Consider the following 121,896-nt stretch of genomic DNA (forward strand, 5'->3'; position numbering starts at 1 on the left):
CTAATGCAAGACAATGCTAGACCTCATGTGGCTGGAGTGTGTCAGCAGTTCCTGCAAGAGGAAGGCATTGATGCTATTGACTGGCCCGCCCATTCCCCAGACCTGAATCCAATTGAGCACATCTGGGACATCATGTCTCGCTCCATCCACCAACGCCACGTTGCACCACAGACTGTCCAGGAGTTGGCGGATGCTTTAGTCCAGGTCTGGGAGGAGATCCCTCAGGAGACCATCCGCCACCTCATCAGGAGCATGCCCAGGCTTTGTAGGGAGGTCATACAGGCACGTGGAGGCCACACACACTACTGAGCCTCATTTTGACTTGTTTTAAGGACATTACATCAAAGTTGGATCAGCCTGTAGTGTGGTTTTCCACTTTAATTTTGAGTGTGACTCCAAATCCAGACCTCCATGGGTTGATTAATTGGATTTCCATTGATTATTTTTGTGTGATTTTGTTGTCAGCACATTCAACTATGTAAAGAAAAAAGTATTTAATAAGATTATTTCATTCATTCAGATCTAGGATGTTATTTTAGTGTTCCCTTTATTTTTTTGAGCAGTGTATATGTATATATATAAATAAAGGTTCAATTTTATAATATATAAAAAATTTAACCTTTATTTATTTAGGCAAGTCAGTTCAGAACAAATTCTTATTTAAAATGACGGCCTACACCGGCCAAACCCGGAAGGCGCTGGGCCAATTGTGCGCTGCCCTATGGGACTCCTTATCACAGCCGGTTGTGAGACCGCCTGGATGTGTGAGTCTTTATAAAATAACTGCCTCCATGTTTCTATGGTCAGAGTCTGGCTCCTTTTTGAAACAAGGTGAAAACATGACTCACAATGTAGCAAAATGTTCAGATTTCAAACTAGTAAGTATTTGTTTTGAAAATGCATACTGCCTCCAACTCATTGCATAGTGGTGTGTGACGCGTTGAGGAAGCCTGCCTTCCGTTTCTTTCAGTATAGGCGAATGGGAAGTGAGCTTCAAATACCTATTTTTAATCGTGGCCATCAAAACGTTTTTTTTTAACACGCGATCAGATTTAGAATTGTTGCAGTTGACTTTTGGCTAGTTAATATTCGAGAAATGTACTGGTTAATTACTGGAATAATTCATAGATTTGATTAATTTGGTTATCGTATCCAAATAAATCGAAGAGGGCACCATTTTAAGGGTTGGATATAGAGAGAAACCCTTGAATTAATTGTATCTGTAGTTATTAATGACATAATTCTCTCACATTTTCTCTTTCAATGAATAAGATCATGTCAACATCAGCTTTCACAACCCTGAAACTAACCAGGAATAGATATGAAGTCCACCAATTAGCATCGGATATGGACAGTGCTGGGACAGCATTAATTATTGGTTTGTAAATTAGACCTGCAGTCTTAACATACTCAATAGGCTTGGGTGGTATAACTTTATATACCTTATTCCGGGGTATTTGGAAAAAGCCACAGGTGTTTCAATAATGTCAAAACTATTTATTAGAAGTTTTTTTTTATACATTTGAATATTTGTAGCTGCTTTTTATGTTAATACCTGCAGTCAACTTGTTCCATACTTTAGGAGACAAAGTAGATTCTTCATTTCAACTGTCACATTTTTACATTATGAACTTTACTGTAGTTCCCCCAGAACAGTTGAGTCAGTCACATGATGAATCTTACCGTAGTTCCCCAGAACAGTTGAGCCAGTCGCGTGTTTGTATGTAAATAACACAGCGGGAGCTGTAATTAGTTTGTTAGTTTTCGCTCGTTAGCATTTAGCTAACAGCGTCTATGTGATTTTGCTGTTAGTTTGTGCTAATTTTCTTCAAATTCTGGTAAGAGGCCAAATGGGCTTTTCTTGGGATTTTAGCATGCCGGTAATACTGTAAATCCCGGGATGAGAGAAGGACGGTATGAAGATATGATAATCTGGATACCGCTCAAGCCTAATACTCACTATTTTCCACCACTTTACACACAGCGCCACTTTCAGAGGAAATTAAAAATGCAATAAGTAAATTACTTGTATGTCGGTGTTGCCTGCCCAGTTAGATTCTGTTTGTGTGGGAAAAGGTTTGTTGTCCAAGTCTCTATTGTCAGTAATGCTGAGGCCAGCAGACCGAAGTAGCTCACAGCCGAAGGAGCTAAACCCACTTATTTTTCTCTCAGTCCAGGAAAGTAAAGTCTTACAGCTTTTCCCTGCAGTGAATTCTTCCTCTGATCCCGGCCCGGGATGGATTGTGATCTCAGTCAATTAGTCTTGAATGAGCAACCAGTTCGTTCATTTTTGTTCAAACTGGCGTGGCCACACACCGCAAATAAACTTTATCTACCTGTCTGGTTAACAAGTCCTGTAATTATAGGGATACTCACAGAGGGCGGGGCTGATAAGGCAGGGTGTCACGAAACCACCCCGTTGATTCTGAGAATTCAGCACAGTTATGTCCATTGAGATAAATTTCAGATTTTTTTTTCATAAAGGTATACACAGTATGTTTCTGCTGTACAGAACACGGTTCAACAGTCCCTAGGATGAAATACATAACCTGTAGGTTCTAAACATGCCTTGAGTAAAATACATATACTTCATGTTACAGCAAATGCACATTATACCCCTTTTTGTTTTTTAAGACATTTTAAATATCACAGTATGCTTCCAAGTTATACCAACATATCATCAAATGTATTTATATAGCCCTTCTTACATCAGCTGATATCTCAAAGTGCTGTACAGAAACTCAGCCTAAAACCCCAAACAGCAAGCAATGCAGGTGTAGAAGCACGGTGGCTAGGAAAAACTCCCTAGAAAGGCCAAAACCTAGAGAGGAACCAGGCTATGAGGGGTGGCCAGTCCTCTTCTGGCTGTGTCGGGTGGAGATTATAACAGAACATGGCCAAGATGTTCAAATGTTCATAACTGACCAGCAGGGTCAAATAATAATAATCATAGTAGTTGTCGAGGGTGCAACAAGTCAGCAACTCAAGAGTAAATGTCAGTTGGCTTTTTCATAGCCGATCTTTGAGAGTATCTCTACCGCTCCTGCTGTCTCTAGAGAGTTGAAAACAGCCGGTCTGGGACAGGTAGCACGTCCGGTGAACAGGTCAGGGTTCCATAGCCGCAGGCAGAACAGTTGAAACTGGAGCAGCAGCACGGCCAGGTGGACTGGGGACAGCAAGGAGTCACCATGCCAGTTAGTCCTGAGGCATGGTCCTAGGGCTCAGGTCCTCCGAGAGAGAGAAAGAATTAGAGAGAGCATATTTAAATTCACACAGGACACCGGATAAGACAAGAGAAATACTCCAGATGTGACAGACTGACCCTAGCCCCCCGACACATAAACTACTGCAGCATAAATACTGGAGGCTGAGACAGGAGACACTGTGGCCCCTTCCGATGAAACCCCCGGACAGGGCCAAACAGGCAGGATCTAACCCCACCCACTTTGCCAAAGCACAGCCCCCACACCACTGGAGGGATAACTTCAACCACCAACCAATGTCATGAGTCCTTCAGTTTCATACATTGTTCAGAAACGTGTTTAAATATCACTGCCGCAATTGTTATTTTTCCTTCTTCTTATAAGGATTATCAGAGCCTAACCCCCCCCCTTCTTGGAATCCACATCTATGGTACCCGGAAGTCTAGTTGGTAGTCCTGGGTAACACATTAGGACCGTAAAGATGGCCTGCTGATCTGCAGAAAGTGTCTGTTCTTTGTCTCTCTGACACTCAGTCGTAAACGGGGGAAAGGGAGAGGGGTGTCTTGTAAGCTACACCCCCCCCCCCCCCCTTTCACCTGAGTTGTTGCGTGCCGGCGAGCATTTGTTCCTTTGTCATTCATAGCTTTAGGAAGCGCTGTCAATAACAGAACACTTACTCTGGCCTGGAATGCAGTACATAGGGGGGAAATCTGTTCTCCACTGTTCGTAACTGAGGGGCATTTGTCAACAACAAAATTACATCTTTGCCTGGAGGGTGTGTGACCTCACTCGTGGGCTCTCGTTAGAACATTGGGCAATGATTGGGCTTATAAAAGCATGTTTCACTCCAGCAGCAACGAACAACAAGCTGTTTGACCTGTAGCAGCAGCTCTCACACTGTCTGCCAGAAGTCTCTGTCGTCCTCATCCATAACCCGTGTCTCCTCCGCTGATTACCCAGCATGCCTGTAGCAGCAGCTCTCCTACTGTCTGCCAGAAGTCTCTGTCGTCCTCATCCACAGCCCATGTCTCCTCCGCTGATTACCCAGCATGCCTGTAGCAGCAGCTCTCTCACTGTCTGCCAGAAGTCTCTGTCGTCCTCATCCACAGCCCATGTCTCCTCCGCTGATTACCCAGCATGCCTGTAGCAGCAGCTCTCCTACTGTCTGCCAGAAGTCTCTGTCGTCCTCATCCACAGCCCATGTCTCCTCCGCTGATTACCCAGCATGCCTGTAGCAGCAGCTCTCCTACTGTCTGCCAGAAGTCTCTGTCGTCCTCATCCACAGCCCATGTCTCCTCCGCTGATTACCCAGCATGCCTGTAGCAGCAGCAGCTCTCACGGTCTGCCAGAAGTCTCTGTATCTGTATGCTGTGCTCATGTAATAAATAGCATGCTTAACGAATATACACGTGCGCCAATAAATGATGCTAAATAAACCTATAGATCGATAAGAATGACAGGTCAAATGGATTTACATCAATTCATAGGCTAAAAATACTTATTTCGCAATGTTTTTAATTCTTCTTCTCTCGGACAATTGGCCGATGGCAATTTTTTTATTTATCTGCTTTTTTTTATTGGCCAAACGCCGGCTATTACCAGTTAATGGATCGGCATCCCCTCCCCGAGTCCTAACCTTAACCATCTGTGAGGGAAACGCTAAACTCACTCAAGGTCAGCGTCTAGGGGCACCTACACCGGTAACAACAGATGTGTGTCAGACTAATGTTGTTTATAACAACTAATGTTGTTCCTCTGGTGTGTTTCAGAAGCCAAGTCTCTGTCAGTGAGCGCCAACACCCTGGCAGTGAAGGACGGTGCTCCACGTAGGTCTCTCAACCTGGAGGACTACAAGAAGAGGAGGGGCTTGATCTAAAGAACTACAGGAAGTAGATGAGGGGCTTGATCTAAAGAACTACAGGAAGAAGATGAGGGGCTTGAAACGAATGATCAAATGGCCTAAAACCTCAGTCAGTCAACCTCCTGCATGTTGGTTGGCCATTCGCCCCAGGGCACCTGTGTGTGTGTGTGTGTGTGTGTGTGTGTGTGTGTGTGTGTGTGTGTGTGTGTGTGTGTGTGTGTGTGTGTGTGTGTGTGTGTGTGTGTGTGTGTGTGTGTGTGTGTGTGTGTGTGTGTGAGAGAGAGCTGTGTGTGTTTAAGGGAAGAGAGTGGGTGTGTCTGTGTGTGAGAGAGAGGTGTGTGTGTGTTTAAGGGAAGAGAGTGAGTGTGAGAGAGATGTGACTGTATGCTTGAGTGTGTTTGAGAGAGGCTGTCCACCTTAAAACAATAGGAAATATTAATTAAGACAAGACAGATTTTTTTTCTCTCTAAGGTTCTCTCTTAGAAGACAGTTGTCCACCTTTTTTTTTTTCTCTCATTATTATGTGGTAAAAATCGTACTTGGAATTGTGTTATTTTTCTTTTGTAATTTCTAAGTTTTTATAAATAAATCTTAACGTTGGTTCTCCCTCATACGGATCTGAAGTTCACTCTTTTGGTGTCCAGTTCTTTTGCAAGGACATAGTGGTTGTGGATTCTTACCTTGACCAACACTGTCTTGTAAGATATAGAATGACATGATTTGAGGTTATTGGGACTGTCAACATTTTATTAGGGTACAATCTTGATTTTTTTCCCTGTCATAAGACACAGACTGTATTCTCTTCGTACATGATTTAGGTTTTCCCCTGACCTAAGAGTTGAGGGTTTCCCCTGACCTGTCCTCCTCCTCTCAGACAGCAGGGCTGGCTCGTTATCTGCCTGGCTACTGGACAGCACTTTGTAAAGTCTACAAAAAAAATAAATTTGATTTAAAAATGAATTTACATGGATCACAGAGAATTGTTTATTTTCTTTTTAATATCTTTATTTTTTTTGGTACCCTTATCTCTCTTTTCCAGAGCAGATTCTAAGTGTTATCGATTGTGTCCTTAGTCAGTTCCTGTATTGATGTGGCATGCCATGTAAATAATACCAATTTGCAGTGCGGCAGAATAAAGAGGCACTGTTTCGTAACATCTGTGTTCTCTTTGTGTTTTGTATTTCTCTCCCCATTACCAGTGGTTGAGATACCTTTTGTGTGTTGGAACTATCCACATGAGTGATTCTTTTATTTTTTTTTTTGTTATTTTTTTTTTTGGTGGTCTTTTAAAATTTTTTTTTAACAATATCTCTCATTATTCACAAAACGTTCTGTCAAGTTTAGTTTTATTTATTTTGTGCATGTTGTAGGGTCTCCCAAATTACTGCAGTCAAGCCATCCACGCTTCAGTCCCCTCCTGAATTTGGGTGCACGAATACACAACACCTTACAATATCACATGTTTTCTGGAAACTAAAACAAAGGTACTCATGCATGGATAGGGACATCACTAGTTACCACAGTCACAAAGTCATAAACCCTGCCTATTTATACAATTTATCTTTTTTTTTTTTTTTAAACACACTGCTAATCTTAAATTAAGACCAAAAAACGTTTTATTTTTTATTTTCCTATATTTTTACGATATAGCCATTTTGACTTTGTGGCTGTGCTATCTAATGGAAAGCCACAGATGGAGAAAGTGGCTACAAATAATTTCAAGAAAACAGTTTGAAGCACAGTCTTTCACAATGTAACATATTGCACACCAAGGAAGAAATCTTTTTTTTTCATTTAACACATTTCTTTGAAATCACGGGTAGAGTGAGGTTCCAGTAGCTTTACGAGGGGGGCTGTTTTAAAAAAATATATATTTAACTAGGTAAGTCAGTTAAGAACAAATTCTTATTTACAATGACGGCCTACCCCAGCCAAACCCGGACAACGCTGGGCCAATTGTGCACCACCCTATGGGACTCCCAACCACGGCCCGGATGTGATAGCCAGGATTCGAACCAGGGACTGTAGTGATGCCTCTTGCACTGAGATGGGGAGCCCTATTTGTTTAGCAAATCTTAAATTGTGAAAGGAAGATGTGTTAACAGTCATGACAGACGATTGTTTTTATTAAAGGGGCAGTGAAGTCAAATTAGATTTTTATATATATATATACTTCCACACAATTGAAAGTTTGAAATGACACAAAATTGTGAAAATTATGATAATTACATTTACATTTGAGTCATTTAGCAGACGCTCTTATCCAGAGCGACTTACAGTAGTGATTGCATACATTTCATTTAATTACATGCATTTTTTTAATTATATTTAAAAAATATATATATATTATTGTGTAACAAATGTTTTGAAGAAAAAAAAATCTGGAATTTCAGTTGGGATGTAGTTTTTACCCACCGCGATCACACAGCGATCTGATTGTAACTGACCAATGATCGTTCAATTTCTACTTGAATAATATCATCCTAAACTGCTGCTGGCCCCACCCAGTCATATTGACGTTTCATTTCTCATTGTTGGCAGCGTTCACTGCAGAGTTAGGCTACCAAAGACTAAAACATTTCTGGAGTTACTTCCTACTTTAAAGCAATGTTCAGTAGTTGGCTGCAAGGCAGCAAATGTTTCTTTTGAACTGTCTTCCATCGGAACAATCACTTCATTTCATTAGGCTTCGATTTTTTTATATATAATCCAGTGCCATATAAATTCAGAACCTTTGCATAGGCTACACAGTACACTTTGCATCAGACTGCATGGCAAATCAGGCTGAGGTCTTGTGTATGGTCAATGTAGGTCCGTGTACGTTTCGTTATTTTGATTTCCGAGTCAAAATGGAGAGATCGTTTTTTAATTTGAAAAACGAATATTGGAAATCAACTTCTCATTTATCATGTCAAAATTGGACATGGAATAACAGAAAACAAATAATAAAATGGGTTGACAAAATGTGGAAAAAGTCAAGAGTTGTGAATACTTTCTGAAGGCACTGTATGTATCTAACTCCTAGTAGTAAAAGTCGATATGTATCTTAATACAAAAGTGTAGTAGACTTTCAGTAGAGGTAGTATCACGACTCCCATCTAGTGGCTTAAAAAGGATACAACACGGATATTCTGTACATACACTACAATTCAGCCATATTTGAGACCCAGGATTAGTGCCATGCTTTTTAAAAATATTTTTTGGGGCACTTTGCTTTTACCTGTATTTCCAGCATGATGTTTGCTGCAGGTAGAACATTGTTGGAAATGTTATTTAATTGACACAAGCTGTCTTCAATCAATCAGTGTTTTGGTGGGGATCGCCTAAACCAGGGGAGGTGTAGCTCTGCAAATCTCAATCACACATTGCATATTATTTAGCAGCGAATACTATTTGTAGATCAGTGATTCTACACCTCACTTTGTTCAATCCGATCCTCTCCAAAAGACTCAGAATTTGTATGTAAAAATGGGTCAATTGCGGGCAGTTAAAAGGGAGGGTCAATGAAACCAACCATGTAACTGCCACAGTAAATGAAACACTTCAGTAAATGATGGATACAATGTAGGTGTGGTTTTTGAGTTAATTAAACAATTAACATCCCATCATATTTATGGTCATGCAGTGGTGATTTTAGCATGTAAATCTTGGTGGGGCAAAAAAATATATACATTGTGGGATTCATACCAGCAAAGCCACTACACATCACAACACAACACTAAACAATACATTAATTGCACTATAACAGTGACAAAGGCTGCCCACAAACTGTTAAGCCTACATAAAATCTGTGCCAACAGCAGTCCCAACACCTTACCACTACGACACCTGGCTATCAGCAGAGCCTTGTCTGGCAGAGAAACAGTTAGTTCAGCTTCATTTACTGCCTTTTGAAAAACATAGCTGATATGGCTGACTTGCTTAAAACAAATGTGGTTTCTACTGACAATTGAGATGTACAAACTATGGCAGAAGGGGACAACAAGCGGATAAGAGGCAATCCGTCATTTCCATTTAGACATTAATGAGCGAGTTAGGACGTCCGTGGCCAATATAACTATTTGTTCAGCACTTTTGAAATGTACAGCGACAGAATTCAGAACATGAGCCGATCTTTCAGTGTTCTCCCTGTACACAAAGTCAGAACCGTAGGATAAACAAAGGGGGCATATAAGCAGACAATGAAAGCTCTTATAATATTCAATTATTACATTTCTCTAAAACAGGCTATAGGCTACATGTGCACCACCAAGTCAGAACAGTAGGTGAAATTAGGAAGGGAAACGGTACCAAATGATTAGGGTGAGGCACATGGACCACGAACAGCTTACTACACAACATACACTTAGTATTACTTTCTTAGCTACAGTATACATATCTCCCTGGCATATTACATCATTTATGCAGCAGCAGACAATACATTTTTGGACTCACCTTGTGGTGCTGTACTCAGTTGAACATGGAAGGTGGTGCGGCGGTCCTTTGTGGCGCAAATTTTGGCATCAAACGTTGTCATCAAAGTCTGGTATTCTCTGGATTTATGGTGCTTTCAAGACAACTGGGAACTCAGGTCGAATCATGATGACATCAGTGATCTTCCGGTCGTAGCTCTAGAAAGAGGACCGAGTTCCGGATTTACAATTCCGAGTTGGATGAAAGTTCAACTTTTATTTTCCCAGTCGTAGCTCGTTTTTCCCCCGAGTTCCCAGTTGTCTTGAACTCGCTAAAGTCAGAACAGTTGTTTTGAGCACGGCACAAATCATGCTTCATTGATAACATTGCCAATGTTGAATGTTTATCATTTTAAACTTGTTAAAGAGACCCATAATCTTAGATTTGGGACCACACACCCACTCCACTGAATAGCAGGCTAATGATAATGAAGTTAGCCACTGATTCTAAACAACTCATTGTTGAATTTGCGATTTCCAACTTGTGTTAAGGTTTATGTCCAACGGCCGATGAGCACCGATACGTTTTATCTATAATTTCTCTTCATTTATTTCTCTTCATATGACAAGGATTATTTTCCAGTAGATTGTCGACTTGATCAGTCCAATCAAAGCTACTGTAGATATAACGTGATTTGACGTCATTTTATTTGTGGCCAATGACTTTGAGCATTCTTGGATGGGTACTTCTAATGTAACTCTATGGCAGCACCCAAGGGGCTTGAATTTTCTAGCTCTACCCTTTGTCCCCGTGAGTGACAGAACACTGAGCCAATCACGGAGCAACGTTTGCCCCTCCACCACAGAAAGCACTGAGCTAAACACCTACATTATGGAGCTGCTTTACTCAAGAACACACAAAAAGAGACCATGTTTATATGTGGCTTAATTAACTCAATGATATATATTTATTTTTACATTGTTTGCAAACTGATATGTGACACGTATTAATGCCAAGATAACATGCAAAACAGGCAAGCCCCCCCAAACAAACAAAAAAAATATATATATATTTCTTTTTTGCAAAAAAAATTGGGCTCTAAGAGCCCCACCTGCCCTGTAGCCACTTGTTCTTCTCCTATTGAAATAACTAGCTTGCCAGCTTCTTAACCCTGTTGCCCAAAACCAACGTTATAAGCAGACAGCTAGCTTCATTTGGCTATTATGGTTTGACCGGACCTGGTTATGTGTTGTGAAGGTAGCTACATTAGTGGAATTTGCCTGTCGTCTTCAAAATAAAAGTCCCCTATTCGAAAGTGATACAGAAGGTTACAATTGGTGGAATTATGCCATATTTAGACTAGATAATGTTAAACGAGGTTAGAGTGTTGTGAATGTGGAGCAATGAAATGGGGTATCATTCTACTCGGTAACACCCACAGAACACAACTGGTGAAGAGTTTAATAATTATTAGCATCATAGTTATTAGCGTCATAGTTATTAGCGTTAGCGTCATAGTCATTAGCGTCATAGTTATTAGCGTCATAGTTATTAGCATCATAGTTATTAGCGTCATAGCCCTTATTTACAAGCATTTCGCTACACCCTCATTATGTGTTTGTGACCAATAAAATTTGATTTAATTATTGTGGGACTTTTGACTGTGGGAAATCACCTCCTCCAGTCAGCCTATTGTACGTATTCACATTGCACTGTACAGCTTTACCTGTCACGACTTCCGCCGAAGTCGGAACCCTCTTCTTGTTCGGGCTGCGTTCGGCGGTCGACGTCACCGGTCTTCTAGCCATTGCCGATCTACCTTGCATTTTCCATTTGTTTTGTCTTGTCTTCCTACAAACCTGGTTTCAATTCCATCATTACATGTTGTGTATTTAACCCTCTGTCCCCCCCCCATGTCCTTGTCCGGAATTGTTTATTTGTAGTGCTTGTGCACGTTATGTAACGGGGTTTGTTTACCCATTCATTTATTGTTCTGTTAACAGTGGTTTTTATTTATTAAACTGCGCCGTTGTAAATCGGTTTTTGCTCTCCTGCGCCTGACTTCTCTGCCGCCAGTACGCACCTCCTACATTACCTAAGGATTTGGGATCAATGAAATGTGCTATCAGTCTACTCCAGGGGTCTCCAACCCTGTTCCTGGAGAGATACCCTCCTGTAGGTTTTTGCTCCAACCCCAGTTGTAACTAACCTGGTTCAGCTTATCAATCAGCTAATTATTAGAATCAGGTGAACTAGATTAGGGTTGGACTGAAAACCTACAGGACCGTAGCTCTCCAGGAAACGGGTTGGAGAGCCCTGGTCTACTCAGTACCAGGGGCGAAAATCTGATATCAACTTTGGAGGGGACAATTACATGAAATCTTCTCAAGAGCAATTCCTGAGGGGGACACCAAAAGTAGTGCTGTAACACATAGCCTACATTGTAATATGGTAAATGTATATTGAGGAACCAAAGAAATAAGGTGTTTGCCGTACTCCTAACTACCGGTACCCAAAACTACACAACTAATCACAACAGCAATACCATTGCCTTTAACAAATCTTAGTTCAGTCACCAGTTTAAGTCTAGAGTGGGGGTATCCATGGCATTTTCCAATTATGTTCCTATTTTACAAGTCAAAAAAATTGAGAACCTTTCATAATGTTGCCAAACAAAGGCTCAACAAACTTACCTGAGACTCCCTGTCTCTGCCAGTCTGTCCCTGCATATCTGTCCCCAACTCTGCTGTCTGTGTGCCATCTGTTGCCTGCTCTGCCTAATGACATCATTGTGAAACATTTCCATTAGAATTTCATTTCTTTCTTATGAACATTTTATCAACTAGTCTTTGAGATATTAGGCTACTAGGGTTCTTACTATGCGTTTAGGTGTATTGAAAAATACTCTGATGTCCGTCTTTTATTTTTCTGCCATTTTTCTACCTGGCTGGCTGGCTGGCTGGCTGGCTACACACACACACAGTGTGTAGGTTATTTACAGTAGGAGATGGGCTTCTATCATCTTCTATCATTCTATTTGGGCTTCGATCTAAAAGGTAGCTAGCAAATGTGAAATGGATTAAAATGACAAGAGTTGACAGCTGTATGAGTTCACCATTTACACAACATATGCTGCAACCTTTTGTAATTTTAATAGTTTGTTTCATATTGGCTGGCTTCCAACAATAGCTGAATTTGCAAAGCTAGCGAGCACCAATTCCGTTTCAGTGGTGTTGGCTATAATCTTTGCTACCCGGGTTAAATAAAGGTGAAATAAAATAAATAAATAAAAGTTCCCTTGCGACCATTTAGCTTTTGCAACGAGACCATTAAATATATTTAAGACAATGGTAGAAGAGAGTGTAGTTCTGTTCAGTTTGGACTTCAGTTTATCGCTAACCTTATCACAGGGACTTTGAAGCACTAACTTACATCATCTGCATGCTGATCTTGGAATAATTTGACGATAGCAAAGATTCCATCTTTGACGACGCCACATAAATGGAATAGGTACTAGCTAGCTTAATAGTTAATATTTGCGCGCTAGCTCTGCATATTCAGCTAGTGTGTGTGCGCGATCGACTGGATTAACCTTACGTCAGTTACGTTCATTGAGTGCCTTTCAGACAGTAGACACGACCCCTCTGTTACCTTGCCAACTAAGGAACTGGCAGTGGATCAAACCATTGTGAGGCAAAGGGTGGGGGGGGTCGCAATCTTTTGAAACTTAAAAACGCGCTATTAAGTGTCTATAATCAGCACAATTGCTTTCATTGCGTATTATTAATATTATTTAAATTACATAGTTATGTTTCAGTGATATATTGGGGGGCACAAATCATATTTTTCCCAGGATGGGGGGGTCGTGTCCCCCCCGTCCCCCCTGGGATTTCCGCCCCTGCTCAGTACACAAGTGCTTTTTTTCCCAACGTCCTCCTCAGAGTTATCAGGCTCCAAAACATCCAAGTTGTATTGTTTTTCCTCTGGAATAGTGTTCAATACACATAGCAGGTTGACAGGTACAATAAATGTGGCTCAATTCACATTTTTTTTATTTTATTTTTATTTCACCTTTATTTAACCAGGTAGGCCAGTTGAGAACAAGTTCTCATTTACAACTGCGACCTGGCCAAGATAAAGCAAAGCAGGGCGACACAAACAACAACACAGAGTTACACATGGAATAAACAAACGTACAGTCAATAACACAATAGAAAAAGTCTATATACAGTGTGTGCAAATGGCGTAAGGAGGTAAGGCAATAAATAGGCCATAGTAGCGAAGTAATTACAATTTAGCAAATTAACATTGGAGTGATAGATGTGCAGATGATGATGTGCAAGTAGAAATACTGGTGTGCAAAAGAGAGAAAAAAATTAATTAAAACAATATGGGGATGAGGTAGATAGATTGGATGGGCTATTTACAGATGGGCTGTGCTCAGCTGCAGCGATCTGTAAGCTGCTCAGATAGCTGATGCTTAAAGTTAGTGTGGGAGATAAGCAGCTGTGCTGAAGTAGAAAAAACATAAATACATTGGCTATAGGAAGAGAAGACGACACTTGGTTCCAAATAAGGCAACAGGCTACTGTGGGTTGAATAGTGGCCAGACAATTAGACTTGAGTTATGTAGAAAAGGCCATAAATACATTTAGGATGGTCAGACAGAGGGGCACAGAGGAAAGGATGGCAGCAAAATGACCAAACATGAGCATGCAGTGCATGCATTATTTTTGTGCCACATAAGGGGGTTTCAGCCACCATTATGATACAGTCAGAAGCAGATATAGGCGTTATCCTCAAATATGGGCGTTATTCATCGGGTTGAAAGATAATGGTGGCAGAAGACCTAAGACAAATGACTTCATTTACATAAGGGATGTGCCTATGCAATGTATGGATATAAAGGCAGAGCCGGGGCTTCGGAAAGGCAGTTGTTCCGCGGACCGGCTCGGCTTTATTACTCTGTATTAAAGTCTATATTGAATTTACAAGTTCTTGTAAGAGTGTTATATTTTTAAGACGATTTTCCACGACATTAGTGAGGGAGATATAAGTCTCCAACTTCAGCGATTTTTTTTGCAATTCGTTCCAGTCATTGGCAGCAGAGAACTGAAAGGAAAGACGGTGGTTTCAGAGTCCCGCAATAAGCTAATACTTACATGGATTCCTAAATCATTGCTAAGAATGATGAAAATTACTACAGATTCTACTGGTCATTGTTTTCAGGCAGGTTACATTGGTGCTAGCTAGGTAACATTACCAAGCTAAAGTTAGCTAGCTATCCCAGAAGTTGCTAATAACATCTGTATTTTGATCCGGCTCGTTTGATTCTAATCTAATTTCAAATGCTCACACAGACGTTTTCCCATTTGGTGGAAGAAATATTGCCTTATTACCAACACAGTATAGTACAGCTTGATCGGAATGGTGGTGATTGGCTTGCACGTGCAAATTCTATAATATAATTGTGTTATTTGACGTGTCAAATTAAAAGCTTATTTGACGTGTATTTTTTTTTTGACAATCAAAGACCCAAACGGCGTTCCATAGATACGCGTGTGAACAATAGGTACAACTAAGGCGTTGCCAGAATGCCACATGCATCCATTTTATATCAGTACGTTTGTAATAGCCTAAACATTACGAAACTTCTATTTGATTAAATAAGCCTCACGCAATTAGACACTCTCACATAGACCTCCATACAGAAAAAAGGGTTTATCTCAAACGGGATTTGATTTTTAGTATCAAATCAAATCAAATTGTATTAGTCACATGCGCCGAATACAACAGGTGTAGACCTTACAGTGAAATGATTACTTACGAGCCCCTAAACAACAATGCAGTTTAAAAAAAAATACAGATAAGAATAAGAGATTAAAGTAACAAGTACCAAGATCACACAGTCTTCTGGAACAGCTGGTACTCTCATGCATGTTTCAGTGTTATTTGCCTCGAAGCGAGCATAGAAGTAGTTTAGCTCATCTGGTAGGTTTGTGTCACTGGGCAGCTCTCGGCTGTGCTTCCTTTTGTAGTCTGTATTGGTTTGCAATACCTGCCACATCCGATGAGCGTCAGAGCCGGTGTAGTATGAATTTGCCTGTTTTGATGGTTCGTCGGAGGGCATAGCGGGTTAGAGTCCCACTCCTTGAAAGTGGCAGCTCTAGCCATTAGCTCAGTGTGGATGCTGCCTGTAATCCATGGCTTCTGGTTCGGGTATGTACGTACAGTCACTGTGGGGACGACGTCATCAATGCACTTATTGATGAAGCCAATGACTGATGTGGAGTACTCCTCAATGCCATCGGAGGAATCCCCGGAACATATTCCAGTCTGTGCTAGCAAAACAGTCCTGTAGCTTAGCATCTGCTTCCTCTGACCACTATTTTATTGCTCTAGTCACTGGTGCTTCCTGCTTTAATTTTTGCTTGTAAGCCGGAATCAGGAGCAGAGAATTATGGTCAGATTTTCCAAATGGAGGGCGAGGGAGAGCTTTGTTTGCGTCTCTGTGTGTGGAGTATAGGTGGTCCAGAGTTCTTTTTCCTCTGGTTGCACATTTAACATGCTGATAGAAATTTGGTAAGACTGATTTAATTTTCCCTGCATTAAAGTCCCTGGCTACTAGGAGCGCCGCCTCTGAAGTTTCCCTGCTTATGGCGGAATACAGCTCATTCAATGCTGTCTTAGTGCCAGCCTCTGACTGTGGTGGTATGTAAACAGCTACAAAGAATACAGATGAAAACTCTCTCGGTAGGTAGTGTGGTCTACAGTTATCATGAGATACTCTACCTCAGGCGAGCAATAGCTCGAGACTTCTTTGTACATCATGCACCAGCTGTTGTTTACAAAAATACATAGACCGCCGCCCCTTGTCTTACCAGACGCCGCTGTTCTATCCTGCCGGTACAGCGTTTAACCAGCCAGCTGTATGTTGATGTTGTCGTCGTTCAGCCACGACTCCGTGAAGCATAAGATGTTACAGTTTTTAATGTCCCGTTGGTAGTTGAATCTTCCCAATAACTCGTCCATTTTATTGTCCAAAGATTGCATGTTTGCGAGCAGAATTGAGGGTTTGAAGTGGGGGTTTATTCGATCGTCTGCGAATTCTCAGAAGGCACGCCGACCTTCGCGCCCTCTTTCTCTGCCTCCTCTTCACGCAGATCATGGGATCGGGGCCTGTTCCCAAGGAAGCAGTGTATCCTTCGCGTCGAGCTCGTCGGAGTCGTGAAAGGAAAAATAGGATCCTGCTAGTCCGTGGTGAGTAATCACAGTCCTGATGTCTAGAAGTTATTTTCGGTCACAAGAGACGGTAGCGGCAACATTATGTACAAAATAAGTAGCAAAATAAGTTACAAACAACGCAAATAAACAATTTAAAAAAACACATTGGAGGCATGTAAAACGTCTGCTATCCTGTCCAGCGCCATCTTACAATTATTAGATGAGGGATTTGGACTACTGATATTGAAATAAAAATGAATATGACACATTTTTCAAATTAATATTAAGGAAATCGTAATAATCAAAGCCCAATGCAATATTTATTTAACTAGGCAAGTCAGTTAAGAACTATTTCTTATTTACAATGACGTCCTACCTCGGCCAAACTCGTACAACGCTGGGCCAGTTGTGCACCACCCTACGGGACTCCCAATCACGACCGGATGTGATACAGCCTGGATTTGAACCAAGGACTGTAGTGAAGATGCAGTGCCTTATACCACTGCACCACTCAGGAGCCCTAATATCACAGTGGTCAACAATTTCTCTCCTGAAATGTGTTCAAAACCAATTATTTGTTATAACTAAACCAAGATAGACAATGGCCTGTCGTTTCCAATGGGAGCAAATCAATCCTAGTGGGCAGACCCAAGTACGAGTTATCGAGATCCTATTGGTGCGTTCTATCATTATTTGCATATTTCAGTTAGGGAACGCCAACACTGAAGTGCCATTGCACTCCATCTAAACAACAAACACATTTTAAACTTTGGAAAATGGTCAAGTCTACAAATTTAGCCCCTCTCTGTTCGTAACATATTCTAGTTTTGGGAACACAAAACAGTATTGAGATCAAATGTTTCATGATGAGAATATTTGTAGAATGTCTGCCAAATTGCATCACATTCAATATCCCCCCCTCCACTTGGATTCCTCTCATCACCTTGGTGTTGAGTGGAAATGCCAACCGGATACTTCAGATTTATACATTCGGTGAAACATCTGGTTTTACTGTTGTATCTGTGTTAAAATTCTTGACAGCTGGGTTGTATTTTAATCAGGCATCAAGATAGGCGTTCTGTTTTTTGGGGGGGGTCCTTGCGGTAGTTCCTGGTCCACGTATGAGACAGATCCAAACGCAAATATTTAGCTAACAAAGATTTACCAGATAATGTGTAAATGTGACACTATAGTCTATCTGTTGATGATTCATCCCGGTCTATAAATTGTCTGGGATATTTTTAGTTTTGGACGTCGTCATACGGTAAGTCGACTAGCTAGTTAGCGCTAATGGATGCTAGTATGTTCATATAGTTTAGTTGTCGAAACCTGTGTAATCCACCCCTGATTTATGCTGAAAGTTGATATCTCAGTATGTTGTTAAACCTACCTACACAGACCATTTATACTATTTTGAGGGTTAACTTGAGGGTTGAGGGTTAACCCGGATTTCTAGCTAGCCTTGAAAGATGTTAGCCATAACGTCAACAATCTTGCTATCTGTTGGACGGTAGAAACTGTCATCATAACATTTTGCATTATCTTTTGGCTTTAGGAGAATGTCTTTTGACATGAGATTTTGTCACAAAAGCCATTTTATTGTTATTTAATTTCTGAATCTGACAAACTGATTTAATTTGTGTTTCTAGGATGCAGAATGTCTTGGTTGGCCGACCTGGCAGGGAAAGCTGAAGACTTCCTGAATAAAGTGGATGCAGGAGCTGCCAGCCTGACCAAACCCCAAGGCCGCACCTCCTCCTTCTCCTCAGCCTACGATGCTCCTGACTCCACCGAAACCTCTCAGTACAGTAGCACCGGCTACAGCACCAACACATCAGAGACACAGCAACACCCCTATGGGAACTCCACCTCCCACAATGCACCAGGATCTGGTTTCATTACTGCAGCTGCTGGCAACATCAAAAAATCCAAAGGATCCTTGTTGACTAGCTCAACCATAGTCTCCACTACCAGCACCCTTCCCCTGGGGTCTTCCAGCACTGCCTCCTCCTCCAGCTCCATCAAACCCTCCTCCAGCTTTGTGAGGCCCAGTAAGAAGAGTCAGAGTGAGCAAGATGTGGATGATGACCTGTTGTTTGACTTCCTTAACAGCTCAGACCCTCCGGCGGCCAGTGAGAGGAGGGAGGTCAGACCAAGAGAACCTCTCAGAGTGTCTCCTGAAGGATCAGGCTCCCCACAGCCAGCACCTCCTGCCTTGGCTGCTGCCCCCCTCATGGTCCCTTCAGCCCCCTCCACGCCCCCCTCCCTACGGGGCATGTCTCGTACCTCTAGCTACAGCTCTCTATCCACCAGTACTCACAGTGCCAAAACAGGGGGTTCAGAGGACGGCTCTGCCAAAGAAAGTCAAGGTACTGACACTTAAACTGGTAATGTTAATGTCAAGGCACATACGTGCTTTGACATTGGTCCCGTGTGGCTCAGTTGGTAGAGCATGGTGTTTGCAACGCCAGGGTTGTGGGTTCGATTCCCACGGGGGACCAGTACGAAGAAAAAATGTATGAAATGTATGCATTCACTACTGTAAGTCGCTCTGGATAAGAGTGTCTGCTAAGTGACTAAAATGTAAAATGTACGTGTATGCCTTTTTTTGTTCTTTTATCTCAATGTTTGGTCGACATCATACAAGTTGATGAAATAATCGACACAGTGTTCTAGTTACAATTGCTAATTTAAGTCAGCTCAACGTTCCCTCCTTTATATGTATTCTCTCTTTCTCTTTTTTTCCCCAGACACACCTGATGGTTCTGACTCTGGGTTGGCTGTTCCCCAGTCTATCACCTACCTATCAGAGTCTCCGGCCACATACGAGGCCCCTCCCCCAGCCCTGGCCCCGCCCCCTATAGAGGAACAGCAGAGTCAGATGATGTCCAGTCTGCGTTTGGAGAACCAGCTACTGAGGTCAGAGGTCACCTCCCTCAACCAGGAACTGGCATCCATCATCCAGAGAGCCAAAGACACTCAGGAGGGTGAGAGAGCTGAGAGAGAGAAGACTGAGGAAGAAGACTCATGTCCGGTCCCAAATCTGTTTATGCTGTCTTGCCAACTCCTATGGTCGTTGTCATGCCGATGGATGTTGTCTTGCCAACACAGCACTGACAGATCTGGGACCAGGTTAGGCTCATGTATGTGTAGCAGACACCTAAATAATGTGGTTTGGTTATGTCTGTCGTGGGTGTAACTATGGTCATAATCTCTTTCCTACAGAATTGAACCAGGCACGGTTACGCACAGAGAAGTGGAATTCGGACCAGTCTCGCACAGACCGCACGGTCAGGGAGCTGCGGTCGCAGGTTGATGACCTCACGGAGGCCCTCGGTGCTAAGGACGGGCAGTTGGCTGTGCTGAAGGTCAGGCTAGATGAGGCAGATCAGTTACTGAAGTCACGGAGCTCTGCCCTGGAGGAGGCACAGACTGAGAGGTCCCGGTATGTTTACAATCTTTGTAGAAGTACTAAATCTGTCTGCTTCATTCATTATTAGTAAAAGACAACCACATTTGTCAGAAGGTATGTTTAATTAAACAAATCTTTGTGAATGAATAGATCCAGTCAATGAGGCTGTCCTACTGCTTCAACGTTTACATATTAGTAAAAAAAAATATATATTTTTAAAAGGTCTAAGAATAATCAACATGCAACAGTGCTTACATGGGTAAAAATGGTGTTGGCTCCGGAGGCTGTGTGTGAGGTGCTCTCTGAATAGCTAGTCTATGTGTAACGGAGGTAAGAACGGGCCGTAAGCTCACTCCACAGCTAGCTTGAAAGGTCGCTATTGAATCGGATCCTTTTTCTGTAGGACAACTGGTTGGTACGTTGTCAAGGAGGCCGGTCACGTGTCTTTATGATCAGAGGACCACTGGTCCGAGCCCAGTAACTAAGGGAACCGGGACAGTGCAGGAAGCGAAGCTGTTAGCATCACACTGAAGTTGGTTTTGTATAGCACTAGGGAGACAACAACTAACTTTGTACCCCCATCATGTCCAGGATCCTCCAGGACCACACAGAAGGAAGCAGTATGCAGTCCCAGGCCATGACGACCATGCAGGAGAGACTGAGGGAGGCAGACATGGCTCTACGCAGGGAACAGGACGGCTATAGACAGATGCAGGTAGATATATACACACACACACACACACACACACACACACACACACACACACACACACACACACACACACACAGTCCCAACTCTCAAGTACACATTGATATTTGTTTAAAACATTTTTAAAATCTTTCATCTGTCAAATACAAATGAAGGATGTCATGTGTAACTAGTGGAAACGGGGCACGTTCTTCATGTACAGTGCATTCAGAAAGTATAGATCCCTTGACTTTTTCCACATTTTGTTACGTTACAGCCTTATTCCTAATCAATCTACACACACTACCCCATAATATCACATTTACATAAGCATTCAGACCCTTTACTCTGTACTTTGAAGAAGCACCTTTGGCAGAGATTATAGCCTCAAGTCTTCTTGGGTATGATGCTATTTACCCGGGGTGGCAGGTAGCCTAGTGGTTAGAGCGTTGGACCAGTAACCGAAAGGTTGCTAGATTGAATCCCTGAGCTGACCAGATAAAAATCTGTCGTTCTGCCCTGAATAAGGCAGTTTAACCCACTGTTCCCCGGTAGGCCGTCATTGTAAATAAGAATTTGTTCTTAACTGACTTACCTAGTTAATTAAAGGTTAACTAAATAAAAATACAGGCTTGGCACACCAGTATTTGGGGAGTTTCTCCCATTCTTCTCTGCAGATTCTCTCAAGCTCTGTCAGGTTTGATGGGGAGCGTTGCTGCACAGCTATTTCAGGTCTCTCCAGAGATGTTTGATTGGGTTCAGGTCCGGTCTCTGGCTGGGCCACTCTAGGACATTCAGAGACTTGTCCTGAAGTCTTGGCTGTGTGCTTAGGGTCGTTGTCCTGTTGGAAGGTGAACCTTCGCCCCAGTCTGAGTGCTCTGGAGCAGGTTTTCTTCAACAATCTCTCTGTACGTTGCACTGTTCATCTTTCCCTCGATCCTGACTAGTCTCCCAGTCCCTGCCGCTGAAAAACATCCCCGCAGCATGATGATCTCACCACCATGCTTCACTGTCAGGGCTTCAGGGTGGTGCCAGGCTTCCTCCAGACGTGACGCTTGGCATTCAGGCCAAAGAGTTCAATCTTGGTTTCATCAGAACAGAGAATCTTGTTTCTCATGGTCAGAGTCCTTTAGGTGCCTTTTGGCAAACTCCAAGCGTGCCGTCATGTGCCTTTTACTGAGGAGTGGCTTCCGTCTGGCCACTACCATGAAGGCCTGATTTAGTGGAGTGCTGCAGAGATGGTTGTCCTTCTGGATTGTTCTCCCATCTGGAGCTCTGGCAGTGACCATTGGGTTCTTGGTGGCCTCCCTGACTAAGGTCCTTCTCCCCCGATTGCTCAGTTTGGCCGGGCGGCCAACTCTAGGAAGTCTTGGTGGTTCCAAACTTCTTCCATTTAAGAATGATGGCGGCTACTGTGTTCTTGGGGACCTTCAATACTGCAGAAATGTTTTGGTACCCTTCCCCAGATCTGTATCTCGACACAATCCCTTTTTTCTCCCCAGTTTTGCAGTATCCAATTGGTAGTTACAGTCTTGTCTCATCGCTGCAACTCCCGTACGGACTCGGGAGAGGCGAAGGTCACCTGGTGACTGTGTCAGCGTACATTGCGCCCGGCCTACCACAGGAGTCGCTAGAGTGCGATGTGACAAGGACATCCCTGCCGGCCAAACCCTCCCCTAAGCAGGACGCCGCTGGGCCAGTTGTGTGCTGCCCCATGGGTCTCCCGGCTGCGACAGAGCCTAGACTCTAACCAGGATCTCTAATGGAACAGCTGGCAACTGCGATGCAGTGCTTTAGATCACAGGGGCACTCGGGAGGCCCTGCCTCGACACAATCCTGTCTCGGTGTTCTATGGGCAATTCCTTCGACCTAATGACTTGGTTTTTGCTCTGACATGCACTGCCAACTGTGGGATCTTATATAGGCAGGTGTGTGCCTTTCCAAATCATGTCCAATCAAGTCGTAGAAACATCTTAAGGATGATCAATGGAAACAGGATGCACCTGAGCGCAATTTCGAGTTTCATAGCAAAGTGTCTGAATACTTATGTAAATAATGTATTTCTGTTTTTTTTTATTTGGAATAAATATGCAAATAAAAAAATGTGGTACTGTGTGTAGATTTGATTTTGTTTTATTTAATACATTTTAGAATAAGGCTGAAATGTAACAAAGTGTAAAAAGTCAAGGGGTCTGAATACTTTCCGAAGGGTCCTGGTCTGTAAGTCAATCATAGACTAGAACATGTCGTCTCCTTGGTTTCCACAGAGTGAGTTTGCGGTGCGGCTATCCAAGATGGAGGCTGAGAGGCAGACGCTAGCGGAGGCTGTGACTGGCGCAGAGAGACGGGCATCGGAGGATAAGCACCGGGTCGAGGACCTCCAACAGCAGATGAGGAGTGCCCGGAACGCAGCCGAGACTGCCAAGCAGGAGTTACAGGACTATAAACACAAAGCCTCCCGCATACTACAGGTAAGAGATAGAGATTGACTCTTTTTTTAAATCCGTCACATATGGGAGATTTAGGACACAACTCACTATTTCCTTTCTAATGCTTTTGTTTTGTTGTACCACCCGTGTGTGTGTGTGTCCTCTCCAGTCCAAAGAGAAGCTGATCAGCAGCCTGAAGGAGGGGTCAGGCTTGGATGGTCTGGAAGGAGGAGGAACCGGTGCTTTGGAGCTGGAGGAGCTTAGACATGAGAAGGAGCTCCAGAGAGATGAGATTCAGAAACTACAGGGACAGATGCAGACGCTCCGAGCTGAGATACAGGTGAGAAGGGACTGGAGATGGTTTCAATGATATATCCCTCTCTCGGCCAACACCCCCCCCCCCCCCCCCCCCTTAGCACACATACAAAGCAACTTACAGTACAGTGTAAGTGCATACAATTCTTTAGTATGTTGTGATTCCTGCAGTATCCCTGCGGGAATTGAACTCCTCACCTTCCCATTGCTAGCACCAACTGAGCCACACAGGACATGCTTACTTCAAGACAACCTTGGTGGCTGGATGACCTGGCTGTAAGAGTGAGATGTTGTGACCTTTTTTCTCCCAGGACTTGGAGGTAGCGGCCCTGACTGAGGCAGAGACGTGGAGAGAGCAGCAGCTGGAGATCCAGGAGCAACAGACCCGACAGACCAGAGCCAAGCAGGAAGTGGAGGCCGAGGTGGAGCGCTACAAACAGGTAGCGGAATACATCTTATTATACCACGGCGTTGTTGAATACTCCTTTCTGATTGGCTTGAAGGGCATTCTAGAGCATGCATTATTTCTCTGTAATGTACAGTATAATTCAATGGCTCTGAAGGTCATTCTTGTATGTTTTTTGTTTGAGCTGCTTTTAAAAGCAAAAATATTTTTTTTTAAACATTATTGGCATTGTTGAAAAATCGAATTTCATAATAGCAAGCTAGGACCGACGCTTTGGTTAGCAAAGCTAGGAAGTCTTTTTGTTTTGGCTACCAAGGCAACTACTGTAGCAGTCTAGTAAACTTTCTAGCTTCTTCAGTGGATGTTGAATACATTTCTTGCAGCAAAAATAGCCTTCGTATAAGCGGGAAAATATTGCAACTGCGTGGGAAGTGAGATGGGAGGAATCACTTGTCTTACTAGTGGGTAAGATGGCGGCATTCAGGAGGTTGCCGGTTCCTGCTCAACTTTGATTATAATTTTCTTTATGGTCATTTTTTGCGTTAATTGTTACTTTGTTTGCTCAGAATGTTTCTTGCAATAATTTTCTACGACCAACAAAACACTTCAGCGAACTGTAGAAGATCATAAGCCATTCTAGAATCCTCTCACCCGGGAGAAGTCTTTTATTGTTGATGGTGATCATTTGGGTTTATCACCGACATGTACCCTGCAGACGACCACACCGTGTTTCGCTCCTATCAGGTAAAAACAAGAAGTGGCTCCTGTGGGCACGCAATCAGCACGGATCCCGGTTCTTGTTGCGTCAGGATTTGGCCCCATCCTGCCATCCCGCCTGGTTAATGGTACAGGCTGGTGGTGTAATGGTGCGGGGGAACGGTTTTTCTGGAACACGTTAGTTCCCTAAATATCAATTGAACAATGTTTCCATGCCTCAAAGAATTCAGGCTGTTCTGGAGGCAAAGGGGGTTCCAACCAGGTACTAGATGGGTGTAGCTAATAAACTGTGTGCACATCAGTCACAGGCTTTATTAGGAAATATGTTGAACCCACATTAACAATCTGGACATACCCCAACCAATAAAAATCTGTTCAATGTCAGCAGAACGAACCCTGATGACTCTGCGATGCGTACAAGGCAAGCAGGTACAAGCTCCGCAAAATCCATTAGGGGGACAAACTTCAATTGATGTTCCACTCAGACTCACGTTGCATGTGCCAAGGACTACAGACTACAAAGGCAAATGCAGTTGTGGTGCCCCCCCGAAGCCTCCCTCCCAGACGAGCTTAATCCATTCTATGCTCGCTTCGAGGCAAATAACCTGACAATCCAGGAGGACTCTCGCTGCTCTGGACGACCTGGTGCTATCACTCAGCGCACAATTGGCGGCGTACAATTGGCCCAGCATTGTCCTGCTTAGGGGAGGGTTTGGCTGGCAGGGATGTCCTTGTCCCATCGCGCTCTAGCGACTCCTGTGGCGGGCTGGGCGCATGCACGCTGACACGGTAGCCAGGTGACCGGTGTTTCCTCCGACACATTGGTGTGGCTGGCTTTTGGGTTAAGCGGGCATTATGTCAAGAAGCAGTGCGGCTTGGTTGTGTCATGTTTCGGAGGACGCACGGCTCTCGACCTTCGCCTCTCCCAAGTCCGTACGGGAGTTGCAGCGATGAGACAAGACTGTAACTACCAATTGGATACCGCAAAACTGGGGAGAAAAAAGGGTAAAAGTTTTTTTTTTAAGTTTAAAAAGAATGCTGTTCATTGACTACAGTTCAGCATTCAACACTATTGTTCCATCCAAGCTCGACACCAGCTCAGAGCCCTGGGTCTGGACACCACCCAGTGCAACTGGATTCTGGTCTTACTGACGAGCAGACCACAGGCTGTGCGTTTTGGCAACAACATCTCCTCCACAATGACTCTTAAAACAGGGGCCCCCCAGGGATGTGTCCTCAGTCCTCTGCTGTACTTCCTGTTCACCCACTACTGGGCGGCTTTGCACGACACCTACTCCATCATCTAGTCTCCATGACGACACCACGATTGTAGTCCTGATAACTAACAATGATGAGTCAGCCTTTAGGAAAGACGTCAGTGAACTGGCATTGTGGTGTCATGACAACAACCTCTCTCTCTGAATGTCAGCAAAACAAAGGAGTTGATTGTTGACTTCAGGAAGCAGAGGGGACATGCCCCTGATTCACATCAATGGGACTGCAGTAGAGAGAATCACGATTTTTAAGTTTCTTGGCGTCCACATCACCAAGGACTTGACATGGACCAACAACACCACCACTCTTGTCAAGAGGGCGCAACAGCGTCTCTACTTCCTAAGGCGGCTGAATAAATTCGGCATGCCACCCCCCCCAGATCCTCACCAAATACTACCGCTGCACCGTCGAGTGCGTCCTACCAGTTGCATCACAGCCTGGTAAGGGAATTACTCCATATACAACCGCAAGGCCTTCCAGCGGTTGGTGAAGATGGCTCAGTACATCCCTGGGACCGTGCTCCCACCCATCCAGGACATCTACTCAAAATGGTGTCTGAGGAAGCATCATCAAGGACACCACACACCCCAGCCACGAGCTGTTCTCTCCCTAACCGTCGGGCAGACAGTATCGAAGCACGAGGTCTGATACCAACAGATTCAGAGACAGTTTCTATCTACAAGCCATCAGACTGCTGAACACTTGAGCTGGACTGACCATCTGCTCTGATTCTCCACACCTCAGCACTCGCTCACTCACACTCGCACAAAGTATGTGGACACAGCTTTTTCAGCCACACCCGTTGCTGACAGGTGTATAAAATTGAGCACACAGCCCAGCAATCTCCATAGACGAACATTGGCAGTTGAATAGCCACCTTTCCAACAAGTCAGTTTGTCAAATTTCTTCCTTGCTAGTGCTGTCCCGCTCACCTGTAAATGCTGCTATTGTGAAGTGGAAATGTCGAGGAGCAACAATGGCTCAGGCGCAAAGTGGTAGGCCAGACAACCTCACAGAACGGGACCGCCGAGTGCTGTCCTCGGTTACAACACTCACTACCTAGTTCCAGACTGCTTCTGGAAGCAACATCGGCACAAGAACTGTTCATCGGGAGCTTCATGAAATGGGTTTCCATGGCCGAGCAGCCGCACACAAGCCTAAGATCACCATGCACAATGCCAAGCGTCGGCTGGAGTGGTGTAAAGCTCGCCGCTATTGGACTCTGGAGCAGTGGAAACCCGTTTTCTGGAGTGATGAATCACGCTTCAACATCTGGCAGTTCGACTGACGAATCTGGGTTTGGCGGATGCCAGGAGAACGCTACCTGCCCGAAATATAGTGCCAACTGTAAAGTTTGGTGGAGGAGGAATAATGGTCTGGGGCTGTTTTTCATGGTTTGGGCTAGACCCCTTTGTTCCACTGAAGGGCAACCTTAACTCTACAGCATACAATGACATTCTAGACGATTCTGTGCTTCCAACTTTATGGCAACAGTTTGGGGAAAGCCCTTTCCCGTTTCAGCATGACAATGCACAAAGCAAGGTCCCATTCAAAAATGGTTTGTCGAGATCGGTGTGGAAGAACTTGACTGGCCTGCACAGAGCCCTGACCTCGACTCCATCGAACACCTTTGGAATCTTTTGAATTGGAACGCCGACTGTGAGCCAGGCCTAAATGCCCAACATCAGTCCCCAATCTCACTAATGCTCTTGTGGCTGAATGGAAGCAAGTCACCTGCAGCAATGTTCCAACATCTCGCCTTTCCATGAAGAGTGGAGGCTGTTATAGGGGGGACCGACTCCATATTAATGCCCATGGTTTTGGAATGAGATGTTCGACGAGCATGTGTTTCACATACGTTTGGCCATGTAGTGTACGTTCATGCTACACACATCACAACTGCTGCTACCAGACTCATATTATACTGCATTTACATTTAAGTCATTTAGCAGACGCTCTTATCCAGAGCGACTTACAAATTGGTGCATTCACCTTATGCTCAGTTTATACACTGCCCTATCCCCCCTTCTCCAATACACGTGTAAATATTATAAATTGTGCCTTCCGTATTATACCGACGCTAAAATGTGTATTATATATTATTTTGTATTGTTCTTTTTTCTTAGTTGTTGCATTGTCGAAGGAACCTGCAAGTAAGCATTTCATTGGACGATATCTACCAAGCATATCCAATGCATCCGACTAATAAAACTTTAAACTTAGGTCCTTTTCATTTAAGGCAACGGGAAAACATTTATGATACGTTTTGCAATGGAAAATGTGTGTTTCTTAAATCGACCACATGTCCAGGTAGTCCCTGCCTGTTCTCTATATCTGGGCTAAGGGGAACTTTTTAAGTGTGTGTGGTGTGTGTGTGTGTGTGTGTGTGTGTGTGATGTAGGAGCTACAGTATGTAGAGGAGGAAAACCATCGTTCCAAGACCACACTGCAGAGTCGCATCAAGGATCGGGAGGATGAGATACAGAAACTCAGAAACCAGGTATATAGACATACCAGTTGAAGTCCGAAGTTTACATACACTTTGGTTGGAGTCATTTAAAAATTCGTTTTTCAACCACTTCACAAATTTCTTGTTAACAAACTATAGCTTTGGCAAGTCGGTTAGGACTTCTACTTTGTGCATGACACAAGTAATTTTTCCAACAATTGTTTACAAGTCCTCAACTGGCAGCTTGATTAAATTGTACCTGTAAAGCACCAGTCTCAACGTCAACAGTGAAGAGGCGACTCCGGGATGCTGGCCTTCTAGGCAGAGTTGCAAAGAAAAAGCCTTATCTCAGACTGGCCAATAAAAACAAAAGATTAAGATGGGCAAAAGAACACAGACACTGGACAGAGGAAGTCTGCCTAGAAGGCCAGCATCCCGGAGTCGCCTCTTTACTGTTGACGTTGAGACTGGTGTTTTAGCCTTAATTTCTCAGAACAAGAATAGACTGACAAGTTTCAGAAGAAATGTATTTGTTTCTGGCTATTTTGAGCCTGTAATCAAACCCACAAATGCTGATGCTCCAGATACTCAACTAGTCTAAAGAAGGCCAGTTTTATTCCTTCTTTAATCAGGACAACAGTTTTCAGCTGTGCTAACATAATTTCAAAAGGCTTTTCTAATGATTAATTAGCCTTTTTAAAATGATAAACTTGGATTAGCTAACCCAATGTGCCATTGGAACACAGGAGTGATGGTCGCTGATAATGGGCCTCTGTACGCCTATGTAGATATTCCATAAAAAATCTGCCGTTTCCAGCTACAATAGTCATTTACAACATTAACAATGTCTACACTGTATTTCTGATCAATTTTATGTTATTTTAATGGACAGAAAATGTGTTTTTCTTTAAAAAAAAGGACATTTCTAAGTGACCCCAAACTTTTTTGAACGGTAGTGTATGTCAATAAAGTTCACATAATAAACATATAAAATGTGACTTTTATTGACGTTCTACTGCATTGTTAGGAGCTAGGAACGTAAGCATTTCACTGCACGTGTTTATAACATCTGCTAAATTGTATGCAACCAATAAACTTATTGGATTTTAGAAGTAGCACAAGTAACGTTACATTTCCCTGTCCCGCCCTCTTCCACCCCCTCCCTCCCTCCTGCCTCCCTAGCTGACCAATAAGGCTCTGAGCAGCAGTAGCCAGGTGGAGCTAGAGAGCAGGTTACACCAGCTGACAGAGACTCTGATTCAGAAACAGACCATGCTGGAGTCCCTGGGAACAGAGAAGAGTTCACTGGTCTTCCAGCTAGAGAGGCTGGAGACTCAGCTGAAGAGCGTTCAGGGAGGAGGGCAGACCGGGGGGCCGGCCATTAACATGAGCAGCATGGAGAGCCCAGGTGAGGCTGGGGCTGTTTTTAAAAAGAAAAATAGCACCCTATATACATTAGTACACTATTTTCGACCAGCTCAGGTGAGACTGATGTCGTGTGGATTGATATGATTAGGTAGCCTGGTTGTCCCAAATATGTTAATAATGTGTAACCAACTCCTTTCGGTATTGGTCTGGGTCCAGGCTAATGGCTAGTTCAGGGTGGGGAATTATTATTTTGGGGGGGAAAAAGCAAACTCCAGGCTACTCTTAAATGTCTAAAACTAGAAATTATGTATGCATGTAGAAATTATAATGGACCTTTTTAAATATATTTTTTTAAATAACTGCCCTTTTGCTGGCCTGCAAATTGTTTTTGACGAACAATTCGGTCTGAAAATGAATCTGTGCTCACGGTGTTACCCTCGAGCCAAAATGTTTGCCAACCCCTGGACTAGTTGGTTAAAGTTAGTACTTTTCTTGATGCTCAGCTAACTTTAATTGATAGATCGTCGAAGTAAATAAATACATTGATTTTGAGATTTGGAAAGCATTTTTTTGGTATTTGATGAACAAGCACTCAGCTCAAGCTCTTTACTTGATTTATTCTTACTCTTTTTTAAATTTGTGTTCAGATGGCCACTCAAATTGTTGGTATATGTAAAGCATTCCCACACTGAGAGCAGAGGTAGGGTCTCTCCTGTGGGAACTCTTGCGCTTACTGAGTGTGAAGGAATGACGGAAACTCTTTCCACTCTGTAGAAGAGAAGGCTATTTCTTCTGTGTGGATCACCTGGTGACTTGTAAGATCACTGGTGTTCTGCAAATGTCTTCCCACGTTCAGTGCAGTGATAAGGACGTTCTCATGTGTGCCGTGCCTCTAAGTTTACACTGCTAGTGAAACTCATCACAGGTCTTTAACCCAGTGTGGATCATCATGTGTTTATCAAGCTTATCTTTTCGACGAAGATGTACCACATTGTTGGCAACAGTGGTGTTTTTCCTCCTGTGTGGATTATCTAGTGCCTACTGAGAGTGTACGATGGAAACTCTCTTTACACACGCTGTACAAGGGAAGGATCTTTCTCCTGTGTGGATCCGCGCTGGTGCTTTATAAGATCCACAAAGTGTGAAAACATATTCCCACATTCAGTGCAGTGGTAGTGCTTTTCTCTTGTGTGACCTGGCTGGTGTGTCTCTTAAGTTTTCTCTGCTGGTGAAGCCCTTCCTGTATCCATCACAAGATGTATGACCTTTTCCCCAGTGTGAGTTATGGGTCTTTTTCAGCAGGTATTTTCTTTGACCGAAAGCTTTTCCACACAGAAATGATTTCTGTTTCCATCTTCCTTTTCGTCTCCTTTTGGGTTTTCTAACCTTGTGTGTTTTGTTCAGATTATTTCCAGGTGTTTTGGTGGGTTGGGAACCTGTTTTGTTCAGAACATTTCCAGGTGTTTTGGTGGGTTGGGAACCTGTTTTGTTCAGAACATTTCCAGGTGTTTTGGTGGGTTGGGAACCTGTTTTGTTCAGAACATTTCCAGGTGTTTTGGTGGGTTGGGAACCTGTTTTGTTCAGAACATTTCCAGGTGTTTTGGTGGGTTGGGAACCTGTTTTCAGATCTGTGCATTTAGGATGTCCTTTATCTGACATCGTGGTGCATTTGTACTTTAGAGACAAACTCGGATCCTTCTCTCTTCTTCAAACTCACTTAACAACAAGACAACAGCCCGTTTCATTTCAATGTTCAGATTCCTGTATAATCCCCCTTTTTGATTCTCAAAGTCTCTACTTAAAAAGTAATCGAGGCATTCAGACGGGTGACTCTTCAAACCCACTTCTGTTGCTTCAGTTTTGATGTGAATATTTGGCTAAGGCCCAGTAGTAATACTTATGTGTTGACAACATGTGACCAGGCTTCTTCACACTCCTGTCTGGAAAAAGCCTGTTTGTTGGTCAGCTGCTGGTTCAAAATCAGGCTCACTTTTCACAAAAACAGGAAGCAGGGAGGAAAAGCTGGTTCTGGTGAACAAATCACAGCTCACCTCACAGCTAGATCCTATATGAAAGCACACAACAAAAGTGTTATTCCATATGGACTAAACATGGCTATGACATTAATACTTCATTTTACAACAGACAACATTTCTCTAGGTTTTTCTACAGAAGCTTTTTAGACATCTGCATAAAATCATAACTGAGAAATGTTTAATCAAAAAAATCTGTAGATTTTAAAAATGTGCAGTGTGTGTGTGTGTGCTCACTACTCAGAATAACAACTTCAATATTAATTTGAGTCTTCACAACGTTTTTCAGAGATTGAACAAACAAGATTACATTAAACATGACAACCAACAGAACTAAACAAAACTGATTCACTTTCAGGTCTCTACTCTCTTACAATGTTTCATTGCCCCTAAAGTTCTTTGTTTTTGTCATTAAGTTAACTGCAGCATAGTGTATCAGAGGCCTTACAGCTACACCCCAAGAGGAAAAATACAACTAATACAACAAGAAAGCAGAATCAAAATGACCAGAGTCCAGTTGTACATCGGAAGACTCAGATTCACAATTTTTTTTAAATGTTTTATATTGACACTTCTCGGGGGAACAGCAAGATTAGGGGCAACAGCAAGATTAGGGGCAACAGCAAGATTAGGGGCAACAGATAGTAAAAAGGAGTCCCATGTTGTATAGAAATCTTCTCCCTTGTTCCTAAATATAGCACTCATTTTCTCCAGTGATGGTAGGACTTTTTAAAGATCTCACAATTCCACAGATTTTATTGTTCGTGGCTGGTCTTTTTATCCAGTTCAAGATAATGTATTTGCAGGCCTCAGAGTCATTTTGTATTTTTTTTTAAAGGAGATTTGAGCAGATTTTGGGGAAGTTGAGATGTTACCAGTAAAAGATGTGAGATTTGTTTTGTTTCACCATAACCTCTTGGATGGCAGGACTGAAAAGGTCTTTATGTTAACTTCACACAGGGACACGACAGAGGAACGCACCGATCCTGTTCAACGACCACGACAGTCCAGGAGTGTATGGCCAGGTACGCAAGGCAGCCAGCACCATCGACCGGTTCAGGTGAGCTATTATACCAGAGGGTTGGCCTTATCAAAACATACTTTTTCTTGTGTTATTTAAAAGGAGCGGTTTTTTAAATTGTATTTTTTTTTTAATTTTTAATGCTTTATTCAGACAGTACAGAAACAGGGGTAGACAGGCCAGATAGGGCAATCAACCACAAGACCTTTAATAAGGCTCTTATGTTAGTTTCAGGAATGTTACCATACAACTATACCTCCAAGTTAAGTTTTGAGGAATTGTTTAGTATTGTTAACTTGTCACACTACATGAGCTGTTTTTTTGTTTGTTAAAGAGCCAGTGGAATTTCGTTCTCATTCTGTATGTTGTGATGCTGTATTCAGATTTTATAGGCACGAATGTTTACCATTCAACCACACCAGTGTCACATTTTATATCTCACCACGTCAATAATCAGGAAAATCTTGTCCTTTCAGCATCCGATTAGGAATCTTCCTGAGACGCTACCCCATGGCTCGGGTTTTTGTAATACTGTATATGGTGAGTGTCTTGTGTATCGCAAACTTTTATCGCAACTACTATAATTACTGTACGTGTAACGCTAACCAAAATATAAGTTAAAATTCTATTTTCCTTTTTTAACTGAATAAAACCAATGAAACCAGTACAGAACTCTTGCTGGTTTTTTAAAGTTGTTTTACACGTTTTTTTTGTTCGAAATAAATGTGTCACAATTATCTTTTAAAGCCCAGTTTGTTTGTTTTTTCAGGCACTACTGCACCTATGGGTCATGATTGTTCTGTTGACCTATTCCCCAGAGATGCATGAGATCCACGACCATCCTGCAGGGAGATAGAACACAAGGCCTGAACAATGTCATGATAGAGCTTTATATATATATGTTGTTGTGATCTAGGGTAAGGTGAAGATGAGTTCTCTTTGCCATCGAAGACTAGCCTGGTGCCAGGTCTGTTTGTGCTGTTCAGACCTGCCTACCATGCACGCAATTTTAGGTCAAAAGTACGCTGGTATGGAAGAGGGGAGAGAAAAAAAAAAATAGGCTTTTAGTTGGCGAATTGTGGCTTTTGACTCAACCGTCTGAAGTTGGAGCTGAGCCAATCAGAGGACATTGGCGAGGAGGAAAAATCTCTCTCTCAGCTACAGCCCGTAACCCTAAAGTCACAGTACTATTTCCCTCTCTCAGGCTGGCTGGCAGCTCTCCGCCACGTCGGTTGATACCACTGATGTGTGAGGAAAAAGGAGAACGAATTGTTTTTGCTTAATTAATACGTTTTCCCAAAATTGTGTGTATAGTCAAGCACATAATCACTATTATTTAGTAGTTAGCTCCTTGGTTAAGGCGTCACTACGACGAAAGTAGTTAGCTACAGCGTTTTATTAAACGAACCGAGAACATTTTCTTGACCGTACATGCTTTTGATCTCCGCAACAGCGCATTGAAGGGGAAATGTGCGCGTCGCTGCGTGGATGGAAAACGGTCATGGCAAGGAGAGCTCTTCCGCCGGTACCGTCCTTCACAGAAAAGTTCTGTTTAGACTTTTTAACGATTTAGTAGGCCAATGTTAATGAATCAGTTTCTTGATTATAGCTAGATGTCAACAGTAGGCTGCTAATGCTGTGGTAAATCAGTTCACCGATGACGACGAGGCATGTTGAATAAATCCTAGTCTAGTCGTCAGGCCTGATGAATTTAACTAGATCAGGGATAGAGATCTGAAACCAGCTCCGATACCAGTTCTGACAGCCCTTGTTGTTTGATATTCCATATAGCCTACAGTAAGCTAGACTAATACATTACATCCAGTAATTGAATTATTCAGAATTCTCCCCAAACAAAATGATGAAGCCAGTTTACATTTTCACTAGACTCTAGTCACATAAAGACATATATTAATTAGAATTACCCCTAAATTGAACCTAGAAAAAAAAAAAGTGAAAATGTCATTGAGACCAGCTCAATTTTATTTAGGATTAAACACAAGACTACATTTGATATAATTTAAGACTAGGTTTCAGGAAATGGCAGTTTTTAATTTAATTGTTTTTTTAAAGAAAATTTGCAAAATGGCATCTGTAGTACCGCGCTGAAGTGATACTTCAAGGTTGGCAGGTCTGTGTTTTGCCAGCTCCGTTCTCCGTTGGCATGACGATGACCATAGGAGTTGGCTAGAAAGCACACCTAGATCTGAGACCAAAGGCTAGTTGGAGTAGGGATGGAGCAAGCTGCTGATTTAAATGATTCAATAAAGCACATAACTAACATGCTATCTACTCTATGGGACACTGACTGACTTAGGATCATTTTTCCCCCTGTTATCCACCTCCTTAAGGGTTGCAAAATTCTTGTAAATTTCCTGGTTTTCCAGACATTCTCTTTGGAGGTTTCCTGGAATCAGGAGAATAACCAAGGAGGGAATGGGGGGGGATCCACTAACTGGAATCCTCCAACTAGGATGTCTGGGAAACCTGGGAATTTGGAGAAAGTTACTAGAATTATGCAACCCTGTCCCCCTCGTCCTACCTAAAGATCCACAGGTCAGTCACAGTAGAATGGGGTTTTATAGCTGTTACACAGTCAGATGCTGGTGGGTGGTGCAGTGATGAGGGCATATTCATTACAGTTATATTCATTTCTCCTTCTCCCTTCTCCTGTAGGATGTTACTCTCCCTATTTTAAATCTGTTAGTTTATTTTCCCCATAGAAACTTATGTTTCCATTCACAGTTTTTATGTGAGTAAAGTCATACCTATAAAAAAAATAAAGATAATTAAAGCTGGGATGGAAACCGAAAAGTTTCGGTACAATTGTAGAAATGCCGACAGATCATTTGTTCGTTCAACATGGTGGGTTCTTTTTGTGTCGGTAAAATATATTACGCGAGAAATGGCAGTGGAAACTTCCTTTTTTTTTATGCTCAGATGTAAACTTGGAGTCACGCAATGATATGGAGTGTGTGTGTGTGTGTGGTCCTTCCACTACGACTGGGGAAACCATGCAGTTTACTAGGCTACAGATGAAATAGGTTATGATGAACTTCACAGGGTGGTTGGAAAAAGTGCACGGTGATCTTGAGGCACTATCGAGGGTGTTATTCTGGTGACATGATGATCGATGCTTGACTGCTGTTTTGACAAACATTTGCATATTTTCTTTTATGCGGATTCTAGAATATTCACATGAAAATCTGTCTCTCCAATTGGATGGAAATTTAGCTACTGAGGATTATTTAAATGTGAAAAGGATTATTTTAATAAACATCAAACCTGAAGATAAAAACACTGTTTTTGTTTCAGCTGTCTGTGGATGCATAAATTATTTGCTTCAGTTAAAACACAACACTGCTTTTCTTAGCAGTGCATAGTTGCCTGACAGGAAATTGCCATGCTGTAGATGAATTATAGCAGATTCCTCCTTGGAAACTATCGTAGGCCTACATACCCTGTTGGAACAACCAGAGGTGAGTCACAGCTAACACTGGCCTGGCCAAAACTGATTATCTACCTGACCCTACATACACTGCATGACCAAAAGTATGTGGACATCTGCTCGTTGAACATCTCATTCCAAAATCATGGATATTAATATGGAGTTGGTCCCCCTTTTGCTGCTATAACAGCCTCCACTATTCGGGGAAGGCTTTCCACTAGATGTTGGAACATTTCTGCAGGGACTTGCTTCCAATTCAGCACAAGCACATTAGTGAGGTCGGGCACTGATGTTGGGAGAATAGGCCTGGCTGGCAGTCGGCGTTCCAATTCATCTCAAAGGTGTTTGATGGGGTTGAGGTCAGGGCTCTGTGCACGCCAGTCAAGTTCTTTCACACCGATTTCGACAAACCATTTCTGTATGGACCTCTCGCTTTGTGCACAAGGGCATTGTCATGCTGAAACAGGAAAGGGCCTTCCCAAAACTGTTGCCACAAAGTTGGAAGCGCAGAATCGTCTAGAATGTCATTGTATGCTGTAGCGTTAAGATTTCCCTTCATTGGAACTAAGGGGCCTAGCCGGAACCATGAAAAACAGCCCCAGACCATTATTCCTCCTTCTCCAAACTTTAGTTTACTCTATGCATCGGGGCAGATGGCATCCGCCAAACCCAGATTTGTCAGTCGGACTGCCAGATGTTGAAGCGTGATTAATCACCCCAGAGAATGTGTTTCCACCACCCAGAGTCCAATGGTGATGAGCTTTACACAACTCCAGCCGACGCTTGGCATTGCGCATGGTGATCTTATGCTAGTGTGAAAGCCATGGAAACCCATTTCATGAAGCTCCCGACGAACAGTTCTTGTGCTGACGTTGCTTCCAGAGGCAGTTTGGAACTCGGTAGTGAGTGTTGCAACCGAGGACAGACGATTTTTACGCGCTTCAGCACTCGGCGGTCCCGTTCTGTTAGCTTGTGTGGCCTACCACTTTGCTGCTGAGCCATTGTTGCTTCTAGACGTTTCCACTTCACAGTAACAGCACTTACAAGACCAGGGCAGCTCTAGCAGAGCAGAAATTTGATGAACTGACTTGTTGGAAAGGTGGCATTATATGACGGTGCCACGTTGAAAGTCGCTGAGCTGTTCAATAAGGCCATTCTACTGCCAATGTTTCTCTATGGAGATTGCATGGCTGTGTGCTTGATTTTATACATCTGTCAGCAACGGGTGTAGCTGAAATAGTTGAATCCACTAATTTGAAGGGGTGTCCATATGCTTTTGTATATATATTGTATAAAATGTTTAGGTGAATAATGAATAATATACAGTTAGCTGGGTTTTCCGTGCATCGGCAAGACAGAACAGCTACTTCCGGTAAGACGAGGGGTTGTGGTCTGTGTCTATTTTTCAGTAACAGCTATATTTTTCGTAGCCATCTATTTACCACCACAAACCAATGCTGGCACTAAGACCACACTCAATGAGCTGTATAAGGCCATAAGCAAACAGGAAAACGCTCATCCAGAGGCAGCACTCCTAGTGGCTGGGGACTTTAATGCAGGAAAAATTAAATACATTTTACTTCATTTCTACCAGCATGTTAAATGTGCAACCAGAGGGGAAAAAAAGAACTCTAGACCACCTTTACTCCACACACACAGATGCGGATGCTAAGCTACAAGAGTGTTTTGCTAGCACAGACTGGAATATGTTCTGGGATTCATCTGATTGAGGAGTACACCACATCAGTCACTGGCTTCATCAATAAGTGCATCGACGACGTCGTTCCCACAGTGACCGTACTACGTACATACCTCAACCAGAAGCCATGGATTGCAGCCAACATCCGCATTGAAAAAGGCTGCCGCTTTCAAGGAGCGAGACACCTAACCCAGATGCTTATAAGAAATCCAGCTACGCCCTCCAATGAACCATCAAACAGGCAAAGCATCAATACAGGACTAAGATTGAATCCTACTACACCGGTTCTGACGCTAGTCAGATGTCCAGGGCTTGGAAACTATTACGGACTACAAAGGGGAGACAAGACGCGAGCATGCCAGTGACACTAGCCTACCAGATGAGCTAAATGACTTCTATGCACGCTTCAAGGCAAGCAACACGGAAGCATGCATCAGAGCACCAGCTGTTCCGGACAACTGTGTGATCACGCTCTCTGTAGCCGATGTGAGGAAGACCTTTAAACAGGTCAACATTCACAAGGCCACAGGGCCAGACGGATTACCAGGACGTGTACTCGGAGCATGCGCTGACCAACTGGCAAGTGTCTTCACTGACATTTTCAACCTGTCCCTGTCTGAGTCTATAATACTAACATGTTTGAAGCAGAGTGTCTGTGCCCAAGAACACCAAGGTAACCTGCCTAAATAACTACCGACCCGTAGCACTTACATATGTAGCCATGGAGTGCTTTGAAAGGCTGGTCATGACTCATAACACCAGTGGAGGCTCCTCAGAGAAGTAAGTGGTGGACCATCCTCCTCAGTGATTTTCATAAAAATAAAAATTGTCAAACATTTAAAAAGTTGTACTTTTTAGATAAAACTATACTAAAAATATTCACGTCACCAAATAATTGATTAAAACACACTTTTTTGCAATAAAGGTCTACAGTAGCCTCAACAGCATTCTGTAGGGTAGCACCATGGTGTAGCCGGAGGACAGCTAGCTTCCATCCTCCTCTGGGTACATTGACTTCAATACAAAACCTAGGAGGCTCATGGTTCTCACCCCCTTCCATAGACTTACACAGTAATTATGACAACTTCCGGAGGACATCCTCCAACCTATCAGAGCTCTTACAGCATGAACTGAAATGTTGTCTACCCAATCAAAGGATCAGAGAATGAATCTAGTACTGAAAGCATAAGCTACAGCTAGCTAGCACTGCAGTGTATAAAATGTGGTGAGAATTTGACTCAAACCGAGAGAAAGACAATAATTGAACAGTTTTGAACAAATTAATTGCTTCCAAAATGGAGGCGAGAGAGATTTTCAGTTTCATTGTAAGCAAATGCAGCTAGCTACGTTTAGCCTATTCAGCATCCCTCTGTTTGCAAGGCACTACAGAGGGTAGTGCGAACGGCCCAGTACATCACTGGGGCCAAGCTTCCTGCCATCCAGGACCTCTATACCAGGCGGTGTCAGAAGAAGGCCCTAAAAATTGTCAAAGACTCCAGCCACCCTAGTCATAGACTGTTCTCTCTGCTACCTCACGGCAAGCGGTACCGGAATGCCATGTCTAGGTCCAAAAGGCTCCTTAACAGCTTCTACCCCCAAGCCATCAGACCGCTGAACAGTTAATCAAACGGCTACCCAGACTATTTGCATTGTCCGCAGTTGCTACTCGCTGTTTATTATCTATACATGGTTTGATTTGATTAGATTTGAACATTGTCATACAAAAAGGTCATATGAACTTGCAAAAAAGGTCATAGGAACTTATTGATAATATGAAATCTACATTATGGAGAAAAGCGCATTGTAATTTCCATGACATCATTTAATAACAGTGTGGAAAGCATTGTGGTCTCGGAAGAGGGTATCGTATCAAATAGGCTGCTGGAAGGCATGAAGCGAGATGGTGGAACTTGGCTGAGTTTGTTCTCGGGCTGCGGTGAAGCGAGACGGTGGAACTTGGCTGAGTTTGTTCTCGGGCTGCGGTGAAGCGAGACGATGGAACTTGGCTGAGCTTATTCTCGGGCTGCGGTGAAGCGAGACGGTGGAACTTGGCTGAGTTTGTTCTCGGGCTGCGGGGAAGCGAGACGGTGGAACTTGGCCGAGTTTGTTCTCGGCTGCGGTGAAGCGAGACGGTGGAACTTGGCTGAGTTTGTTCTCGAGCTGCGGTGAAGCGAGACGATGGAACTTGGCTGAGTTTGTTCTCGGGCTGCGGTGAAGCGAGACGGTGGAACTTGGCTGAGTTTGTTCTCGGGCTGCGGTGAAGCGAGACGGTGGAACTTGGCTGAGTTTGTTCTCGGGCTGCGGTGAAGCGAGACGGTGGAACTTGGCTGAGTTTGTTCTCGGGCTGCGGTGAAGCGAGACGGTGGAACTTGGCTGAGTTTGTTCTCGGGCTGCGGTGAAGCGAGACGGTGGAACTTGGCTGAGTTTGTTCTCGGGCTGCGGTGAAGCGAGACGGTGGAACTTGGCTGAGTTTGTTCTCGGGCTGCGGGGAAGCGAGACGGTGGAACTTGGCTGAGTTTGTTCTCGGGCTGCGGGGAAGCGAGACGGTGGAACTTGGCTGAGTTTGTTCTCGGGCTGCGGTGAAGCGAGACGGTGGATGGTGGTTGGAAGAGCGTTGCGGTAGCTTTTGATGAAGAAGATCAAGACAAAGCAGCTGCTTTATAAGTGGGATGAACTGTTGAGCGCTACATCCCGTGGGGTTTGTGCTGATTGTACGGAGATTGTGACAGCCGGTTAAATGGCGTCCCTTGAGAAGGCAAGAACAAGATATATGTCAGGAGAAATGCAGTACTTTCATAAGGAGACGTATACTTGGAATACGGAGGAGGAATGGAGGGAAAAAGAGAGGCAGAGTAGGTCTGAGAGAGAGGGAGGAAGAGGGTGAGCTTGAGTCGGTTAAAAATTGTGAAAAAAGGGAGATGGTCTGTTAAAGAAGAATGGTCGAAAGTGTAAGCAGAGTGTGCTGAAGACAGGAGGAGAAATGGAAGTGAATGAGGTCAAAGTATCAGAGGTCGTAGGTGTGGTGAAATTCTCAGAGAACGAGGCTGGCACCGAGGGTCAGGTTAAAGATGAGTCTGTGACGTTTTTGGAAAAAGTGGACCCTTGCCTTTTGGCTGATCCATTTGTGGTTTCAGGGAGGGTGAAAACAGAGTTGGGTGCTGTGGAATCGGTGAGGGTAAACAGAAGTGCTCTTGTGATAATTGTTTGTGTGTTTCTGCTGGTCAGAGAGAGAAGGCGCTCCGCTTTAAACGAACAGGGGCAAGAAATGTGAATTGTTTTGCTCTCAAGAAAAGGGCGCCATTGAAAGGATGGATTACTGGGGTAGCAGTAAATGTAAAAGTTGACCAACTGAAGGGGAAGATTCCCGGTGTTTGTGATGCTCGTCGTTTGGTGTGACGCAGACAGGGTGGCGTGACTCAGACCGGGTGGCTTGAGTGGTGAAACAGAAGAGTCATTGTCTGTTCTTTTGAGTTTTGATGTTGAGTCTTTCCCCGACAAAGTGATGTTAGGATATATAGGTTATCCTGTATGAGCTTTTGTGCCAAATACATTACGTTGTTACAGATGTCAAGCTTATGGGCATGTGGCAGCAGTGTGTATGTGGGAGGTTCCTGGGTGTGAGAAGTGTGCAGAAGTGCATGAGACAAAGGAATGTGTAGCATTGGGGAAAGTAGTGGTATGTGTTAATTGTAGGGTTGCCCATGGGGCTGGGGATCAGAAATGTACCATGCGAGAGAGGCAGGTTGAGATTTCTAGGGTTGGAGTAGTGAATAAGTTGTCATATGCTAAGGCAGTGAAGAAAGTAGAGGAAGATGGGTCAGGGGAGAGGGATCCTGAGAGGAGTGGTGTGACTAATAGATCTGTACCAGTACAGAGGGATAAACCAACAAGTGATATATGTTTCAGTAAGATTGGATTTATAGCATTGGTTATCAACTGTACTGCAGAGATGGAACGTAAGTTGCAGAAAATGGAGGTTGTGGTGGCAGATGTATTTGGTGTGGTATTTGGGTGTGTGAGACTTGACATCAGTAGAGTTACAGGTTGTGTTGAGTGGTGATGTCCCATCCTTTCAGGTTGTTGGCTTGAAGTAGGACTAAATATATTTAAATAGTGGAGTAGGGTGGTGTTAGTTAGATGGTATGGTATTTGATTATTTATTTACTTTTCAAGCTAAGTGTAAGGGAGTTGTACTCCAGTCTAGTAGGTGGCGGTGATGCCAACCGCCGTTAAACATCGAAGAAGAACATTGTGGCCTTGAATGCAGCCCAAGTATAATCAAATATTTGTATAACTAAACCAAGATAGACCACATCCTGTCGTTTTCAATAGGAACAAATGAGTCATAGTTTGCAGAACAAGCAAGGAGGTGGGCAAAGCCAAGAACGAGCTAGCGAGATCCTATTTACCTGTTATAGCATATATCTGCATATTTCCGTTAGGGAACGCCTAGTCTGTGAAGTTCACGCTTGCACTCCTAGACAATGCGATTTCAAATTTAAATAAAAAAAACACGTAGTCCACACTGTTCAAAACAGATTCTAGTTTTGACAACAGAAAACTGTATTGAGATTAAATGTTTAATCGATGAGGAAATTAGCAGAATGTCGGCCCCAAAATCCATCTCCTTCCATCTTCTCCCACCGCCTGCCACTGGGCTTCCTACTCACTACCATATTTGGTAATGAGTGAAAACACAAACCGGATGCTTCACATTTATACATCCGGTGAATTATCGGTGTCATTGTTCTATCTTTTATGTTCCTCCAATGTCCCATGATTCCGTGCTGCGTCTGGTCTGTCCACGTCAAGCTCTGTCTGTGACAGCACAGCACCAAGCTGAGATGGCAGACCTAATACGTTGTCTGAACCGGTATATATACATACACGATAAAGACGACTGATATAATAGACCAGATAATCCTCTCGTTTAAAATGTTACGCGGATTATCCATTATCGAGTTTGTTTAGGTTCGTAAATCCACGGGACAAATCTGACTGCAGTGAGTGACACATCCAGCTAGCAAGCCTACGTTAGCATACCAGCTAACTAGCTATCCGGCTAACTACAGTAGCTAGTTTGTCAACCAGTTTCACTCTACCAAATTGACAACTTCACAAAGTTGACAAAAACTAGTTTTAAGAAGTGCAAGAAATCAGGAAGAAAAATAAACGCTTCTATGAGTTTTGACAGAGAGCTGAATTGTATGAAGGTAGGATCGAAGTTGATCGCCACTTTACTAGCTAGTTAGCCTAGCCAGTGTTAGGCCTGTTTGTTATTGTTTAGCTAGCTAGCTAACATTAGTTATTCTCCAAAATGTCATCGTGGCTGGGTGGACTGGGCTCCGGCCTGGGCCAGTCTCTCGGCCAGGTCGGGGGAAGCCTCTCCTCATTCACCGGACAAATATCAACCTTCACCAAAGATATGCTTCTGGAAGGAGTTGAAGAAGTTGGAGGTGAGTAAAAACAGATGGCAGAAGTTTAGCTACAGTAGGTACCTCACAGCCAGCAGGGAACTCAAGTCAACAGGAAAGTAATAGCAATAAGCTATTTAACTGAGCTGTTTCAAGGCTACTAAACAATTGTGAAACGTCTGGGAGAGGAGAGGTTTAAGAACCACTGCGCTACAGGACATGTTGCTTGTTGTTTATTCTATAACCGGACTACAGTAAGCCTGATCAAGATAGCTTTCTATTTGAGCTATGATCAGATTACAAGATTGCAATATGAGCATAACATATCAGATTCAATGTAAACGTTCATGAAGAATAGCATTTGATTTCTAGTGTGTGTGTGTGTGTGTGTGTGTGTGTGTGTGTGTGTGTGTGGTGTGTGTGTGTGTATACACTTCCGTTCAAAAGTTTTAGAACACCTACTTATTCAAGGGTTTTTCTTTATTTTTACTATTTTCTACATTGTAGAATAATAGTTAATAATAGTTAAGGCATCACCACTATGAAATATCACACATGGAATCATGTAGTAACCAAAAAAGTGTTATTTATATATATATATATATATTTGAGATTTTTCAAATAGCCACCCTTTACCTTGATGACAGCTTTGCACACTCTTGGCATTCTCTCAACCAGCTTCATCTGGAATGCTTTTCCAACAGTCTTGAAGGAGTTCCACATATGCTGAGCACTTGTTGGCTGCTTTTCCTTCACTCTGCAGTCCAACTCATCCCAAACCATCTTATTTGGGTTGAGGTCTGGTGATTGTGGTGGCCAGGTCATCTGATGCAGCACTCCATCACTCTCCTCCTTGGTAAAATAGCCCTTACACAGCCTGGAGGTGTGTTGGGTCATTGTCCTGTTGAAAAACAAATGATAATCCCGCTAAACCCAAGCCAGATGGGATGGCGTATGACTGCAGAATGCTGTGGTAGCCATGCTGGTTAAGTGTGTCTTGAATTCTAAATAAATCACAGACAGTATTACCAGCAAAGCACCCCCACACCATTTTATATTTATTTTATTTAACCTTTATTGAACTAGGCAAGTCAGTTAAGAACGCATTTTTATTTACAGTGATGGCCAAACCATAACAACACTTCCTCCATGCTTTACGGTGGGAAATACACATGCGGAGATCATCCGTTCACCCACAAGGCATCTCACAAAGACACGGCGGTTGGAACCAAAACTCTTACATTTGGACTCTAGACCAAAGGACAAATTTCCACCGGTCTAATGTCCATTGCTTGTGTTTCTTGGCCCAAGCAAGTCTTTTCTTCTTATTGGTGTCCTTTAGTAGTGGTTTCTTTGCAGCAATTCGACCATGAAGGCCTGATTCACACAGTCTCCTCTGAACAGTTGATGTTGAGATGTCTGTTACGTGAACTCTGTGAAGCATTCATTTGGGCTGCAATTTATGAGGCTGGTAACTCTAATGAACTTATCCGCTGCAGCAGAGGTAACTCTGGGTATTCCATTCCTGTGGCCGTCCTCATGAGAGCCAGTTTCATCATAGCGCTTGATGGTTTTTGCAACTGCACTTGAAGAAACTTTCAAAGTTCTTAAAATGTTCTGTATTGACGGACCTTCATGTCTTAAATTAATGATGGACTGTCGTTTCTCTTTGCTTATTTGAGCTGTTCTTGCCAGAATATGGACTTGGTCTTTTACCAAATAGGGGGATATACAGAAGATAGCCCTATCTTGTCACAAAACAACTGATTGGCTCAAATGCATTAAGGCGGAAAGAAATTCCACAAATTCACTTTAAACAAGGCACACCTGTTAATTGAAATGCATTCCAGGTGACTACCTCATGAAGCTTGTTGAGAGAATGCCAAGATTGTGCAAAGCTGTCATCAAGGCAAAGGGTGGCTATTTGAAGAATCTCAAATATAAAATATATTTTGATTTGTTTACACTTTTTTAGTTAGTACATGATTCCATATGTGTTATTTCATAGTTTTTATGTCTTCGCTATTATTCTACAATGTAAAAATAAAGAAAAACCCTTGAATGACTAGGTGTGTCTCTAAGTTTGATTGGTACTGTAAATGTAATTTTTTTTTGTAATACATTTCTGTCTCTATACTTTAGTGTGTGGAGGCTTTCACTAATCCTCTTATTTTGACCAGAAAGACTACTGTTGTCATAAGTAAACAATGTTTGAATGATCGACTTGTGACAGAGAGACGGACAGGAACCACAGAGAACTTTGAACACTACGTTCCAACCGACACATACTGTAACGCAAAGCAAGATTACGCATGACTCATCAGTAACTCGTGGAGGGCTGCTTCAGCTCTGAAATGAACACACAGCCTACAGTACATTTTTTGTTGTTGTATTAAATAAACATATTGCATAACTATTGAGAACAAGGCTAATTGGACTGAAAATATGTTTTTAATTGTAGGATTTAGTTAGAAAATCTATTTTGTTTGTGGGATCATGTAGAGAGTGCTGGTGAAGGTATGCTTGTTTGCCTTTTAGAATGTTGTTTTGTCACGTGAAAGACTTTAAGCAGATCTCTTCATATGTGTCACATGTAGTTGCCAACCCCAGTAGTGCCTCATGGCTGCCGGATATATAAAATACCTCATCACCTTCCAGACAATATCAGATAACCTCGGAATGGCAGTAGCCTATTTTAAAAGCACAGAAATCAATATTCTATCAGGGTTTCCCGCCCGTAACATCATTAAATGTAGATAGTTGCTCAGCGATAAATCCATATTTGGTGAGTAATGAACGTATTTTGACATTTTTATAACGCTTGCAGAGCTGTCTAATGGGAGTTTAATCTCAGTTCAGGACTGTAAGCTTGGTTCAGGACTGTTGCTGCCACTATGGACTGTAAACTAGGTTCAGGACTGTTGTTGCCACTATGGACTGTAATCTAGGTTCAGGACTGTTGCTGCCACTATGGACTGTAATCTAGGTTCAGGACTGTTGCTGCCACTATGGACTGTAATCTAGGTTCAGGACTGTTGCTGCCACTATGGACTGTAATCTAGGTTCAGGACTGTTGCTGCCACTATGGACTGTAAACTAGGTTCAGGACTGTTGCTGCCACTATGGACTGTATGCTAGGTTCAGGACTGTTGCTGCCACTATGGACTGTCAACTAGGTTCAGGACTGTTGTTGCCACTATGGACTGTCAACTAGGTTCAGGACTGTTGTTGCCACTATGGACTGTCAACTAGGTTCAGGACTGTTGTTGCCACTATGGACTGTCAACTAGGTTCAGGACTGTCGCTGCCACTATGGACTGTAAACTAGGTTCAGGACTGTTGCAACAGGATGAGGTTAGGAGTTCTGGCTTGTAAGGCCTGTAGGTAGCCAGGAAGGTTAGGATGTACTTTACATTTTTTATTTTTTTACATTTTAGTCATTTAGCAGACACTCTTATCCAGAGCGACTTACAGTAGTACATTTCATACTTTTTTTTTTCTCCGTACTGGTCCCCCGTCGGAATCGAAACCACAACCCTGGCGTTGCAAACACCATGCTCTACCAACTGAGCCACACGGGACCTGTATTAGGATGAGGTTAGGATTTGTGGCTTGTAAGGCCTGTAGGTAGCCAGGAAGGATGTATTAGGATGGATTCGATTTGTGTAGGTACAATTACCGGCTAACGGCAACCCTGTATTATAGGACAGTAGGTACAATTACCGGCTAACAGCAACCCTGTATATTAGGACAGTAGGTACAATTACCGGCTAACAGCAACCCTGTATTATAGGACAAGACACACCCAGTACAAATGAAGTGTTGAACTAAAACTTGATTGGTTTTAGCAAATGTTATTTTTACATGTGGCACATGGGTATGTGGAGGATGCATGACTGTGATTGGTAGTCCACTTGTTATTACACAGTTTTTCCTACTTTTCTTCCAGATGCTTCCACTGAGCTGCTGGTGTCCAGTTCTAAGCTGGAGCAAGTGGAGGCTGAGGTACGAGGATTCTTACTATAATAGGGGCCCAGTTTCCAAGACACAAAATTTAAATCCTAATCCTGGACTTAAAACCTATTTTAATTAAGATTCTCTATTGAGTTATGTTTTGAAATCCAGGACTAGATTTAATAGTGTCTGTGACAGCATTTCTAAATGTATAGATTTGTAACAGATTCCCTGTGTTTATTGTTCATCGGAGTTTGATAGTTGTTTATGTCCTCCTTCCTGTTTCTCTGTGTTGCAGTATGAGGGTTTTTAAGGGTAAAAAAAATATTTTCTTTTCAAAATATATTTTTTTTGTAATATTTTTTTTTACAACTGCAAACTTCAAAGAATTGGTCTGATGGTAATTTGTGATGTCATCAGCCTCCCCCTCGCTTGGGGAACAAAAGAGGACCCACCCCCCACACTTGTACCATGTTATACCTGGACCACCTATTTATTAATTCATTAAATCAATATTTAAATGCGGTGAAAAGGAGACTGGAGAAGGACTTTAATTATTTTCTTTTCATCTTGTTTCAGTATGAGCGTTTAAAGAGGATCCATGCAGAGCTGGAGGAGAAGCTGGAGGCCTCAGAGATTCAGATTAAACGGCAGTCTGCTGAATACAGGACCCTGATGCAACAGAAAGATGTACGGTCTGATACATAGAACTATATTATACACTCAATGAAACTGAAAATGCCACCATCTTGGAATATGGATAGATAAACTACAGTTTTCTGAGGGAGCATTTCACAGTGTGCTGGTATCTATCTGTCTTTCAGGACATAACTTTTTTTTGTACCTTTAAACCTGCAAGTTACTGGATGTGTCTGCTCTACTTCTAAACTGTGTCGTTATGTCATGTCATGTCACCTGTCCAGGTGGAGATCAGTCACCTGAAAGCCCGTCAGAGTGGACTACAGGAAGAGGTCCAGAAGCTACAACACTCTGCTCAATCAGTTTCCTCCGACCCTGCTGTACTTCCTGTCACCGCCGCCTCCACCACCACCACCGCCGCCCTCAACCATGGTTTCCATGGCAGCGACGAGATGGACTTCGGCGACGTCATTTGGTCCCAGCAGGAGATAAACCGCCTGTCTACGGAGGTGATGAGGCTGGAGGCTGAGGTCTCCCACTGGAGACGAGTGTCTCAGGTAGGTTTCTCTGCAACTTCGTTCGTTACGTCGACTATTAACACATTTGATCTATTACCGTTTACTATAAGGATTCGGAATGTTCATGTTAAATTCCAATAAAAAAATCCTTGGTATGAAATTCAGAGGTTTCTTCTCTAGTAATACATACACGTAAAAATCCACATTTTAAATTGAGGGATGGAATCATATCTTAATTCTGATATTTCAAAAAAAAATTCAGGCATCTGTAGCCCCAGGGGCAGGAAACGGTGACCAGGGAGAGGTCCTGAAGCTTCAGAGGATCATCAAGGTGGGAGTTTGCATGTGCTTTCTCCTTGGGAGTCTAGGCCGGGTTACTGTAAAGCAGGGCTCTCCAAACCTGTTCCTGGAGAGATACCCTCCTGTAGGTTTTAACTCCAAACCTGTTCCTGGAGAGATACCCTCCTGTAGGTTTTAACTCCAACCCTGTTCCTGGAGAGAAACCCTCCTGTAGGTTTTAACTCCAACCCTGTTCCTGGAGAGATACCCTCCTGTAGGTTTTAACTCCAACCCTGTTCCTGGAGAGAAACCCTCCTGTAGGTTTTAACTCCAACCCTGTTCCTGGAGAGAAACCCTCCTGTAGGTTTTAACTCCAACCCTGTTCCTGGAGAGAAACCCTCCTGTAGGTTTTAACTCCAACCCTGTTCCTGGAGAGATACCCTCCTGTAGGTTTTAACTCCAACCCTGTTCCTGGAGAGATACCCTCCTGTAGGTTTGAACTCCAACCCTGTTCCTGGAGAGATACCCTCCTGTAGGTTTGAACTCCAACCCTGTTCCTGGAGAGAAACCCTCCTGTAGGTTTTAACTCCAACCCTGTTCCTGGAGAGATACCCTCCTGTAGGTTTTAACTCCAACCCTGTTCCTGGAGAGATAGCCTCCTGTAGGTTTTAACTCCAACCCTGTTCCTGGAGAGAAACCCTCCTGTAGGTTTTAACTCCAACCCTGTTCCTGGAGCGATACCCTCCTGTAGGTTTGAACTCCAACCCCAGTTGTAACTAACCTGGTTCAGCTTATCAACCAGCTAATTATTAGAATCAGGTGCAGCTAGATTAGGGTTGGAGTTAAAACCTACAGGACTGTAGCTCTCCAGGAACAGGGTTGGAGAGCCTTGCTGTAGACCCCTTTTGCCAACTGTTTATGTAAAAAGGGCTTTATGAATCAAATTAAAATGATTGTTGAAAACCCTGCTTGGACTAAGAGAGACTGACCGTCTATATTTCCTATTTCTGTGGAACATTCTATATGATTCTATTCTACTGGGACAGGAGCTGCGTGAGGAGATGGGTCGTGAGGTAGACGAACACCAGCACGAATTAGCAGCGCTGCAGGACGCTCAGAGACAGAAGATGGCCGACGTCATACGGCGCCACCGGGACGAGCTGGCAGAGTACGAGGAGAGGATAGAGGAGCTGGAGGAACAGAAACAGACTGGAGGTGAGGAGGAACAGGAACAGACTGGGGGGGGGGGAGCTGGAGGAACAGGAACAGACTGGGGGGGGAGCTGGAGGAACAGAAACAGACTGGGGGGGGGGAGCTGGAGGAACAGGAACAGACTGGGGGGGGGGGAGCTGGAGGAACAGGAACAGACTGGGGGGGGAGCTGGAGGAACAGGAACAGACTGGGGGGGGGGGAGCTGGAGGAACAGGAACAGACTGGGGGGGGGAGCTGGAGGAACAGAAACAGACTGGGGGGGGGAGCTGGAGGAACAGGAACAGACTGGGGGGGGGGAGCTGGAGGAACAGAAACAGACTGGGGGGGGGAGCTGGAGGAACAGGAACAGACTGGGGGGGGGAGCTGGAGGAACAGGAACAGACTGGGGGGGGGAGCTGGAGGAACAGGAACAGACTGGGGAGGGGGAGGAACAGAAACAGACTGGGGAGGGGAGCTGGAGGAACAGAAACAGACTGGGGAGCTGGAGGAACAGAAACAGACTGGGGAGCTGGAGGAACAGAAACAGACTGGAGGTGAGGAGGACTTGGAGGAACAGACTAGGAGGGAGGAGGAAGCATGGGCTTTAGCTTACTCTGTGTTTGCATTTCAAAAACATGCAATGTGTATTTCTGTTCATTTAAGGCCCAATGCAGCTGTTTTTATATCAGTATCAAATCATTTCCGTGTAACAATGTAGTATCTTAATGCAGTGGGGAGAGGAAAACTGAAAACTAGTTGTTATTGGCAGAGAGGCTTAGAACTCATTTTTTTCTTATTGGTCTATTAACCAATTGACCGCATGGCAGTGTTGTGTTCAAGACCACCTAAAGTCAGTCCGAGTTAAGACCACAACAATGCGAGTCCGATACTCCACCGTGATTGGAATTTTGTCAGATCGTCACCGTAATAATTGCTCAAAATGTCTGTTATTTTTGTGTTAAAAGATATTCTCCTGTACTTTTTGTATACTTTTTAGCCAGTAGTTTTGAAAGTAGCACATACGAGCCATAAAAAGTTGTCCCCGAAAATTGCGTTCTACGTCACATTTGTCCATATATGTGCACCACTTCGTTTCTCGCTCTCTGCCGTGTGTGCATCTTTCTAGCTGTGACTCAAATGACGAGGGGCTGGTACTCATTGGCTGAATCTTGAATTGCTAGACTGCTGGCCCACATGGGGGGGGGGGTGTGTGTGTAAGTGTAGGGGAAAATGGTGCTGCACAGGTTCCAGAAACGTTGCTTTCAAACTAGGGATTTCGTAGCTAATTGAGGTAAAACAGTAATTCTGCTCATATATTATGCATGTATGAACTACACATTGACACATCCAGCCCAAAGCGGGAGGATTAAAAAATACTTACTAGTCGCCAAAGTGCCGTAGCCAGTGCCGTAGCCAGTGCCGTAGCCAGTGCCGTAGCCAGTGCCGTAGCCAGTGCCAGTGCAGTAGCCAGTATTAATGAATGCAGTTAAAAAATCTTTTAATATTTCAGAAGAACATATGGATTCTTCAGCCGTTCAGAATGGTAAAACAAAATGGACGCTGAGGGCAAATAGTCACTCTACAAACTATCACTAAATAATAGATTAGACAAATACAGTGGGGCAAAAAATTATTTAGTCAGACACCAATTGTGCAAGTTCTCCCACTTAAAAAGATGAGAGGCCTGTAATTTTCATCATAGGTACACGTCAACTATGACAGACAAAATGAGAAAAGAATTCCAGAAAATCACATTGTAGGATTTTTTATTAATTTATTTGCAAATTATGGTGGAAAATAAGTATTTGGTCACCTACAAACAAGCAAGATTTCTGGCTCTCACAGACCTGTAACTTCTTCTTTAAGAGGCTCCTCTGTCTTCCACTCGTTACCTGTATTAATGGCACCTGTTTGAACTTATCAGTATAAAAGACACCTGTCCACAACCTCAAACAGTCACACTCCAAACTCCACTATGGCCAAGACCAAAGAGCTGTCAAAGGACACCAGAAACAAAATTGTAGACCTGCACCAGGCTGGGAAGACTGAATCTGCAATAGGTAAACAGCTTGGTTTGAAGAAATCAACTGTGGGAGCAATTATTAGGAAATGGAAGACATACAAGACCACTGATAATCACCCTCGATCTGGGGCTCCACGCAAGATCTCACCCTGTGGGGGTCAAAATGATCACAAGAACGGTGAGCAAAAATCCCAGAACCACACGGGGGGACCTAGTGAATGACCTGCAGAGAGCTGGGACCAAAGTAACAAAGCCTACCATCAGTAACACACTACGCCGCCAGGGACTCAAATCCTGCAGTGCCAGACGTGTCCCCCTGCTTAAGACAGTACATGTCCAGGCCCGTCTGAAGTTTGCTAGAGAGCATTTGGATGATCCAGAAGAGGATTGGGAGAATGTCATATGGTCAGATGAAACCAAAATAGAACTTTTTGGTAAAAACTCAACTAGTCGTGTTTGGAGGACAAAGAATGCTGAGTTGCATCCAAAGAACACCATACCTACTGTGAAGCATGGGGGTGGAAACATCATGCTTTGGGGCTGTTTTTCTGCAAAGGGACCAGGACGACTGATCCGTGTAAAGGAAAGAATGAATGGGGCCATGTATCGTGAGATTTTGAGTGAAAACCTCCTTCCATCAGCAAGGGCATTGAAGATGAAACGTGGCTGGGTCTTTCAGCATGACAATGATCCCAAACACACCGCCCGGGCAACGAAGGAGTGGCTTCGTAAGAAGCATTTCAAGGTCCTGGAGTGGCCTAGCCAGTCTCCAGATCTCAACCCCATAGAATATCTTTGGAGGGAGTTGAAAGTCTGTGTTGCCCAGCGACAGCCCCAAAACATCACTGCTCTAGAGATCTGCATGGAGGAATGGGCCAAAATACCAGCAACAGTGTGTGAAAACCTTGTGAAGACTTACAGAAAACGTTTGACCTGTGTCATTGCCAATAAAGGGTATATAACAAAGTATTGAGATAAACTTTTGTTATTGACCAAATACTTATTTTCCACCATAATTTGCAAATAAATTCATAAAAAATCCTACAATGTGATTTTCTGGATTTTTTTTCTCATTTTGTCTGTCATAGTTGAAGTGTACCTATGATGAAAATTACAGGCCTCTCTCATCTTTTTAAGTGGGAGAACTTGCACAATTGGTGGCTGACTAAATACTTTTTTGCCCCACTGTAGATATGTTAGAATTCACGGTCTCTCCTTAGCGAGCCAGCTACTCACAAACACTTACATTTTAGTCCTTTAGCAGATGCTCTTATCCAGAGCAGCTTAGTTAGGCCTTTCATCTCCACAAAGTTTGAGGTTACAACAGATGTAAAAGATAGTAATGTTATGAGTAAAGTAGGAAGCCCGGGTTTCAATAGGTGATATGATATACAGTGCATTCGAAAAAGTATTCAGACCCCTTGGCTTTTTCTACATTTTGTTACTTTACAGCCTTATTCTAAAATGGATGAAATTGCTTTGTCCCTCATCAATCTACAAACAATAACCCATAATGACATCACAATAACCCATAATGACATCACAATACCCCATAATGACGTAACAATAACCCACAAGGACAACGCAAAAACTGGATTTTAGACATTTTCACATTTACAGTGGGGGAAAAAAGTATTTGATCCCCTGCTGATTTTGTACGTTTGCCCACTTACAAAGAAATGATCAGTCTATAATTTTAATAGTAGGTTTATTTGAACAGTGAGAGACAGAATAACAACAAAAAAATCCAGAAAAACGCATGTCAAAAATGTTATAAAATGATTTGCATTTTAATGAGGGAAATAAGTATTTGACCCCTCTGCAAAACATGACTTAGTACTTGGTGGCAAAATCCTTGTTGGCAATCAGAGGTCAAACGTTTCTTGTAGTTGGCCACCAGGTTTGCACACATCTCAGGAGGGATTTTGTCCCACTCCTCTTTGCAGATCTTTTCCAAGTCATTAAGGTTTCGAGGCTGACGTTTGGCAACTCGAACTTTCAGCTCCCTCCACAGATTTTCTATGGGATTAAGGTCTGGAGACTGGCTAGGCTACTCCAGGACCTTAATGTGCTTCTTCTTGAGCCACTCCTTTGTTGCCTTGGCCGTGTGTTTTGGGTCATTGTCATGCTGGAATACCCATCCACGACCCATTTTCAATGCCCTGGCTGAGGGAAGGAGGTTCTCACCCAAGATTTGACGGTACATGGCCCCGTCCATTGTCCCTTTTGATGCGGTGAATTTGTCCTGTCCCCTTAGCAGAAAAACACCCCCAAAGCATAATGTTTCCACCTCCATGTTTGACGGTGGGGATGGTGTTCTTGGGGTCAGAGGCAGCATTCCTTCTCCTCCAAACACGGCGAGTTGAGTCGATGTCAAAGAGCTCCATTTTGGTTTCATCTGACCACAACACTTTCACCAGTTGTCCTCTGAATCATTCCGATGTTCATTGGCAGACTTCAGACGGGCCTGAAAATGTATTCTTGAGCAGGGGGACCTTGCGGGCACTGCAGGATTTCAGTCCTTCACGGCGTAGTGTGTTACCAATTGTTTTCTTGGTGACTATGGTCCCAGCTGCCATGAGATCATTGACAAGATCCTCCCGTGTAGTTCTGGGCTGATTCCTCACCGTTCTCATGATCTTTGCAACTCCACGAGGTGAGATCTTGCATGGAGCCCCAGGCCAAGGGAGATTGACAGTTCTTTTGTGTTTCTTCCATTTGCGAATAATCGCACCAAATGTTGTCACCTTCTCACCAAGCTGCTTGGCGATGGTCTTGTAGCCCATTCCAGCCTTGTGTAGGTCTACAATCTTGTCCCTGACATCCTTGGAGAGCTCTTTGGTCTTGGCCATGGTGGAGAGTTTGGAATCTGATTGATTGATTGCTTCTGTGGACAGGTGTCTTTTTTTACAGGTAACAAGCTGCGGTTAGGAGCACTCCCTTTAAGAGTGTGCTCCTAATCTCAGCTCGTTACCTGTATAAAAGACACCTGGGAGCCAGAAATCTTTCTGATTGAGAGGGGGTCAAATACTTATTTCCCTCATTAAAATGCAAATCAATTTATAACATTTTTGACATGCGTTTTTCTGGATATTTTTGTTATTCTGTCTCTCACTGTTCAAATAAACCTACCATTAAAATTATAGACTGATCCTTTCTTTGTCAGTGGGCAAACATACAAAATCAGCAGGGGATCAAATACTTTCCCCCCCCACTGTATATAAAAAAATAAAAAAACGGAAATATCACATTTACATAATTATTCTGACCCTTTACTCAGTACTTTGTTGAAGCACCTTTGGCATCGATTACAGCCTCAAGTCTTCTTGGGTATGACGCTACAAGCTTGGCACACCTGTATTTGGGGAGTTTCTCCCATTCTTCTCTGCAGATCCTCTCAAGCTCTGTCAGGTTGGATGGGGAGCGTCGCTGCACGGCTATTTTCAGGTCTCTCCAGAGACGTTCAATCTGGTTCAAGTCCGGGCTCTGGATGGGCCACTCAAGGACATTCAGAGACTTGTTCCAAAGCCACTCCTGAGTTTTCATGTCTGTATGCTTAGGGTCGTTGTCCTGTTGGAAGGTGAACCTTTACCCCAGTCTGAGGTCCTGAGGGCTCTGGAGCAGGTTTTCTTTAAGGATATCGTTGTACTTTGCTCTGTTAATCTTTCCCTCGATCCTGTCTAGTGTCCCAATCCCTGCCACTGAAAAAAATCCCCACAGCATGATGCTGCCACCATCAGATGTGACGCTTGGGATTCAGGTCAAAGAGTTCCATTTTTGTTTCATCAGGCCAGAGAATCTTGTTTTTCTTTAGGTGCCTTTTGGCAAACTCCAAGCAGGCTCTCATGTGGCTTTTACTGAGAAGTGGCTTCCATCTGGAAACTCTACCATAAAGGCCTGATTGGTGGAGTGCTGCAGAGATGGTTGTCCTTCTGGAAGGTTCTCCCATCTCCACAGAGGAACTCTGGAGCTCTGTTAAGAGTGACCATTGGGTTCTTGGTCACCTCCCTGACCAAGGCCCTTCTCCCCTGATTGCTCAGTTTGGCCGGCGGTCAGCTCTAGGAAGAGTCTTGGTGCTTCCAAACTTCTTTCATTTAAGAATGATGGCGGCTACTGTGTTCTTGGTGGCCTTCTATGCTGCAGAAATGTTTTGGTACCTTTCCCCAGATATGTGCCTTGACACAATCCTGTCTCGGAGCTCTACGGACAATTCCTTTTACAATTAAACCTCATGGCTTGATTTTTGCTCTGACATGTACTGTCAACTGTGGGACCTTATATAGACAGGTGTGTGCCTTTCCAAATCATGTCCAATCAATTACATTTACCACAGGTGGACTCCAATCAAGTTGTTGAAACATCTCAAGGATGATCAATGGAAACAGGATGCACCTGAGCTCAATTTAGAATCTCATAGCAAAGCATCTGAATACTTTTATGTAAATATTTCTAAAAACCTGTTTTTACTTTGTCATTTTGGGGGTATTGTGTGTAGATTAATGAGGTAAAAAAATGTATTTAATTCATTTTAGAATAAGGCTGTAACGTAACAAAATGTGGACAAAGGGAAGTGTCTCAATACTCATTCCGAATGCTCTGTACCTGTGACTGATTTCTCCACCCTGACCTAAGACTCTCATACATTTCCCTTACATGTTACCCTCTGTATCCAAACTCTTCCAGGTACTAGTCCAGCCACAGCCAACGCTCTTCAGGAGTCCTCCATGCTCTCAGACCTCCAGAACACCATCCAGTCCCTACAGGAGGCAGCAGAGGAGCAGGAGGAGCGGCTGAAGGAGGTGACAGCTAATCTGGAGGAGGCAGGGAGGAGACAGGCCACGCTGCAGCAGGAGAAAGAGGAGGCGCAGGCAGAGAACGCTGAGCTGCTGCAGAACTACACTCGGCTGCAGACGTCTGTCACAGAGCTCCAGTCACGTGTCCAGGAGCAGGAGGGGAAAGCCCGGAATAAGGCTCAGCTAGACCAGGAGATACAGGGGCTGAGGAATGCTCTCGCAGGTACAGTCTCAGTATTTATTTTTTAATTTATTTTTTATTTAACATTTATTTTAACAAGTAAGACATATTATGAGACCTAGGTCTCTTTTACAAATGCTCCCTGTATAATACAATATAAATATACACAAAGTATAGTGAGGGTAAACTGAAATTCAAATTTTCCATTCAGGTTACTGACTGATTTGAAATGGAATTGATTCTATTCCTTGAGTGGGTTTTAGTTATTTGTCAAAAGCTCAGGTTAACTCCAACTTTTTTTGGGGTCATCTTTTCAAGGTGCAGAGAAGGAGATCTCTACTCTGAAGAGTCTTCAGGTATCTATCCTGATCACGTAATGTATTTACAATGGTGTTGAAATATGTAGTTTATTCTGTGATCGTCCTGCTTTAATGATTGTGTTGATTGTTTGGAACAGAGTGAAACAAAGATGGAGGTGGAACACGCCGACATTCTAGAACTCAACACTATCATCGGGACGTTGAGGAAGGAGAACGAATTGGTGGAACAAGACAAGGTGGGTGTTTACTCTCAAATGGAAACTTCACTTGGGAAATTACTTTTTTTATACAAGTTAACACAACTTAAAGTTGTATATGAGTTGAGTTCTGTTTGCTAATGGCCATCATTTGTAAAATAATAATTTGTTCTTAACTGACCTAGTTACATAAAGGTTAAATAAATAATGTAATATATAAAAAATGTAAAAAAATGTGTGTGTATATATATATATCAAATTTATTTATAAAGCCCTTCGTACATCAGCTGATATCTCAAAGTGCTGTACAGAAACCCAGCCTAAAACCCCAAACAGCAAGCAATGCAGGTCTAGAAGCACGGTGGCTAGGAAAAACTCCCTAGAAAGGCCAGAACCTAGGAAGAAACCTAGAGAGGAACCAGGCTATGAGGGGTGGCCAGTCCTCTTCTGGCTGTGCCGGGTGGAGATTATAACAGAACATGGCCAAGATGTTCAAATGTTCATAGATGACCAGCAGGGTCAAATAATAATAATCACAGTGGATGTCAAGGGTGCAACAAGTCAGCACCTCAGGAGTAAATGTCAGTTGGCTTTTCATAGCCAACCATTCAGAGTATCTCTACCACCCCTGCTGTCTCTAGAGAGTTGAAAACAGCAGGTCTGGGACAGGTAGCACGTCCGGTGAGCAGGTCAGGGTTCCATAGCCACAGGCAGAACAGTTGAAACTGGAGCAGCAGCACGGCCAGGTGGACTGGGGTCAGCAAGGAGTCATCAGGCCAGGTAGTCCTGAGGCATGGTCCTAGGGCTCAGAGAGAGAGAGAGGTCGAGAGAGAGAGGTCGAGAGAGAGAGGTCGAGAGAGAGAGGTCCTTCACAGTTTTATTTGAGACGACTGTACAACCATCCAGATTAATTGTCAGATTTAACAGAAGATCTCTTTGTTTCTTGGGACCTAGAACAAGAATCTCTGTTTTGTCCGAGTTTAAAAGTAGAACATTTGCATATGTGTATGTATGCATGTATGTTTAACTGTCCCGGCACCTCTGTTAGAAAGTGTAATATAAACTCTGGGGCCAGTTTATTAGGTACACCACCCCGTTCATGAAAATGGTTCATTCCTACTGACAGTGAGTCACATCGCCATGGCTTGCTATATAAAGCAGGCAGACAGGCATCGAGGCATTCAGTTACTGTCTGATTGAACGTTAGAATGGGCAAAACGAGGTATGATCGTCGGTGCCAGTCGTGCTGGTTCCGGTATCTCAGAAACGGCCAGCCTCCTGGGCTTGTCACACACAAGTGTATAGGGGTTTTACCGAGAACGGTGCGACAAACAAAAAAACATCCAGTCAGCGGGAGTCCTGTGGGTGAAAAACAGCTCGTTGACGAGAGAGGTCCAAGGAGAACGGCAAGAATTGTGCAAGTTAACAGGCGGGCCACAAACAGGCAAATTATGACTCAGTTCAACAGCGGCGCGCGGAACGGCATCTCAGAACACACAACTCGTCGATTCTTGTCACGGATGGGCTGTTGCAGCAGACAACCACACCGGGTTCCAGTCCTATCGGCTAAAAACAAGAAGAGGCTCCAGTGGGCACGGGATCACCAACACTGGACAATTGAAGAGTGGAAAAACATATCCTGGTCTGACTAATCCCAGTTCCTGTTACATCATTCTGATGGCGTAGTCAGTTTTTGGCATAAGCAGCATGAGTCCATGGCTCCATCCTGTCTGGTTTCAACGGTACAGGCTGGTGGTGTAATGGTGTGGGGAATGTTTTCCTGGCACATGTTAGGTCCCTTAATACCAATTAAGCATAATTTCCATACCCCGAAGAATTCAGGATGTTCTGGAGGCAAAGGGGGGGGGGGGGGTACAGTACTAGATAATAAACAAGTGTATATGTTCAACTGTACCGACTCCTCTGTTAGGTTTCATATGTAGGTTTAACTGCTCCTCTGTTAGGTTTTGTGTTTGTGTGTGTGTGTGTGTGTGTGTGTGTGTGTGTGTGTGTGTGTGTGTGTGTGTGTGTGTGTGTGTGTGTGTGTGTGTATATATATATATGTGTATTATGTGTGTGTGTGTGTGTGTATATATGTATGTATGTGTGTGTATGTATGTGTATACACTGCTCAAAAAAATAAAGGGAACACTTAAGCAACACAATGTAACTCCAAGTCAATCACACTTCTGTGAAATCAAACTGTCCACTTAGAAAGAAACACTGATTGACAATAAATGTCACATGCTGTTGTGCAAATGGAATAGACAACAGGTGGAAATTATAGGCAATTAGCAAGACACCCCCAATAAAGGAGTGGTTCTGCAGGTGGGGACCACAGACCACTTCTCAGTTCCTATGCTTCCTGGCTGATGTTTTGGTCACTTTTGAATGCTGGCGGTGCTTTCACTCTAGTGGTAGCATGAGACGGAGTCTACAACCCACACAAGTGGCTCAGGTAGTGCAGCTCATCCAGGAGGGCACATCAATGCGAGCTGTGGCAAGAAGGTTTGCTGTGTCTGTCAGCGTAGTGTCCAGAGCATGGAGGCGCTACCAGGAGACAGGCCAGTACATCAGGAGACGTGGAGGAGGCCGTAGGAGGGCAACAACCCAGCAGCAGGACCGCTACCTCCGCCTTTGTGCAAGGAGGAGCAGGAGGAGCACTGCCAGAGCCCTGCAAAATGACCTCCAGCAGGCCACAAATGTGCATGTGTCTGCTCAAACGGTCAGAAACAGACTCCATGAGGGTGGTATGAGGGCCCGACGTCCACAGGTGGGGGTTGTGCTTATAGCCCAACACCGTACAAGACGTTTGGCATTTGCCAGAGAACACCAAGATTGGCATATTCGCCACTGGCGCCCTGTGCTCTTCACAGATGAAAGCAGGTTCACACTGAGCACATGTGACAGACGTGACAGAGTCTGGAGACGCCGTGGAGAGCGTTTTGCTGCCTGCAACATCCTCCAGCATGACCGGTTTGGCGGTGGGTCAGTCATGGTGTGGGGTGGCATTTCTTTGGGGGGCCGCACAGCCCTCCATGTGCTCGCCAGAGGTAGCCTGACTGCCATTAGGTACCGAGATGAGATCCTCAGACCCCTTGTGAGACCATATGCTGGTGCGGTTGGCCCTGGGTTCCTCCTAATGCAAGACAATGCTAGACCTCATGTGGCTGGAGTGTGTCAGCAGTTCCTGCAAGAGGAAGGCATTGATGCTATGGATTGGCCCGCCCGTTCCCCAGACCTGAATCCAATTGAGCACATCTGGGACATCATGTCTCGCTCCATCCACCAACGCCACGTTGCACCACAGACTGTCCAGGAGTTGGCGGATGCTTTAGTCCAGGTCTGGGAGGAGATCCCCCAGGAGACCATCCGCCACCTCATCAGGAGCATGCCCAGGCGTTGTAGGGAGGTCATACAGGCATGTGGAGGCCACACACACTACTGAGCCTCATTTTGACTTGTTTTAAGGACATTACATCAAAGTTGGATCAGCCTGTAGTGTGGTTTTCCACTTTAATTTTGAGTGTGACTCCAAATCCAGACCTCCATGGGTTTATAAATTGGATTTCCATTGATTATTTTTGTGTTTTTGTTGTCAGCACATTCAACTATGTAAAGAAAAAAGTATTTAATAAGATTATTTAATTCATTCAGATCTCGGATGTGTTATTTTAGTGTTCCCTATATTTTTTTGAGCAGTGTATATATATATATATATATATATATATGTGTGTGTGTGTGTGTGTGTGTGTGTGTGTGTGTGTATGTTTAATATGTAGGTTCAACTGCTCCTCTGTTAGGCGGATAATGACCAGTAGGAGACAGATGTACAGAACATACTTCATTCCACACTCGTGACAGACGGACGGACACACACAGTGATAGGAATTGGACTGATGGGTAGTAGTGATAGTGGAAGTGGTTTATGGTTTGACGCACTAGGTCATGTGATTTAAGTGTCTTATTAGAGGTCAAAGGTTATTAGTCACATGCTTGGTAATCAACAGTTGTGGACTAACAGTGAAATGCTTCCTGACGGGACCTTCCCAACAATACAGAGAGAAAGAAAATAGAGAAATAATAGATAAATATCAAATGTAATAATAAATACACAATGAACAATGATTACTAGGCTTTATACACAGGGTACCAGTACTGAGTAATGATAACTAGGCTATATACACAGGGTACCAGTACTGAGTAATGATAACTAGGCTATATACACAGGGTACCAGTACTGAGTAATGATAACTAGGCTTTATACACAGGGTACCTGTACTGAGTAATGATAACTAGGCTTTATACACAGGGTACCAGTACTGAGTAATGATAACTAGGCTATATACACAGGGTACCAGTACTGAGTAATGATAACTAGGCTATATACACAGGGTACCAGTACTGAGTAATGATAACTAGGCTATATACACAGGGTACCAGTACTGAGTAATGATAACTAGCCTTTATACACAGGGTACCAGTACTGAGTAATGATAACTAGGCTATATACACAGGGTACCAGTACTGAGTAATGATAACTAGGCTATATACACAGGGTACCAGTACTGAGTAATGATAACTAGGCTATATACACAGGGTACCAGTACTGAGTAATGATAACTAGGCTTTATACACAGGGTACCAGTACTGAGTAATGATAACTAGGCTTTATACACAGGGTACCAGTACTGAGTAATGATAACTAGGCTATATACACAGGGTACCAGTACTGAGTAATGATAACTAGGCTTTATACACAGGGTACCAGTACTGAGTAATGATAACTAGGCTTTATACACAGGGTACCAGTACTGAGTCAATGAGCAGGAGTACGAGGTAATTGAGGTAGATATGTACATATAACTATGAATAAAGTGTAATAGTGAGTTGCCTCAGAGAGGGTTAGAGTGGGCCCTGAGAAGGGTTTTCTACGTTGGCGTTTGCTGTTCGATGAGAGCTATTTTCAGTTGGATTATTTCATTACTGTTGACATTTTTTTTTTAAATGTTTTTCTTTTTTCCTCCTTAGCGGAATCTACAGGAGAGACTTGCCAGGGCCGAGGAGAGAGTAGAGTCAGACAGCCTTGATGGAGGGGAGTCCTCCCTAGCCGCCACAGAGCAGGTATCAGTGCTGAGGGCAGAGCTAGAGAAGAGGGAGCAGTTTTTGAGAGAGATCCAGGAGGAACGAGATACCCTCCTCAACGAGCTGGAAGAACTGGACAGACAGAACCAGCAGGCTACACAGGTCTGGTTTGAACTTGTACAGACTACACTGGGTTTTTTTGAACAGGGAAATGGTCATTTCATTGTGAATTTAGTTAAAGACAAGGTTACGTGATCAGTTTATGGTTTGTCACTCACATTTGTGTTATGCTATCAAACAAGTCTACAGTCTACAAAGCTTATATTAGTCAGACACACAGCAAAGTAACACTACCTAGACGAGGTTATTGACATGTTTATTGTTTTTTGTGTTGTGTCTCCACGTTACAGCATGTGATCTCAGTGAAGGAGCAGCTCTCTGTTCAGCTAAAGGAATCTGAAGCTGTTGTGGCGAGGCTTCAATCAGAGCTCAGTACCACCACCGACCAGACGGTGGCACTGCAGCAAGAGCTACAGGCCCAGCAAGAGAAACTGAGCCAGAGTGCCTTCACTCTCAACGACCTACACATGGGCAAGCAGCAGCTGGAGGGCACCATTACGGAGCTGAGAGACAAACTTGGACGGGTAACAGAGATGGGCAAGGAGGCACGCAGGGAGACCCAGGAATTCCAAAGAACCATACTGGAGAGGGAAGAGCAGCTGTCTGCTGCCCGGGCAGAGCTGTGTGAGGCTGGGGAGAGAGGGAGAGAATCCGGGGGGTCCAGAGAGGAGCTGGAGGAGCTCAGGAGAGAGCTGGCTGAGATGAGGAGCTCCCAGGAGAAAGTGATGTCAGAAGACTATGAGATGAAGATGGAGAAGCAGAGGCTGAAGACAGAGGCTGAGCAGGCCCAGGGGAGGATAGAGGAGCTGGCCAGGCAGGTCAGGGAGGTCCAGGCCGCTCTCACCAGGACGGTCCTGGAGAAGGACACCCGTATCGAGGCTCTGAAGCTGGAGAAGAGCCAGCTGGAAGGGGAACTGAGCCAGGCAGAGAAGGGACTACAGGAGCAGGTCAGGCAGTACCAGCAAACCATCGAGGAGCTGACCGCTGCCCGCTCCATGGACGCCTCGGCACTGCAGGTCCACTGTTGTTTTAATCAATTTATCTATCTTCATTTCATTTTTGTTTATATATTTTAGATATTTTCAAGGTATTCTCTGATGTTATTGAACAGAGAGAGATGGATGTCAGTGGGCAGGTACAGAGAGAGGTTATGTCAAAGGCCCCTAGTCTGGATTTTAACATATGCAGACATTGTAAGCCAGGGGTGTCAAACTCATTCCATGGAGGGACTAGTGTCTGCAGGTTTTTTGTGTTTCTCCTTTCAATTAGGACCTAGACATCCAGGTGAGGGGAGTTCCTAACTCATTTGTGACCTCATTTCATCAATCAAGTACAAGGGAGGAGCAGAAATCCGCAGACTCTCGGCCATCCGTGGACCCATGTTGTAGACGATGTGTGCCGGAGACTGCTGCATTAGGACACTGTTAGACCAGCCAGGACACTTAATATCTTCATTTATCATTAGGATACTGTTAGACCAGCCAGGACACTTAATATCTTCATTTATCATTAGGACACTGTTAGACCAGCCAGGACACTTAATATCTATGTTTATCATTAGGATACTGTTAGACCAGCCAGGACACTTAATATCTTCATTTATCATTAGGATACTGTTAGACCAGCCAGGACACTTAATATCTTCATTTATCATTAGGACACTGTTAGACCAGCCAGGACACTTAATATCTATGTTTATCATTAGGATACTGTTAGACCAGCCAGGACACTTAATATCTTCATTTACCATTAGGATACTGTTAGACCAGCCAGGACACTTAATATCTTCATTTATCATTAGGACACTGTTAGACCAGCCAGGACACTTAATATCTATGTTTATCATTAGGATACTGTTAGACCAGCCAGGACACTTAATATCTTCATTTACCATTAGGATACTGTTAGACCAGCCAGGACACTTAATATCTTAATTTATCATTAGGATACTGTTAGACCAGCCAGGACACTTAATATCTTTGTTTATCATTAGGATACTGTTAGACCAGCCAGGACACTTAATATCGAATCCCCGAGCTGACAAGGTAAAAATCTGTCGTTCTGCCCCTTGTCAGCTCGGGGATTCGATTCAGCAACCTTTCGGTTACTGTCCCAACGCTCTAACCACTAGGCTACCTGCCGCCCCAAATGTTAAACGAAGATATTTAGTGTCCTGGCTGGTCTAGCAATATCTTAATTTATCATTAGGAAGTTAACCCACTGTTCCCCGGTAGGCCGTCATTGTAAATAAGAATTTGTTCTTAACTGACTTGCGTAGTTAAATAAAAAAATGTTTTAATTAAGAATTTAAAAAATCATTATGATACTGTTAGAGACCAGCCAGGACACTTAATATCTTAATTTATCTGGCTTCATTTCATATTTATCTAGAAAGTTGTTTTATCTTTCTCACTTAATATTTTCATTTAATTTGTTAAGCATTGACTTTGAACCAAATGTTTTGTTTATAGTGCTATATAAATCAAGTTTGATTTGATTACTTGCAGACGGAGCATGAGAGGACCGTGAGGCTGAACCAGGAGAAAGATCTGGAGATCTTCCAGCTCAGAAGAGACGTGGAGCAGATGGCCTCCGACCACAGAGACACCAACGAGATGTTGTCCATCACCGTGGCCGGACAGAAACAGCTGACCGACCTCCTCCAGGTCAGCTGACATACCATAGAGTTAGATAGAGGACTCATCTTTTACGTTATAAACGGGTATATCCACGAGTCCTTTTTATCTAACTCTGTGACAGACCTTTCTGACATTTAAAGGGTCAATCTGCAGTTAAAACAACTACAAAGCGGTCACCCTGTCACCTTTTGGGGTATTAAGGCTAGATATGGCTGCAGAAATGTAATGACTCTCATAATTCATAGACAGAGCTATGGATGCAAGGACTGACTACAAGATCAAAATGGTAAATGGAACCATGTGTTGGAGCTATACAGTGTTTGTTTACAATTACGATGTTTACAAACAATGGAGTGGAACGTTTGTTTTCTGATGGGGACAGTTGAACGAAGCTCATGAGACATTTATAAGTTATATATTTTTTTCTATAATCAATGCCGTTATATATCACAAATTTACAAGTACAAAAATGTATGTAGGAATTGCAGATTGCGCCTTTCATAAAACTGTTATTTTAATTTTTTTTAATTGTAAATGTGAATCTCCAGGAGAAGGACTCCTTCACAGAGAGCCTGAGAGCTAACATGGCCGCCACCCAGAGGGAGCTGGAGGCCGTGGTCCAGGCAGCCACCCAGGAGGCTGAGACCCTGAGAGGAGCTCTGGAGGAGAAGGACAAGCAGCTGGGAGGCATGAAGGAGGACAAGAGCCACCTGAAGGTACGTCTACAATATGTAGGACATGGGTAACGTGCAATGTATCTATTATGCTATTCATTTGGATAGTGACACATGTTGAGTGTGTAATGTACAGTGTCTATTTTGTATACAGCAGTACTGTGTGTCTGTTACTTTTCCCCTCGGGGAAAGTTCATTCTCACCGCTTACCTTTCTCACTGACTCCTCAACCATGACTGAACTACCCGGCCTGCCGTGACTGAACTACCCGGCCTGCCGTGACTGAACTACCCGGCCTGCCGTGACTGAACTACCCGGCCTGCCGTGACTGAACTACCCGGCCTGCCGTGACTGAACTACCCGGCCTGCCGTGACAGTCCATCTAATCATTAGTTATTTGTTTTTGTTTTTATAAATTGCAGTGTTGTTCCCCCCCTGGTTTTAAAGTATTTTGAGATGATAAATGAATGTAAATAAAAGTGTAATAACAGATGATTATCCCATCAGGAGGAGATTGATCGCCTCAGGGACCAGCAGAACAGACCCCAGCACTCCGGCCTGTCCGAGCCACGCACCCTGGACATCATCACAGGTAAATAGAATTGGCTATCTGCTGTTGTTTATAATATTATGTGAGTTCGTCTGTATGTATTGTCATAGCTCCAGACTAACGTTTTCCCTTGGTGGCACCAGCCCATGATTTGGTGTCACCCCAAAAAATAAGTTTTGCAGCCGTCACGTAATAAATACATTTCAAATCAAACTTTATTTGTCACGTGCGCCGAATACAACAGGTGTGGACCTTACAGTGAAATGCTTACTTACAGGCTCTAACCAACAGTGCAAATTTTAAGTAAAAAAATAGGTATTAGGTGAACAATAGATAACTAAAGAAAAACCAGTAAAAAAAACCAGTAAAAAGACAATAAATAATAACAGTAGAGGCTATATACAGTAGAGGCTATATACAGTAGGGGCTATATACAGCAGGGGCTGTGCACAGTAGAGGGGCTGTGCACGGTAGAGGGGCTGTGCACAGTAGAGGGGCTACATACAGACACTGGTTAGTCAGGCTGATTGAGATAGTATGTACATGTAGATATGGTTAAAGTGACTATGCATATATGATGAACAGAGAGTAGCAGTAGCGTAAAAAGAGGGGTTGGCGGGTGGCGGGACACAATGCAGATAGTCCGGGTAGCCAGTGTGTAGAGGCAGCGGTTAGTCAGGCCAATTGAGGTATGTACATGTAGATATGGTTAAAGTGACTATGCATATATGATAAGCAGAGTAGCAGCAGCGTAAAAGAGGTGTTGGGGACACACACTAAGTGTAATTATTGTGATAATTCTATTATATAGTAATAATTATTTGTATTATTATTATTATTATTATTATTATAAATAATTCTCATAATTTCTTCCTAAGTAATTATGAAGTCATTCACAATACTTCATTAAGAAGTGTAATAGACTCGTGAAATTGTATTCAATAAATACGTTGTTCCATCTAACAGTCCAAACAGGAATACGTGATAATAAATATTTTATTATGCATCCTCAATCCACTCATTTGATATGAGTTTTGGGTTGAACATTATGCACATTTTATTATATCTTACTGTCAAAACAGGGCTCCAGAATTAGGTATTTTTTGTTGTTCGATTTTGATTCATTTTCCGTCATCTTTTATGTGCGATGCACAATTTTTTTTATATATAGGCCTAATTCGATTGGTTCTAGCTCACCACCTGAGGAAGTAGAAACTCAAAACACGTAAGCTAGATCGCTAACTTTAAACACAACACCATGTATTAATCTAACAGTAAATGTAAGTCCTAATAAAAACATACGTTGCGATGTGGCCTAGTTCACTCGTGATGGCCGAGGTTGTTACGTATTACAAAGCCATACCAGATTAGACGTCTTGATTTGTAAAATAGTGTGTGCTTTGCGCTCGGTAATGAGCGTTAAGAAATAAACATTACACCTATAGAAAGCGTTGACTGTCCTCTCTTTAATTTGGTCAAATAATTGCTTCCAAAGTAGAAGTCTTCAAGCAATTCTGAGAGGTGTGAGAGAGGCTCACTCATTACAGCAGCCGGTCCCAGCGAAACAGGCACAGCGGTAGGGGCAGACCCTTTTTATTACAGCAATCATGAGGATAATGCCTTTTACTGTTTAACAAATTCATGGTTTTATCCGCCCCAGAAAATAGGAAGTTTTGATTGAGGTGACCAGGTAGAATGTTCAGTGCGAACAATAAAAATGTAACTCGTACAAAGGGTCGCAAAATACTTTAAAAAAAAAAAAAAAAAAGTCGCAGTCTGGAGTCCTGCAAAAAGGAATTGCCTCATTGACGACAGTCACATTCAGATTCAGAAAATGTGAATCACAGAACTGGAGAATGAGATCAGCCAGCTGAAGAGCTCCAGAGACGGGCTGGAGGATGAGGGGCACTCCCTGAAGAGGAGAGTGGAGGAGCAGCGGGGTCACCTCCTCTCCTCCCAGCAGTCTCTCCTGGCGCAGCAGAATGAGTTGGAGCAGGCCCACCAACGCCACGAGCAGAGCAGAGAGAACTACGATAGGCTGATCCACGCCAAGGACGAGGAGATTGGGCGCCTGCAGCAGGAAGTAGATCACCTCGGCCACACCCACTCCTCCCAGGAACAGGAAGGGGTCATCCTCCAACAGGAAGACAAGACCCAGTCGTCACTGAATAACGGAGAGAACGACAACGAGAAACATGACCTGTCAAAGGTGGAGATAAACCGTCTGGTGAAGGTATTTCCTGCATTTTATTATTTAATAATAATCTACAAAATAATCTGACTTCTGTTAAATGACAAAAAAAAAAGAAAAATAAATGTAATCATCCATCTCACTTGACTTGAGCAACAGTGGCCTTGCTAATACATGTAATCTGAACCTGAAGGGCATCAAGGAGAAGGAGACTGAGATCAGCCAGCTGAATGAGAGGAACATGAACCTGACCAGACAGCTGGACCAACTGGTGGTCTCCAGAGAGGAGATTGGGAAACTCTCCCAGATGGTCTTGCAGAAGGTATGTATCTTTAAAAGGACAATATGCAGTTCAAACAACTGTTTTAGTAAAAAGCTGGAGGGATGGGGGCTGGAGAAATGTAACGTCTCTCAAATTCATCGACGGTACTATGGATGCGAAGAATTGACCATCCATGATATCAAATGTATAGTTTAACCATGTTTTGAGGCTATGTAACGTTTTGTCTTATTGAAATATACCATTTATTTCTCTGAAGGACCTGGAGATCCAGGCACTGCATGTTAGAGTCTCCCTTGGGGGAGGAGGCCACAACCAGGACGTGATATTCCTCCAGCAGCAACTGCAGGCTTACGCTGTTGAGAGAGAGCAGGTCACAATCACAATCAGAATAAACTTTATTTGCCAAGTAGACTGCATGTAGACTACAGTTCAAAAGTCTGGGGTCACTTAGAAATGTCCTTGTTTTTAAAAGAAAAGCACTTTTTTATTTTTATTTTTGTCCGTTTTTAAAATAACATCAAATTGATCAGAAATACAGTGTAGACATTGTTGTTGTAAATGACTATTGTAGCTGGAAATGGCAGATTTTTTTTAATGGAATATCTACATTGGCGTACAGAGGCCCATTATCAGCAACCATCACTCCTGTGTTCCAATGGCACGTTGTGTTAGCTAACCCAAGTTTATCATTTTAAAAGGCTAATTGATCATTAGAAAACCCTTTTGCAATTATGTTAGCACAGCTGAAAACTGTTGTCCTGATTAAAGAAGCAATAAAACTGGCCTTTAGACTAGTTGAGTATCTGGAGCATCAGCATTTGTGGGTTTGATTACAGGCTCAAAATAGCCAGAAACAAAGACCTTTCTTCTGAAACTTGTCAGTCTATTCTTGTTCTGAGAAATGAAGGCTATTCCATGCAAGAAATTGCCAAGAAACTGAAGATCTCGTACAATGCTGTGTGCTACTCCCTTCACAGAACAATGCAAACTGTCTCTAACCAGAATAGAAAGAGGAGTGGGAGGCCCCGGTGCACAACTGAGCAAGAGGACAAGTACATTAGTGTCTAGTTTGAGAAACAGACGCCTCACAAGTCCTCAACTGGCAGCTTCATTAAATAGTACCCGCAAACACCAGTCTCAATGTCAACAGCGAAGAGGTGACTCTGGGATGCTGGCCTTCTAGGCAGAGTTCCTCTGTTCAGTGTCTGTGTTCTTTTGCCCATCTTATCTTTTTTTTTTATTGGCCAGTCTGAGATATGGCTTTTTCTTTGCAACTCTGCCTAGAAGGCCAGCATCCCGGGGTTGCCTCTTCACTGTTGACGTTGAGACTGGTGTTTTGCGAGTGTTCTGCATTTACCTAATGACACATTTGCCTTTTAAAATGATTAATCTTGGATTAGCTAACACAACGTGCCACTGGAACAAAGTAGTGATGGCTGCTGATAATGGGCTTCTGTACGCCTATGTAGATATTCCATAAAAAATCTGCCGTTTCCAGCTACAATAGTCATTTACAACATTAACAATGTCTACACTGTATTTCTGATCAATTTCATGTTATTTCAATGGACCAAAAATGTACTTTTCTTTCAAAAACAAGGACATTTCTAAGTGACCCCAAACCTTTGAACGGTAGTGTATATATGTAGATGTAGTCTACATATAGTATATAGTATAGATGTAATAGTCTACATATAGTATATACTATAGATGTAGTCTGTATATAGATGTAGTAGTCTACATGTAGTATATAGTATAGATGTAGTAGTCTACATATAGTATAGATGTAGTAGTCTACATATAGTATAGATGTAGGAGTAGTCTACATGTAGTATATAGTATAGATGTTGGAGTAGTAGTCTGCATGTAGTAGTCTACATGTAGTAGTCTACATGTAGTAGTCTACATGTAGTATATAGTATATATGTAGTAGTAGTCTACATGTAGTATATACTATAGATGTAGTATATAGTATAGATGTAGTAGTCTACATGTAGTATATAGTATAGATGTAGTAGTAGTCTACATGTAGTATATAGTATAGATGTAGTAGTAGTAGTCTACATGTAGTATATAGTATAGATGTAGTAGTCTACATGTAGTATATAGTATAGATGTTGTAGTAGTAGTAGTCTACATGTAGTATATAGTGTAGATATAGTAGTCTACATGTAGTAGTCTACATGTAGTATATAGTATAGATGTAGTGGTCTACATGTGGTATATAGTATAGATGTAGTAGTCTACATGTAGTATATAGTAGTAGTCTACATGTAGTATATAGTAGTAGTCTACATGTAGTATATAGTATTGATGCAGTAGTCTACATGTAGTAGTACAGATGTTGTAAAAACAGAATTTAAACCTTTTTACTTGGTTATTGGTGACTTTGTAAAGTGAATTTGGGTTTCTTAAAGTAAAATGTATTATTAATTTAGGTGCTGGCGGTGCTGAATGAGAAGACGAGGGAGAACAGTCAGCTGAGGTCAGACTACCATCGCATCATGGACATTGTAGCAGGGAAGGAAGCTGTGCTCCTCAAGGTCCAGCAGGAGAACCAGAGGCTGTCCACCATGTCTGACCCCTCAGGCAGCCAGGAGATGTTCAGAGAGACCATCCAGAACCTGTCCCGGATCATCAGGTATAGTTGTGTTGTACATTTGGTACAAAAATACAGTAACTCAGTTGGTAGAACAAGGCGCTTGAAACTCCAGGATAGTGGATTCCATTCCCGGGAATGCGTGCATGACTGCAAGTCCATTTAAATTAAAGTGTTTGCTAAATGATACCGTTTTTGGAGTCCATAAAAAAAAAAGCCGTATCTGAGACTGGCCAATAAGATTAAGATGGGCAAAAGAACACAGACACTGAACAGAGGAACTCTGCCTAGAAGGCCAGCATCTATTTAATGAAGCTGCCAGTTGAGGACTTATGAGGCATCTGCTTCTCAAACCAGACACTCTAATGTTCTTGTCCTCTTGCTCAGTTGTGCACCGGGGCCTCCCACTCCTCTTTCTATTCTGGTTAGAGCCAGTTTGCGTTGTTCTGTGAAGGGAGTAGTACACAGCGTTGTACGAGATCTTCAGTGTCATGGCAATTTCTCGCATGGAATAGCCTTCATTTCTCAGAACAAGAATAGACTGACAAGTTTCAGAAGAAAGGTCTTTGTTTCTGGCCATTTTGAACCTGTAATCAAACTCACAAATGTTGATGCTCCAGATACTCAACTAGTCTAAAGAAGGCCAGTTTTATTCATTCTTTAATCAGTACAACAGTTTTCAGCTGTGCTAACATAATTGCAAAAGGGTTTTATAATGATCAATTAGCCTTTTGATGATTGCTGATAATGGACCTCTGTACGCCTAATGTAGATATTCCATAAAAAATCAGCCGTTTCCAGCTACAATAGTCATTTACAACATTAACAATGTCTACACTGTATTTCTGATCAATTTGATGTTATTTTAAAAATGGACAAAAAAATGTGCTCTTGTTTCAAACACAAGTACATTTCTAAGTGACCCCAAACTTTTGAACTCTAGTGTATGTATGTGTAATATATAGTTGTATTTTCGTGCCATCATGCCCCCTCTAGTGTACTGTGCCCTACTTGGTAATGTTACGTGTCTATGTGCTGTTTAATTCTATTCTCGTGTCCTTGAGTATGCAAATACAATTTCTTTTTCTTCTTCTTATTATTCTTATTATTATTGTTCTTGTTGTTATCAGAGAGAAGGACATTGAGATCGACGCGCTGACACAGAAGTGCCAGACCCTGGTGTCGGTGCTGCAGGCAGGAGACTCTGGAGGCGTCAGCTCCAATCAGTTTGAAGAGCTGCTGCAGGAGAGGGACACACTGAAACAACAGGCAAGATAAAAAAAATATTAGCGTTTTGTCTGTTTTTACGAAACTATGCCTCGTGTCGTAAAACCTTCTCACAGGACATAAAAACATTATTCACATCACAGATGAGGAATCACTGTTTTTAAAGTGCAATAAATGTGTGTCTAATGTATATATTGAAGGTGCCTGATGTAGAGGCTGAGGCTGATGTAGAGGCTGAGGCTGATGTAGAGGCTGAGGCTGATGTAGAGGCTGAGGCTGATGTAGAGGCTGATGTAGAGGCTGAGGCTGATGTAGAGGCTGTGGCCTGGTGTAGCTGTGTCTTTTAATTATTTTTTATTTAACCTTTATTTCACTAGGCAAGTCAGTTAAGAACAAATTCTAATTTACAATGATGGCCAAACCCGGACGACGCTGGGCCAATTGTACACCGCCCTATGGGACTCTAAATCACGGCCGTATGTGATATAGCCCGGATTCAAACCGAGGGACTGTAGTGACGCCTCTTGCACAGAGTGTCTAATGTAGCTGTGTCTAATGTATGTATTGTAATGGTTCAGGTGAAGAAGATGGAGGAGTGGAAGATGCAGGTGATCACCACGGTAAAGAACATGCAGCATGAATCTGCCCAGCTGGTAGAAGAGCTCCACAAGCTACAGGGACAGGTAACCATGATAACATATTAAAATAATGAATCATATGTAATATGTAATGATAATGAGCCTCCCCAGCAGTAATAATGTTAAGATAAAGTACTAACGCGGTTGGCGAAGTCACCCTAAACGGAAACTCCCGCAGATGGCCCAATGTCTCGTCCCCTTCCCAAATTAAAAAGATGGCGAGAACTTGTGAAATCCTGATTTTTATCCAAATAATCATTATTGAAATATTCTGCATACCTGAACAAAGGTCCTCGTTTAGTTGTCTCGTCCCAACGTCTGTTGACAGATGCTGCGATGACAGTTCTGTAATGTGTGTCTGTCCACCTGAGATTATGATAATGATGACTATTATCATCGTGGGGATATTTAGTTTGCGGCTCTTGTGCGTACATTAAAATACCATCAAGCATGCAAAGGACACAACAACAAATACACACAATGGATAGAATAGCCATCACCGTAGACCCTATAGCCATCACCGTAGACCCTATAGCCATCACCGTAGACCCTATAGCCATCACCGTAGACCCTATAGACATCACCGTAGACCCTATAGCCATCACCGTAGACCCTATAGCCATCACCGTAGACCCTATAGCCATCACCGTAGACCCTATAGCCATCACCGTAGACCCTATAGCCATCACCGTAGACCCTATAGCCATCACCGTAGACCCTATAGACCCTATAGCCATCACCGTAGACCCTATAGCCATCACCGTAGACCCTATAGCCATCACCGTAGACCCTATAGCCATCACCGTAGACCCTATAGCCATCACCGTAGACCCTATAGACATCACCGTAGACCCTATAGACCCTATAGACATCACCGTAGACCCTATAGCCATCACCGTAGACCCTATAGACCCTATAGCCATCACCGTAGACCCTATAGACCCTATAGCCATCACCGTAGACCCTATAGACCCTATAGCCATCACCGTAGACCCTATAGACATCACCGTAGACCCTATAGACATCACCGTAGACCCTATAGCCATCACCGTAGACCCTATAGCCATCACCGTAGACCCTATAGACCCTATAGCCATCACCGTAGACCCTATAGCCATCACCGTAGACCCTATAGACCCTATAGCCATCACCGTAGACCCTATAGCCATCACCGTAGACCCTATAGACCCTATAGCCATCACCGTAGACCCTATAGACCCTATAGCCATCACCGTAGACCCTATAGCCATCACCGTAGACCCTATAGACCCTATAGCCATCACCGTAGAACCTATAGACCCTATAGCCATCACCGTAGACCCTATAGCCATCACCGTAGACCCTATAGCCATCACCGTAGACCCTATAGCCATCACCGTAGACCCTATAGCCATCACCGTAGACCCTATAGACCCTATAGACATCACCGTAGACCCTATAGCCATCACCGTAGACCCTATAGACCCTATAGCCATCACCGTAGACCCTATAGCCATCACCGTAGACCCTATAGCCATCACCGTAGACCCTATAGCCATCACCGTAGACCCTATAGCCATCACCGTAGACCATCACCGTAGACCCTATAGCCATCACCGTAGACCCTATAGACCCTATAGACATCACCGTAGACCCTATAGACATCACCGTAGACCCTATAGCCATCACCGTAGACCCTATAGACATCACCGTAGACCCTATAGACCCTATAGACATCACCGTAGACCCTTTAGACATCACCGTAGACCCTATAGACATCACCGTAGACCCTATAGACATCACCGTAGACCCTATAGACATCACCGTAGACCCTATAGACATCACCGTAGACTCTATAGACCCTATAGACATCACCGTAGACCCTATAGCCATCACCGTAGACCCTATAGACCCTATAGACATCACCGTAGACCCTATAGACATCACCATAGACCCTATAGACATCACCGTAGACCCTTTAGACCATATAGACATCACCGTAGACCCTATAGACATCACCGTAGACCCTATAGACATCACCGTAGACCCTATAGACATCACCGTAGACCCTATAGACATCACCGTAGACCCTTTAGACCCTATAGACATCACCGTAGACCCTATAGACATCACCGTAGACCCTGTCGACATCACCGTAGACCCTGTCGACATCACCGTAGACCCTGTCGACATCACCGTAGACCCAATAGCCTTCACCGTAGACCCAATAGCTGTCGCCGTAGACCCTATAGACGTCGCCGTAGACCCTATAGACGTCGCCGTAGACCCTATAGACGTCGCCGCAGACCCTATAGACGTCGCCGCAGACCCTATAGACGTCGCCGCAGACCCTATAGACATCACCGTAGACCCTATAGACATCACCGTACAGACATCACCGTAAACCCTATAGACGTCACCGTAGACCCTATAAACCCTGTCGACATCACCGCAGACCCTGTCGACATCACCGCAGACCCTGTCGACATCACCGCAGACCCTGTCGACATCACCGCAGACCCTGTCGACATCACCGCCAGACCCTATAGACATCACCGTAGACCCTATAGACATCACCGTAGACCCTATAGACATCACCGTAGACATCACCGTAGACCCTATAGACATCACCGTACAGACATCACCGTAGACCATATAGACCCTATAAACACTGTCGACATCGCAGACCCTGTCGACGTCGCCGCAGACCCTGTCGACGTCGCCGCAGGCCCTGTCGACGTCGCCGCAGGCCCTGTAGACGTCACCGCAGACCCTGTAGACGTCACCGCAGACCCTGTAGACGTCACCGCAGACCCTATAGACGTCACCGTAGACCCTATAGACCATATAGACATCACCGTAGACCCTATAGACATCACCGTAGACCCTATAGACATCACCGTAGACCCTATAGACATCACCGTAGACCCTATAGACATCACCGTAGACTCTATTGACCCTATAGACATCACCATAGATCCCATAGATCCTATAGACATCACCATAGATCCTATAGACATCACCATAGATCCTATAGACATCACCATAGATCCCATAGACCCTATAGACATCACCGTAGACCCTATAGACATCACCATAGACCCTATAGACGTCACCGTAGACCCTATAGACATCACCGTAGACTCTATTGACCCTATAGACATCACCATAGATCCCATAGATCCGATAGACATCACCATAGATCCTATAGACATCACCATAGATCCCATAGACCCTATAGACATCACCGTAGACCCTATAGACATCACCATAGACCCTATAGACGTCACCGTAGACCCTATAGACGTCACCGTAGACCCTATAGACATCACCCTAGACCCTATAGACATCACCCTAGACCCTATAGACATCACCGTAGACCCTATAGACATCACCGTAGACCCTATAGACGTCACCGTAGACCCTATAGACCCTATAGACGTCACCGTAGACCCTATAGACCATATAGACATCACCGTAGACCCTATAGACATCACCGTAGACCCTATAGACATCACCCTAGACCCTATAGACATCACCGTAGACCCTATAGACGTCACCGTAGACCCTATAGACCATATAGACATCACCGTAGACCCTATAGACCATATAGACATCACCGTAGACCCTATAGACATCACCGTAGACCCTATAGACATCACCGTAGACTCTATTGACCCTATAGACATCACCATAGATCCCATAGATCCTATAGACATCACCATAGATCCTATAGACATCACCATAGACCCTATAGACATCACCATAGATCCCATAGACCCTATAGACATCACCATAGACCCTATAGACATCACCATAGACACCATATACACTCATCACACAGTCACTGGTCCATCATGATGTAGTCCTATAACCTAACTCATTACGTTAAGACAGCCTGTTCCTCATCAGACACTGGTCCATCACTGACACAGAGACACCTCTTCTTCTCCTCCACCTGAAAGGAAAGTCTTTCAACAACATTATAATTTGTCAGTTTTCTGTTTAGTTTTTTTGAGGGGTCCCAATTGGGGTGTTGGCATCGTAAATCATAATGTTTTATGGGTACATGATCACGATAGGACAAAGGTTGACATCGCCCAACCCTACTGTCAACTACAATGTGACGTGTAGGCCAGCCCACTGAACCTACTAGTGATTGTCACTCAGCAGCCTTATTGTGATGAATAAAGGACTGTTTGGCTCTAATCCTATAGGTGGATGCTGACAACGACTGCACCTCGAATCTCTCGGTGGATTACAGCCGTCTGATCCACAGCTATGAGCAGAAGGAGAGGAAACTAGGCAGTCTCAGTCACGAGCTAGCCCACGTCCAACAGACCATCAGCCAGCTGAGCAGTACTAAAGATGTCCTCCTGGGGAAACTGGACAGTGTGGCGCAGAGTCCCCAAGTCACCACACTGTCTGCTGCTCTGATGTCTACTGCCCAGCCTCCTGCTGCAGTGGAACCTCCCAGACACCAGGTGGCAGCACCTGCAACACCAGGGAACCAGGAAGGACTAAGACAGGAGCTGGAGTCTCTGAGAGCCCTCCTGTCTGAGAGGGAGACTATGATCAGGACCTTGCTGGAGAACAACCACCGCTTGTCTAACTCAGCCCAGGTGTCAGACAGCGAGCAGCGTGGCCAAGCTGAGGAGTCCAGACAGGTCAGAGAGAGACTGGACGCTCTGCAGCGCTCTGTCAGGGAGAAAGACCTGCTCATCAAGACTAAAGGAGATCAACTCACCCAGGTGTGTGTGTGTGTGTGTGTGTGTGTGTGTGTGAGAGAGAGAGAGAGAGAGATATAAGAAAGGCACAGCGTATGCTGTTAAGACATGTAACTTTAAATAAAATCTATATTCAATAGAATCTATATTTAATAAAATCTATATTCAATTGCAACTGAATCAAGTGAGTAATGACCCCTTCATTAGAATGAGTACAACGGTCAATTCAGGTGAATTATAATATAATGAGTGGACTGGCAGCTATTTTGAGTGTCCACATAGGTGCAAAGCAGGAAGTTCTAGCAGCTATTTTGAGTGTCCACATAGGTGCAAAGCAGGAAGTTCTAGCAGCCATTTTGAGTGTCCACATAGGTGCAAAGCAGGAAGTTCTAGCAGCCATTTTGAGTGTCCACATAGGTGCAAAGCAGAAAGTTCTAGCAGCCGTTCAATCTGTGCATTTGTTTATTTCTCCAGGTGAGTGAGAGCCTGAGGAACCGTGAGAGTGACAACGAGGTGTTAAAACAAGCCGTGACCAACCTGAAGGAGCGAGCCCTTATCCTGGAGATGGATACCAGGAAGCTGAAGGTAGGTAGCCCAGTGGCTAAGGAGTTAAAACTTTTAGCCGGAAGGTAGCCAGTTCCAATCCTGGGCTGGATTGATCTGAAATCTGGAGGGCTGCTAAGTTCACATCCTAAAGATGTTGGGTTCTTGAGCAAGGCCCTTAAACCCACAACATGCTCTCCATCCAGCGGCACTGCACTGCAACTGTGAGGGTCAACTGTGAGGGTCAAGTGTGCTGTCTGGAGGGGGTTGAGAGCGGAGCAGAAGACACATTTCCCTTGTTGGCTGAAACCTGGACCATAAAGTTGTGTTCTTTTGAAGGATGAGAACGAGGCTGTGGCCCAGCGGAGCAGGGAGAAGGAGTCAGAGTTCAGAGCCCTGCAGGAGACCAACATGCAGGTGTCCCTCCTCATGAGGGAAAAGGAGTTTGAGAGGAGCGCCATGTCGGAGAAGGCTGCCGCCATGGAGAAGATGCTCAAGGACAGAGAACAGGTTAGGATGTTTGTACTGTACAAAATCACTTAATGTAAACTACTAACTATACATTTGAGAGAATGATCCTTTGGGACTTGAAATGCTATAACTCAAATCCTTTATTGAAACAATAAGACCAGAGGAGGTGTGGTATATGGCCAATATACCACGTCTAAGGGCTGTTCTTAAGCACGACACAACGCGGAGTGCCTGGATACAACCATTAGCCGTGGTATATTGGCCATATATCACTAACCCCCGAGGTGCCCTATTGCTATTATGAACTGGTTACCAACGTAATTAGAGCAGTAAAAATAAATGTTTTGTCATACCCGTGGTATACAGTCTGATATACCACAGCTGTCAGCCATTCAGCATTCAGGGCTCGAACCACCCAGTTTATAATGAGTAATAGATTACAGATCTAGTGAAAGAAAATAAAAATTCAATCGAAGTAAAATAGGCTATAAAATAATTTAAATAAATTGACAAACACTTGGTTAAATCTTTTTACAAACCTATCAATAATGTATTATTTCCTGACCCTGTAAAACAACACATTTCACTGCACCTATCCGGTATATGTGACTATATATGTGTGTGTGACTGTGTGTGTGACTGTGTGTGTGACTGTGTGTGTGACTGTGTGTGTGTGTGTTTTTATAACCTGACCGTTCCATTGCGGTGTCCCATGGCAACAGTCAGAAGAGCGGGAAGCAGGACCAGCTGATTGATTTTTATTGATACGTTTCCCAGGGCAACAGTCAGAAGTCTGGGGAGCTGAACCAGCTGCTGAATGAGCTGAGGTCCATGCAGGAGAAAGCTGTTGCCTTCCAGCAGGAGAGAGACCAGGTCATGCTGGCTCTCAAACAGAAACAGATGGATACCACAGCCGTACAGACAGAGGTAGGATGGATGGATACACACCAGGGTTTCCGTTAGGAAAATGGTGGCCCGTCCAGGGTTTCCGTTAGGAAAATGGTGGCCCGTCCAGGGTTTCCGTTAGGAAAATGGTGGCCGTCCAGGGTTTCCGTTAGGAAAATGGTGGCCGTCCAGGGTTTCCGTTAGGAAAATGGTGGCCCGTCCAGGGTTTCCGTTAGGAAAATGGTGGCCGTCCAGGGTTTCCGTTAGGAAAATGGTGGCCGTCCAGGGTTTCCGTTAGGAAAATGGTGGCCGTCCAGGGTTTCCGTTAGGAAAATGGTGGCCCGTCCAGGGTTTCCGTTAGGAAAATGGTGGCCGTCCAGGGTTTCCGTTAGGAAAATGGTGGCCGTCCAGGGTTTCCGTTAGGAAAATGGTGGCCGTCCAGGGTTTCCGTTAGGAAAATGGTGGCCGTCCAGGGTTTCCGTTAGGAAAATGGTGGCCCGTCCAGGGTTTCCGTTAGGAAAATGGTGGCCCGTCCAGGGTTTCCGTTAGGAAAATGGTGGTTTGATATTTTGGCCATATCGTCCACCCCATCACATACTGCTATTATTTGAAGGACACCTGTTAGGGGGGTTGTTACACATTCATAACCAATACATAACACATTCATAACCAATACGTAACACATTCATAACCAATACCTAACACAGTCATAACCAATACGTAACACATTCATAACCAATACCTAACACAGTCATAACCAATTCGTAACACAGTCATAACCAATACGTAACACAGTCATAACCAATACGTAACACAGTCATAACCAATACGTAACACAGTCATAACCAATACGTAACACAGTCATAACCAATACGTAACACAGTCATAACCAATACGTAACACAGTCATAACCAATACGTAACACAGTCATAACCAATACGTAACACAGTCATAACCAATACGTAACACAGTCATAACCAATACGTAACACAGTCATAACCAATACGTAACACAGTCATAACCAATACGTAACACAGTCATAACAATACGTAACACAGTCATAACCAATACCTAACACGTTCATAACCAATACCTAACACGTTCATAACCAATACGTAGCACGTTCATAACCAATACGTAGCACGTTCATAACCAATACGTAGCACGTTCATAACCAATACCTAACACGTTCATAACCAATACGTAACAAATACGTAACACTTTCATAACCAATACGTATCGGATATATGATACTTTCCTTATCAGATATATTTATGGATAGTATATGGCAATCAAATATTATTTGTAGTGAAATATTCTGCTATTGGTAAATATCAACCCCCCCATGTGACCACTCTCCCTGTCTCTCTCTTTCTCTCTCTCCCCCCCGTCTCTTTCTTCTCTCTCTCCTTATGGCTCTCTCTCTTTTGGTCTGTCTCTCTCCTCTCTCTCTGTCTCTCTCTCCCTGTCTTTCTCGCTCCCTCTCCTCTCTCTCCCTGTCTTTCTCGCTCCGTTTGTCTCCTCTCTCTCTCTCCCTGTCTTTCTCGCTCCGTTTGTCTCCTCTCTCTCTCACTCTTGCCCTGTCTCTCCTCTCTCCCTGTCCGTCTCTCTCTCTCTCAGCTGCAGCATGTGAAGGACAGAGAGCAGCGGTTAAAGTTGGAGCTGGACCGGCTACGTAACCACCTGCTGGAGATAGAGGACTCCTACACACGGGAGGTCCTGGCTGCTGAGGACAGGGAGGCGGAGCTACGCAAGAGAGTCACGCTATTGGACGACAGACTGGCCACTTCCTCCAGTCAGGTGGAGAGCACCAGGTAAACATGTTCAGTAGGCATGAAGATGAAACAGGGAAGTACTATCTGAACATTTTGAAACGTCTTGAAAACATTTTTTGCTACTGTATGTCCTAATGAACAAGACCCTGAAAACAGATGGTCTGTTTATCACTGGTGATGGTTGAGTTACAGACGGATAAATACTTTATCGTCCCGTGTCCACAAACACAGAAATGTACGTCCAATGGAAAGTTTGTGTTCTGCCCTATCCCAACCCCTCTGAAAGAGGTTTGGGTAGCAAAAGGGGAGTAGAAAAACGTGAGTCATCTTCTTTATTTGTCTTGTAGCCACCAGGCGTCTCTCCAGGTGGAGTCTCTCCAGGAGCAGCTGAGTGGAACGGTGAGGCAGAGAGACGAGGCCTTGATCCAGCTCAGAGCAGCACAGGACCAGGTCAACCAGTACGCCGTGTCCCTGTCCAACCTCCAGATGGTGCTAGAGCAGTTCCAGCAAGGCAAGACTACTGGCCCTCCGCTAGTCTGATCCCAGATCAGTTTGTGCTGTGTAGATAGCGTCTATGATCGGTGTAATGCCATGATAAGGACCATTGGAGTTGGCAAGACCACTAACAGGTCTAGGACCAGGCTAGCCTCTCTGCTGTAATGCATGTTGATTATGTTTGGTATCCAGATCTGTTGGTGTTGTATAGCCAACTCTATGGTCTCTGAGGCTGTAGGGAGAATATAGCCTGGTATCCAGCTCTGTTAGTGTTGTATAGCCAACTCTATGGTCACTGAGGCTGTAGTGAGAATATAGCCTGGTATCCAGATCTGTTGGTGTTGTATAGCCAACTCTATGGTCACTGAGGCTGTAGTGAGAATATAGCCTGGTATCCAGATCTGTTAGTGTTGTATAGCCAACTCTATGGTCTCTGAGGCTGTAGTGAGAATATAGCCTAGTGTTGTATAGCCAACTCTATGGTCTCTGAGGCTGTAGGGAGAATATAGCCTGGTATCCAGCTCTGTTAGTGTTGTATAGCCAACTCTATGGTCTCTGAGGCTGTAGTGAGAATATAGCCTGGTATCCAGATCTGTTAGTGTTGTATAGCCAACTCTATGGTCACTGAGGCTGTAGTGAGAATATAGCCTGGTATCCAGATCTGTTAGTGTTGTATAGCCAACTCTATGGTCTCTGAGGCTGTAGTGAGAATATAGCCTAGTGTTGTATAGCCAACTCTATGGTCTCTGAGGCTGTAGTGAGAATATAGCCTGGTATCCAGATCTGTTAGTGTTGTATAGCTAACTCTATGGTCACTGAGGCTGTAGTGAGAATATAGCCTGGTGTCCAGATCTGTTTGTGCTCTATAGCCAACTTGATGCTATCCCACACACAGATCTGGGACCAGTCTAATCTAAAGGCAACATCAACTCCGATAGAGAAAATAGAGCTCTTCTGGTCTTTATAAAGATATGAACCTCTTCTCTCTGTTCTCTTCCCAACAGAAGAGAAAGCGATGTATTCGTCAGAGCTTGATAAATACAAGAGGGAGAAGGACGAGTGGAGGAGAAAAGCACTTAAACTGGAGGACAGAGCCTCAGCACTTCAGGTAGGACACTTCATAACGACTCTCACCAAGTACACATTCACTCCTCAATCATATAGTCCTTATGTTACATTCTGACTTATTGGTCTACTTATCATATCCCTGTCTCGCTCTGTCTCTCTCGCGCTCTGTCTCTCTCGCGCTCTGTCTCTCTCGCGCTCTGTCTCTCTCGCGCTCTGTCTCTCTCGCGCTCTGTCTCTCTCGCGCTCTGTCTCTCTCGCGCTCTGTCTCTCTCGCGCTCTGTCTCTCTCGCGCTCTGTCTCTCTCGCGCTCTGTCTCTCTCGCGCTCTGTCTCTCTCGCGCTCTGTCTCGCTCGCGCTCTGTCTCGCTCGCTCGCGCTCTCTCTCTCGCGCTCTCGCGCTCTCCGCGCTCTCTCTCTCGCGCTCTCTCTCTCTCTCGCGCTCTGTCTCTCTCTCTCGCGCTCTGTCTCTCTCTCTCGCGCTCTGTCTCTCTCTCTCTCGCGCTCTGTCTCTCTCTCTCGCGCTCTGTCTCTCTCTCTCGCGCTCTGTCTCTCTCTCTCGCGCTCTGTCTCTCTCTCTCTCGCGCCTCTGTCTCTCTCTCTCTCGCGCTCTGTCTCTCTCTCTCTCGCGCTCTGTCTCTCTCTCTCGCGCGCTCTGTCTCTCTCTCTCGCGCGCTCTGCTCTCTCTCTCTCGCGCGCTCTGTCTCTCTCGCGCGCGCGCGCTCTGTCTCTCGCTCTGTTACTCTCTCAGATCAACCTAGATGAGGCTAATGCAGCGCTGGACTCAGCCTCCAGACTCACTGACCAGCTGGACCTAAAGGAAGAACAGCTAGAAGAGCTCAAGAAACAAGGTGGGAGAGCAGCCATCTTATGTCAGGCTTTTTATCCAGCATGAAGGAACATGAAGAAGAGAGAGCTTATAATAAAGCCAGGCTGAGTTTGGAGGCCTGTGTAAGAGGTTTTATATAGTGGTCAAGGCTGTGGTTTTGGGCATGGAGGACTCTATAGTATCCCCTTCACTTTCCATTTCATTCTTATCATATAAAATAACATAGTAGAAACAATATTTGCTCTGATTTACAGAGTGTCCTTATTGTCTCCTAACCCAACATGTCTGACCTGATCTGTGTGGATCAAACACCTGTCCTCCTCCTCCTGCTGTAACTAGAGATGTTCTGGATGACATGCGTTCCTGTTCCGTTCCTCTGCTGTCTTCCTGACAGTCTGTACATGTCATACCTGTTGGCATCGTCAAGTTCCTCTTTTGAACACTGGTCTGCTTTTTCCGTTGTCTTCACAGTAGGTTTAGCGAGGCTCTAGATGGAACACTAGTTCCCAGTGTAGTGTTCTACTTCTGACCATGGCCTTATGGGAAATAAAGTGTTCTACTTCTGACCAGGGCCTTATGGGAAATAGTGTTCTACTTCTGACCATGGCCTTATGGGAAATAAAGTGTTCTACTTCTGACCAGGGCCTTATGGGAAATAGTGTTCTACTTCTGACCATGGCCTTATGGGAAATAAAGTGTTCTACTTCTGACCAGGGCCTTATGGGAAATAAAGTGTTCTACTTCTGACCAGGGCCTTATGGGAAATAGTGTTCTACTTCTGACCATGGCCTTATGGGAAATAAAGTGTTCTACTTCTGACCAGGGCCTTATGGGAAATAGTGTTCTACTTCTGACCAGGGCCTTATGGGAAATAAAGTGTTCTACTTCTGACCAGGGCCTTATGGGAAATAAAGTGTTCTACTTCTGACCAGGGCCTTATGGGAAATAAAGTGTTCTACTTCTGACCAGGGCCTTATGGGAAATAAAGTGCACTACTTCTGACCAGTCTAAGTGGAATGCCAGGAAAGTGTGTACCAGGTTCCTCCGTCTAAACTGATGAACCTGGTACACCCTTTCAGCTTCAGACAGGGTCCTCTGGGGTATAGTTTCACCCTTTCAGCTTCAGACAGGGTCCTCTGGGGTATAGTGTCATCCTTTCAGCTTCAGACAGGGTCCTCTGGGGTATAGTTTCACCCTTTCAGCTTCAGACAGGGTCCTCTGGGGTATAGTTTCACCCTTTCAGCTTCAGACAGGGTCCTCTGGGGTATAGTGTCATCCTTTCAGCTTCAGACAGGGTCCTCTGGGGTATAGTTTCACCCTTTCAGCTTCAGACAGCGTCCTCTGGGGTATAGCTTCACCCTTTCAGCTTCAGACGGGGTCCTCTGGGGTATAGTTTTACCCTTTCAGCTTCAGACAGGGTTCTCTGGGGTATAGCTTCACCCTTTCAGCTTCAGACAGGGTTCTCTGGGGTATAGTTTCACCCTTTCAGCTTCAGACAGGGGCATCACAACACATTCTCAGACGAACACACACACTTATATACACACACGAGACACACACACACACACACACATATATGTTTTCATACGCCATAGAAATAGACATTTGTGAGCTGTGAGGGTATCCATTTTATTTAACTAATAAGGCTGTTAAAGGGTGGGGGCCTGGATGCTGTCCTGAGGACCAACATGTCCTGATCTGCCTCCCTGATGACTGAAGCTTTCTTTGGCATAGTTGTCTCTGTTACACAAATATGTCAATGTTTTTGTCCAACAGACAGACTTAACTGTTGAGGTATAGCCACACTAACCGTGCTTCAGACTTCTGAGGAGCTGCAGCGCGTTGAATGTGTGTGTGTGTGTGTGTGTGTGTGTGTGTGTGTGTGTGTGTGTGTGTGTTACAGTTGATGTGAGGCAGGAGATGTTGGAAGAGTCTCAGGACAAGTTAATGAACCTGCTGAATAGCACAGAGGGACAAGTAGACCAGTAAGTTCAGCACTACACTGACTAAATATAATGCATTTAGACACTACACTGACTAAATATAATGCATTTAGACACTACACTGACTAAATATAATGCATTTAGACACTACACTGACTAAATATAATGCATTTAGACACTACACTGACTAAATATAATGCATTTAGACACTACACTGACTAAATATAATGCATTTAGACACTACACTGACTAAATATAATGCATTTAGACACTACACTGACTAAATATAATGCATTTAGACACTACACTGACTAAATATTATGCATTTAGACACTACACTGACTAAATATTATGCATTTAGACACTACACTGACTAAATATTATGCATTTAGACACTACACTGACTAAATATTATGCATTTAGACACTACACTGACTAAATATAATGCATTTAGACACTACACTGACTAAATATAATGCATTTAACAGGTCTGGGGACAATTCAAATGAAAGTCATTCAATTCAGGAAGTGATTTGAATTTCTAATTAAAAGATGGAATAACTTTAAAAAATTGTTTTTCCTTTTTCGGCTTATTGAATTGGAATTTCAGTTTACTTCATGAATTGTCTGACTTCAATTGGAATTGACCCCAACCCTGGTATTTAATCTCATCTTTCATGTAAATTGATCAGAGGTTGTGAATATAACTGCTGAAGTTTACAGTGTTAACAACATCTTAATGTATTTCTTCTCAAACGAGTGTTGAAAATTGCCGTTTGATATCGTCCACCACACAGAGCTATATGTAATAGATTATAGGCCGTGTTAATAGAGCTATATGTAATAGATAGTAGGCCGTGTTAATAGAGCTATATGTAATAGATAGTAGGCCGTGTTAATAGAGCTATATGTAATAGATTGTAGGCCGTGTTAATAGAGCTATATGTAATAGATTGTAGGCCGTGTTAATAGAGCTATATGTAATAGATAGTAGGCCGTGTTATTTTCCCTATCATGCATGTGTAATGACTCTTTGTGGTTCAGAGTATTTTGTCCGCTCAGACGTCCTGTCCAGGGGGTGTACTTGTACATCAAGCTGCCTCACGCTACAGAAACACGAGATAGGCTCCTCCCCTATGTGCTGTTCTGGCTCGGATATGGCTGCTTACTTTTCTTTATATTCTGTCTGCTCAGGGCTCTGATGCGGAACCTGTTCATGGGGTACTTCCACACCCCGAAACCCAAACGCTCCGAGGTGCTGAGGCTCATGGGTAGTGTCCTGGGACTGGACAAGGATGAGGTCAACCAGGTGACTGACAACACCCCTCCTCTTCTTTTCTACCACTTTCTGCTCCTCTTCTCCTTACTTCCTCTTTCTGACCCTCCTCTCCTTATTTCCTTTTTCTGCCCTCCTCTCCTTACTTCCTCTTTCTGGCCCTCCTCTCCTTACTTCCTCTTTCTGGCCCTCCTCTCCTTACTTCCTCTTTCTGGCCCTCCTCTCCTTACTTCCTCTTTCTGGCCCTCCTCTCCTTACTTCCTCTTTCTGGCCCTCCTCTCCTTACTTCCTCTTTCTGGCCCTCCTCTCCTTACTTCCTCTTTCTGGCCCTCCTCTCCTTACTTCCTCTTTCTGGCCCTCCTCTCCTTACTTCCTCTTTCTGGCCCTCCTCTCCTTACTTCCTCTTTCTGGCCCTCCTCTCCTTACTTCCTCTTTCTGGCCCTCCTCTCCTTACTTCCTCTTTCTGGCCCTCCTCTCCTTACTTCCTCTTTCTGGCCCTCCTCTCCTTACTTCCTCTTTCTGGCCCTCCTCTCCTTACTTCCTCTTTCTGCTCCTCTTCTCTTTACTTCCTCTTTCTGGCCCTCCTCTCCTTACTTCCTCTTTCTGACCCTCCTCTCCTTACTTCCTCTTTCTGCCCTTCCTCTCCTTACTTCCTCTTTCTGGCCCTCCTCTCCTTACTTCCTCTTTCTGGCCCTCCTCTCCTTACTTCCTCTTTCTGACCCTCCTCTCCTTACTTCCTCTTTCTGCCCTTCCTCTCCTTACTTCCTCTTTCTGGCCCTCCTCTCCTTACTTCCTCTTTCTGGCCCTCCTCTCCTTACTTCCTCTTTCTGCCCTTCCTCTCCTTACTTCCTTGTTTTTAATCTCTTATCCTTATTTGGGATGCTCTCCTATCCTTCTGTTTGTTCTTTTTTCACTTCAATCAATTGTTTTATTCATCTTGTCTTTTCAAACCTGTATCTGTCTCCCTCTGTGATTTCTGAATATCTCTTGGCTAGAAGGCTGAAAATGTATGGAATGTTTTTACATTTAGACATGTTTGTAATCCCTTTAGTCCAACCACAACTGATCTGGCGTCAGTCTCTAGATAATGACACATTAACATTCTCTGTGGCTTTGAATCCCTAACTTGGTCCTAGATCAGTTTGTGTTGTCTTGCCAACTCTTGGGGTCATTGTCATTTGCTAGTAAATCCCCTGACCATTCTAAAGGCGTCCTCATACATAGGCTGGGTTTGCTCCTAGCTGAACTTGGCTAGGCGAAGTGAGAGTCTCGCATACTCCCTTAAAATACCTTCGCTTGGAAAATAAATGAACTCAATCTGTTAATTAATTTGGAGTTTTTTTTGCCACGGAGGTCTGTTTCCACTGAGAAGCATACATTCCTACCAAGACAGCAGTTGAAAACGCGTGTCTCGTGGACTTCTGTTTGTTTGTTTGCGAGGGTTTTATAATCATTCCAAATACAATGGTATTTTTTAAATTTAAGTTACTTAATTTTATCTTTAGCCTGTGGACCTTTTACTCAGGAACTTGTTGCGTTTACATTATTAGTTAGGTCTATTTGTGATTAGTGTGTGTGACCTCTTAGGTCTATTTGTAATTAGTGTCTGACCTCTTAGGTCTATTTGTGATTAGTGTCTGACCTCTTAGGTCTATTTGTGATTAGTGTCTAATCTCCTAGGAGGCTCTTGGTTCTCACCCCCTTCCATAGACTTACACAGTAATTATGACAACTTCCGGAGGATGTCCTCCAACCTATCAGAGCTCTTGCAGCATGAACTGAAACATTGTCTACCCAATCAAAGGATCAGAGAATTAGTACTGAAATCATAAGCTACAGCTAGCTAGCACTGCAGTGCATAAAATGTGGTGAGTTGTTAACTCAGAGAGAGAGAAAATAGTTGGAACAGTTTTGAACAAATACATTTCTTCCTAAATGAAGAAGCAAAAGAGTGTCCTTTTTTTCTCACTTTCAGTGTCACTTACTGCAAATGCAGCCTAGCTAGTGTAGCCAACTCAAACACCTGCTCAAACAGAGGGATGCTACGTTGGCTAGCTGCACTTGGTTTGACTAATTTATTGCCACCGGGGCCCGCCACTGTAACTGCTTACTGACTGTACACTGTAACGTTACTGCATGATTGTAGCGGGTTTACTAACACGTTAGTTCTATTAGCTATGTTGACTATGATGTTACGTTAGCTAATATGGTGACAACGATGTAGGCTGTGTGTAGCGGTTTGGCTTGGAAAGGTTTTTTTCATCTGGTCACAAACAGCTGATGTGTTGTGCATTGAAGTCCACAAAAGAAGGGAAAAGGTGAAAGGAGGAGAGAGCATAACGTAGATTCCAAAAGGAATACAACGTGGCTGCTATGAAAGTGAACTGTGTTTTACGCGTGATCAGGGGTGTATTCATTCCGCCGATTCTGTTGAAAAATGTTTCTTTAAACAAAGGCAAATGGAACAAAACGGGGATGAACATACCTGAATTTGTCCAATAGAAACTCTTGTTTGTAACTGTTGGACTAATAATTACATCTTAGATCAGCTAGATCTCTATTGATCAGCTAGATCGGTATTGAATGTCACTGTCCATGTGCCACTGTCTGTCGCCTCAAATTTGTCTCGACCTGTGTTTATTTTTACATTTTTTTAATTTAACCTTTATTTAACTAGGCAAGTCAGTTAAGAACAAATGCTTATTTACAATGATGGCCTACCCCGGATGACTCTGGGTAAATTTTGCGCTGCCTTATGGGACTCCCAATCATGGCCGGTTGTCATACAGCCTGTGTGTACCTACATTGTAAACCGTCATTCGTAGTCTAGGTTGTAGCAACCTCATAATGGGTACAGGGAACATTCTAGAATCAGGTAGTGGCCTAAACCTATCGCTGTTACATTGAACTGGTTGAATGGAATATGAATGACAGTCATCCATTATGATGTAATAGAAATAAGGCCGCGCTCAAGAAAAATAAATCGTCCTCCCTCATCTGAAACGGCACTGACCGCCACTGGTCTGAAGGTAGAACTCCTCCTACCCGGCAGGCCCAGAGAGCAAATCAAGTGCACTTATAGGCCTACCACTGGCCAATCAGATAGCTCAGATCACTGTGTCTGCACAGTTTTCTCGAGCCATAGACTATAAAAAGAAGCCTTGAACGCACAGCAAAGTTGATGCTGTGAGATATTTTTTTATTTTTTTTTACTTTTAAAACCACGACTAGAGACTCAATGAATACAGCAAAGAGGTGCTGTTTTTTATGAGTGAGTTCATGTTTAAGTTGTTATTCAACACTGTCAACAACTTTGCTCAGTACTTTTATAAGCCTACTTCCACTCACGCTTCAACCAGCACTGCGGCTACGCTTCAACCAGCACTGCGGCTACGCTTCAACCAGCACTGCGGCTACGCTTCAACCAGCACTGCGGCTACGCTTCAACCAGCACTGCGGCTACGCTTCAACCAGCACTGCGGCTACGCTTCAACCAGCACTGCGGCTACGCCTCAACCAGCACTGCGGCTACGCCTCAACCAGCACTGCGGCTACGCTTCAACCAGCACTGCGGCTACGCTTCAACCAGCACTGCGGCTACGCTTCAACCAGCACTGCGGCTACGCTTCAACCAGCACTGCGGCTACGCTTCAACCAGCACTGCGGCTACGCTTCAACCAGCACTGCGGCTACGCTTCAACCAGCACTGCGGCTACGCTTCAACCAGCACTGCGGCTACGCTTCAACCAGCACTGCGGCTACGCTTCAACCAGCACTGCGGCTACGCTTCAACCAGCACTGCGGCTACGCTTCAACCAGCACTGCGGCTACGCTTCAACCAGCACTGCGGCTACGCTTCAACCAGCACTGCGGCTACGCTTCAACCAGCACTGCGGCTACGCTTCAACCAGCACTGCGGCTACGCCTCAACCAGCACTGCGGCTTCAGTGAATGACTATAGCAATGTGTTCCGATAAGCTTGCGTTGTTATTATTAGCAGCTTGTGTCTATTTTAATATTGAGGAATAAGAGTAACAACATGAATTGGTGCGTGAGGCAGAAATAATGCAGCGTGACTTGAGTTTCACTATCAGCTGGAAGATTGTGTCCCTTTTTCTCAGCGGAGGGAGGGAGAGCGGAGGGACGGGACAGTAAGTCAGGTGAGAGGTAGCCGAAAAAGAAGAGAAAAGAATTGCGCATTTTATGCTCACTCAGCTGTGTCACAAGTAATACTACAAATGATCTATTACCAGTGTGATCATATACCTTTTAAACATATATAAATAATATTATTTTATATATATATATATATATATATATATATAATATATATATATATATATATCCTGTTAGGGCTAGGGGGCAGTATTGACACGGCTGGATAAAAAACGTACCCGATTTAATCTGGTTACTACTCCTGCCCAGTAACTAGAATATGCATATAATTATTGGCTTTGGATAGAAAACACTCCAAAGTTTCTAAAACTGTTTGAATGGTGTCTGTGAGTATAACAGAACTCAAATGGCAGGTCAAAACCTGAGAAGATTCTGTACAGGAAGTACCCTGTCTGACCATTTCTTGAACTTCTTTGCCATCTCTATCAATTACAAAGGATCTCTGCTATAACGTGACACTTTCTACAGCTCACATGGTCTCTCAGAAGGCGGCAAAAAGCTGAATCGTGGCTTTGCAGGCTCTGGCTGAAACAAAGTAGCGCGTTTGGGTAGTGGCTGGTTACAGTACTGTGAGACTCAGGCTCGTGCCCGCGTCGACCGAAAGCTTTCTTTTCCTTTGTCTGTTTACCTAAAAGGAGATTCCCGGTCGGAATATTATCGCTTTTTTACGAGAAAAATGGCATAAAAATGGATTTTAAACAGCGGTTGACATGCTTCGAAGTACGGTAATGGAATATTTAGATTTTTTTGGTCACGAATTGCGCCATGCGCACGACCCTTATTTATCCTTTCGGATAGTGTCTGGAACGCACGAACAAAACGCCGCTATTCGGATATAACGATGGATTATTTGGGACCAAACCAACATTTGTTATTGAAGTAGAAGTCCTGGGAGTGCATTCTGACGAAGACAACAAAGGTAAGAACATTTTTGTTATAGTAAATCTGATTTTGGTGAAGGCTAAACTTGCCGGGTGTCTGTCTAAATAGCTAGCCCGTGATGGCAGGGCTATGTACTTAGAATATTGCAAAATGTGCTTTCACCAAAAAGCTATTTTAAAATCGGACATATCGAGTGCATAGAGGAGTTCTGTATCTATAATTCTTAAAATAATTGTTATGCTTTTTGTGAACGTTTATCGTGAGTAATTTAGTAAATTGTTAGTAAATTCCCCGGAAGTTAGTATGCTAGTTCTGAACGTCACATGCTAATGTAAAAAGCTGTTTTTTGATATAAATATGAACTTGATTGAACAAAACATGCATGTATTGTATAACATAATGTCCTAGGGTTGTCATCTGATGAAGATCATCAAAGGTTAGTGCTGCATTTAGCTGTCTTCTGGGTTTTTGTGACATTATATGCTAGCTTGAAAAATGGGTGTCTGATTATTTCTGGCTGGTTACTCTGCTGACATAATCTAATGTTTTGCTTTCGTTGTAAAGCCTTTTTGAAATCGGACAGTGTGGTTAGATTGAGAGTCTTGTCTTTAAATAGCTGTAAAATAGTCATATGTTTGAGAAATTGAAGTAATAGGATTTTTAAGGTATTTGAAAATCGCGCCACTGGATTACACTGGCTGTTACGTAGGTGGGACGAATTCGTCCCGCCTAGCCCAGAGAGGATATATATACTGCTCAAAAAAATAAAGGGAACACTAAAATAACACATCCTAGATCTGAATGAATGAAATAATCTTATTAAATACTTTTTTCTTTACATAGTTGAATGTGCTGACAACAAAATCACACAAAAATAATCAATGGAAATCCAATTTATCAACCCATGGAGGTCTGGATTTGGAGTCACACTCAAAATTAAAGTGGAAAACCACACTACAGGCTGATCCAACTTTGATGCAATGTCCTTAAAACAAGTCAAAATGAGGCTCAGTAGTGTGTGTGGCCTCCACGTGCCTGTATGACCACCCTACAATGCCTGGGCATGCTCCTGATGAGGTTGCGGATGGTCTCCTGGGGGATCTCCTCCCAGACCTGGACTAAAGCATCCGCCAACTCCTGGACAGTCTGTGGTGCAACGTGGCGTTGGTGGATGGAGTGAGACATGATGTCCCAGATGTGCTCAATTGGATTCAGGTCTGGGGAACGGGCGGGCCAGTCCATAGCATCAATGCCTTCCTCTTGCAGGAACTGCTGACACACTCCAGCCACATGAGGTCTAGCATTGTCTTGCATTAGGAGGAACCCAGGGCCAACCGCACCAGCATATGGTCTCACAAGGGGTCTGAGGATCTCATCTCGGTACCTAATGGCAGTCAGGCTACCTCTGGCGAGCACATGGAGGGCTGTGCGGCCCCCCCAAAGAAATGCCACCCCACACCATGACTGACCCACCGCCAAACCGGTCATGCTGCAGGATGGTGCAGGCAGCAGAACGTTCTCCACGGCGTCTCCAGACTCTGTCACGTCTGTCACGTGCTCAGTGTGAACCTGCTTTCATCTGTGAAGAGCACAGGGCGCCAGTGGCGAATTTGCCAATCTTGGTGTTCTCTGGCAAATGCCAAACGTCTTGTACGGTGTTGGGCTATAAGCACAACCCCCACCTGTGGACGTCGGGCCCTCATACCACCCTCATGGAGTCTGTTTCTGACCGTTTGAGCAGACACATGCACATTTGTGGCCTGCTGGAGGTCATTTTGCAGGGCTCTGGCAGTGCTCCTCCTGCTCCTCCTTGCACAAAGGCAGAGGTAGCGGTCCTGCTGCTGGGTTGTTGCCCTCCTACGGCCTCCTCCACGTCTCCTGATGTACTGGCCTGTCTCCTGGTAGCGCCTCCATGCTCTGGACACTACGCTAACAGACACAGCAAATCTTCTTGCCACAGCTCGCATTGATGTGCCATCCTGGATGAGCTGCACTACCTGAGCCACTTGTGTGGGTTGTAGACTCCGTCTCATGCTACCACTAGAGTGAAAGCACCGCCAGCATTCAAAAGTGACCAAAACATCAGCCAGGAAGCATAGGAACTGAGAAGTGGTCTGTGGTCACCACCTGCAGAACCACTCCTTTATTGGGGGTGTCTTGCTAATTGCCTATAATTTCCACCTGTTGTCTATTCCATTTGCACAACAGCATGTGAAATTTATTGTCAATCAGTGTTGCTTCCTAAGTGGACAGTTTGATTTCACAGAAGTGTGATTGACTTGGAGTTACATTGTGTTGTTTAAGTGTTCCCTTTATTTTTTTTGAGATATATATATATATCCAGGAAATGTAGAAAATGGTATATATATATATTTCCTGGTTTTCTACATTTCCTGGTTCTACATATCTATATAACACAATTTTTCAAAATTTCCTGGTTCTATGTAGTGTTTTGTATGTTTTCCCATTTTATCTCTTTGAGAGTTTGTGTTCCTTTACTAACACCACATTCCCTGTCTACATGTGTTTTTTTGTTCTAGTAGAAATACATCTATAACACGTTCTGTTCTATCCTGTATTTCTATCTGATAGTATGACATCTAGTGGCCCTTCTGGGTACTTTAGATTACCACTGTTGTCTGCTATTACCTCTGGCTCGCTGTGTGGCATTATCTGTCCCACTATTGACTGTGGAGATATGCTCTGATGAAGGTCGACTGATCGAAAGCTCAGCTATATTAAAATACATTTCCATCTGACGAAGTGTGCGGAGACTTTTTTTCTTTTCTTTTTTTTTCGGTTGCTTCTTAAAATATAATTTCTAGATGGTCTGAGAAGAACAACATTGGCAGGGCAATTCAAGTTAAGCCAATATACAGCGATGAATGTATTGGGCCTATAGTTTACTGCACAAACCTCATTGCTACATTACTGTTTTTAATTGGTTAATTTTGCATAGGCATATGTTGTTTTTTATAATCTTGGCTTGCATTTTGACTCAGATGAGGTTGGTGACCACTGCTGTTCAGTATCCCCTACTTATTGTAGTTTCCCCTCAACTTGCTATTGTTTCAGAACAGTGTTCTGGACCAATCAGCGATCACTCAAGGAGTAATGTACTGGGTTGGAACAGTGTTTTGGACCAATCAGCGATCACTCAAGGAGTAATGTACTGGGTTGGAACAGTGTTTTGGACCAATCAGCGATCACTCAAGGAGTAATGTACTGGGTTGGAACAGTGTTTTGGACCAATCACTCAGTCTCACTGATTCAACACCCTTGTCTGTAGGTGTTTTTTTACGTTCCCTTGAGGAAGCATGTGTTTTTCCTGGTTTACACCACTGAGCTTATCGGGACAGAAAACAAGCCCAGATCAGTGACCCCGGTCAGAGTCAAGCCACAGATAGGCTGACCCCCGGCCTGGGCTGAGGTGATTATAACGTGTCCCCTGAGAGCGCAGCACTAACTGATGATGTGAGGGCTGCCAGGGTTTGAATTATAGAAGCTGGGCAATGGGCACCCCCATAGCATATCAGAAGCCCCCCCCCCCCCCAATAACAATTGAAATATCCCCTAGCCTCACAAGTGTCCAAGATATAATTGTCGGGAACCCCCCACCCCTCTCAATACTTAGCAAGAGTCAATATGTAAAACTCTTGAGTGTAACACTTAGTGCTGACTGGCTGTGGACGACTCCAGGGACGTGGCGCTCCGGCTGGACGACTCCAGGGATCTGTGGACGACTCCAGGGATCTGTGGACGACTCCAGGGATCTGTGGACGACTCCAGGGATCTGTGGACGACTCCAGGGATCTGTGGACGACTCCAGGGATCTGTGGACGACTCCAGGGATCTGTGGAGTCGACTCTCTCCCGACTTCTACATCACAAAACTAAAATGAGCTATAATTAGCTACAGCTGCGACGTCGGAATGTGTGCGCAAACTAATGCACTGATTAGCACTGATTAGCACTGCATATGGAGCCGTCTGACAATCACTACTAAATATTCAAGGATAATCAGTAGCCTATGTCAGCTGCCTGGGGGGAAAAAATTTAACGACTCTTATTTATTTTTTTTGGAGTCGACTCCGTCGCTCGGTGGTCGAGGAATCAACTCTTTTGGAGTCGACTCTCCACCGCTATGTAACCTCTAATCCCGGGTGAATCTCTGACCTCTGTCCCTGTAGCTGTTGGAGGAGGAGGGAGGCCATGGTGTCGGCGGCTGGGTGTCCGGCTGGTTGGGAGGCAGAGCTGTACAGAGTGTCCCCAATACACCACAGAGACCTGGAGCAGGACAGGGGGGCTTCAACAACGTGAGTATATGGGCATTATGCACACACACACAGATATGGACACACACACACACACACACACAGATATGGACACACACACACACACAGATATGGACACACACACACACACACACAGATATGGACAGACACACACACACACACACACACACAGATATGGACACACACACACACACACACAGATATGGACACACACACACAGATATGGACACACACACACAGATATGGACACACACACACACACACACAGATATGGCCCCCCACACACACACACACACACACACACACACACACAGATATGGCACACACACACACACACACACACACACACACACACACAGATATGGCACACACACACACACACAGATATGGCCCACACACACACAGATATGGACACACACACACAGATATGGACACACACACACACACAGATATGGACACACACACACACACAGATATGGACACACACACACACACACAGATATAGACACACACACACACACAGATATGGACACACACACACACACACACACACAGATATGGACACACACACACACACAGATATGGACACACACACACACACACACACAGATATGGACACACACACACACACACACACACACACACACAGATATGGACACACACACACACACACACAGATATGGACACACACACACACACACACACACACAGATATGGACACACACACACACACACACACACACACACACACACACACACACACAGATGTGGACACACACACACAGATGTGGACACACACACACACACAGATGTGGACACACACACACACACACACACACACACACACACACAGATAGACACACACACACACACACACACACAAAAACACACACACACACACAGATTTAGACACCACACACACACACACACAAAAACACACACACACACACAGATTTAGACACACACACACACACACACAAAAACACACACACACACACAGATTTAGACACACACGTACCTAAACTAACTTTGGTACCTAGCTTCCCTACTTTGATCTTCTTTTCCTGTTCTCCAGTAGTTCTCTGTTCTTCTTCTCCGGTAGTTCTCTGTTCTTCTTCTCCGGTAGTTCTCTGTTCTTTGTCTCCGGTAGTTCTGTTGTTCTTCTCCGGTAGTTCTGTTGTTCTTCTCCGGTAGTTCTCTGTTCTTCTTCTCCGGTAGTTCTCTGTTCTTCTTCTCCGGTAGTTCTCTGTTGTTCTTCTCCGGTAGTTCTGTTGTTCTTCTCCGGTAGTACTTCTCTGATCTCTTCTGTTCTTCTTTTCCAGTAGTTCTCTGATCTCTTCTGTTCTTTTCCAGTCGTTCTCTGAGATGTTTGTAAAGTTCCTGGAGGTGGAGTCTAGGCCGGCGCTCCCTGCCCCTAGACTTCCTGTCTATGACATCAAACCTCTCAGTGCTCCGCCTCCTGGGAGGACCACCAGCTCAGCCTGGGCTCAACAACCAGAAGGTAATGCTGTCATGGTAATATTGTTCCAGGGTGAGGTAATGCTGTCATGGTAATATTGTTCCAGGGTGAGGTAATGCTGTCATGGTAATATTGTTCCAGGGTGAGGTAATGCTGTCATGGTAATATTGTTCCATGGTGAGGTAATGCTGTCATGGTAATATTGTTCCAGGGTGAAATAATGCTGTCATGGGTATATTGTTCCGGGTGAGGTAATGTTGAAATGGTTATATTGTTTCGGGTGAGGTAATGCTGTCGTAGTTGTATTGTTTCGGGTGAGGTAATGCTGTCGTGGTTATATTGTTCCGGGTGAGGTAATGCTGTCGTGTTAGTATTGCTTCAGGGTGAGGTAATGCTGTCATGGTTATATTGTTCCAGGGTGAAGTAATGATCTTGTGGTTATATTGTTCCAGGGTGAGGTAATGCTGTCGTGGTAGTATTGCTTCAGGGTGAGGTAATGCTGCCGTGGTAGTATTGCTTCAGGGTGAGGTAATGCTGTCGTGGTTATATTGTTCGAGTGAGGTAATGTTGTTCCAGGGTGAGGTAATGCTGTCATGGTAATATTGTTCCAGGGTGAAATAATGCTGTCATGGCTATATTGTTCCAGGGTGAGGTAATGTTGAAATGGTTATATTGTTCCAGGTGAGGTAATGCTGTTGTGGTAGTATTGCTTCAGGGTGAGGTAATGCTGTTGTGGTCGTATTGTTCCAGGGTGAGGTAATGCTGTCGTGGTTATATTGTTCCAGGGTGAGGTAATGCTGTCGTGGTTATATTGTTCCAGGGTGAGGTAATGCTGTCGTGGTTATATTGTTCCAGGGTGAGGTAATGCTGTCGTGGTTATATTGTTCCAGGGTGAGGTAATGCTGTCGTGGTTATATTGCTTCAGGGTGAGGTAATGCTGTCGTGGTAATATTGTTCCAGGGTGAGGCAATGTTGAAATGGTTATATTGTTCCGGGTGAGGTAATGCTGTCGTGGTAGTATTGCTTCAGGGTGAGGTAATGCTGTCGTGGTAGTATTGTTCCAGGGTGAGGTAATGCTGTCGTGGTAATATTGTTCCAGGGTGAGGTAATGCTGTCGTGGTAATATTGTTCCAGGGTGAGGTAATGCTGTCGTGGTTATATTGTTCCAGGGTGAGGTAATGCTGTCGTGGTTATATTGTTCCAGGGTGAGGTAATGCTGTCGTGGTTATATTGTTCCAGGGTGAGGTAATGCTGTCGTGGTTATATTGTTCCAGGGTGAGGTAATGCTGTCGTGGTTATATTGTTCCAGGGTGAGGTAATGCTGTCGTGGTTATATTGCTTCAGGGTGAGGTAATGCTGTCGTGGTAATATTGTTCCAGGGTGAGGCAATGTTGAAATGGTTATATTGTTCCGGGTGAGGTAATGCTGTCGTGGTAGTATTGCTTCAGGGTGAGGTAATGCTGTCGTGGTAGTATTGTTCCAGGGTGAGGTAATGCTGTCGTGGTAATATTGTTCCAGGGTGAGGTAATGCTGTCGTGGTAATATTGTTCCAGGGTGAGGTAATGCTGTCGTGGTAGTATTGTTCCAGGGTGAGGTAATGTTGAAATGGTTATATTGTTCCGGGTGAGGTAATGCTGTTGTGGTAGTATTGCTTCAGGGTGAGGTAATGCTGTCGTGGTAATATTGTTCCAGGGTGAGGTAATGCTGTCGTGGTAGTATTGCTTCAGGGTGAGGTAATGCTGTCGTGGTTGTATTTTTCCAGGGTGAGGTAATGCTGTCGTGGTAATATTGTTCCAGGGTGAGGTAATGCTGTCGTGGTAGTATTGCTTCAGGGTGAGGTAATGCTGTCGTGGTAGTATTGTTCCAGGGTGAGGTAATGCTGTCGTGGTAATATTGTTCCAGGGTGAGGTAATGCTGTCGTGGTAGTATTGTTCCAGGGTGAGGTAATGCTGTCGTGGTAGTATTGCTTCAGGGTGAGGTAATGCTGTCGTGGTAATATTGTTCCAGGGTGAGGTAATGCTGTCGTGGTAGTATTGTTCCAGGGTGAGGTAATGCTGTCATGGTAATATTGTTCCAGGGTGAGGTAATGCTGTCATGGTAATATTGTTCCAGGGTGAGGTAATGCTGTCATGGTAATATTGTTCCATGGTGAGGTAATGCTGTCATGGTAATATTGTTCCAGGGTGAAATAATGCTGTCATGGGTATATTGTTCCGGGTGAGGTAATGTTGAAATGGTTATATTGTTTCGGGTGAGGTAATGCTGTCGTAGTTGTATTGTTTCGGGTGAGGTTATGCTGTCGTGGTTATATTGTTCCGGGTGAGGTAATGCTGTCGTGTTAGTATTGCTTCAGGGTGAGGTAATGCTGTCATGGTTATATTGTTCCAGGGTGAAGTAATGATCTTGTGGTTATATTGTTCCAGGGTGAGGTAATGCTGTCGTGGTAGTATTGCTTCAGGGTGAGGTAATGCTGCCGTGGTAGTATTGCTTCAGGGTGAGGTAATGCTGTCGTGGTTATATTGTTCGAGTGAGGTAATGTTGTTCCAGGGTGAGGTAATGCTGTCATGGTAATATTGTTCCAGGGTGAAATAATGCTGTCATGGCTATATTGTTCCAGGGTGAGGTAATGTTGAAATGGTTATATTGTTCCAGGTGAGGTAATGCTGTTGTGGTAGTATTGCTTCAGGGTGAGGTAATGCTGTTGTGGTCGTATTGTTCCAGGGTGAGGTAATGCTGTCGTGGTTATATTGTTCCAGGGTGAGGTAATGCTGTCGTGGTTATATTGTTCCAGGGTGAGGTAATGCTGTCGTGGTTATATTGTTCCAGGGTGAGGTAATGCTGTCGTGGTTATATTGTTCCAGGGTGAGGTAATGCTGTCGTGGTTATATTGCTTCAGGGTGAGGTAATGCTGTCATGGTAATATTGTTCCAGGGTGAGGCAATGTTGAAATGGTTATATTGTTCCGGGTGAGGTAATGCTGTCGTGGTAGTATTGCTTCAGGGTGAGGTAATGCTGTCGTGGTAGTATTGTTCCAGGGTGAGGTAATGCTGTCGTGGTAATATTGTTCCAGGGTGAGGTAATGCTGTCGTGGTAATATTGTTCCAGGGTGAGGTAATGCTGTCGTGGTTATATTGTTCCAGGGTGAGGTAATGCTGTCGTGGTTATATTGTTCCAGGGTGAGGTAATGCTGTCGTGGTTATATTGTTCCAGGGTGAGGTAATGCTGTCGTGGTTATATTGTTCCAGGGTGAGGTAATGCTGTCGTGGTTATATTGTTCCAGGGTGAGGTAATGCTGTCGTGGTTATATTGCTTCAGGGTGAGGTAATGCTGTCGTGGTAATATTGTTCCAGGGTGAGGCAATGTTGAAATGGTTATATTGTTCCGGGTGAGGTAATGCTGTCGTGGTAGTATTGCTTCAGGGTGAGGTAATGCTGTCGTGGTAGTATTGTTCCAGGGTGAGGTAATGCTGTCGTGGTAATATTGTTCCAGGGTGAGGTAATGCTGTCGTGGTAATATTGTTCCAGGGTGAGGTAATGCTGTCGTGGTAGTATTGTTCCAGGGTGAGGTAATGTTGAAATGGTTATATTGTTCCGGGTGAGGTAATGCTGTTGTGGTAGTATTGCTTCAGGGTGAGGTAATGCTGTCGTGGTAATATTGTTCCAGGGTGAGGTAATGCTGTCGTGGTAGTATTGCTTCAGGGTGAGGTAATGCTGTCGTGGTTGTATTTTTCCAGGGTGAGGTAATGCTGTCGTGGTAATATTGTTCCAGGGTGAGGTAATGCTGTCGTGGTAGTATTGCTTCAGGGTGAGGTAATGCTGTCGTGGTAGTATTGTTCCAGGGTGAGGTAATGCTGTCGTGGTAATATTGTTCCAGGGTGAGGTAATGCTGTCGTGGTAGTATTGTTCCAGGGTGAGGTAATGCTGTCGTGGTAGTATTGCTTCAGGGTGAGGTAATGCTGTCGTGGTAATATTGTTCCAGGGTGAGGTAATGCTGTCGTGGTAGTATTGTTCCAGGGTGAGGTAATGCTGTTGTAGTAGTATTGCTTCAGGGTGAGGTAATGCTGTCGTGGTAATATTGTTCCAGGGTGAGGTAATGCTGTCGTGGTAGTATTGCTTCAGGGTGAGGTAATGCTGTCGTGGTTGTATTTTTCCAGGGTGAGGTAATGCTGTCGTGGTTATATTGATCCAGGGTGAGGTAATGCTGTCGTGGTTATATTGCTTCAGGGTGAGGTAATGCTGCCGTGGTAGTATTGCTTCAGGGTGAGGTAATGCTGTCGTGGTTATATTGTTCCAGGGTGAGGTAATGCTGTCGTGGTAATATTGTTCCAGAGTGAAGTTTAGCGGGCAGTGTAGCAGTGGTTCTGACTAGGGTTGAGACTGAGGGCAGAAGAACCCATGTTGCATGAAATATGAAGAACCTGGCCAGGGTTGAGTGAGAGCATGGAATGATTTTCAGTAGGAGACAGCTAGGCAGCAGTTGCTCCCAGAGGGATCGTTCAGAATATCAACCATACCCGGACCCTTCTACCCAGACTCGTCTGCCCTCAGTCTCACCCCTAGCCAGAACCTCTGTAGAGACTTGTTTGTTTACTTCTTAAGCGTAGGTTCCGGGCCATCTCGCCGCCTCCAGCTTATTCCGACCTCTGATCTCTAACCTCTGTTTCCTCCTCAGGAGGGGCGGCAGCCGGCAGGGGACAGAGAGCAGCCGGGGAGTCCAACCCCTTCCTGGCTCCCCGCTCTGCGGCCGTACCACTGATGCATCATGGGAGTGGTAGTTCCAGTGCGTCAGGAGGACACCACCACCTCCTAATGAAACCCATCTCAGACAACCTGCCTACCTTCACCCCCGTGCCCGTCTCCGCTGAGAGCGGAGGGCAGGTGCTCAAAGACTTACTCAAGCAGTGATTGGAGCCACGGCCTGTCACTCAAAGCTCCTCATCCAATCAGGAGGAGCGTAGACACAGACTGAGATGGAGGAGGACCGTTATTACTGTGTGGCGATTTCTTCCAACAGTCACTCAGTGATGGTTCTACTAACTTCTACACAGGATGATGGTTCTACACAGGATGATGGTTCTACTAACTTCTACACAGGATGATGGTTCTACTAACTTCTACACAGGATGATGGTTCCACACAGGATGATGGTTCCACACAGGATGATGGTTCTACTAACCTCTACACAGGATGAGGGTTCTACACAGGATGATGGTTCCACACAGGATGATGGTTCCACACAGGATGTTGGTTCTACTAACCTCCAAACAGCAGGACATGTCAGGCAGACCCTCTCTGATTTACTGTCAGTTTATCGGGTTGATGTTGTTGATATTTCGTTTTCACTATTAAAGGGGAGCTCTGCGTTGGTACATATGTTTTTGGTTGTTTGAGCTACAGATTGCCCGCTTTAAAGAGACGAGGTAGAATCAGGACTTGCTGTTCAATGCCCGGAGTGTCCCACCCACTCACTCAGTCTTTGTAACCTTTTTCTGCCACTGTATATTGTTACAGACGGAGAGTTTATGCATTGAACCAAGAGGGAAAACTGTGCGTGAATGACTCCTGAGTATAGCTGTGTCATGTGACGTATGTGAGTGAGGGAGAACATCTCTTCTGGTTGGACAATTGGGGATGTAGAAGTTTCGTAATGTTTTGTATTCTTTCATTTTAGCCGTAGGCCTTCAGTATAATCTATCTGATCCGGCAAAATGGCACCCTAATCCCTACGATCCCTACCAGACCCTTAGTCAGATGTAGTACACTGTAGGGAATAGGGTGCTATTTGGACGCATTATATAACACTGCTGTATGTATTAAACATACAATGCTATTATATATATATATATATACACACACACACACACACACACACACACACACACACACACACACACACACAGAATCAGTCAAAAGTTTGGACACCTACTCATTCCAGAGTTTCTTTATTTTTACTATTTTCTAGATTGTAGAGGCAGCAGTTGCTCCAAACTATGAAATAACACACATGGAATCATGTAGTAACCAGAAAAGTGTTAAACAAATCAAAATATATTTTAGGTTCTTCAAAGTAGCCACCGTTTGCCTTGATGACAGCTTTGCACACTCTTGGCTTTCTCTCAACCAGCTTCACCTGGATTGCTTTTCCAACAGTCTTCCCACATATGCTGAGCACTCGTTGGCTGCTTTTCCTTCACTCTGCGGTCCAACTCAAACCCAAAACATCTCAATTGGGTGTGTTGGGCCTGGAGGTGTGTTGGGTCATTGTCCTGTTGAAAAACAAATGATAGTCCCACTAAGCGCAAACCAGATGAGATGGCGTATTGCTGCAGAATGCTGTGGTAGCCATGCTGGTTAAGTGTGCCTTGAATTCTAAATAAATCACTGACAGTGTCACCAGCAAAGCACCCCAACACCATCACACCTCCTCCTCCTCCATGCTTCACGGTGTGAACCACACATGCAGAGATCATCCGTTCACCTACTCTGCATCTCACAAAGACACGGGGGTTGGAACCAAAAATCAAAAATTTGAACTCAGACCAAAGGACAGATTTCTCTAATGTCCATTGCTTGTGTTTCTTGGCCCAAACAAGTCTTCTTATTGGTGTCCTTTAGTAGTGGTTTCTTTGCAACAATTCGACTATGAAGGCCTGATTCACGCAGTCTCCTCTGAACAGTTGTTGAGATGTGTCTGTTACTTGAACTTTGTTGAAGCATTTATTTGGGCTGCAATTTCTGAGGCTGGTAACTAATGAACTTATCCTCTGCAGCAGAGGTAACTCTGGGTCTTCCATTCCTGTGGCGGTCCTCATGAGAGCCAGTTTCATCATAGCACTTGATGGTTTTTGCAGCTGCACTTGAAAAAACTTTCAACGTTCTTGAAATTTTCCGTATTGACGGACCTTCATGTCTTAAAGTAATGATGGACTGTTGTTTCTCTTTGCTTATTTGAGCTGTTCTTGCCATAATATGGACTTGGTATTTTACCAAATAGGGCTATATTCTGTATACCACCCATACCTTGTCACAACACAACTGATTGGCTCAAACACATTAAGAAGGAAAGAAATTCCACAAATTCACTTTTAACAAGTCACACCTGTTAATTGAAATGCATTCCAGGTGACTACCTCATGAAGCTTGTTGAGAGAATGCCAAGAGGTCATCAAGGCAAAGGGTGAATATATTAAAACATTTTGGCTACTACATGATTTAATATTTGTTATTTCATAGTTTTGATGTCTTCACTATTATTCTACAATGTAGAAAATAGTAAAAAATAAAGAAAAACCCTTGAATGAGTAGGTGTGTCCAAACTTTAGACTGGTAGTGTATGTGTAAATGGGTGATATTTTAATAATAATTAAGGCAGTTCTGGAAGTACTGTCCAAAGTGTCTACCAATTTTGCTATTAAGATATAAAGGTATGTATAAATTATTAAATACAAATATATATTTACAAAGTTGTAAAAACAACTGCACATATTAAGCTTTACCTCTCGCCAACTCTACATTTTTCTTGGAAAATGATTTTCACCCATACTTCTGAGATAAAATAGTCAAATAATATTGAAATTATATATCCTCATACTCCCCAAAACATGTTAATGAATTATTAGGAAACCCCTCAGATGGAGAAGTGTTAATGAATTATTCGGGGAAAAACCCTAAAAATGGAAGAACACTCAAAGTCACTAGCTATGTTGGTTGTTTTGATAAAAATAAAGGCATTACTACCCCTCAAAAGAATGTAGGTCTGTCTCCTCCTTTTGAGTTGAAGATATTGGCTGCGTCTCAAATTGCACCCTATTCCCTGTACACATTGCACTACTTTTGACCGGGACCCATGGGGTTCCATGAGGTTCCCATAAGATTCCCATAGGGCCCATAGCGTTCCGGTCAAAAGTAGTGCACGTTATGGGGAATCGGTGCCATTTGAGACGCTGCCTTTTGAGTTTGAGCCAAAAACCACTGATTTGTCAGCCTAATATGTTTCATGATCTCCACAAGCATCTCCAGGTATTTTGAATTTCCACCTTGACCTCCTCAGCAAAGAACAGCTAGCCTCTGTATACGCTGCAACTCAGAACAACTAGCCTCTGGTATACGCTCCAACTCAGAACTACGAGCCTCTGTACTCAGAACAACTAGCCTTTACAGCTGCACCATCGAGAGCATCCTGACGGGTTGCATCACTGCCTGGTATGGCAACTGCTCAGCCTCTGACCGCTGACCGCAAGGCACTGCAGAGGGTAGTGCGTACGGCCCAGTACTTCCCGGGGCCAAGTTTCCTGCCATCCAGGACCTTTATACCAGGCGGTGTCAGAGGAAGGCCCTAAAAAAAATTCTGACTCCAGCTACCCTAGTCATAGACTCTCTCTGCTACTGCACGGCAAGCGTTACCGGAACGCCAAGTCTAGGTCCAAGAGGCTCCTAAATAGCTTCTACTCCCAAGCCATACTGTAAGACTCCTGAACAGCAAATCAAATGGCTACCCAGACTATTTCCCCATAATGACAAAGCAAAAACAGGTTTTTAGAAAATTTTGCAAATGTATTCAATATAAAAATAAAAAAAATATTTACATAATTATTCAGACCCTTTACTTAGTACTTTGTTGAAGCACCTTTTGGCAGAGTTTACAGCCTCGAGTCTTTTTGGAGGCCACTGTGTTCTTGGGGACCTTCAATGCTGCAGACATTTTTTTGTACCCTTCTCCAGATCTGTGCTTTTACACAATCCTGTCTCGGAGCTCTACGGACAATTCCTTCCACCTCATGGCTTGGTTTTTGCTCTGACGTACTGTCAACTGTGGGACCTTATATCGACCGGTGTGTGCCTTTCCAAATCATGTCCAATCAATTGAATTTACCACAGGTGGACTCCAATCAAGTTGTAGAAACATCAAGGATGATCAATGGAAACAGGATGCACCTGAGCTCAATTTCAAATCTCATAGTAAAAGGTCTGAATACTTATGTAAATAAGCTATTTTTTTATTTGTAATTTGCTTTCGCGTTGTCATTACGGGATATTGGATTTTCAATTTTACAATAAGGCTAACGTAACAAAATGTGGAAAAAGGGAAGGGGTCTGAATACTTTACGAATCAAGTGTATATACGCTCCTATGCATATCAGAAAAGTTACCTAACTTATGTTACAAAGTGTCTGAATATTCTACACTTGGTCATATAGGGCTCAGTGGTCTAAGGCACTGCATCTTAGTGCAAGAAGCGACACTACAGTCCCTGGTTCGAATCCAGGCTGAATCACATCCGGACGTGATTGGGAGTCCCATAGGGCTGTGCACAATTGGCCCAGCATCGTCCGGAGGGTAGGCCGTCATTGTAAATAAGAATTTGTTCTTAACTGACTTGCCTAATTAAATAAAGGTTAAAAAAATTAGTCATATTTTTATTTATCTCTGAATGTTCTGCTGTTGGAGGCGTACCAGTTATTTCTAATATTGTTCTGGTGTCGGCGAGTCAACAGGAGGTCGATCATCTTCCATCCAACTGCGATTTAACAGATCACTGCCTTCATAGAACCAGTGTGGATTATGTACATTGTGCTTTAAAAGAGTGGGTTATTACCTAACGATGACGTGGCTCAGTTGGTAGAGCGTGGTGCTTGCAACGCCAAGGATCTTGGGTTTTGATTCCCGCATGGAGCCACCCATACGTAAAATGTATGCACGCATGAATGTAAGTCACTTTGGATAAAAGCACCTGCTAAATGGCATATAATGGCATTATTATCAAATCAAAGTTTATTGGTCTCATACACAGATATCCAGATGTTATCACAGATGTAGCAAAATGCTTGTTTCTAGCTCCCACCGTGTAGTAATACCTCGCAATACAAAAATAACAGTACACATAATCCAGAAAAATACAAAAATAAGCTATATAGGATAAGCCATGACTAGAATAAAGTATATATACACATATAAAGTGGGTGAAACAGTATGTAAACATTAAAGTGATCAGTGTTTAATTTCTATAAACATAAGGCAGCAGTCTCTAAGATGCAGCAGTCTCTAAGATGCAGGGTAGAGTACCCGATGGTAGCCGGCAATGTTCCCTAAAAAAAAAAAAAGGCTGTACCCGCTTTAAGTTGTAACAGTGGAACCCTGAGGCTGTACCCGCTTTAAGATATAACATTGGAACCCTGAGGCTGTACCCGCTTTAAGATATAACAGTGGAACCCTGAGGCTGTACCCGCTTTAAGATATAACATTGGAACCCTGAGGCTGTACCCGCTTTAAGTTATAACAGTGGAACCCTGAGGCTGTACCTGCTTTAAGATATAACAGTGGAACCCTGAGGCTGTACCTGCTTTAAGTTAGTTATAACAGTGGAACCCTGAGGCTGTACCTGCTTTAAGATATAACAGTGGAACACTGAGGCTGTACCTGCTTTAAGATATAACAGTGGAACCCTGAGGCTGTACCTGCTTTAAGTTAGTTATAACAGTGGAACCCTGAGGCTGTACCTGCTTTAAGTTAGTTATAACAGTGGAACCCTGAGGCTGTACCTGCTTTAAGATATAACAGTGGAACCCTGAGGCTGTACCTGCTTTAAGATATAACAGTGGAACCCTGAGGCTGTACCTGCTTTAAGATATAACAGTGGAACCCTGAGGCTGTACCTGCTTTAAGTTAGTTATAACAGTGGAACCCTGAGGCTGTACCTGCTTTAAGTTATAACAGTGGAACCCTGAGGCTGTACCTGCTTTAAGATATAACAGTGGAACCCTGAGGCTGTACCTGCTTTAAGATATAACAGTGGAACCCTGAGGCTGTACCTGCTTTAAGATATAACAGTGGAACCCTGAGGCTGTACCTGCTTTAAGTTAGTTATAACAGTGGAACCCTGAGGCTGTACCTGCTTTAAGATATAACAGTGGAACCCTGAGGCTGTACCTGCTTTAAGATATAACAGTGGAACCCTGAGGCTGTACCTGCTTTAAGATATAACAGTGGAACCCTGAGGCTGTACCTGCTTTAAGATATAACAGTGGAACCCTGAGGCTGTACCTGCTTTAAGTTAGTTATAACAGTGGAACCCTGAGGCTGTACCTGCTTTAAGATATAACAGTGGAACCCTGAGGCTGTACCTGCTTTAAGTTAGTTATAACAGTGGAACCCTGAGGCTGTACCTGCTTTAAGATATAACAGTGGAACCCTGAGGCTGTACCTGCTTTAAGATATAACAGTGGAACCCTGAGGCTGTACCTGCTTTAAGATATAACAGTGGAACCCTGAGGCTGTACCTGCTTTAAGTTAGTTATAACAGTGGAACCCTGAGGCTGTACCTGCTTTAAGATATAACAGTGGAACCCTGAGGCTGTACCTGCTTTAAGATATAACAGTGGAACCCTGAGGCTGTACCTGCTTTAAGATATAACAGTGGAACCCTGAGGCTGTACCTGCTTTAAGTTAGTTATAACAGTGGAACCCTGAGGCTGTACCTGCTTTAAGATATAACAGTGGAACCCTGAGGCTGTACCTGCTTTAAGATATAACAGTGGAACCCTGAGGCTGTACCTGCTTTAAGTTAGTTATAACAGTGGAACCCTGAGGCTGTACCCGCTTTAAGATATAACAGTGGAACCCTGAGGCTGTACCTGCTTTAAGATATAACAGTGGAACCCTGAGGCTGTACCTGCTTTAAGATATAACAGTGGAACCCTGAGGCTGTACCTGCTTTAAGATATAACAGTGGAACCCTGAGGCTGTACCTGCTTTAAGTTAGTTATAACAGTGGAACCCTGAGGCTGTACCTGCTTTAAGATATAACAGTGGAACCCTGAGGCTGTACCTGCTTTAAGATATAACAGTGGAACCCTGAGGCTGTACCTGCTTTAAGATATAACAGTGGAACCCTGAGGCTGTACCTGCTTTAAGTTAGTTATAACAGTGGAACCCTGAGGCTGTACCTGCTTTAAGATATAACAGTGGAACCCTGAGGCTGTACCTGCTTTAAGTTAGTTATAACAGTGGAACCCTGAGGCTGTACCTGCTTTAAGATATAACAGTGGAACACTGAGGCTGTACCTGCTTTAAGATATAACAGTGGAACCCTGAGGCTGTACCTGCTTTAAGTTAGTTATAACAGTGGAACCCTGAGGCTGTACCTGCTTTAAGATATAACAGTGGAACCCTGAGGCTGTACCTGCTTTAAGATATAACAGTGGAACCCTGAGGCTGTACCTGCTTTAAGATATAACAGTGGAACCCTGAGGCTGTACCTGCTTTAAGTTAGTTATAACAGTGGAACCCTGAGGCTGTACCTGCTTTAAGATATAACAGTGGAACCCTGAGGCTGTACCTGCTTTAAGATATAACAGTGGAACCCTGAGGCTGTACCTGCTTTAAGTTAGTTATAACAGTGGAACACTGGAGGCTGTACCCACTTTAAGTTAGGATGCAACCACTCCCCCATTCATGACTAGAAATGAGCTATAGCTGGACCAATAACTAAACTTACTAGCAAAGAATATGAACAAATGAGCACGTGGCTTCATGCAGCTCTCGTTTTGATCTCAAAACAAGCACATCTAATCGCGACCACTCATGCTGTAAACACAGTCCAGTTCAAAGTGAATGGCACAGATCCAGCACTGATTGGTTATGGCGCACCAGTTTGGTAGAGTATGAGTTGTGCCCAGTGGCGATTTTAGCATGTAAATCTTGATTTACATGCAAACAAAAAGAAATTGCCAGCAAAGCCACAACAATAAACAATACATTAATTGCACTATAACGGTGACAAACAGTTCCTACAAACTGTTAGAGGCCTACATAAAACTGTCTCAACACCTTACCACTGCTACACCTGGCCATCACCGGAGCCTTGTCTGGCAGAGAAACAGTTCATTCAGCCTAATTTACTGCCTTTTAAAAGAACATAACAGATATGGCTGACTTGCTTAAATGAACGTGGTTTCTACTGACAATTGAGAATGTACAAACTATAGCATAAGGGGACGATGAGCGGATAACAATGAGGCAATCCGTAATTTCGATGAAGACATTAATGAGCGAGCCAGGACAGACGTAGTCAATATAACTGTTTGTTCAGCACTTTGAAATGTACAGCGACAGAATTCAGAACATGGGGTGTTCTTACGGTTGTCTCATAACCGTAGGATAAACCATAGGATCAATAAAGGGGGCATATAAACAGACAATTAAAGCTCAATATACAATATTACAATATTTCATTATTACATTTTTCTAAAACAGGCTATAGGCTACATGTGCACCACCAAGTCAGAACAGTAGGCAAAATCATGAGGGGAAAATGGACCAAATTATTAGGGTGAGCCACATGGGCTACTAACAGCTTACTACACAACTTACATACATTGTGGGACGCTGCTATAGATCACCAAGTGCTAACAGTCAGTATTAGGATAATGTGTGAAATGCTTGATAATGTATGTGATATCAACAGAGGTATATTTTCTGGGTGATTTTTAAATATTGACTGGCTTTCATCAAGCTGCCCACTCAAGAAAAAGCTTCAAACTGTAACCAGTGACTGCAACCTGGTTCAGGTTATCAGTCAACCTACCAGGGTAGTTACAAACAGCATAGGACTGAAATCATCAGCATGTAATGATCACATGTTTACTAATGCTGCAGAAATATGCTTGAAGGCAGTATCCCGATCCATCGGATGTAGTGACAACAAGATAGTAGCCATATTTAGGAAATACAAAGTTCCAAGGTCATAAGAGGTCATACAAGTAGTTTTGTAGTGATTCCTATGTGGTTGATGTAAATAATATTTGTTGGTCCGTGGTGTGTAATGAGGAGCAAACAGACACTGCACTTGATATATTTATGAAATTACTTATCCCAGTTACTAATTAGCATGCACCTTTGAAGAAAATATCTGTAAAACCTGTTAAATCCCCGTGGATTGATGAGGAATTGAAAAATTGTATGGTTGAGAGGGATGAAGCAAAGGGAATCGCAAATAAATCTGTCTGCACAACCGATTGGCAAACGTACTGCAAACTGAGAAATCATGCGACTAAACTGAATAGAAAGAAGAAGAAACTACACTATGAAACGAAGATAAATTACATAATGAATGATAGTAAAAAGCTTTGAAGCACCTTCAATTCAATTTTTGGGAAAAAAGGCAAACTCGGCTCCATCCTTCATTGATTCAGATGGCTCATTCATCACAAAACCGATTGATATTGCCAACTACTTTAATGATCTTTTCATTGGCAAGATTAGCAAACATAGGCATGACATGCCAGCAACAAACCCTGACACCACATCCAAGTATATCTGACCAAATTATGAAAGACAAGAATTGTAATTTAGAATTCTGTAAAGTGTAGAAGAGGTGATCTTTTTTTGTTGTTGTCTATCAACAATGACAATCCACCGGGGTCTGACTACCTGGATGGAAAATTACTGAGGATAATAGCGGATGATACTGCCTTACCTATTTGCCATATCTCCAATTTAAGCCTACTAGAAAGTGTGTGTCCTCAGGCCTGGAGGGGAGCAAAAGTCATTCCGCTACCTAAGAATTGTAAAGCCGCCTTTACTGGCTGAAATAGCCGCCAAATCAGCCTGTTACCAACCCTTAGTAAAGTTTTGGAAAGAATTGTGTTCGACCAGATAAAATGCTATTTTACAGTAAACAAATTGACAACAGACGTTCAGCACGCTTATAGGGAAGGACATTCAACAAGTACAGGACTAAAACAAATGACTGATGATTGGTTGAGAGAAAGTGATGATAAAAGATTGGGGGAGCTGTTTTGTTAGACTGGAAAAAAGTATGTGTTATGGCTTTACAACCCCAGCTATATTGTGGATAAAGCGTTACCTGTCTAACAGAACACAGAGGGTGTTCTTTAATGCAAGCCTCTCCAACATAATACAGGTAGAATCAGGAATTCCCCAGGACAGATGTCTAGGCCCCTTACTTTATTCAATCTTTACTAACAGCATGCCACTGGCTTTGAGTAAAGCTTGTGTGTCTATGTATGCGGATGTAACGCTATACATGTCAAATTGTATTTGGAACAAATCAATCACTAAACCCTAAACCTCAACTAAAATGTGTAATAAATAATGTGGAAATTGATCAATTTGAGATGACTAAACTGCTTGGACTATCCCTGGATTGTAACTGTCATGGTCAAAACCTATTGATACAACAGTAGCTAAGATGGGGAGAAGTCTGTCCATAGTAAAACGCTGCTCTGCCTTCTTAACAACACTATCAACAAGGCAGGTCTTACTGGCCCTGGTTTTGTCCCACCTGGACTACTGTTCAGTCGTGCGGTCAGGTGCCACAAAGAAGGACGGGGCAGCACGGCTGGCCCTTTGGATGGACACAGAGAGCAAACAAGTCAATCTCTCCTGGCCCGTGTGGTTCAGTTGGTAGAGCATGGTGTTTGCAAACGCCAGGGTTGTGGGTTCGATTCCCACGGGGGACCAGTACGAAGAAAACAAATGTACGAAATGTATGTAAGTCGCTCTGGATAAGAGCGTCTGCTAAAATGACTCAAATGTAAAAATGTCAAAGTGGCTTCATCACTACTTGTATTTGTGAGAGGTATTGACATGTTGAAAGCACTGAGCTGTCTGTTTAAACAACTAGCACACAGCTCAGGCACCCATGCATAGCCCACAAGACATGCCACCAGAGGTCTCTTCACGGTCCCCAAGTCCAGAACAGACTATGGGAGGTGCACAGTACTACATAGAGCCATGACTACATGGAACTCTATTCCACATCAGGTAACTGATGCAAGCAGGATAATCAGATTTAAAAAGCAGGTAAAAATACATCTTATGGAACAGCGGGGACTGTGAAGCAATACAAACATAGGCACAGACACATGCATACACACACATGATGACAAACGCACTATACACGTACGTACACATGGATTTTGTGTTGTAGATGTGGTAGCGGAGTGGGGGCCTGAGGGCACACACTTAATGTGTTGTGAAATCTGTTATGAATGTATTGTAAGGTTTTTAAGAGTGTACAACTGCCTTCATTTTGCCGGACCCCAGGAAGAGTAACTACTGCCTTGGTGCTTTCAAGACAACTGGGAACTCTGGGGGAAAAACACAAGGTTGAATCATGATGACGTCAGTGATCTTCATGTCAGAGCTCTAGGAAGAGGCCAGAGTTCTCGACTTGCAATTCCGAGTTGGATGACCCAGACCATTCACATTGCCGCCCCGCCCTTCCCACACCACTCTCTGTTGTCATCTATGCATAGTCACTTTAATTAACTCTACCTACATGTACATACTACCTCAAGGTACCGGTGTCCCCGCACATTGACTATGTACCGGCACCCCCTGGTACAGAGGGGGTGTACTATTTTCCAGTTCCGAGTTTCCAGTTGTTTTGAGCACGGCAGAAGTCATGCTGGAATGACAGCATTGCCAATGTTAAATGTTTGTCCTTTTAAGCTTGGAAAAGAGACCCTGAAACCCAGACTTGGACCACACAGCCATTACACTGAATAGCAGGCTAGTGGTTGCTTTACAATGCTTGCAATTAGCCACTGATTCCAAACCACTCATTGTTGAATTTTGCGATTTCCAACTTGTGTTAATGTTTATGTCCGATGAGCACTGATAAAACGTATCTATAATTTCTCCTGATTGAAAAGGATTTGCCAGTAGATTGTCGACTTGATTGATGATGATGGACTGCTAGCTAAGATTTTTAAAGCTACTGTAGATATAACTATCATAATTCCTATCATTGCTATGCAGACGACACACAATTAATCTTCTCCTTTCCCCCTTCTGATAACCAGGCGGCGAATCGCATCTCTGCATGTCTGTCAGACATATCAGTGTGGATGACGGATCACCAGCTCAAGCTGAACCTCGGCAAGACGGAGCTGCTCTTCCTCCCGGGGAAGGACTGCCCGTTCCATGATCTCGCCATCACGGTTGACAACTCCCTTGTGTCCTCCTCCCAGAGTGCTAAGAACCTTGGCGTGATCCTGGACAACACCCTGTCGTTCTCCACTAACATCAAGGCGGTGACCCGATCCTGTAGGTTCATGCTCTACAACATTCGCAGAGTACGACCCTGCCTCACACAGGAAGAGGCGCAGGTCCTAATCCAGGCACTTGTCATCTCCCGTCTGGATTACTGCAACTCGCTGTTGGCTGGGCTCCCTGCCTGTGCCATTAAACCCCTACAACTCATCCAGAACGCCGCAGCCCGTCTGGTGTTCAACCTTCCCAAGTTCTCTCACGTCACCCCGCTCCTCCGCTCTCTCCACTGGCTTCCAGTTGAAGCTCGCATCCGCTACAAGACCATGGTGATTGCCTACGGAGCTGTGAAGGGAACGGCACCTCCATACCTTCAGGCTCTGATCAGGCCCTACACCCAAACAAGGGCACTGCGTTCATCCACCACTGGCCTGCTGGCCCCCCTACCTCTGAGGAAGCACAGTTCCCGCTCAGCCCAGTCAAAACTGTTCGCTGCTCTGGCACCCCAATGGTGGAACAAGCTCCCTCACGACGCCAGGACAGCGGAGTCAATCACCACCTTCCGGAGACACCTGAAACCCCACCTCTTTAAGGAATACCTAGGATAGGATAAAGTAATCCTTCTAACCCCCCCCCCCCCCCCCCCCCCCTTAAAAGATTTAGATGCACTATTGTAAAGTGGTTGTTCCACTGGATATCATAAGGTGAATGCACCATTTTGTAAGTCGCTCTGGATAAGAGCGTCTGCTAAATGACATAAATGTAATGTATGTAAATATAACGTGATTTGACCAGGGGCGGAAATCCCGGGGGGGATGGGGGGGACACGACCCCCCCATCCTGGGAAAAATATGATTTGTCCCCCCCAATATATCACTGAAACATAACTATGTAATTTAAATAATATTAATAATACGCAATGAAAGCAATTGTGCTGATTATAGACACTTAATAGCGCGTTTTTAAGTTTCAAAAGATTGCAACCCCCCCACTCTTTGCCTCACAATGGTTTGATCCACTGCCAGTTCCTTAGCTTGCTAGGTAACAGAGAGGTCGTATCTACTGTCTGAAAGGCACTCAATGCACGTAACTGGCGTGAGGTTAATCCAGTCAAACAGCACACACACTAGCTGAATATGCAGAGCTAGCGCGCAAATATTAACTATTAAGCTAGCTAGTACCTATTCCATTTATGTGGCGTCGTCAAAGATGGAATCAGCATGCAGATGATGTAAGTTAGTGCTTCAAAGTCCCTGTGATAAGGTTAGCGATAAACTGAAATCCAAACTGAACAGAACTACACTCTCTTCTACCATTGTCTTAAATATATTTAATGGTCTCGTTGCAAAAGCTAAATTGTCGCAAGTGAACTTTTATTTATTTAATTTCACCTTTATTTAACCTGGGTAGCAAAGATTATAGCAAACACCACTGAAACGGAATTGGTGCTCGCTAGCTTTGCAAATTCAGCTATTGTTGGAAGCCAGCCAATATGAAACAAACTATTAAAATTACAAAAGGTTGCAGCATATGTTGTGTAAATGGTGAACTCATACAGCTGTCAACTCTTGTCATTTTAATCCGTTTCACATTTGCTAGCTACCTTTTAGATCGAAGCCCAAATATAATGATAAAAGATAAGATGATAGAAGCCCATCTCCTACTGTAAATAACCTACACACTGTGTGTGTGTGTAGCCAGCCAGCCCGCCAGGTAGAAAAATGGCAAAAAAATAAAAGACGGACATCAGAGTATTTTTCAGTACACCAAAACGCATAGTAAGAACCCTAGTAGCCTAATATCTCAAAGACTAGTTGATAAAATGTTCATAAGAAAGAAATGAAATTCTAATGGAAATGTTTCACAATGATGTCATTAGGCAGAGCAGGCAACAGATGGCACACAGACAGCAGAGTTGGGGACAGATATGCAGGGACAGACTGGCAGAGACAGGGAGTCTCAGGTAAGTTTGTTGAGTCTTTGTTTGGCAACATTATGAAAGGTTCAAAAAAAATTTGACTTGTAAAATAGGAACATAATTGGAAAATGCCATGGATACCCCCACTCTCAACTTAAACTGGTGACTGAACTAAGATTTGTTAAAGGCAATGGTATTGCTGTTGTGTAGTTTTGGGTACCGGTAGTTAGGAGTACGGCAAACACCTTATTTCTTTGGTTCCTGAATATACATTTACCATATTACAATGTAGGCTATGTGTTACAGCCCTACTTTTGGTGTCCCCCTCAGGAATTGCTCTTGAGAAAATGTCATGTAATTGTCCTCTCCAAAGTTGATATCAGATTTTCGCCCCTGGATTTGACGTCATTTTATTTGTGGCCAATGACTTTGAGCCTTCTTGGATGGGCACTTCTAATGTAACGCTATGGCAGCACCCAAGGGGCTTGAATCTTCGAGCTCTACCCGTAGATTTTACGGTGATGTAGTGTCCCCATGAGTGACAGAACACTGAGCCAGTCACGGCGCAACTAAAGAACATTACCAACCTCTATGCTCTGTATTTTCCACTGGCTGCCCCACCAACACAGAAAGCACTGAGCTAGGCTGAAACACCTGCATTTTGGAACTGCCTTACTCAAGAAAACAAAAAAAGAGACCAAGTTTGTATCCGGCTTTATTAACTCAATATTTTTTTATTTGTTTTTAGCTAAACGGGGGGGGGGGGGGCCTAAACACCTGCCCTGAATGATGGGTCGCCATTGGTTGTGCCTGTCAATGCAATAGAATCCTACTCGAATGCGCTTTGCCTACAAGAAAATATCTTGCATAGTTTGTTTTTGTATGTTGCATTCGGTATATTGTGTTGATTTCATCACAATTCTCACAGTAGAGGGAAATGTTGATAGTGTTAACTAAAGGGTAAAACTAAAAACTTGAGTGAAGTTCCATCTCTTGCTTCTCTTACGTTCAGTTGAAGTAGGAAGTTTACATACACTTAGATTGGAATCATTAAACTCGTTTTTTTCAACCACTCCACAAATTTCTTGTTAACAAACTATAGTTTTGGAAGTCGGTTAGGAAATCTACTTTGTGCATGACACAAGTAATTTTTTCAACAATTGTTTACAGACAGATTATTTCACTTATAAATCACTGTATCACAATTCCATTGGGTCAGAAGTTTACAGTGAGGGAAAAAAGTATTTGATCCCCTGCTGATTTTGTACGTTTGCCCACTGACAAAGAAATTATCAGTCTTTAATTTTAATGGTAGGTTTATTTGAACAGTGAGAGACAGAATAACAACAAAACAATCCAGAAAAAAGCATGTCAAAAATGTTATAAATTGATTTGCATTTTAATGAGGGAAATAAGTATTTGACCCCCTCTCAATCAGAAAGATTTCTGGCTCCCAGGTGTCTTTTATACAGGTCACGAGCTGAGATTAGGAGCACACTCTTAAAGGGAGTGCTCCTAATCTCAGTTTGTTACCTTTATAAAAGACAACTGTCCACAGAAGCAATCAATCAATCAGATTCCAAACTCTCCACCATGGCCAAGACCAACGAGCTCTCCAAGGATGTCAGGGACAAGATTGTAGACCTACACAAGGCTGGAATGGGCTACAAGACCATCGCCAAGCAGCTTGGTGAGAAGGTGACAACAGTTGGTGTGATTATTCGCAAATGGAAGAAACACAAAAGAACAGTCAATCTCCCTTGGCCTGGGGCTCCATGCAAGATCTCACCTCGTGGAGTTGCAATGATCATGAAAACGGTGAGGAATCAGCCCAGAACTACACGGCAGGATCTTGTCAATGATCTCAAGACAGCTGGGACCATAGTCACCAAGAAAACAATTGGTAACACACTACGCCGTGAAGGACTGAAATCCTGCAGCGCCCGCAATGTCCCCCTGCTCAAGAAAGCACATATACATGCCCGTCTGAAGTTTGCCAATGAACATCGGAATGATTCAGAGGACAACTGGGTGAAAGTGTTGTGGTCAGATGAGACCAAAATGGAGCTCTTTGGCATCAACTCAACTCACCGTGTTTGGAGGAGGAGGAATGCTGCCTATGGCCCAAGAACACCATCCCCACCGTCAAACATGGAGGTGGAAACATTATGCTTTGGGGGGGGTTTTCTGCTAAGGGGACAGAACAACTTCACCGCGTCAAAGGGACGATGGAGGTGGCCATGTACCGTCAAATCTTGGGTGAGACTCTCCTTCCCTCAGCCAGGGCATTGAAAATGGGTCATGGATGGGTATTCCAGCACGACAATGACCCAAAACACACGGCCAAGGCAACAAATGAGTGGCTCAAGAAGAAGCACATTAAGGTCCTGGAGTGGCCTAGCCAGTCTCCAGACCTTAATCCCATAGAAAATCTGTGTAGGGAGCTGAAGGCTCGAGTTGCCAAACGTCAGCTTCAAAACCTTAATGACTTTGAGAAGATCTGCAAAGAGGAGTGGGACAAAATCTCTCCTGAGATGTTTGCAAACCTGGTGGCCAACTACAAGAAACGTCTGACCTCTGTGATTGCCAACAAGGGTTTTGCCACCAAGTACTAAGTCATGTTTTGCAGAGGGGTCAAATACTTCTTTCCCTCATTAAAATGCAAATCAATTCATAACATTTTTGACATGTGTTTTTCTGGATTTTTTTGTTAGTTATTCTGCCTCTCACTGTTCAAATAAACCTACCATTAAAATTATAGACTGATCATTTCTTTGTCAGTGGGCAAACGTACAAAATCAGCAGGGGATCAAATACTTTTTTCCCTCACTGTATACTCACTCTCGTTGTAATGCTCCTATGTACATAAAGCACCTCGGAGTAGGAGCGCTGATCTCGGATCAGTTTAACGTTTTCGATTATAATGCATTTCGTGACATGGACAAGAGGGGATCTGATCCAAGATCAGCACTCCTACTCTGATGCGTTATGAACATGAACACAGGAGTTCAAGTGATATTTCTTTCTCTCTAAGTGATACATCTCTCTCTTTTTTTCCCCCCAATCCAATTCCTCCCTCTCTCCAGTCAGTGTATGTGTAGTGCTGAGAACCCAGCTTGTAGAGACAGGCCCTTCACCATCCTTTACCGCCACATGGACCTGTCCTCAGGCCGCAGCGTCCCAGCAGATATCTTCCAGATGCAGGCCACTACCAGATACCCTGGAGCTTTCTATATCTACCAGATGCAGGCCACTACCAGATACCCTGGAGCTTTCTATAACTACCAGATGCAGGCCACTACCAGATACCCTGGAGCTTTCTATATCTACCAGATCAAAGGACCGGGAAACGAGGGACGAGAGTTCTACATGAGGGGGAGGGAGGGAGGAGCGTTCTACATGAGGGGGAGGGAGGGAGGAGCGTTCTACAGGAGGGTGAGGGAGGGAGGAGCGTTCTACAGGAGGGTGAGGGAGGAGCGTTCTACAGGAGGGGGAGGGAGGAGCGTTCTACAGGGGGGATGAAGGGAGGAGCGTTCTACAGGAGGGGGAGGGAGGAGCGTTCTACAGGAGGGATGAAGGGAGGAGCGTTCTACAGGAGGGCTGAAGGGAGGAGTGTTCTACAGGAGGGGGAGGGAGGAGCGTTCTACAGGAGGGGAAGGGAGGAGCGTTCTACATGAGGGATGAAGGGAGGAGCGTTCTACAGGAGGGAGGGAGGAGCGTTCTACAGGAGGGGGAGGGAGGAGCGTTCTACATGAGGGATGAAGGGAGGAGCGTTCTACATGAGGGATGAAGGGAGGAGCGTTCTACAGGAGGGGGGGAGGGAGGAGCGTTCTACAGGAAGGGGAGGGAGGAGCGTTCTACATGAGGGATGAAGGGAGGAGCGTTCTACAGGAGGGGGAGGGAGGGAGGAGCGTTCTACATGAGTGATGAAGGGAGGAGCGTTCTACAGGAGGGGGAGGGAGGAGCGTTCTACATGAGGGATGAAGGGAGGAGCGTTCTACAGGAGGGAGGGAGGAGTGTTCTACAGGAGGGGGAGGGAGGAGCGTTCTACAGGAGGGCTGAAGGGAGGAGCGTTCTACAGGAGGGAGGGAGGAGCATTCTACAGGAGGGGGAGGGAGGAGAGTTCTACATGAGGGAGGGAGGAGAGTTCTACATGAGGGGGAGGGAGGCGAGTTCTACATGAGGGAGGGAGGAGAGTTCTACATGAGGGGGAGGGAGGGAGGAGAGTTCTACATGAGGGGGATGAAGGGAGGAGTGTTCTTCATGAGGGGGAGGGAGGGAGGAGCGTTCTACATGAGGGGGAGGGAGGGAGGAGCATTCTACATGAGGGGGAGGGAGGGAGGAGAGTTCTACATGAGGGGGAGGGAGGGAGGAGCGTTCTACATGAGGGGGAGGGAGGAGCGTTCTACATGAGGGGGAGGGAGGGAGGAGCGTTCTACATGAGGGGGAGGGAGGGAGGAGCGTTCTACATGAGGGGGAGGGAGGGAGGAGAGTTCTACATGAGGGGGAGGGAGGGAGGAGAGTTCTACATGAGGGGGAGGGAGGGAGGAGCGTTCTACATGAGGGGGAGGGAGGAGCATTCTGCATGAGGGGGAGGGAGGAGCGCTCTACATGAGGGTGAGGAAGGAGAGTTCTACATGAGGGGGAGGGAGGGAGGAGAGTTCTACATGAGGGGGAGGGAGGGAGGAGAGTTCTACATGAGGGGGAGGGAGG

At 44.0% G+C, this 121,896-nt stretch overlaps 3 protein-coding genes across 5 annotated transcripts in view; all 3 read left to right on the plus strand.

The window, feature by feature from the left end:
- Positions 1-6,218, plus strand: part of LOC106611474 (RNA polymerase-associated protein RTF1 homolog) — a 24,752-nt gene extending 18,534 nt beyond the window's left edge. The window contains exon 17 of the mRNA XM_014211714.3: positions 4,973-6,218. Coding sequence (XP_014067189.1) covers positions 4,973-5,079 — 107 coding nt within the window. The 3' untranslated portion in view covers positions 5,080-6,218. The remainder of the gene's footprint in view (positions 1-4,972) is intronic.
- Positions 6,219-17,654: 11,436 nt separating this feature from the next.
- On the plus strand, positions 17,655-35,081 carry golga5 (golgin A5). 2 transcript variants are annotated; one of them, XM_014211715.3, is made up of 13 exons: positions 17,655-17,944; positions 18,330-19,049; positions 19,431-19,667; positions 19,906-20,125; positions 20,684-20,807; positions 23,048-23,251; positions 23,379-23,549; positions 23,836-23,964; positions 28,324-28,422; positions 29,554-29,779; positions 32,733-32,832; positions 33,270-33,333; positions 33,563-35,081. In XM_014211715.3, exons 2-13 carry the CDS (start codon positions 18,338-18,340, stop codon positions 33,647-33,649), a joined length of 2,373 nt encoding a protein of 790 aa, XP_014067190.1. In that variant the 5' UTR covers positions 17,655-17,944; positions 18,330-18,337; the 3' UTR covers positions 33,650-35,081. The 2 variants fall into 2 exon arrangements, 1 of the variants encoding a protein (XP_014067190.1); XR_006771017.2 differs by lacking the exons at positions 28,324-28,422; positions 29,554-29,779.
- A 7,640-nt stretch (positions 35,082-42,721) lies between these two features.
- On the plus strand, positions 42,722-106,001 carry trip11 (thyroid hormone receptor interactor 11). 2 transcript variants are annotated; one of them, XM_045723745.2, is made up of 33 exons: positions 42,722-43,396; positions 47,304-47,359; positions 47,888-47,998; positions 48,232-48,504; positions 48,728-48,796; positions 49,791-49,959; positions 56,642-56,974; positions 57,251-57,288; positions 57,390-57,488; positions 62,481-62,696; positions 62,945-63,670; positions 65,162-65,320; positions 65,842-66,009; positions 66,475-66,559; positions 68,365-68,750; positions 68,902-69,030; positions 69,248-69,361; positions 71,430-71,632; positions 72,721-72,859; positions 73,396-73,500; positions 77,652-78,185; positions 78,636-78,746; positions 79,044-79,214; positions 79,953-80,102; positions 81,681-81,874; positions 82,183-82,346; positions 83,335-83,438; positions 84,146-84,245; positions 86,127-86,208; positions 87,361-87,475; positions 96,690-96,815; positions 98,148-98,295; positions 102,925-106,001. In XM_045723745.2, the coding sequence occupies exons 1-33, from the start codon at positions 43,258-43,260 to the stop codon at positions 103,155-103,157; spliced, it is 5,949 nt and encodes a 1,982-aa protein (XP_045579701.1). In that variant the 5' UTR covers positions 42,722-43,257; the 3' UTR covers positions 103,158-106,001. The 2 variants fall into 2 exon arrangements, with proteins under 2 accessions (XP_045579701.1, XP_082811944.1); XM_082955818.1 differs by lacking the exons at positions 42,722-43,396; positions 47,304-47,359; positions 47,888-47,998; ... (1 more) ...; positions 48,728-48,796; positions 49,791-49,959 and adding an exon at positions 50,387-50,489.
- The last annotated feature ends 15,895 nt before the right edge of the window (positions 106,002-121,896 follow it).

This window comes from Salmo salar, chromosome 09 (assembly GCF_965601325.2).
Source record: "Salmo salar chromosome 09, fSalSal1, whole genome shotgun sequence".
Lineage (NCBI taxonomy): Eukaryota > Metazoa > Chordata > Actinopteri > Salmoniformes > Salmonidae > Salmo > Salmo salar.

What these genes read in the sequence shown, in the direction of transcription:
- golga5 (XM_014211715.3), top strand. Translation starts at nt 18,338, where the DNA reads ATGTCTTGGTTGGCCGACCTGGCAGGGAAAGCTGAAGACTTCCTGAAT. An exon ending in TACAGAAACTCAGAAACCAG is followed by an intron (nt 28,423 to 29,553) that starts GTATATAGACAT and finishes CTGCCTCCCTAG; the next exon opens with CTGACCAATAAGGCTCTGAG. An exon ending in AGCACCATCGACCGGTTCAG is followed by an intron (nt 32,833 to 33,269) that starts GTGAGCTATTAT and finishes TTGTCCTTTCAG; the next exon opens with CATCCGATTAGGAATCTTCC.
- trip11 (XM_045723745.2), top strand. Translation starts at nt 43,258, where the DNA reads ATGTCATCGTGGCTGGGTGGACTGGGCTCCGGCCTGGGCCAGTCTCTC. An exon ending in AACCTGTCCCGGATCATCAG is followed by an intron (nt 71,633 to 72,720) that starts GTATAGTTGTGT and finishes TGTTGTTATCAG; the next exon opens with AGAGAAGGACATTGAGATCG. An exon ending in GCTAGAGCAGTTCCAGCAAG is followed by an intron (nt 82,347 to 83,334) that starts GCAAGACTACTG and finishes TCTTCCCAACAG; the next exon opens with AAGAGAAAGCGATGTATTCG.